The sequence below is a fragment of the Meriones unguiculatus genome, assembly GCF_030254825.1.
Source record: "Meriones unguiculatus strain TT.TT164.6M chromosome 13 unlocalized genomic scaffold, Bangor_MerUng_6.1 Chr13_unordered_Scaffold_34, whole genome shotgun sequence".
Classification (NCBI taxonomy): domain Eukaryota; kingdom Metazoa; phylum Chordata; class Mammalia; order Rodentia; family Muridae; genus Meriones; species Meriones unguiculatus.
The window spans coordinates 10,897,169-11,019,064 of NW_026843646.1; the positions used below are offsets into that span (position 1 = coordinate 10,897,169).

The 121,896-nt window shown below is 41.7% G+C and overlaps 1 pseudogene; it reads left to right on the forward strand.

Moving 5' to 3' along the window:
- Positions 1-61,409: 61,409 nt before the first annotated feature.
- On the forward strand, positions 61,410-120,762 carry LOC132650920 (grainyhead-like protein 2 homolog; annotated as a pseudogene).
- The last annotated feature ends 1,134 nt before the right edge of the window (positions 120,763-121,896 follow it).

Here is a 121,896-nt window from a genome sequence, read left to right on the forward strand (position 1 = left end):
CCCTAACCTAACACTAACCCTAACCCTAACACTAACCCTAACCCTAACCCTATCCTTACCGAGCCCAAACCTAACCCTAACCCTAACCCTAACCCGAACTTGTTCCTAACAGGAACAAGTTTCCAACGAAAGCACGTAAATGAAAAGCACTACTTTGTAAACTGAATCACATGTGTGTCACTCGCTCAATTAAGAATACAGGAAAACCGAAAAGTGTTATCTGGCAATGTACAGCACAGAAACAAGTTACAATTGAAAGAACAGAAAAGCAAAGCACAACTTTGTAAACTGAATCACATACGTGTCGCCCGTTCAATTATTACAACAGGAAAACTGAAAAGTGATATATCACAATGTACAGCACAGAAACAAGTTTCCAACCGAAGAACAGAAATCCAAAGCACTACTTTGTACACTAAATCATATGTGTGTCGCTCGCACAATTAGGAATATAGGAAAACCGAAAAGTGTTATCTCGCACTGTATGGCACAGAAACAAGTTTCCAAAGAAAGAACAAAAAAGCAAAGCACAACTTTGTAAACTAATTCACATACGTGTCCCCTGTTCAATTATTCTAGCAGGAAAACTGAAAAGTGATATAACGCACTGTACAGCACAGGAACAAGTTTCCATCGAAAGAACAGAAACGCAAAGCACAACTTTGCAAACTAATTCACATACGTGTCGCCTGTTCAATTATTACAACAGGAAAACTGAAAAGTGATATATCACACTGTACAGCACAGGAACAAGTTTCAAATGAAAGAACAGAAAAGCAAAGCACTACTTTTAAACGGAATCACCTGTGTGTCGCTCGCTCAATTAGGAATACAGGAAAACTGAAAAGTGTTATCTCGCACTGTACGGCACAGAAACAAGTTTCCATTGAAAGAACAGAAATGCAAAGCAGAACTTTGTAAGCTAATTCACATATGTGTCGCCTGTTCAATTATTATAACAGGAAAACTGAAAAGTGATATAAACCTAACCCTAACACTAACCCTAAGTCCCTAACCCTAACCCTAACACTAACCCTAACACCTAACCCTAACCCTAACCCTAACCCTATCCCTTACCGAGCCCTAACCTAACCCTAACCCTAACCCTAACCCTAACCCTAACCCTAACCCTATTCCTTACCCAGCCCTAACCTAACACTAACCCTAACCCTAACACTAACCCTAACCCTAACCCTATCCTTACCGAGCCCTAACCTAACCCTAACCCTAACCCTAACCCTAACTTGTTCCTAACAGGAACAAGTTTCCAACGAAAGCACGTAAATGAAAAGCACTACTTTGTAAACTGAATCACATGTGTGTCACTCGCTCATTTAAGAATACAGGAAAACCGAAAAGTGTTATCTGGCAATGTACAGCACAGAAACAAGTTACAATCGAAAGAACAGAAAAGCAAAGCACAACTTTGTAAACTGAATCACATACGTGTCGCCCGTTCAATTATTACAACAGGAAAACTGAAAAGTGATATATCACACTGTACAGCACAGAAACAAGTTTCCAACCGAAGAACAGAAATCCAAAGCACTACTTTGTACACTAAATCATATGTGTGTCGCTCGCACAATTAGGAATACAGGAAAACCGAAAAGTGTTATCTCGCACTGTATGGCACAGAAACAAGTTTCCAAAGAAAGAACAGAAAAGCAAAGCACAACTTTGTAAACTAATTCACATACGTGTCCCCTGTTCAATTATTCTAACAGGAAAAGTGAAAAGTGATATAACGCACTGTACAGCACAGGAACAAGTTTCCATCGAAAGAACAGAAACGCAAAGCACAACTTTGCAAACTAATTCACATACGTGTCGCCTGTTCAATTATTACAACAGGAAAACTGAAAAGTGATATATCACACTGTACAGCACAGGAACAAGTTTCAAATGAAAGAACAGAAAAGGAAAGCACTACTTTTAAACGGAATCACCTGTGTGTCGCTCGCTCAATTAGGAATACAGGAAAACTGAAAAGTGTTATCTCGCACTGTACGGCACAGAAACAACTTTCCATTGAAAGAACAGAAATGCAAAGCAGAACTTTGTAAATTAATTCACATATGTGTCGTCTGTTCAATTATTATAACAGGAAAACTGAAAGGTGATAGAACACTAACCCTAACCCTAACCCTAAGTCCCTAACCCTAACCCTAACACTAACCCTAACACCTAACCCTAACCCTAACCTAACCCTAACCTTAACCCTATCCCTTACCGAGCCCTAACCTAACCCTAACCCTAACCCTAACCCTATCACTTACTGAGCCCTGACCTAACCCTAACCCTAACCCTAACCCTAACCCTAACCCTATCCCTTACCCAGCCCTAACCTAACACTAACCCTAACCCTAACACTAACCCTAACCCTAACCCTATCCCTTACCGAGCCGAAACCTAACCCTAACCCTAACCCTAACCCGAACTTGTTCCTAACAGGAACAAGTTTCCAACGAAAGAACGTAAATGAAAAGCACTACTTTGTAAACTGAGTCACATGTGTGTCACTCGCTCATTTAAGAATACAGGAAAACCGAAAAGTGTTATCTGGCAATGTACAGCACAGAAACAAGTTACAATCGAAAGAACAGAAAAGCAAAGCACAACTTTGTAAACTGAATCACATACGTGTCGCCCGTTCAATTATTACAACAGGAAAACTGAAAAGTGATATATCACACTGTACAGCACAGAAACAAGTTTCCAACCGAAGAACAGAAATCCAAAGCACTACTTTGTACACTAAATCATATGTGTGTCGCTCGCACAATTAGGAATACAGGAAAACCGAAAAGTGTTATCTCGCACTGTATGGCACAGAAACAAGTTTCCAAAGAAAGAACAAAAAAGCAAAGCACAACTTTGTAAACTAATTCACATACGTGTCCCCTGTTCAATTATTCTAGCAGGAAAACTGAAAAGTGATATAACGCACTGTACAGCACAGGAACAAGTTTCCATCGAAAGAACAGAAACGCAAAGCACAACTTTGCAAACTAATTCACATACGTGTCGCCTGTTCAATTATTACAACAGGAAAACTGAAAAGTGATATATCACACTGTACAGCACAGGAACAAGTTTCAAATGAAAGAACAGAAAAGCAAAGCACTACTTTTAAACGGAATCACCTGTGTGTCGCTCGCTCAATTAGGAATACAGGAAAACTGAAAAGTGTTATCTCGCACTGTACGGCACAGAAACAACTTTCCATTGAAAGAACAGAAATGCAAAGCAGAACTTTGTAAGCTAATTCACATATGTGTCGCCTGTTCAATTATTATAACAGGAAAACTGAAAAGTGATATAAACCTAACCCTAACCCTAACCCTAAGTCCCTAACCCTAACCCTAACACTAACCCTAACACCTAACCCTAACCCTAACCCTAACCCTATCCCTTTCCCAGCCCTAACCTAACCCTAACCCTAACCCTATCCCTTACCGAGCCCTAACCTAACCCTAACCCTAACCCTAACCCTAACCCTAACCCTAACCCTATCCCTTACCCAGCCCTAACCTAACACTAACCCTAACCCTAACACTAACCCTAACCCTAACCCTATCCTTACCGAGCCCTAACCTAACCCTAACCCTAACCCTAACCCGAACTTGTTCCTAACAGGAACAAGTTTCCAACGAAAGAACGTAAATGAAAAGCACTACTTTGTAAACTGAATCACATGTGTGTCACTCGATCAATTAAGAATACAGGAAAACCGAAAAGTGTTATCTGGCAATGTACAGCACAGAAACAAGTTTCCATCGAAAGAACAGAAAAGCAAAGCACAACTTTGTAAACTAAATCACGTACGTGTCGCCCGTTCAATTATTACAACAGGAAAACTGAAAAGTGATATATCACACTGTACAGCACAGGAACAAGTTTCAAATGAAAGAACAGAAAAGGAAAGCACTACTTTTAAACGGAATCACCTGTGTGTCGCTCGCTCAATTAGGAATACAGGAAAACTGAAAAGTGTTATCTCGCACTGTACGGCACAGAAAAAAACTTTCCATTGAAAGAACAGAAATGCAAAGCAGAACTTTGTAAACTAATTCACATATGTGTCGTCTGTTCAATTATTATAACAGGAAAACTGAAAGGTGATAGAACACTAACCCTAACCCTAACACTAAGTCCCTAACCCTAACCCTAACACTAACCCTAACACCTAACCCTAACCCTAACCTAACCCTAACCTTAACCCTATCCCTTACCGAGCCCTAACCTAACCCTAACCCTAACCCTAACCCTATCACTTACCGAGCCCTAACCTAACCCTAACCCTAACCCTAACCCTAACCCTAACCCTATCCCTTACCCAGCCCTAACCTAACACTAACCCTAACCCTAACACTAAACCTAACCCTAACCCTATCCCTTACCGAGCCGAAACCTAACCCTAACCCTAACCCTAACCCGAACTTGTTCCTAACAGGAACAAGTTTCCAACGAAAGAACGTAAATGAAAAGCACTACTTTGTAAACTGAGTCACATGTGTGTCACTCGCTCATTTAAGAATACAGGAAAACCGAAAAGTGTTATCTGGCAATGTACAGCACAGAAACAAGTTACAATCGAAAGAACAGAAAAGCAAAGCACAACTTTGTAAACTGAATCACATACGTGTCACCCGTTCAATTATTACAACAGGAAAACTGAAAAGTGATATATCACACTGTACAGCACAGAAACAAGTTTCCAACCGAAGAACAGAAATCCAAAGCACTACTTTGTACACTAAATCATATGTGTGTCGCTCGCACAATTAGGAATACAGGAAAACCGAAAAGTGTTATCTCGCACTGTATGGCACAGAAACAAGTTTCCAAAGAAAGAACAAAAAAGCAAAGCACAACTTTGTAAACTAATTCACATACGTGTCCCCTGTTCAATTATTCTAGCAGGAAAACTGAAAAGTGATATAACGCACTGTACAGCACAGGAACAAGTTTCCATCGAAAGAACAGAAACGCAAAGCACAACTTTGCAAACTAATTCACATACGTGTCGCCTGTTCAATTATTACAACAGGAAAACTGAAAAGTGATATATCACACTGTACAGCACAGGAACAAGTTTCAAATGAAAGAACAGAAAAGCAAAGCACTACTTTTAAACGGAATCACCTGTGTGTCGCTCGCTCAATTAGGAATACAGGAAAACTGAAAAGTGTTATCTCGCACTGTACGGCACAGAAACAACTTTCCATTGAAAGAACAGAAATGCAAAGCAGAACTTTGTAAGCTAATTCACATATGTGTCGCCTGTTCAATTATTATAACAGGAAAACTGAAAAGTGATATAAACCTAACCCTAACCCTAACCCTAAGTCCTTAACCCTAACCCTAACACTAACCCTAACACCTAACCCTAACCCTAACCCTAACCCTATCCCTTTCCCAGCCCTAACCTAACCCTAACCCTAACCCTATCCCTTACCGAGCCCTAACCTAACCCTAACCCTAACCCTAACCCTAACCCTAACCCTAACCCTATCCCTTACCCAGCCCTAACCTAACACTAACCCTAACCCTAACACTAACCCTAACCCTAACCCTATCCTTACCGAGCCCTAACCTAACCCTAACCCTAACCCTAACCCTAACTTGTTCCTAACAGGAACAAATTTCCAACGAAAGAACGTAAATGAAAAGCACTACTTTGTAAACTGAATCACATGTGTGTCACTCGCTCAATTAAGAATACAGGAAAACCGAAAAGTGTTATCTGGCACTGTACGGCACAGAAACAAGTTTCCATCGAAAGAACAGAAAAGCAAAGCACAACTTTGTAAACTAAATCACATACGTGTCGCCCGTTCAATTATTACAACAGGAAAATTGAAAAGTGATGTATCACACTGTACAGCACAGAAACAAGTTTCCAACGAAGAACAGAAATCCAAAGCACTACTTTGTACACTAAATCACATGTGTGTCGCTCGCACAATTAGGAATACAGGAAAACCGAAAAGTGTTATCTCGCACTGTATGGCACAGAAACAAGTTTCCAAAGAAAGAACAAAAAAGCAAAGCACAACTTTGTAAACTAATTCACATACGTGTCCCCTGTTCAATTATTCTAGCAGGAAAACTGAAAAGTGATATAACGCACTGTACAGCACAGGAACAAGTTTCCATCGAAAGAACAGAAACGCAAAGCACAACTTTGCAAACTAATTCACATACGTGTCACCTGTTCAATTATTACAACAGGAAAACTGAAAAGTGATATATCACACTGTACAGCACAGGAACAAGTTTCAAATGAAAGAACAGAAAAGCAAAGCACTACTTTTAAACGGAATCACCTGTGTGTCGCTCGCTCAATTAGGAATACAGGAAAACTGAAAAGTGTTATCTCGCACTGTACGGCACAGAAACAACTTTCCATTGAAAGAACAGAAATGCAAAGCAGAACTTTGTAAGCTAATTCACATATGTGTCGCCTGTTCAATTATTATAACAGGAAAACTGAAAAGTGATATAAACCTAACCCTAACCCTAACCCTAAGTCCCTAACCCTAACCCTAACACTAACCCTAACACCTAACCCTAACCCTAACCCTATCCTTTTCCCAGCCCTAACCTAACCCTAACCCTAACCCTAACCCTATCCCTTACCGAGCCCTAACCTAACCCTAACCCTAACCCTAACCCTAACCCTAACCCTAACCCTATCCCTTACCCAGCCCTAACCTAACACTAACCCTAACCCTAACACTAACCCTAACCCTAACCCTATCCTTACCGAGCCCTAACCTAACCCTAACCCTAACCCTAACCCGAACTTGTTCCTAACAGGAACAAGTTTCCAACGAAAGAACGTAAATGAAAAGCACTACTTTGTAAACTGAATCACATGTGTGTCACTCGCTCAATTAAGAATACAGGAAAACCGAAAAGTGTTATCTGGCAATGTACGGCACAGAAACAAGTTTCCATCGAAAGAACAGAAAAGCAAAGCACAACTTTGTAAACTAAATCACGTACGTGTCGTCCGTTCAATTATTACAACAGGAAAATTGAAAAGTGATATATCACACTGTACAGCACAGAAACAAGTTTCCAACGAAGAACAGAAATCCAAAGCACTACTTTGTACACTAAATCACATGTGTGTCGCTCGCACAATTAGGAATACAGGAAAACCGAAAAGTGTTATCTCGCACTGTATGGCACAGAAACAAGTTTCCAAAGAAAGAACAGAAAAGCAAAGCACAACTTTGTAAACTAATTCACATACGTGTCCCCTGTTCAATTATTCTAACAGGAAAAGTGAAAAGTGATATAACGCACTGTACAGCACAGGAACAAGTTTCCATCGAAAGAACAGAAACGCAAAGCACAACTTTGCAAACTAATTCACATACGTGTCGCCTGTTCAATTATTACAACAGGAAAACTGAAAAGTGATATATCACACTGTACAGCACAGGAACAAGTTTCAAATGAAAGAACAGAAAAGGAAAGCACTACTTTTAAACGGAATCACCTGTGTGTCGCTCGCTCAATTAGGAATACAGGAAAACTGAAAAGTGTTATCTCGCACTGTACGGCACAGAAACAACTTTCCATTGAAAGAACAGAAATGCAAAGCAGAACTTTGTAAATTAATTCACATATGTGTCGTCTGTTCAATTATTATAACAGGAAAACTGAAAGGTGATAGAACACTAACCCTAACCCTAACCCTAAGTCCCTAACCCTAACCCTAACACTAACCCTAACACCTAACCCTAACCCTAACCTAACCCTAACCTTAACCCTATCCCTTACCGAGCCCTAACCTAACCCTAACCCTAACCCTAACCCTATCACTTACTGAGCCCTGACCTAACCCTAACCCTAACCCTAACCCTAACCCTAACCCTATCCCTTACCCAGCCCTAACCTAACACTAACCCTAACCCTAACACTAACCCTAACCCTAACCCTATCCCTTACCGAGCCGAAACCTAACCCTAACCCTAACCCTAACCCGAACTTGTTCCTAACAGGAACAAGTTTCCAACGAAAGAACGTAAATGAAAAGCACTACTTTGTAAACTGAATCACATGTGTGTCACTCGCTCATTTAAGAATACAGGAAAACCGAAAAGTGTTATCTGGCAATGTACAGCACAGAAACAAGTTACAATCGAAAGAACAGAAAAGCAAAGCACAACTTTGTAAACTGAATCACATACGTGTCGCCCGTTCAATTATTACAACAGGAAAACTGAAAAGTGATATATCACACTGTACAGCACAGAAACAAGTTTCCAACCGAAGAACAGAAATCCAAAGCACTACTTTGTACACTAAATCATATGTGTGTCGCTCGCACAATTAGGAATACAGGAAAACCGAAAAGTGTTATCTCGCACTGTATGGCACAGAAACAAGTTTCCAAAGAAAGAACAAAAAAGCAAAGCACAACTTTGTAAACTAATTCACATACGTGTCCCCTGTTCAATTATTCTAGCAGGAAAACTGAAAAGTGATATAACGCACTGTACAGCACAGGAACAAGTTTCCATCGAAAGAACAGAAACGCAAAGCACAACTTTGCAAACTAATTCACATACGTGTCGCCTGTTCAATTATTACAACAGGAAAACTGAAAAGTGATATATCACACTGTACAGCACAGGAACAAGTTTCAAATGAAAGAACAGAAAAGCAAAGCACTACTTTTAAACGGAATCACCTGTGTGTCGCTCGCTCAATTAGGAATACAGGAAAACTGAAAAGTGTTATCTCGCACTGTACGGCACAGAAACAACTTTCCATTGAAAGAACAGAAATGCAAAGCAGAACTTTGTAAGCTAATTCACATATGTGTCGCCTGTTCAATTATTATAACAGGAAAACTGAAAAGTGATATAAACCTAACCCTAACCCTAACCCTAAGTCCCTAACCCTAACCCTAACACTAACCCTAACACCTAACCCTAACCCTAACCCTATCCTTTTCCCAGCCCTAACCTAACCCTAACCCTAACCCTAACCCTATCCCTTACCGAGCCCTAACCTAACCCTAACCCTAACCCTAACCCTAACCCTAACCCTAACCCTATCCCTTACCCAGCCCTAACCTAACACTAACCCTAACCCTAACACTAACCCTAACCCTAACCCTATCCTTACCGAGCCCTAACCTAACCCTAACCCTAACCCTAACCCGAACTTGTTCCTAACAGGAACAAGTTTCCAACGAAAGAACGTAAATGAAAAGCACTACTTTGTAAACTGAATCACATGTGTGTCACTCGCTCAATTAAGAATACAGGAAAACCGAAAAGTGTTATCTGGCAATGTACAGCACAGAAACAAGTTTCCATCGAAAGAACAGAAAAGCAAAGCACAACTTTGTAAACTAAATCACGTACGTGTCGCCCGTTCAATTATTACAACAGGAAAATTGAAAAGTGATATATCACACTGTACAGCACAGAAACAAGTTTCCAACGAAGAACAGAAATCCAAAGCACTACTTTGTACACTAAATCACATGTGTGTCGCTCGCACAATTAGGAATACAGGAAAACCGAAAAGTGTTATCTCGCACTGTATGGCACAGAAACAAGTTTCCAAAGAAAGAACAAAAAAGCAAAGCACAACTTTGTAAACTAATTCACATACGTGTCCCCTGTTCAATTATTCTAGCAGGAAAACTGAAAAGTGATATAACGCACTGTACAGCACAGGAACAAGTTTCCATCGAAAGAACAGAAACGCAAAGCACAACTTTGCAAACTAATTCACATACGTGTCGCCTGTTCAATTATTACAACAGGAAAACTGAAAAGTGATATATCACACTGTACAGCACAGGAACAAGTTTCAAATGAAAGAACAGAAAAGCAAAGCACTACTTTTAAACGGAATCACCTGTGTGTCGCTCGCTCAATTAGGAATACAGGAAAACTGAAAAGTGTTATCTCGCACTGTACGGCACAGAAACAACTTTCCATTGAAAGAACAGAAATGCAAAGCAGAACTTTGTAAGCTAATTCACATATGTGTCGCCTGTTCAATTATTATAACAGGAAAACTGAAAAGTGATATAAACCTAACCCTAACCCTAACCCTAAGTCCCTAACCCTAACCCTAACACTAACCCTAACACCTAACCCTAACCCTAACCCTAACCCTATCCCTTTCCCAGCCCTAACCTAACCCTAACCCTAACCCTAACCCTATCCCTTACCGAGCCCTAACCTAACCCTAACCCTAACCCTAACCCTAACCCTAACCCTATCCCTTACCCAGCCCTAACCTAACACTAACCCTAACCCTAACACTAACCCTAACCCTAACCCTATCCTTACCGAGCCCTAACCTAACCCTAACCCTAACCCTAACCCTAACCCTAACCCTAACTTGTTCCTAACAGGAACAAGTTTCCAACGAAAGAACGTAAATGAAAAGCACTACTTTGTAAACTGAATCACATGTGTGTCACTCGCTCAATTAAGAATACAGGAAAACCGAAAAGTGTTATCTGGCAATGTACAGCACAGAAACAAGTTTCCATCGAAAGAACAGAAAAGCAAAGCACAACTTTGTAAACTAAATCACATACGTGTCGCCCGTTCAATTATTACAACAGGAAAATTGAAAAGTGATATATCACACTGTACAGCACAGAAACAAGTTTCCAACGAAGAACAGAAATCCAAAGCACTACTTTGTACACTAAATCACATGTGTGTCGCTCGCACAATTAGGAATACAGGAAAACCGAAAAGTGTTATCTCGCACTGTATGGCACAGAAACAAGTTTCCAAAGAAAGAACAGAAAAGCAAAGCACAACTTTGTAAACTAATTCACATACGTATCCCCTGTTCAATTATTCTAACAGGAAAAGTGAAAAGTGATATAACGCACTGTACAGCACAGGAACAAGTTTCCATCGAAAGAACAGAAACGCAAAGCACAACTTTGCAAACTAATTCACATACGTGTCGCCTGTTCAATTATTACAACAGGAAAACTGAAAAGTGATATATCACACTGTACAGCACAGGAACAAGTTTCAAATGAAAGAACAGAAAAGGGAAGCACTACTTTTAAACGGAATCACCTGTGTGTCGCTCGCTCAATTAGGAATAGAGGAAAACTGAAAAGTGTTATCTCGCACTGTACGGCACAGAAACAACTTTCCATTGAAAGAACAGAAATGCAAAGCAGAACTTTGTAAACTAATTCACATATGTGTCGTCTGTTCAATTATTATAACAGGAAAACTGAAAGGTGATAGAACACTAACCCTAACCCTAACCCTAAGTCCCTAACCCTAACCCTAACACTAACCCTAACACCTAACCCTAACCCTAACCTAACCCTAACCTTAACCCTATCCCTTACCGAGCCCTAACCTAACCCTAACCCTAACCCTAACCCTATCACTTACCGAGCCCTAACCTAACCCTAACCCTAACCCTAACCCTAACCCTATCCCTTACCCAGCCCTAACCTAACACTAACCCTAACCCTAACACTAACCCTAACCCTAACCCTATCCCTTACCGAGCCGAAACCTAACCCTAACCCTAACCCTAACCCGAACTTGTTCCTAACAGGAACAAGTTTCCAACGAAAGAACGTAAATGAAAAGCACTACTTTGTAAACTGAATCACATGTGTGTCACTCGCTCATTTAAGAATACAGGAAAACCGAAAAGTGTTATCTGGCAATGTACAGCACAGAAACAAGTTACAATCGAAAGAACAGAAAAGCAAAGCACAACTTTGTAAACTGAATCACATACGTGTCGCCCATTCAATTATTACAACAGGAAAACTGAAAAGTGATATATCACACTGTACAGCACAGAAACAAGTTTCCAACCGAAGAGCAGAAATCCAAAGCACTACTTTGTACACTAAATCATATGTGTGTCGCTCGCACAATTAGGAATACAGGAAAACCGAAAAGTGTTATCTCGCACTGTATGGCACAGAAACAAGTTTCCAAAGAAAGAACAAAAAAGCAAAGCACAACTTTGTAAACTAATTCACATACGTGTCCCCTGTTCAATTATTCTAGCAGGAAAACTGAAAAGTGATATAACGCACTGTACAGCACAGGAACAAGTTTCCATCGAAAGAACAGAAACGCAAAGCACAACTTTGCAAACTAATTCACATACGTGTCGCCTGTTCAATTATTACAACAGGAAAACTGAAAAGTGATATATCACACTGTACAGCACAGGAACAAGTTTCAAATGAAAGAACAGAAAAGCAAAGCACTACTTTTAAACGGAATCACCTGTGTGTCGCTCGCTCAATTAGGAATACAGGAAAACTGAAAAGTGTTATCTCGCACTGTACGGCACAGAAACAACTTTCCATTGAAAGAACAGAAATGCAAAGCAGAACTTTGTAAGCTAATTCACATATGTGTCGCCTGTTCAATTATTATAACAGGAAAACTGAAAAGTGATATAAACCTAACCCTAACCCTAACCCTAAGTCCCTAACCCTAACCCTAACACTAACCCTAACACCTAACCCTAACCCTAACCCTAACCCTATCCCTTTCCCAGCCCTAACCTAACCCTAACCCTAACCCTAACCCTATCCCTTACCGAGCCCTAACCTAACCCTAACCCTAACCCTAACCCTAACCCTATCCCTTACCCAGCCCTAACCTAACACTAACCCTAACCCTAACACTAACCCTAACCCTAACCCTATCCTTACCGAGCCCTAACCTAACCCTAACCCTAACCCTAACCCGAACTTGTTCCTAACAGGAACAAGTTTCCAACGAAAGAACGTAAATGAAAAGCACTACTTTGTAAACTGAATCACATGTGTGTCACTCGCTCAATTAAGAATACAGGAAAACCGAAAAGTGTTATCTGGCAATGTACAGCACAGAAACAAGTTTCCATCGAAAGAACAGAAAAGCAAAGCACAACTTTGTAAACTAAATCACATACGTGTCGCCCGTTCAATTATTACAACAGGAAAATTGAAAAGTGATATATCACACTGTACAGCACAGAAACAAGTTTCCAACGAAGAACAGAAATCCAAAGCACTACTTTGTACACTAAATCACATGTGTGTCGCTCGCACAATTAGGAATACAGGAAAACCGAAAAGTGTTATCTCGCACTGTATGGCACAGAAACAAGTTTCCAAAGAAAGAACAGAAAAGCAAAGCACAACTTTGTAAACTAATTCACATACGTGTCCCCTGTTCAATTATTCTAACAGGAAAAGTGAAAAGTGATATAACGCACTGTACAGCACAGGAACAAGTTTCCATCGAAAGAACAGAAACGCAAAGCACAACTTTGCAAACTAATTCACATACGTGTCGCCTGTTCAATTATTACAACAGGAAAACTGAAAAGTGATATATCACACTGTACAGCACAGGAACAAGTTTCAAATGAAAGAACAGAAAAGGAAAGCACTACTTTTAAACGGAATCACCTGTGTGTCGCTCGCTCAATTAGGAATACAGGAAAACTGAAAAGTGTTATCTCGCACTGTACGGCACAGAAACAACTTTCCATTGAAAGAACAGAAATGCAAAGCAGAACTTTGTAAACTAATTCACATATGTGTCGTCTGTTCAATTATTATAACAGGAAAACTGAAAGGTGATAGAACACTAACCCTAACCCTAACCCTAAGTCCCTAACCCTAACCCTAACACTAACCCTAACACCTAACCCTAACCCTAACCTAACCCTAACCTTAACCCTATCCCTTACCGAGCCCTAACTTAACCCTAACCCTAACCCTAACCCTATCACTTACCGAGCCCTAACCTAACCCTAACCCTAACCCTAACCCTATCCCTTACCCAGCCCTAACCTAACACTAACCCTAACCCTAACACTAACCCTAACCCTAACCCTATCCCTTACCGAGCCGAAACCTAACCCTAACCCTAACCCTAACCCGAACTTGTTCCTAACAGGAACAAGTTTCCAACGAAAGAACGTAAATGAAAAGCACTACTTTGTAAACTGAATCACATGTGTGTCACTCGCTCATTTAAGAATACAGGAAAACCGAAAAGTGTTATCTGGCAATGTACAGAACAGAAACAAGTTACAATCGAAAGAACAGAAAAGCAAAGCACAACTTTGTAAACTGAATCACATACGTGTCGCCCGTTCAATTATTACAACAGGAAAACTGAAAAGTGATATATCACACTGTACAGCACAGAAACAATTTTCCAACCGAAGAACAGAAATCCAAAGCACTACTTTGTACACTAAATCATATGTGTGTCGCTCGCACAATTAGGAATACAGGAAAACCGAAAAGTGTTATCTCGCACTGTATGGCACAGAAACAAGTTTCCAAAGAAAGAACAAAAAAGCAAAGCACAACTTTGTAAACTAATTCACATACGTGTCCCCTGTTCAATTATTCTAGCAGGAAAACTGAAAAGTGATATAACGCACTGTACAGCACAGGAACAAGTTTCCATCGAAAGAACAGAAACGCAAAGCACAACTTTGCAAAATAATTCACATACGTGTCGCCTGTTCAATTATTACAACAGGAAAACTGAAAAGTGATATATCACACTGTACAGCACAGGAACAAGTTTCAAATGAAAGAACAGAAAAGCAAAGCACTACTTTTAAACGGAATCACCTGTGTGTCGCTCGCTCAATTAGGAATACAGGAAAACTGAAAAGTGTTATCTCGCACTGTACGGCACAGAAACAACTTTCCATTGAAAGAACAGAAATGCAAAGCAGAACTTTGTAAGCTAATTCACATATGTGTCGCCTGTTCAATTATTATAACAGGAAAACTGAAAAGTGATATAAACCTAACCCTAACCCTAACCCTAAGTCCCTAACCCTAACCCTAACACTAACCCTAACACCTAACCCTAACCCTAACCCTAACCCTATCCCTTTCCCAGCCCTAACCTAACCCTAACCCTAACCCTATCCCTTACCGAGCCCTAACCTAACCCTAACCCTAACCCTAACCCTAACCCTATCCCTTACCCAGCCCTAACCTAACACTAACCCTAACCCTAACACTAACCCTAACCCTAACCCTATCCTTACCGAGCCCTAACCTAACCCTAACCCTAACCCTAACCCTAACTTGTTCCTAACAGGAACAAGTTTCCAATGAAAGAACGTAAATGAAAAGCACTACTTTGTAAACTGAATCACATGTGTGTCACTCGCTCAATTAAGAATACAGGAAAACCGAAAAGTGTTATCTAGCAATGTACAGCACAGAAACAAGTTTCCATCGAAAGAACAGAAAAGCAAAGCACAACTTTGTAAACTAAATCACATACGTGTCGCCCGTTCAATTATTACAACAGGAAAACTGAAAAGTGATATATCACACTGTACAGCACAGAAACAAGTTTCCAACGAAGAACAGAAATCCAAAGCACTACTTTGTACACTAAATCACATGTGTGTCGCTCGCACAATTAGGAATACAGGAAAACCGAAAAGTGTTATCTCGCACTGTATGGCACAGAAACAAGTTTCCAAAGAAAGAACAGAAAAGCAAAGCACAACTTTGTAAACTAATTCACATACGTGTCCCCTGTTCAATTATTCTAACAGGAAAAGTGAAAAGTGATATAACGCACTGTACAGCACAGGAACAAGTTTCCATCGAAAGAACAGAAACGCAAAGCACAACTTTGCAAACTAATTCACATACGTGTCGCCTGTTCAATTATTACAACAGGAAAACTGAAAAGTGATATATCACACTGTACAGCACAGGAACAAGTTTCAAATGAAAGAACAGAAAAGGGAAGCACTACTTTTAAACGGAATCACCTGTGTGTCGCTCGCTCAATTAGGAATACAGGAAAACTGAAAAGTGTTATCTCGCACTGTAAGGCACAGAAACAACTTTCCATTGAAAGAACAGAAATGCAAAGCAGAACTTTGTAAACTAATTCACATATGTGTCGTCTGTTCAATTATTATAACAGGAAAACTGAAAGGTGATAGAACACTAACCCTAACCCTAACCCTAAGTCCCTAACCCTAACCCTAACACTAACCCTAACACCTAAACCTAACCCTAACCTAACCCTAACCTTAACCCTATCCCTTACCGAGCCCTAACCTAACCCTAACCCTAACCCTAACCCTATCACTTACCGAGCCCTAACCTAACCCTAACCCTAACCCTAACCCTAACCCTATCCCTTACCCAGCCCTAACCTAACACTAACCCTAACCCTAACACTAACCCTAACCCTAACCCTATCCCTTACCGAGCCGAAACCTAACCCTAACCCTAACCCTAACCCGAACTTGTTCCTAACAGGAACAAGTTTCCAACGAAAGAACGTAAATGAAAAGCACTACTTTGTAAACTGAATCACATGTGTGTCACTCGCTCATTTAAGAATACAGGAAAACCGAAAAGTGTTATCTGGCAATGTACAGCACAGAAACAAGTTTCCATCGAAAGAACAGAAAAGCAAAGCACAACTTTGTAAACTGAATCACATACTTGTCGCCCGTTCAATTATTACAACAGGAAAACTGAAAAGTGATATATCACACTGTACAGCACATAAACAAGTTTCCAACCGAAGAACAGAAATCCAAAGCACTACTTTGTACACTAAATCATATGTGTGTCGCTCGCACAATTAGGAATACAGGAAAACTGAAAAGTGTTATCTCGCACTGTATGGCACAGAAACAAGTTTCCAAAGAAAGAACAAAAAAGCAAAGCACAACTTTGTAAACTAATTCACATACGTGTCCCCTGTTCAATTATTCTAGCAGGAAAACTGAAAAGTGATATAACGCACTGTACAGCACAGGAACAAGTTTCCATCGAAAGAACAGAAACGCAAAGCACAACTTTGCAAACTAATTCACATACGTGTCGCCTGTTCAATTATTACAACAGGAAAACTGAAAAGTGATATATCACACTGTACAGCACAGGAACAAGTTTCAAATGAAAGAACAGAAAAGCAAAGCACTACTTTTAAACGGAATCACCTGTGTGTCGCTCGCTCAATTAGGAATACAGGAAAACTGAAAAGTGTTATCTCGCACTGTACGGCACAGAAACAACTTTCCATTGAAAGAACAGAAATGCAAAGCAGAACTTTGTAAACTAATTCACATATGTGTCGTCTGTTCAATTATTATAACAGGAAAACTGAAAGGTGATAGAACACTAACCCTAACCCTAACCCTAAGTCCCTAACCCTAACGCTAACACTAACCCTAACACCTAACCCTAACCCTAACCTAACCCTAACCTTAACCCTATCCCTTACCGAGCCCTAACCTAACCCTAACCCTAACCCTAACCCTATCACTTACCGAGCCCTAACCTAACCCTAACCCTAACCCTAACCCTATCCCTTACCCAGCCCTAACCTAACACTAACCCTAACCCTAACACTAACCCTAACCCTAACCCTATCCCTTACCGAGCCGAAACCTAACCCTAACCCTAACCCTAACCCGAACTTGTTCCTAACAGGAACAAGTTTCCAACGAAAGAACGTAAATGAAAAGCACTACTTTGTAAACTGAATCACATGTGTGTCACTCGCTCATTTAAGAATACAGGAAAACCGAAAAGTGTTATCTGGCAATGTACAGAACATAAACAAGTTACAATCGAAAAAACAGAAAAGCAAAGCACAACTTTGTAAACTGAATCACATACGTGTCGCCCGTTCAATTATTACAACAGGAAAACTGAAAAGTGATATATCACACTGTACAGCACAGAAACAAGTTTCCAACCGAAGAACAGAAATCCAAAGCACTACTTTGTACACTAAATCATATGTGTGTCGCTCGCACAATTAGGAATACAGGAAAACCGAAAAGTGTTATCTCGCACTGTACGGCACAGAAACAACTTTCCATTGAAAGAACAGAAATGCAAAGCAGAACTTTGTAAGCTAATTCACATATGTGTCGCCTGTTCAATTATTATAACAGGAAAACTGAAAAGTGATATAAACCTAACCCTAACCCTAACCCTAAGTCCCTAACCCTAACCCTAACACTAACCCTAACACCTAACCCTAACCCTAACCCTAACCCTATCCCTTTCCCAGCCCTAACCTAACCCTAACCCTAACCCTAACCCTATCCCTTACCGAGCCCTAACCTAACCCTAACCCTAACCCTAACCCTAACCCTATCCCTTACCCAGCCCTAACCTAACACTAACCCTAACCCTAACACTAACCCTAACCCTAACCCTATCCTTACCGAGCCCTAACCTAACCCTAACCCTAACCCTAACCCGAACTTGTTCCTAACAGGAACAAGTTTCCAACGAAAGAACGTAAATGAAAAGCACTACTTTGTAAACTGAATCACATGTGTGTCACTCGCTCAATTAAGAATACAGGAAAACCGAAAAGTGTTATCTGGCAATGTACAGCACAGAAACAAGTTTCCATCGAAAGAACAGAAAAGGAAAGCACAACTTTGTAAACTAAATCACATACGTGTCGCCCGTTCAATTATTACAACAGGAAAATTGAAAAGTGATATATCACACTGTACAGCACAGAAACAAGTTTCCAACGAAGAACAGAAATCCAAAGCACTACTTTGTACAATAAATCACATGTGTGTCGCTCGCACAATTAGGAATACAGGAAAACCGAAAAGTGTTATCTCGCACTGTATGGCACAGAAACAAGTTTCCAAAGAAAAAACAGAAAAGCAAAGCACAACTTTGTAAACTAATTCACATACGTGTCCCCTGTTCAATTATTCTAACAGGAAAAGTGAAAAGTGATATAACGCACTGTACAGCACAGGAACAAGTTTCCATCGAAAGAACAGAAACGCAAAGCACAACTTTGCAAACTAATTCACATACGTGTCGCCTGTTCAATTATTACAACAGGAAAACTGAAAAGTGATATATCACACTGTACAGCACAGGAACAAGTTTCAAATGAAAGAACAGAAAAGGAAAGCACTACTTTTAAACGGAATCACCTGTGTGTCGCTCGCTCAATTAGGAATACAGGAAAACTGAAAAGTGTTATCTCGCACTGTACGGCACAGAAACAACTTTCCATTGAAAGAACAGAAATGCAAAGCAGAACTTTGTAAACTAATTCACATATGTGTCGTCTGTTCAATTATTATAACAGGAAAACTGAAAGGTGATAGAACACTAACCCTAACCCTAACCCTAAGTCCCTAACCCTAACCCTAACACTAACCCTAACACCTAACCCTAACCCTAACCTAACCCTAACCTTAACCCTATCCCTTACCGAGCCCTAACCTAACCCTAACCCTAACCCTAACCCTATCACTTACCGAGCCCTAACCTAACCCTAACCCTAACCCTAACCCTATCCCTTACCCAGCCCTAACCTAACACTAACCCTAACCCTAACACTAACCCTAACCCTAACCCTATCCCTTACCGAGCCGAAACCTAACCCTAACCCTAACCCTAACCCGAACTTGTTCCTAACAGGAACAAGTTTCCAACGAAAGAACGTAAATGAAAAGCACTACTTTGTAAACTGAATCACATGTGTGTCACTCGCTCATTTAAGAATACAGGAAAACCGAAAAGTGTTATCTGGCAATGTACAGAACAGAAACAAGTTACAATCGAAAGAACAGAAAAGCAAAGCACAACTTTGTAAACTGAATCACATACGTGTCGCCCGTTCAATTATTACAACAGGAAAACTGAAAAGTGATATATCACACTGTACAGCACAGAAACAAGTTTCCAACCGAAGAACAGAAATCCAAAGCACTACTTTGTACACTAAATCATATGTGTGTCGCTCGCACAATTAGGAATACAGGAAAACCGAAAAGTGTTATCTCGCACTGTATGGCACAGAAACAAGTTTCCAAAGAAAGAACAAAAAAGCAAAGCACAACTTTGTAAACTAATTCACATACGTGTCCCCTGTTCAATTATTCTAGCAGGAAAACTGAAAAGTGATATAACGCACTGTACAGCACAGGAACAAGTTTCCATCGAAAGAACAGAAACGCAAAGCACAACTTTGCAAACTAATTCACATACGTGTCGCCTGTTCAATTATTACAACAGGGAAACTGAAAAGTGATATATCACACTGTACAGCACAGGAACAAGTTTCAAATGAAAGAACAGAAAAGCAAAGCACTACTTTTAAACGGAATCACCTGTGTGTCGCTCGCTCAATTAGGAATACAGGAAAACTGAAAAGTGTTATCTCGCACTGTACGGCACAGAAACAACTTTCCATTGAAAGAACAGAAATGCAAAGCAGAACTTTGTAAACTAATTCACATACGTGTCGCCTGTTCAATTATTATAACAGGAAAACTGAAAAGTGATATAAACCTAACCCTAACCCTAACCCTAAGTCCCTAACCCTAACCCTAACACTAACCCTAACACCTAACCCTAACCCTAACCCTAACCCTATCCCTTTCCCAGCCCTAACCTAACCCTAACCCTAACCCTAACCCTATCCCTTACCGAGCCCTAACCTAACCCTAACCCTAACCCTAACCCTAACCCTATCCCTTCCCCAGCCCTAACCTAACACTAACCCTAACCCTAACACTAACCCTAACCCTAACCCTATCCTTACCGAGCCCTAACCTAACCCTAACCCTAACCCTAACCCTATCTTGTTCCTAACAGGAACAAGTTTCCAACGAAAGAATGTAAATGAAAAGCACTACTTTGTAAACTGAATCACATGTGTGTCACTCGCTCAATTAATAATACAGGAAAACCGAAAAGTGTTATCTGGCACTGTACGGCACAGAAACAAGTTTCCATCGAAAGAACAGAAAAGCAAAGCACAACTTTGTAAACTAAATCATGTACGTGTCGTCCGTTCAATTATTACAACAGGAAAATTGAAAAGTGATATATCACACTGTACAGCACAGAAACAAGTTTCCAACGAAGAACAGAAATCCAAAGCACTACTTTGTACACTAAATCACATGTGTGTCGCTCGCACAATTAGGAATACAGGAAAACCGAAAAGTGTTATCTCGCACTGTATGGCACAGAAACAAGTTTCCAAAGAAAGAACAGAAAAGCAAAGCACAACTTTGTAAACTAATTCACATACGTGTCCCCTGTTCAATTATTCTAACAGGAAAAGTGAAAAGTGATATAACGCACTGTACAGCACAGGAACAAGTTTCGATCGAAAGAACAGAAACGCAAAGCACAACTTTGCAAACTAATTCACATACGTGTCGCCTGTTCAATTATTACAACAGGAAAACTGAAAAGTGATATATCACACTGTACAGCACAGGAACAAGTTTCAAATGAAAGAACAGAAAAGCAAAGCACTACTTTTAAACGGAATCACCTGTGTGTCGCTCGCTCAATTAGGAATACAGGAAAACTGAAAAGTGTTATCTCGCACTGTACGGCACAGAAACAACTTTCCATTGAAAGAACAGAAATGCAAAGCAGAACTTTGTAAGCTAATTCACATATGTGTTGCCTGTTCAATTATTATAACAGGAAAACTGAAAAGTGATATAAACCTAACCCTAACCCTAACCGTAAGTCCCTAACCCTAACCCTAACACTAACCCTAACACCTAACCCTAACCCTAACCCTAACCCTATCCCTTTCCCAGCCCTAACCTAACCCTAACCCTAACCCTAACCCTATCCCTTACCGAGCCCTAACCTAACCCTAACCCTAACCCTAACCCTAACCCTAACCCTATCCCTTACCCAGCCCTAACCTAACACTAACCCTAACCCTAACACTAACCCTAACCCTAACCCTATCCTTACCGAGCCCTAACCTAACCCTAACCCTAACCCTAACCCGAACTTGTTCCTAACAGGAACAAGTTTCCAACGAAAGAACCTAAATGAAAAGCAGTACTTTGTAAACTGAATCACATGTGTGTCACTCGCTCAATTAAGAATACAGGAAAACCGAAAAGTGTTATCTGGCACTGTACGGCACAGAAACAAGTTTCCATCGAAAGAACAGAAAAGCGAAGCACAACTTTGTAAACTAAATCACATACGTGTCGCCCGTTCAATTATTACAACAGGAAAATTGAAAAGTGATATATCACACTGTACAGCACAGAAACAAGTTTCCAACGAAGAACAGAAATCCAAAGCACTACTTTGTACAATAAATCACATGTGTGTCGCTCGCACAATTAGGAATACAGGAAAACCGAAAAGTGTTATCTCGCACTGTATGGCACAGAAACAAGTTTCCAAAGAAAGAACAGAAAAGCAAAGCACAACTTTGTAAACTAATTCACATACGTGTCCCCTGTTCAATTATTCTAACAGGAAAAGTGAAAAGTGATATAACGCACTGTACAGCACAGGAACAAGTTTCCATCGAAAGAACAGAAACGCAAAGCACAACTTTGCAAACTAATTCACATACGTGTCGCCTGTTCAATTATTACAACCTGAAAACTGAAAAGTGATATATCACACTGTACAGCACAGGAACAAGTTTCAAATGAAAGAACAGAAAAGGGAAGCACTACTTTTAAACGAAATCACCTGTGTTTCGCTCGCTCAATTAGGAATACAGGAAAACTGAAAAGTGTTATCTCGCACTGTACGGCACAGAAACAACTTTCCATTGAAAGAACAGAAATGCAAAGCAGAACTTTGTAAACTAATTCACATATGTGTTGCCTGTTCAATTATTATAACAGGAAAACTGAAAAGTGATATAAACCTAACCCTAACCCTAACCGTAAGTCCCTAACCCTAACCCTAACACTAACCCTAACACCTAACCCTAACCCTAACCCTAACCCTATCCCTTTCCCAGCCCTAACCTAACCCTAACCCTAACCCTAACCCTATCCCTTACCGAGCCCTAACCTAACCCTAACCCTAACCCTAACCCTAACCCTAACCCTAACCCTATCCCTTACCCAGCCCTAACCTAACACTAACCCTAACCCTAACACTAACCCTAACCCTAACCCTATCCTTACCGAGCCCTAACCTAACCCTAACCCTAACCCTAACCCGAACTTGTTCCTAACAGGAACAAGTTTCCAACGAAAGAACCTAAATGAAAAGCAGTACTTTGTAAACTGAATCACATGTGTGTCACTCGCTCAATTAAGAATACAGGAAAACCGAAAAGTGTTATCTGGCACTGTACGGCACAGAAACAAGTTTCCATCGAAAGAACAGAAAAGCGAAGCACAACTTTGTAAACTAAATCACATACGTGTCGCCCGTTCAATTATTACAACAGGAAAATTGAAAAGTGATATATCACACTGTACAGCACAGAAACAAGTTTCCAACGAAGAACAGAAATCCAAAGCACTACTTTGTACAATAAATCACATGTGTGTCGCTCGCACAATTAGGAATACAGGAAAACCGAAAAGTGTTATCTCGCACTGTATGGCACAGAAACAAGTTTCCAAAGAAAGAACAGAAAAGCAAAGCACAACTTTGTAAACTAATTCACATACGTGTCCCCTGTTCAATTATTCTAACAGGAAAAGTGAAAAGTGATATAACGCACTGTACAGCACAGGAACAAGTTTCCATCGAAAGAACAGAAACGCAAAGCACAACTTTGCAAACTAATTCACATACGTGTCGCCTGTTCAATTATTACAACCTGAAAACTGAAAAGTGATATATCACACTGTACAGCACAGGAACAAGTTTCAAATGAAAGAACAGAAAAGGGAAGCACTACTTTTAAACGAAATCACCTGTGTTTCGCTCGCTCAATTAGGAATACAGGAAAACTGAAAAGTGTTATCTCGCACTGTACGGCACAGAAACAACTTTCCATTGAAAGAACAGAAATGCAAAGCAGAACTTTGTAAACTAATTCACATATGTGTCGTCTGTTCAATTATTATAACAGGAAAACTGAAAGGTGATAGAACACTAACCCTAACCCTAACCCTAAGTCCCTAACCCTAACCCTAACACTAACCCTAACACCTAAACCTAACCCTAACCTAACCCTAACCTTAACCCTATCCCTTACCGAGCCCTAACCTAACCCTAACCCTAACCCTAACCCTATCACTTACCGAGCCCTAACCTAACCCTAACCCTAACCCTAACCCTAACCCTATCCCTTACCCAGCCCTAACCTAACACTAACCCTAACCCTAACACTAACCCTAACCCTAACCCTATCCCTTACCGAGCCGAAACCTAACCCTAACCCTAACCCTAACCCGAACTTGTTCCTAACAGGAACAATTTTCCAACGAAAGAACGTAAATGAAAAGCACTACTTTGTAAACTGAATCACATGTGTGTCACTCGCTCATTTAAGAATACAGGAAAACCGAAAAGTGTTATCTGGCAATGTACAGCACAGAAACAAGTTACAATCGAAAGAACAGAAAAGCAAAGCACAACTTTGTAAACTGAATCACATACGTGTCACCCATTCAATTATTACAACAGGAAAACTGAAAAGTGATATATCACACTGTACAGCACAGAAACAAGTTTCCAACCGAAGAACAGAAATCCAAAGCACTACTTTGTACACTAAATCATATGTGTGTCGCTCGCTCAATTAGGAATACAGGAAAACTGAAAAGTGTTATCTCGCACTGTACGGCACAGAAACAACTTTCCATTGAAAGAACAGAAATGCAAAGCAGAACTTTGTAAGCTAATTCACATATGTGTCGCCTGTTCAATTATTATAACAGGAAAACTGAAAAGTGATATAAACCTAACCCTAACCCTAACCCTAAGTCCCTAACCCTAACCCTAACACTAACCCTAACACCTAACCCTAACCCTAACCCTAACCCTATCCCTTTCCCAGCCCTAACCTAACCCTAACCCTAACCCTAACCCTATCCCTTACCGAGCCCTAACCTAACCCTAACCCTAACCCTAACCCTAACCCTAACCCTATCCCTTACCCAGCCCTAACCTAACACTAACCCTAACCCTAACACTAACCCTAAACCTAACCCTAACCCTATCCTTACCGAGCCCTAACCTAACCCTAACCCTAACCCTAACCCTAACTTGTTCCTAACAGGAACAAGTTTCCAACGAAAGAACGTAAATGAAAAGCACTACTTTGTAAACTGAATCACATGTGTGTCACTCGCTCAATTAAGAATACAGGAAAACCGAAAAGTGTTATCTGGCACTGTATGGCACAGAAACAAGTTTCCATCGAAAGAACAGAAAAGCAAAGCACAACTTTGTAAACTAAATCACATACGTGTCGCCCGTTCAATTATTACAACAGGAAAACTGAAAAGTGATATATCACACTGTACAGCACAGAAACAAGTTTCCAACCGAAGAACAGAAATCCAAAGCACTACTTTGTACACTAAATCACCTCTGTGTCGCTCGCACAATTAGGAATACAGGAAAACCGAAAAGTCTTATCTAGCACTGTATGGCACAGAAACAAGTTTCCAAAGAAAGAACAGAAAAGCAAAGCACAACTTTGTAACCTAATTCTCATACGTGTCCCCTGTTCAATTATTCTAACAGGAAAAGTGAAAAGTGATATAACGCACTGTACAGCACAGGAACAAGTTTCCATCGAAAGAACAGAAACGCAAAGCACAACTTTGCAAACTAATTCACATACGTGTCGCCTGTTCAATTATTATAACAGGAAAACTGAAAAGTGATATAACGCACTGTACAGCACAGGAACAAGTTTCCATCGAAAGAACAGAAACGCAAAGAACAACTTTGTAAACTAATTCACATACGTGTCGCCTGTTCAATTATTACAACAGGAAAACTGAAAAGTGATATATCACACTGTACCGCACAGGAACATGTTTCAAATGAAAGAATAGAAAAGCAAAGCACTACTTTTAAACGGAATCACCTGTGTGTCTCTCGCTCAATTTGGAATACAGGAAAACTGAATAGTGTTATCTCGCACTGTACGTCACAGAAACAAGTTTCCATTGAAAGAACAGAAACGCAAAGCACAACTTTGTAAACTAATTCACATATATGTCGCCTGTTCAATTATTATAACAGGAAAACTGAAAAGTGATATAACCCTAACCCTAACCCTAACCCCTAACCCTAACACTAACACTAACCCCTAACCCTAACCCTAACCCCTAAACCTAACCCTAACCCTAACCCTAACCCAAATGCTAACCCTATCCCTTACCCAGCCCTAACCTTACCCTCACCGTAACCCTAATCCTAACTTGTTCCTAATAAGAACAAGTTTCCAACAAAAGAACGTAAATGAAAAGCACTACTTTGTAAACTGAATCACATGTGTGTCACTCGCTCAATTAGGAATACAGGATAAGTGAAAAGTGTTATCTCACACTGTACGGCACAGAAACAAGTTTCCAAAGAAAGAACATAAATGCAAAGCACAACTTTGTAAACTAATTCACAAACGTCTCGCCTGTTCAATTATTATAACAGGAAAACTGAAAAGTGATATAACCCTAACCCTAACCCTAACCCTAAGCCCCTAACACTAACCCTAACCCTAACCCTAACACCTAACCCTAACCATAACCCTAACCCTAACCCTAACCCCAAACCGTAACCCTAACCCTAACCCTAACTCTTACCCTAACCCCTAACCCTAATCCTAACTCTAACCCTAACCCCTAACCCTAACCCTAACCCTAACCCTAACCCTAATGCTAACCCTATCCCTTACCCAGCCCTAACCTAACCCTAAACCTAACTTTTTCCTAACAGGAACAAGTTTCCAACGAAAGAACGTAAATGAAAAGCACTACTTTGTAAACTGAATCACATGTTTGTCACTCGGACAATTAGGAATACAGGTAAACTGTAAACTGTTATCTCGCACTGTATGGCACAGAAACAAGTTTCCATCGAAAGAACAGAAAAGCAAAGCACAACTTTGTAAACTAAATCACATACGTGTCGCCCGTTCAATTATTACAACAGGAAAACTGTAAAGTGATATATCACACTTTACAGCACAGAAACAAGTTTCCAGGGAGAACAGAAACCCAAAGCACTACCTTGTGAACTAAATCACATGTGTGTCGCTCGCTCAATTAGGAATACAGGGAAACCGAACTGTCTTATCTTGCACTGTATGGCACAGAAACAAGTTTCCAAAGAAAGAACAACAACGCAAAGTACAACTTTGTAAACTAGATGACATACGTGTCGCCTGTTCAATTATTATAACAGGAAAACTGAAAAGTGATATAACGCACTGTATAGCACAGGGACAAGTTTCCAAAGAAAGAACAGAAAAGCGAAGCACAACTTTGTAAACTAATTCACAGATGTGTCTCCTGTTCAATTATGATATCAGGAAAACTGAAAAGTGATATAACCCTAACCCTAACCCTAAGCCCCTAACCCTAACCCTAAACCTAACCCTAACCCCCTAACCCTAACCCTAACCCTAACCCTAAACCCTACCCCTAACCTAACCCTAACCCTAACCCCTAACCCTAACCCTAACCCTAACCCTAATGCTAACTCTATCCCTTACCCAGCCCTAACCTAACCCTAACCCTCACCCTAACCCTAACTTGTTCATATCAGGAACATGTTTCAAATGAAAGAACAAAAAAGAAAAGCACTAATTTGTAAAGTAAATTACATGTGTGTCGCTCGCTCCATTAGAAATACAGGAAAACTGAAAAGTGATATATCTCAGTGTACAGCACAAGAACAAGTTTTCAACGAAAGAAGAGAAAAGCAAAGCACTACTTTTAAACGGAATCACCTGTGTGTTGCTCGCTCAATTAGGAATACAGGAAAACTGAAAAGTGTTATCTCGCACTTTACGGCACAGAAACAAGTTTCCATTGAAAGAACAGAATCGCAAAGCACAACTTTGTAAACTAATTCACAAATGTGTCGCCTGTTCAATTATTATAACAGGAAAACTGAAAAGTGATATAACCCTAACCCTAACCCTAACGCTAAGCCCCTAACCCTAACCCTATCCCTAACCCTAACCCTAACCCATAACCCTAAACCTAACCCTAACCCTACCCTAACCCTAACCCTATCCGTTACCCAGCCCTAACCTAACCCTAACCCTAACCCTAACCCTAATGCTAACCCTAACTTGTTCCTAAAAGGAACAAGTTTCCAACGAAAGAACGTAAATGAAAAGCACTACTTTGTAAACTGAATCACATGTGTGTCACTCGCTCAATAAGGAATACAAGCAAACCGAAAAGTGTTATCTCGCACTGTACGGCACAGAAACAAGTTTCCATCGAAACAACAGAAACTCAAAGCACAACTTTGTAAACTAAATCACATACGTGTCGCCCGTTCAATTATTACAACAGGAAAACTGAGAAGTGATATATCACACTGTACAGCACAGAAACAAGTTTCCAAGAAGAACAGAAACCCAAAGCACTACTTTGGAAACTAAATCACATGTGTGTCGCTCACACAATTAGGAATACAGGGAAACCGAAAAGTGTTATCTCGCACTGTATGGCACAGAAACAAGTTTCCAAAGAAAGAACAACAACGCAAAGCACAACTTTGTAAACTAGATGACATACGTGTCGCCCGTTCAATTATTACAACAGGAAAACTGAAAAGTGATATATCACATTGTACAGCACCGGAACAAGTTTCAAATGAAAGAACAAAAAAGAAAAGCACTAATTTGTATAATAAATCACATGTGTGTCCCTCGCTCCATTATGAATACAGGAAAACCAAAATGTGTTATCTCGCACTGTATGGCACAGAATCAAGTTTCCAAAGAAAAAACAGAAACGCAAAGCACAACTTTGTAAACTAGATGACATACGTGTCGCCTGTTCAATTATTATAACAGGAAAATTGAAAAGTGATATAACGCACTGTACAGCACAGGGACAAGTTTCCAACGAAAGAACAGAAACGCAAAGCACAACTTTGTAAACTAATTCACATACGTGTCGCCTGTTCAATTATTACAACAGGAAAACTGAAAAGTGATATATCACACTGTACAGCACAGGAACAAGTTTCAAATGAAAGAACAGAAGAGCAAAGCACTAATTTTAAACGGAATCACCTGTGTGTCGCTCACTCAATTAGGAATACAGAAAAACTGAAAAGTGTTATCTCGCACTGTATGGCACAGAAACAAGTTTCCATTGAAAGAACAGAAAGGCAAAGCACAACTTTGTAAACTAATTCACATACGTGTCGCCTGTTCAATTATTATAACAGGAAAACTGAAAAGTGATATATCACATTGTACAGCACCGGAACAAGTTTCAAATGAAAGAACAAAAAAGAAAATCACTAATTTGTAAATTAAATCACATGTGTGTCGCTCGCTCCATTAGGAATACAGGAAAACTGAAAAGTGATATATCTCAGTGTACAGCACAAGAACAAGTTTCCAATGAAAGAAGAGAAAAGGAAAGCACTACTTTTAAACGGAATCACCTGTGTGTTGCTCGCTCAATTAGGAATACAGGAAAACTGAAAAGTGTTATCTCGCACTTTACGGCACAGAAACAAGTTTCCATTGAAAGAACAGAATCGCAAAGCACAACTTTGTAAACTAATTCACAAATGTGTCGCCTGTTCAATTATTATAACAGGAAAACTGAAAAGTGATATAACCCTAACCCTAACCCTAACGCTAAGCCCCTAACCCTAACCCTATCCCTAACCCTAACCCTAACCCATAACCCTAAACCTAACCCTAACCCTACCCTAACCCTAACCCTATCCCTTACCCAGCCCTAACCTAACCCTAACCCTAACCCTAACCCTAACGCTAACCCTAACTTGTTCCTAATAGGAACAAGTTTCCAACGAAAGAACGTAAATGAAAAGCACTACTTTGTAAACTGAATCACATGTGTGTCACTCGCTCAATAAGGAATACAAGCAAACCGAAAAGTGTTATCTCGCACTGTACGGCACAGAAACAAGTTTCCATCGAAACAACAGAAACTCAAAGCACAACTTTGTAAACTAAATCACATACGTGTCGCCTGTTCAATTATTACAACAGGAAAACTGAGAAGTGATATATCACACTGTACAGCACAGAAACAAGTTTCCAAGAAGAACAGAAACCCAAAGCACTACTTTGGAAACTAAATCACATGTGTGTCGCTCACACAATTAGGAATACAGGGAAACCGAAAAGTGTTATCTCGCACTGTATGGCACAGAAACAAGTTTCCAAAGAAAGAACAACAACGCAAAGCACAACTTTGTAAACTAGATGACATACGTGTCGCCCGTTCAATTATTACAACAGGAAAACTGAAAAGTGATATATCACATTGTACAGCACCGGAACAAGTTTCAAATGAAAGAACAAAAAAGAAAAGCACTAATTTGTATAATAAATCACATGTGTGTCCCTCGCTCCATTATGAATACAGGAAAACCGAAATGTGTTATCTCGCACTGTATGGCACAGAATCAAGTTTCCAAAGAAAAAACAGAAACGCAAAGCACAACTTTGTAAACTAGATGACATACGTGTCGCCTGTTCAATTATTATAACAGGAAAATTGAAAAGTGATATAACGCACTGTACAGCACAGGGACAAGTTTCCAACGAAAGAACAGAAACGCAAAGCACAACTTTGTAAACTAATTCACATACGTGTCGCCTGTTCAATTATTACAACAGGAAAACTGAAAAGTGATATATCACACTGTACAGCACAGGAACAAGTTTCAAATGAAAGAACAGAAGAGCAAAGCACTAATTTTAAACGGAATCACCTGTGTGTCGCTCACTCAATTAGGAATACAGAAAAACTGAAAAGTGTTATCTCGCACTGTATGGCACAGAAACAAGTTTCCATTGAAAGAACAGAAAGGCAAAGCACAACTTTGTAAACTAATTCACATACGTGTCGCCTGTTCAATTATTATAACAGGAAAACTGAAAAGTGATATATCACATTGTACAGCACCGGAACAAGTTTCAAATGAAAGAACAAAAAAGAAAATCACTAATTTGTAAATTAAATCACATGTGTGTCGCTCGCTCCATTAGGAATACAGGAAAACTGAAAAGTGATATATCTCAGTGTACAGCACAAGAACAAGTTTCCAATGAAAGAAGAGAAAAGGAAAGCACTACTTTTAAACGGAATCACCTGTGTGTTGCTCGCTCAATTAGGAATACAGGAAAACTGAAAAGTGTTATCTCGCACTTTACAGCACAGAAACAAGTTTCCATTGAAAGAACAGAATCGCAAAGCACAACTTTGTAAACTAATTCACATATGTGTCGCCTGTTCAATTATTATAACAGGAAAACTGAAAAGTGATAAAACCCAAACCCTAACCCTAACCCTAAGCCCCAAACCCTAACCCTAACCCTAACCCTACCCCTAACCCATAACCCTAAACCTAACCCTAACCCTAACCCTAAACCTAACCCTATCCCTTACCCAGCCCTAACCTAACCCTAACCCTAACCCTAACCCTAACTTGTTCCTAACAGGAACAAGTTTCCAACGAAAGAACTTAAATGAAAAGCACTACTTTGTAAACTGAATCACATGTGTGTCACTCGCTCAATAAGGAATACAAGCAAACCGAAAAGTGTTATCTTGCACTTTACGGCACAGAAACATGTTTCTATCGAAAGAACAGAAACGCGAAGCACAACTTTGTAAACTAAATCACATACGTGTGGCCCGTTCAATTATTACAACAGGAAAACTGAAAAGTGATATATCACACTGTACAGCACAGTAACAAGTTTCCAAGAAGAACAGAAACCCAAAACACTACTTTGGAAACTAAATCACATGTGTGTCGCTCGCTCAATTAGGAATACAGGGAAACCGAAAAGTGTTATCTCGCAGTGTATGGCACAGAAACAAGTTTCCAAAGAAAGAACAGAAACGCAAAGCACAACATTGTAAACTAAATGACATACGTGTCGCCTGTTCAATTATTATAACAGGAAAACTGAAAAGTGATATATCGCACTGTACAGCACAGGAACAAGTTTCCATCGAAAGAACAGAAACGCAAAGCACAACTTTGTAAACTAATTCACACAGGTGTCGCCTGTTCAATTATTATAACAGGAAAACTGAAAAGTGATATGTCACACTGTACAGCACAGGAACAAGTTTCAAATGAAAGAACAAAAAAGAAAAGCACTAATTTGTATAATAAATCACATGTGTGTCCCTCGCTCCATTAGGAATACAGGAAATCCGAAAAGTGTTATCTTGCACTTTACGGCACAGAAACATGTTTCTATCGAAAGAACAGAAACGCGAAGCACAACTTTGTAAACTAAATCACAAACGTGTGGCCCGTTCAATTATTACAACAGGAAAACTGAAAAGTGATATAATGCAGTGTACAGCACAGGGACAAGTTTCCAACGAAATAACAGAAAAGCAAAGCACAACTTTGTAAACTAATTCACAGATGTGTCTCCTGTTCAATTATTATAATAGGAAAACTGAAATGTGATATAACGTACTATACACCACAGAAACAAGTTTCCAACGAAAGAACAGAAAAGCAAAGCACAACTTTGTAAACTAATTCACATATGTGTCGCCTGTTCAATTATTATAACAGGAAAACTGAAAAGTGATATAACCCTAAACCTAACCCTAACCCTATGCCCCTAACCATAACCATAACCCTAAGCCCCTAACCCTTACCCTAACCCTAACCACTAACCGTAACCCTAACCCTAACCCTAACCCTAACACTCACCCTAACCCTAACCCTATCCCTTACCCAGCCCTAACCTAACCCTAACCCTTAACCCTAACCCTAACCCTAAACCCTAACCCTAACCCTAACCCTAACACTAACACTAACCCTAACCCTAACCCTAATGCTAAACCTATCCCTTACCCAGCCCTAACCTAACCCTAACCCTAACCCTCACCCTAACTTGTTCCTAACAGGAACAAGTTTCCAACGAAAGAACATAAACGCAAAGCCCTACTTTGTAAACTAAATGACATGTGTGTCACTCGCTCAATTAGGAATACAGTAAAACAGAAATGTGATATATCGCCCTGTACTGCACAGGAACAAGTTTCCAATGAAAGAACAGAAAACAAAGCACTACTCTGTAAACGGAATCACATGTGTGTCGCTCGCTCAATTAGGAATTCAGGAAAACTGAAAAGTGATATATATAGAACTGTACAGCAAAGAAAAAGTATTCATGGAAAGAACAGATAAGCAAAGCACTACTTTGTAAACTAATTCACATACGTGTCACCTGTTCAATTATTATAAAAGGAAACCTAAAAAGTGAAATAATCATAACCCTAATCATAACCCTAAACCTATCCCTAACCCTACCCTAACCTTAACCCTAACCCTAACCTTAACCCAAACCCTAACCCTAACCCTAACATGTTCCTAACAGGCACGAGTTTCCAACAAAAGAACATAACCCAAAGCACTACTTTGTGAACTAAATCACATGTGTGTCGCTAACACAATTAGGAATAAAGGAAAACTGAAATGTGATATATCGCACTGTACAGCACAGGAACAAGTTTCCAAAAAGGAACAGAAAAGCAAAGCACTTCTTTTTAAACGGCATCACATGTGTGTCGCTCGCTCAATTAGGAATACAGGAAAACTGAAAAGTGATATAACCCTAACCCTAACCCTAACCCTGACCTAACCCTAACCCTAACCCTAACCCTAACCCTACCCTAACCCTAACCTTAACCCTAACCCTAACCCTAACCCTAACCCTAACCCTAAACCAATAACCCTAACCCTAACCCTAACCCTAACCCTACTCTAACTCTAACCCTGGCACCAACCCTAACCCTAACTTGTTCTTAACAGGAACAAGTTTCCAACGAAAGAACATAAATGCAAAGCACTACTTTGTAAACTAAATCACATGTGTGTCGCTCGCTCAATTAGGAATACAGGAAAACTGAAAAGTGTTATCTCGCACTGTAAGGCACAGAAATAAGTTTCCATTGAAAGAACAGAAACGCAAAGCACAACTTTGTAAACTAATTCACATTTGTGTCGCCTGTTCAATTATTATAACAGGAAAACTGAAAAGTGATATAACCCTAACCCTAAGTCCCTAACCCTAACCCTAACCCTAACCCTAACACCTAACCCTAACCCTAACCCTAACCCTAACCCTATCCCTTACCCAGCCCTAACATAACCCTAACCCTAACCCTAACCCTAACCCTAACTTGTTCCTAACAGGAACTAGTTTCCAACGAAAGAACGTAAATGAAAAGCACTACTTTGTACATGTGTGTCACTCGCTCAATTAAGAATACAGGAAAACTGAAAAGTGATATATCGCACTGTACAGCACAGAAACTAGTTTCCTTCAAAAGAACAGAAACGCAAAGCATAACTTTGTAAACTAATTCACAAGTTTGTTTTCCGTTAATTATTATAACAGGAAAACTGAAAAGTGATATAACCCTAAACCTAACCCTAACCCTAACCCTAACTCTAACCTAACCCTAACCCTAACCCTAACCCTACCCTAACCCTAACCCTAAATGTAACCCTAACCCTAACCCTAACCCTAAACCACTAACCCTAACCCTAACCCTAACCCTAACTCTACCCTAACCCTATACCTAGCGCTAACCCTAACCCTAACTTCGTCCTAACAGGAACAAGTTTCCAACAAAAGAACATAAACACAAAGCACTACTTTGTAAACTGAATCACATGTGTGTCGCTCGCTCAATTAGGAATACAGGAAAACTAAAAAGTGATATATCGCCCTGTACTGCACAAGAACAAGTTTCCAATGAAAGAACAGAAAAGCAAAACACTACTTTCTAAACGGAATCACATGTGTGTAGCTCGCTCCATTAGGAATACAGGAAAACTGAAAACTGATATATATCGAACTGTATGGCAACGAAAGAAGTTTTCATGGAATGAACAGATAAGCAAAGCACTACTTTGTAAACTACTTCACATACGTGTCGCCTGTTCAATTATTATCACAGGAAAACTGAAAAGTGAAATAACCCTAACCCTAATCCTAACCCTAAACCTAACCCTAACCCTAACCCTACCTTAACCCTAACCCTAACCCTAACCCTAACCCTACCCTAACCCTAACCCTAACCCTAACCTTAACCCTAACACTAACCCTAAATTGTTCCTAACAGGAACAAATATCCAACAAAAGAACATAAACGCAAAGCACTACTTTGTAAACTAAATCACATGTGTGTCGCTAGCACGATTAGGAATAAAGGAAAACTGAAAAGTGATATATCACACTGTACAGCACAGGAACAAGTTTCCAACGAAAGAATAGAAAAGGAAAGCATTACTTTGTAAACGTAATCACATGTGTGTCGCTCGCTCAATTAGGAATACAGGAAAACTGAAAAGTGATATATCGCACTTTATTGCACAGGAACTAGTTTCCAATGAAAGAACAGAAAAGCAAAGCACTTCTTTGTAAACGGAATCACAAGTGTGTCGCTCGCTCAATTAGGAATACAGGAAAACTGAAAAGTGTTATCTCCCACTGTACGGCACAGACACAAATTTCCATCGAAAGAACAGAAACGCAAAGGACAACTTTGTAAACTAATTCAAATACGTGTCGCCCGTTCAATTATTATAACAGGAAAACTGAAATGTGATATATCACACTGTACAGCACAGAAACAAGTTTCCAACAGAAGAACAGAAACGGAAATCACTACTTTGTAAACTAAGTCACATGTGTGTCGCTCGCTCAATTAGGAATACAGGAAAACTGAAAAGTGATATATCGCACTGTACGGCACAGAAACAAGTTTCCATCGAAAGAACAGAAACGCAATGCGTAACTTTGTAAACTAATTCACATGTTTGTTGCCCGTTCAATTATTATAACAAGGAAACTGAAAAGTGATATAACCCTAACCCTAGCCCTAACCTTAAGCCTAAGTTCTTCATAACAGGAACAAGTTTCCAACGAAAGAACATAAACGCAAAGCACTACTTTGTGAACTAAATCGCATGTGTGTCGCTCGCTCAATTAGGAATACAGGAAAACTGAAAAATCATATATCGCACCGTATGGCACAGAAAAAAGTTTCCATCGAAAGAACAGAAACGCAAAGCATAACTTTGTAAACTAATTCACATGTTTGTTGCCTGTTCAATTATTATAACAGGAAAACTGAAAAGTGATATAACCCTAACCCTAACCCTGACCCTAACCCTAACCCTGACCCTAACCCTAACCCTAACACTAACCCTACACTAACCCTAACCCTAACCCTAACCCTAACCCTACCCTAACCCTAACCCTAACCCTAAATCTAACACTGACTTGTTCCTAAAAGGCACAAGTTTCCAACAAAAGAACATAAACGCAAAGCACTACTTTGTAAACTAAATCACATGTGTTTCGCTCACACGATTGGGAATGAAGGAAAACTGAAAAGTGATATATCGCACTGTACAGCACAGGAACAAGTTTCCAACGAAAGAACAGAAAAGAAAAGCACTACTTTGTAAACGGAATCACATGTTTGTCGCTCGCTCAATTAGGAATACAGGAAAACTGAAAATTGTTATCTCCTTCTGTACGGCACAGACACAAATTTCCATCAAAAGAACAGAAACGCAAAGAACAACTTTGTAAACTAATTCAAATACGTGTCGCCCATTCAATTATTATAACAGGAAAACTAAAAAGTGATATATCACACTGTACAGGACAGAAACAAGTTTCCAACAGAAGAAGAGAAACGCAAATCAATATTTTGTAAACTAAATCACATGTGTGTCGCTCGCTCTATTAGGAATACAGGAAAACTGAAAAGTGATATATCGCACTGTACGGCACAGAAACAAGTTTCCATTGAAAGAACAGAAACGCAAAGCATAACTTTGTAAACTAATTCACATATTTGTTGCCCGTTCAATTATTATAACAGGAAAACTGAAAAGTGATATAACCCTAACCCTAACCCTAACCCTAAACCTAACACTAACCCGACTCTAACCCTAAGCCTAAGCCTAACCCTAACCCTAACACTTACTTGTTCCTAACAGGAAAAAGTTTCCAAAGAAAGAACAGAAAAGCAAAGCACTACTTTGTAAACAGAATCACATGTGTGTCGCTCGCTCAATTAGGAATACAGGAATACTGAAAAGTGATATATATCGAACTGTACGGCAAAGAAAGAAGTTTTCATGGAAAGAACAGATAAGCAAAGCACTACTTTGTAAATAATTCACATATGTGTCGCCTGTTCAATTATTATAACAGGAAAACTAAAAAGTGAAATAACCCTAACCCTAATCATAACCCTAAACCTAACCCTAACCCTAACCCTACCCTAACCCTAACCCTAATCCTAACTTGTTCCTAAGTTTCCAACAAAAAAAAAATAAACGCAAAGCACTACTTTGTAAACTAAATCACATTTGTGTCGCTCGCACGATTAGGAATAAAGGAAAACTGAAAAGTGGTATATCACACTGTACAGCACAGGAACAAATTTCCAACGAAAGACCAGAGAAGCAAAGCACTACTTTGTAAATGGATTCACATGTGTTTCGCTCGCTCAATTAGGAATACAGGAAAACTGAAAAGTGTTATCTCCCACTGTACAGCACAGACACAAATTTCCATCGAAAGAACAGAAACTCAAAGGACAACTTTGTAAACTAATTCAAATACGTGTCGCCAGTTAAGGATTATAACAGGAAAACTGAAAAGTGATATATCGCACTGTATGGCACAGAAAAAAGTTTCCATCGAAAGAACATAAACGCAAAGCATAACTTTGTAAACTAATTCATATATTTGTTGCCCGTTCAATTATTATAACAGGAAAACTGAAAAGTGATATAATGGTAACCCTAACCCTAACCCTAACCTTAACACTAACACTAACCGTACCCTAACCCTAACCCTAACCTTAACCCTAAACCTAACTCTAACCCTAACCCTAACTTGTTCCTAAGAGGAAAAAGTTTCCAACAAAAGAACATAAACGCAAATCACAACTTTGTAAACTAATTCACATAAGTGTCGCCTGTTCTATTATTATAACAGGTAAACTGCAAAGTGATATAACCATAACCCTAACACTAACCCTATCCCTAACCCTACCCTAACCCTAACCCTAACCCTAACCCCTAACCCTAACCCTAACCCTAACCCTATCCCTTACCCAGCCCTAACCTAAACCTAACCCTAACCCTAACCCTAACTTGTTCCTAACAGGAACAAGTTTCCAACGAAAGAACGTAAATGAAAAGCACTACTTTGTAAACTGAATCACATGTGTGTCACTCCCTCAATTAGGAATACAGAAAAACTGAAAAGTGACACATATCGAACTGTACAGCAAAGAGAGAAGTTTTCATGGAAAGAACAGATAAGCAAAGCACTACTTTGTAAACTAATTAACATACGAGTCGCCTGTTCAATTATTATAACAGGAAACCTGAAAAGTGATGTAACCCTAACCCTAACCCTAACCCTAACCCTAACTCTACCCTAACCCTAACCCTAACCCAAACTCTAACCCTAACCCTAACCCTAACCCTAACTTGTTCCTAACAGGAAAAAGTTTCCAACGAAAGAACATAAACGCTAAGCACTACTTTGTAAACTAAATCACATGTGTGTCGCTCGCTCAATCAGGAATACAGGAAAAGTGAAATATGATATATCGCCCTGTACTGCACAGGAACAAGTTTCCAATGAAAGAACAGAAAAGCAAAGCACTACTTTGTAAACGGAATCACATGTGTGTCGCTCGCTCAATTAGGAATACAGGAAAACTGAAAAGTGATATATATCGAACTGTATGGCAAAGAAAGAAGTTTTCCTGGAAAGAACAGATAAGCAAAGCACTACTTTGTAAACTACTTCACATAGGTGTCGCCTTTTCAATTATTATAACAGGAAAACTGAAAAGTGAAATAACCCTAACCCTAATCCTAACCCTAAACGTAACACTAACCTTAACCCTACCCTAGCCCTTACCCTAACCCTAACCCTAACCCTAACCCTAACCCTAACTTTTTCCTAAATTTCCAACAAAAGAACATAAATGCAAAGCACTACTTTGTAAACTAAATCACATGTGTTTCTCGCACGATTAGGAATAAAGGAAAACTGAAAAGTGATATACCGCACTGTACAGCACAGGAACAGGTCTCCAACGAAAGAACAGAAAAGCAAAGCACTACTTTGTAAACAGAATCACATGTGTGTCGCTTGCTCAATTAGGAATACAGGAAAACTGAAAAGTGATATATCGCACTGTATGGCACAGAAACAAGTTTCCATCGAAAGAACATAAACGCAAAGCATAACTTTGTAAACTAATTCATAAATTTGTTGCCCGTTCAATTATTATAACAGGAAAACTGAAAAGTGATATAACCCTAACCCTAACCCTAACCCTAACCCTAACCCTAACCCTAAACCTAAACCTAACCCTAACTTGTTCCGAAGAGGAAAAAGTTTCCAACAAAAGAACATAAACGCAAAGCAATACTTTGTAAACGGAATCACATGTGTGTCGCTCGCTCAATTAGGAATACAGGAAAACTGAAAAGTGTTATCTCCCACTGTATGGCACAGACACAAATTTCCATCAAAAGAACAGAAGCGCAAAGCACAACTTTGTAAACTAATTCACATACGTGTCGCCCGTTCAATTATTTTAACAGGAAAACTGAAATGTGATATATCACACTGTACAGCACAGAAACAAATTTCCAACAGAAGAGCAGAAATGCAAATCATTACTTTGTAAACTAAATCACATGTGTGTCGCTCGCTCAATTAGGAATACAGGAAAACTGAAAAGTGATATATCGCACTGTATGGCACAGAAACAAGTTTCCATCGAAAGAACACAAACTCAAAACACAACTTTGTAAATTAATTCACATAAGTGTTGCCTGTTCTATTATTATAACAGGTAAACTGCAAAGTGATATAACCATAACCCTAAGCCTAACCCTAACCGTAACCCTAACCCTAACCCTAACCCTATCCCTAAACCTAACCCTAACTTGTTCCTAGCAGGTAAAAGTTTCCAACGAAAGAACATAAACGCAAAGCACTACTTTGTAAACTAAATCACATGTGTGTCGCTCGCCTAATTAGGAATACAGGAAAACCGAAATGTGATATGTCGCCCTGTACTGCACAGGAACAAGTTTCCAACGAAAGAACAGAAAAGCAAATCACTACTTTGTAAACGGAATCACATGTGTGTCGCTAGCTCAATTAAGGATACAGGAAAACTGAAAAGTGATATATATATCGAAATGTACGGCAAAGAAAGAAGTTTTTTGGAAAGAACAGATAAGCAAAGCACTAATTTGTAAACTAATTCACATATGTGTTGCCTGTTCAATTATTATAACAGAAAAACTGAAAAGTAAAATAACTCTAATCCTAATCCTAACCCTAAACCTAACCCTAACCCTAACCCTACCCTAACCCTAACCCTAACCCTAACCATAACCATAACCCTAACCCTAACTTGTTCCTAATAGGCACAAGTTTCCAACAAAAGAACATAAACGCAAAGCACTACTTTGTAAACTAAATCACATGTGTGTCCCTTGCAAAATTAGGAATAAAGGAAAACTGAAAAGTGATATATCGCACTGTACAGCACAGGACCAAGTTTCCAACGAAGGAACAGAAAAGCAAATCACTACTTTGTAAACGGAATCACATGTGTGTCGCTCGCTCAATTAGGAATACAGGAAAACTAAAAAGTGTTATCTCCCACTGTACGGCACAGACACAAATTTCCATCGAAAGAACAGAAACTCAAAATACAACTTTGTAAACTAATTCACATACGTGTCGCCTGTTCTATTATTATAACAGGTAAACTGGAAAGTGATATAACTCTAACCTTAACCCTAAACCTAACCCTAACCCTAACCCTACACTAACCCTAACCCTAACCCTAACTTGTTCCTAACAGGAAAAAGTTTCCAATGAAAGAACATAAACACAAAGCACTACTTTGTGAACTAAATCACATGTGTGTCGCTCACTCAATTAGGAATACAGGAAAACTGAAATGTGATATATCGCACTGTACGGGACAGAAACAAGTTTCCAATGAAAGAACAGAAAAGCAAAGCAATACTTTTAAAAGGAATCACATGTGTGTCACTCGCTCAATTAGGAATACAGGAAAACTGTAATGTGTTATCTCCCACTGTACTGCACAGACACAAATTTCCATCGAAATTTCCATCGGTCAATTAGGAATACAGGAAAACTGAAAAGTAATATATCGCACTGTAATATATCGAAATTTCCATCGGGCAATTAGGAATACAGGAAAACTGAAAAGTAATATATCGCACTGTAAGGCACAGAAACAACTTTCCATCGAGAGAACAGAAACTCAAAACACAACTTTGTAAACTAATTCACATACGTGTCGCCTGTTCTATTATTATAACAGGTAAACTGCAAAGTGATATAAACCTAACCCTAACCCTAACCCTAACCCTAACCCTACCCCTACCCTAACCCTAAAAATAACCCTAACCCTAACTTGTTCCTAACAGGAAAAGTTTCCAACGAAAGAACATAAAGGCAAAGCACTACTTTGTAAACTAAATCACATGTTTGTCGTTCGCGCAATTAGGAATACAGGAAACTGAAAAGTGATATATCGCACTGTACTGCACAGGAAGAAGTTTCCAATGAAAGAACAGAAAAGCAAGCACTACTTTGTAAACTAAATCACATGTGTGTTGCTTACTCAATTAGGAATACAGGAAAACTGAAAAGTGATATATATCGAATTGTACGGCAAAAAAACAAGTTTTCATCGAAATAACAGAAACACAAAGCACAACTTTGTAAACTAATTCAAATACATGTCGCCTGTTCTATTATTATAACAGGAGAACTGCAAAGTGATATAACCCTAACCCTAACCCTAACCCTTACCCACTAACCCTAACCCTAACCATAAGCATAACCATAACCCTACCATAACACTAACCGTAACCCTAGCCCTAACCCTAACCCTAACTTTTTCCTAACAGGAACAAGTTTCCAATGAAAGAACAGAAAAGCAAAGCACTACTTTGTAAACTAAATCACATGTGTGTCGCTCGCTCAATCAGGAATACAGGAAAAGTGAAATATGATATATCGCCCTGTACTGCACAGGAACAAGTTTCCAATGAAAGAACAGAAAAGCAAAGCACTACTTTGTAAACGGAATCACATGTGTGTCGCTCGCTCAATTAGGAATACAGGAAAACTGAAAAGTGATATATATCGAACTGTATGGCAAAGAAAGAAGTTTTCCTGGAAAGAACAGATAAGCAAAGCACTACTTTGTAAACTACTTCACATAGGTGTCGCCTTTTCAATTATTATAACAGGAAAACTGAAAAGTGAAATAACCCTAACCCTAATCCTAACCCTAAACGTAACACTAACCTTAACCCTACCCTAGCCCTTACCCTAACCCTAACCCTAACCCTAACCCTAACCCTAACTTTTTCCTAAATTTCCAACAAAAGAACATAAATGCAAAGCACTACTTTGTAAACTAAATCACATGTGTTTCTCGCACGATTAGGAATAAAGGAAAACTGAAAAGTGATATACCGCACTGTACAGCACAGGAACAGGTCTCCAACGAAAGAACAGAAAAGCAAAGCACTACTTTGTAAACAGAATCACATGTGTGTCGCTTGCTCAATTAGGAATACAGGAAAACTGAAAAGTGATATATCGCACTGTATGGCACAGAAACAAGTTTCCATCGAAAGAACATAAACGCAAAGCATAACTTTGTAAACTAATTCATAAATTTGTTGCCCGTTCAATTATTATAACAGGAAAACTGAAAAGTGATATAACCCTAACCCTAACCCTAACCCTAACCCTAACCCTAACCCTAAACCTAAACCTAACCCTAACTTGTTCCGAAGAGGAAAAAGTTTCCAACAAAAGAACATAAACGCAAAGCAATACTTTGTAAACGGAATCACATGTGTGTCGCTCGCTCAATTAGGAATACAGGAAAACTGAAAAGTGTTATCTCCCACTGTATGGCACAGACACAAATTTCCATCAAAAGAACAGAAGCGCAAAGCACAACTTTGTAAACTAATTCACATACGTGTCGCCCGTTCAATTATTTTAACAGGAAAACTGAAATGTGATATATCACACTGTACAGCACAGAAACAAATTTCCAACAGAAGAGCAGAAATGCAAATCATTACTTTGTAAACTAAATCACATGTGTGTCGCTCGCTCAATTAGGAATACAGGAAAACTGAAAAGTGATATATCGCACTGTATGGCACAGAAACAAGTTTCCATCGAAAGAACACAAACTCAAAACACAACTTTGTAAATTAATTCACATAAGTGTTGCCTGTTCTATTATTATAACAGGTAAACTGCAAAGTGATATAACCATAACCCTAAGCCTAACCCTAACCGTAACCCTAACCCTAACCCTAACCCTATCCCTAAACCTAACCCTAACTTGTTCCTAGCAGGTAAAAGTTTCCAACGAAAGAACATAAACGCAAAGCACTACTTTGTAAACTAAATCACATGTGTGTCGCTCGCCTAATTAGGAATACAGGAAAACCGAAATGTGATATGTCGCCCTGTACTGCACAGGAACAAGTTTCCAACGAAAGAACAGAAAAGCAAATCACTACTTTGTAAACGGAATCACATGTGTGTCGCTAGCTCAATTAAGGATACAGGAAAACTGAAAAGTGATATATATATCGAAATGTACGGCAAAGAAAGAAGTTTTTTGGAAAGAACAGATAAGCAAAGCACTAATTTGTAAACTAATTCACATATGTGTTGCCTGTTCAATTATTATAACAGAAAAACTGAAAAGTAAAATAACTCTAATCCTAATCCTAACCCTAAACCTAACCCTAACCCTAACCCTACCCTAACCCTAACCCTAACCCTAACCATAACCATAACCCTAACCCTAACTTGTTCCTAATAGGCACAAGTTTCCAACAAAAGAACATAAACGCAAAGCACTACTTTGTAAACTAAATCACATGTGTGTCCCTTGCAAAATTAGGAATAAAGGAAAACTGAAAAGTGATATATCGCACTGTACAGCACAGGACCAAGTTTCCAACGAAGGAACAGAAAAGCAAATCACTACTTTGTAAACGGAATCACATGTGTGTCGCTCGCTCAATTAGGAATACAGGAAAACTAAAAAGTGTTATCTCCCACTGTACGGCACAGACACAAATTTCCATCGAAAGAACAGAAACTCAAAATACAACTTTGTAAACTAATTCACATACGTGTCGCCTGTTCTATTATTATAACAGGTAAACTGGAAAGTGATATAACTCTAACCTTAACCCTAAACCTAACCCTAACCCTAACCCTACACTAACCCTAACCCTAACCCTAACTTGTTCCTAACAGGAAAAAGTTTCCAATGAAAGAACATAAACACAAAGCACTACTTTGTGAACTAAATCACATGTGTGTCGCTCACTCAATTAGGAATACAGGAAAACTGAAATGTGATATATCGCACTGTACGGGACAGAAACAAGTTTCCAATGAAAGAACAGAAAAGCAAAGCAATACTTTTAAAAGGAATCACATGTGTGTCACTCGCTCAATTAGGAATACAGGAAAACTGTAATGTGTTATCTCCCACTGTACTGCACAGACACAAATTTCCATCGAAATTTCCATCGGTCAATTAGGAATACAGGAAAACTGAAAAGTAATATATCGCACTGTAATATATCGAAATTTCCATCGGGCAATTAGGAATACAGGAAAACTGAAAAGTAATATATCGCACTGTAAGGCACAGAAACAACTTTCCATCGAGAGAACAGAAACTCAAAACACAACTTTGTAAACTAATTCACATACGTGTCGCCTGTTCTATTATTATAACAGGTAAACTGCAAAGTGATATAAACCTAACCCTAACCCTAACCCTAACCCTAACCCTACCCCTACCCTAACCCTAAAAATAACCCTAACCCTAACTTGTTCCTAACAGGAAAAGTTTCCAACGAAAGAACATAAAGGCAAAGCACTACTTTGTAAACTAAATCACATGTTTGTCGTTCGCGCAATTAGGAATACAGGAAACTGAAAAGTGATATATCGCACTGTACTGCACAGGAAGAAGTTTCCAATGAAAGAACAGAAAAGCAAGCACTACTTTGTAAACTAAATCACATGTGTGTTGCTTACTCAATTAGGAATACAGGAAAACTGAAAAGTGATATATATCGAATTGTACGGCAAAAAAACAAGTTTTCATCGAAATAACAGAAACACAAAGCACAACTTTGTAAACTAATTCAAATACATGTCGCCTGTTCTATTATTATAACAGGAGAACTGCAAAGTGATATAACCCTAACCCTAACCCTAACCCTTACCCACTAACCCTAACCCTAACCATAAGCATAACCATAACCCTACCATAACACTAACCGTAACCCTAGCCCTAACCCTAACCCTAACTTTTTCCTAACAGGAACAAGTTTCCAATGAAAGAACAGAAAAGCAAAGCACTACTTTGTAAACTAAATCACATGTGTGTCGCGCGCTCAAATAGGAATACAGGAAAACTGAAAAGTGATATATAGCACTGTACAGCACAGGAACAAGTTTCCAACGAAAGAACAGAAAAGCAAAGCACTACTTTGTAAACAGAATCATATGTGTGTCGCTCGCTCAATTAGGAATACAAGAAAACTGAAAAGTGTTATCACCCACTGTACGGCACAGACACAAATTTCCATCGAAAGAACAGAATCGCATAGCATAACTTTGTTAACTAATTCACATACGTGTCGCCCATTCAATTATTATAACAGGAAAACTGAAAAGTGATATATCACACTGTACAGCACAGAAATAAGTTTCCAACAGAAGAACAGAAACGCAAATCACTACTGTGTAAACTAAATGACATGTGTGTCACTCGCACAATTAGGAATGCAGGAAAACTGAAAAGTGATATATCGCACTGTACAGCATAGGAACAAGTTTCCAATGAAAGAACAGAAAAGCAAAGCACTACTTTGTAAACAGAATCACATGTGTGTCGCTCAATTAGGAATACAGGAAAACTGAACAGTGATATATCGCACTGTAAGGCACAAAAACAAGTTTCCATCAAAAGAACAGAAACGCATAGCATAACTTTGTTAACTAATTCACATATTTGTGGCCCGTTTAATTATTATAACAGGAAAACTGAAAAGTGATATATCGCACTGTACGGCACAGAAACAAGTTTCCATCCAAAAAACAGAAACTCAAAACACAACTTTGTAAAATAATTCACATACGTGTAGCCTGTTCTATTATTATAACAGGTGAACTGCAAAGTGATATAACCCTAACCCTAACCCTAACCCTAACCCTATCACACTAACCCTGACCCTAACCCTAACCCTAATGCTAACCCTAACCCTAACCCTACACTACCCTAACCCTAACCCTAAATCACATGTGTGTCGCTCGCTCAATTAGGAATATATGAAAACTGAAAAGTGATATATCGCACTTTTCAGCACACGAACAAGTTTCCAACGAAAGAACATAAAAGGAAAGCACTACTTTGTAAACTAAATCACATGTGTGCGCTCACTCAATTAGGAATACAGGAAAACTGAAAAGTGATATATTGCACTCTACAGCACAGGAACAAGTTTCCAATGAAAGAACAGAAAAGCAAAGCACTACTCCGTAAACGGAATCACATGTGTGTCGCTCACTCAATAAGGAATACAGGAAAACTCAAAAATGTTATCTCCCACTGTATGGCACAGAAACAAGTTTCCATCAAAAGAACAGATACGCAAAGGATAACTTTGAAATTAATTCACATACGTGTCGCCTGTTCAATTATTATAGCAGGAAAACGGAAATGTGATATATAGCACTGTACAACATAGGAACAAGTTTCTAATGAAAGAACACAAAAGCAAAGCACTACTTTGTAAACTAAATAACGTGTGTCGCTCGCTCAATCAGGAATACAGGAAAACTGAAAAGTTATATATCATACTCTACAGCACAGGAACAAGTTTCCAATGAAAGAACAGAAAAGCAAAGCACAACTTTGTAAACTAAATCACATGTGTGTCGCTCGCTCAATTAGGAATACAGGAAAACTGAAAAGTAATATATATCGAACTGTATGGCAAAGAAAGAAGTTTTCATCGAAAGAACAGATAAGCAAAGCACTACTTTATAAACAAATTCACATACGTGTCGCCTGTTCAATTATTATAACAGGAAAACTGAAAAGTGAAATAACCCTAACCCTAACCCTAAACCACTAACCCTAACCCTAACCATAACCCTAACCCTAACCCTAACCCTAGCCCTAACCCTACCCTAACCCTAACCCTAGCCGTAACCCTACCCTAACCCTAACCCTAGCCCTAACCCTAACCCTAACCCTAACTTGTTCCTAACAGGAAAATGTTTCCAACGAAAGAACATAAATGCAAAGCACTACTTTGTAAACTAAATCACATGTGTGTCGCTCGCTCAATTAGGAATACAGGGAAACTGAAAAGTGATATATCACACTGTACTGCACAGGAACAAGTTTCCAATGAAAGAACAGAAAAGCATAGGACTACTTTGTAAACGGAATCACATATGTGTCGCTCGCTCAATTAGGAATACAGGAAAACTGAAAAGTGTTATCTCCGACAGTACGACACAGACACAAATTTCCATCGAAAGATCAGAAACGCAAAGCACTACTTTGTAAACTAATTCACATACGTGTCGCCTGTTCAATTATTATAACAGGAAAACTGAAAAGTGATATAACCCTAACCTTAACCCTAAACCTATCTCACTAACCCTAACTCTAACACTAACCCTAACCATAACCCTAACACTAACACTAACTTGTTTCTAGCAAGAAAAAGTTTCCAACAAAAGAACATAAACGCTAAGCACTAATTTGTAAACTAAATCACATGTGTGTCGCTTACTCAATTAGGAATACAGGAAAACTGAAAAGTGATATATCGAATTGTACGGCAAAGAAACAAGTTTTCATCGAAATAACAGAAACACAAAGCATAACTTTGTAAACTAATTCACATACATGTCGCCTGTTCTATTATTATAACAGGAGAACTGCAAAGTGATATAACCCTAACCCTAACCCTAACCCTTACCCACTAACCCTAACCCTAACCCTAAGCATAACCATAACCCTACCATAACACTAACCCTAACCCTAGCCCTAACCCTAACCCTAACTTTTTCCTAACAGGAACAAGTTTCCAATGAAAGAACAGAAAAGCAAAGCACTACTTTGTAAACTAAATCACATGTGTGTCGCGCGCTCAAATAGGAATACAGGAAAACTGAAAAGTGATATATAGCACTGTACAGCACAGGAACAAGTTTCCAACGAAAGAACAGAAATGCAAATCACTACTGTGTAAACTAAATGACGTGTGTCGCTCGCTCAATTAGGAATGCAGGAAAACTGAAAAGTGATGTATCGCACTGTACAGCACAGGAACAAGTTTCCAATGAAAGAACAGATAAGCAAAGCACTACTTTGTAAACAGAATCACATGTGTGTCGCTCAATTAGGAATACAGGAAAACTGAAAAGTGATATATCGCACTGTACGGCACAGAAACAAGTTTCCATCCAAAGAGCAGAAACTCAAAACACAACTTTGTAAAATAATTCACATACGTGTCGCCTGTTCTATTATTATAACAGGTGAACTGCAAAGTACTATAACCCTAACCCTAACCCTAATCCTAACCCTAACCCTAACCCTAACCCTATCCTAACCCTAACCCTAACCCTAACCCTAACCCTAACCCTAACCCTAACCCTAAACCTAACCCTAACTTGTTCCTAACAGGAAAAAGTTTCCAACGAAAGAACATAAACGCAAAGCACAACTTTGTAAACTAATTCACATACGTGTAACTGTTCTATTATTATAACAGGTAAACTGCAAAGTGATATAACCCTAACCCTAACCCTAACCCTATCACACTAACCCTGACCCTAACCCTAACCGTAACCCTAACCCTACCCTAACCCTAACCCTAACCCTAACCCTAACCCTAACCCTAACCCTAACCCTACACTACCCTAACCCTAACCCTAAATCACATGTGTGTCGCTCGCTCAATTAGGAATATAGGAAAACTGAAAAGTGATATATCGCACTCTACAGTACACAAACAAGTTTCCAACGAAAGAACATAAAAGGAAAGCACTACTTTGTAAACTAAATCACATGTGTGCGCTCACTCAATTAGGAATACAGGAAAACTGAAAAGTGATATATTGCACTCTACAGCACAGGAACAAGTTTCCAATGAAAGAACAGAAAAGCAAAGCACTACTCTGTAAACGGAATCACATGTGTGTCGCTCGCTCAATTAGGAATACAGGAAAACTCAAAAATGTTATCTCCCACTTAATGGCACAGAAACAAGTTTCCATCAAAAGAACAGATACGCAAAGGATAACTTTGAAATTAATTCACATACGTGTCGCCTGTTCAATTATTATAGCAGGAAAACGGAAATGTGATATATAGCACTGTACAACATAGGAACAAGTTTCTAATGAAAGAACACAAAAGCAAAGCACTACTTTGTAAACTAAATAACGTGTGTCGCTCGCTCAATCAGGAATACAGGAAAACTGAAAAGTGATATATCATACTCTACAGCACAGGAACAATTTTCCAATGAAAGAACAGAAAAGCAAAGCACAACTTTGTAAACTAAATCACATGTGTGTCGCTCGCTCAATTAGGAATACAGGAAAACTGAAATGTGATATATCGCACTGTACTGCACAGGAACAAGTTTTGAACGAAAGAACAGAAAAGCAAAGCACTACTTTGTAAATTAATTCACATACATGTCGCCTGTTCAATTATTTTAACAGGAAAACTGAAAAGTGATATAACCCTAACCCTAACCCTAACACTAACCCTACCCTAATCTTAACCGTAACCCTAACCCTAACCCTAACCCTAACTTGTTCCTAACAGGAACAAGTGTCCAACGAAAGAACATAAACGCAAAGCACTACTTTGTAAACGGAATCACATGTGTGTTGCTCGCTCAATTAGGAATACAGGAAAACTGAAAAGTGTTATCTCCCACTGTAGGTCACAGAAACAAGTTTTCATCGAAAGAACAGAAACGCGGTAGCCAAGATGGCGACTAGTACACACATTTTCTGAGTGGTGGGATACCTGATCTTCTGATTTGGAGAATGGAAGGACCCCCAACCCAGGAAAACCACAGCAAGACTTTCTGAACACCAGGGAACATCGCAGGAGGTGAAAACTTTGGCCTCTGGTCACCCGGAGACTTGCTTGGGGAAGAAGAGAAACAATCCTTTGTTCTTGCGGCACTCCCTTCCCCCAGACCTCCTTCCTCCTCGGCAGAGTGGCACAGCAGACTCATCTTTCTCAGCGCAGACCTAACTGCCTGGGTATACAGCCGCTGAGACGGAGCCCCAAGCACTTTAGCAGCAGACAAAAGCCAGCAGTACGTGCCCTGGAGTCCCAGATTCGTGCAGCGGCTGCACCATCCTCCCAGGGCGCGAATCTGCTAGACACCATACTAGCTCTGCAGGATTGCCATCACTGACGGTACGGCCCGCCCAATCCCACAGTGACAGAGAATACACTATATACTCACCAAAACCAGGCAGAAACGTCATACAACCTGGACACACCAGGCACTGGGCCTCCCAAGCTTGGAGAGCACAACGAAGAGATCCCAGAACTTCCCAGAAAGCATTGGGACTAGCAACCCAGTCTCGAGTTACAGCGGGACGTGGAGGCTGAGCAGCACTGAACTGGTGGGGCACCACAGCCCTCCAGTTTAAGACTAACCAGGGCCAAACCAGAGAACAGAGAGCCTGGTTACCCCATCCCTGCTGAAATGACCACCCTGAAATCTCCAGCTGCAGCAAGACATCAGAACCTGGCAGTGACAGCAGCACAGAACTGGCGGAACACATCAAAGAAGCAGGGCCAAACCAGAGAGCAGAGAGCCCAGGATACCACGATCTCTGCCAAGAGACCTGCCTGTAAGACCACCCTTGAGAATCTGCAGTTCCCCAGATCCTGGGTCCTTCTAAATCAGAAGCCAGGCATCGAACCCCCCCTCCCACCCACATACCCACTTTGGGAAACAGAGGGGCACTAGGGACATTGAAGTTCCTGCCCTGTGGGCCTGACTGAGGAGTTAAGACAATTAATGCCAGAAATTGCACTGCGATCATCATTAGTGCCTGCGACATATACAGTGCAGAGCCCCTCCCACACACTCAAGGGTTCAACATTAGCCATCACTCAGTCCCTCGAGAAACTCATCCACCCACACTTACACACACAGACACACACACGCGTGCGCACACACGCTTGCATTTGCCCCGTTTGCGCCTGCGTACTTTCCTCCCACAGGTACAGCTAGTCCTCAGCACACGCTGAGAGTGCTCAGCTTCCTGAAGAACTCTCCAGACACCAGAGAGAGACAGCACCAGTCTGATCTTCAGAATCCAAAAACAAACAGGGAAGGTTTCAGATAAGCCAATGGCCAGGGGTAGGCGAAAGAACACTTCCAACATAAATCAGGACATCATGACTTCACCAGCAAACCCCAAAATCGATGGATACTCCAATTCAGCAGAAGCACAGGAAAATGATTTTAAAGCCATGCTTGCCCAATTATTTGAGGCTCATAAGGAGGAAATGAACAAGTCTTTCAAAGAGATGACCAGTCAATTGGAGGCAAAGAAAGAAGAAATAGACAATATCCTTAAAGAAACACAGGCAAACATAGCCAAACAAATAGATACACAAGTAGAGGAAAAATTAGTGGCATATAAAAAGGAAATGAAAAAAGAAATAGAGGCCATCGTAGAGAGTCAGGAATCCAAATTCAAACACATGAAAGAAATGGTGCAAGGCATAAAAACAGAATTAGAATCAATAAAGAAAACACAAAATGAGAAAACCCTTGAGCTGGAGAACTTGGAGAAAAGATCAGGAACCACAAAAGTAAGCATCACCAACAGAATACAAGAGATGGAAGAGAGAATCTCTGGAGCTGAAGACACACTTGCAGAAATGGATACTTCTCTCAAAGAAAAAGTAAAATCAGAAAAGTTCCAATCACAAAATATCCAAGAAATCAAGGATGCTATGAAAAGACAAAATCTAAGAATAATAGGAATTCACGAAAAAGAAGACTCCAGACTCCAAGGACCAGAAAATATTTTCAAGAAAATCATAGAAGAAAATTTTCCCAACTTAAAGAAAGAGATGTCCATAAATATACAAGAGCCCTACAGAACTCCAAATAGACTAGACCAGAAAAGAAACACACCACGTCACATCATAGTCAAAACACTAAATCTACAGAACAAAGAAAAGATATTAAAAGCAGCAAGGGAAAAAGGCCAAGTAACATATGAAAGTAGACCTATCAGAATCACACCGGACTTCTCATCAGAAACTATGAAAGCCAGAAGGGCCTGGGCAAGTATCATGGAGACTCTAAGAGATCACAAATGTCAACCCAGACTATTATACCCTACAAAGCTTTCAATCAACATAGATGGAGAAAACAAAATATTCCATGACAAAACTAAATTTACACAATATCTACACAGCAAACCATCCCTACAGAAGATACTAGAAGGAAAACTCCAATCCAATGAAAACAAATTCACCCAAGAAAACAGGGCATACAGATTATGTCCCAACAAAAATGAAAAGAAAACAAGCAATGAAACAGGGTTAGATCATCGACTCCATTACAAAAGGAACTAACATGCATTGGTCACTATTATCTATCAATATCAATGGACTCAACTCACCAATAAAAAGACACAGGCTAACAGAATGGTTAAGGAAACAGGATCCAACATTCTGTTGCATCCAAGAAACACACCTATGCAACAAAGACAAACACTACCTCAGAGTAAAGGGCTGGAAAACTGTTTTTCAAGCAAATGGTTCCAGAAAACAAGCTGGAGTAGCCATCCTAATATCTAATAAAATAGACTTTCAACCCAAGTTAATCAAAAAAGATAAGGAGGGCCATTATATTCTCATCAAAGGAAAAATCCACCAAGAGGACATCACAATCTTGAATATCTATGCCCCAAATACAAGAGCACCGACATTCATAAATGAAACATTATTAAAGCTTAAATCATACATTGATCCTAATACCTTAATAGTGGGAGACTTCAACACTCCACTCTCACCAAGGGACAGATCAACTAGACAGACACCAAATAGGGAAATAAAAGCACTCACAGAATCCCTAAATCAAATGGACCTAATAGACGTCTACAGATCATTTCACCCAAACTCAAAAGAGTACACCTTCTTTTCAGCACCGCATGGAACCTTTTCCAAAATAGACCATATAGTGGGTCACAAAGCAAGCCTCAACAGATACAAAAGGATCGAAATAATCCCTTGTATACTATCTGACCACCAAGGACTAAAGCTAGACATCAACAACAACAGAAACAACAAAAAGCCGACATGCACATGGAAACTGAACAACTTACTACTCAATGACAGCTGGATTAAGGAAGAAATAAAGAAAGAAATTAAAGACTTCCTAGAATTCAATAAAAAGGAAGGCACAACATACCCAAATTTATGGGACACATTGAAAGCAGTGCTCAGAGGAAAATTTATAGCACTAAGTGCCTGCAAGAAGAAATTCGTAACATCACATACAAAAAACTTAATGGCCCAACTGAAAACCCTGGAAAAAAAAGAAGCAGATACACCCAAGAGGAGCAGACGGCTGGAAATAATCAAACTAAGGGCTGAAATCAATCAACTAGAAACAAATAAAACTATCCAAAGAATCAATGAAACAAAAAGCTGGTTCTTTGAGAAAATCAACAAGATAGACAAACCCTTAGCCAAACTAACTAAAAAGCAGAGAGAAACTATCCAGATCAGCAAAATCAGAAATGAAAAGGGGGACATAACCACAGACATTGAGGAAATCCAAACAATTATTAGGTCATACTACAAAAGCCTATATGCCACAAAATTTGAGAATCTAAATGAAATGGATAATTTTCTTGATAGATTCCATCTACCAAAACTAAGTCAAGATCAGGTAGAAAGACTGAATAGCCCTATATCTCCCAAGGAAATCGAAGCAGTCATTAAGAGTCTCCCCTCCAAAGAAAGCCCTGGACCAGATGTCTTCAGCGCAGAATTCTACAAGACTTTCAAAGAAGTGCTAACTCCAATTCTCCTCAAGCTATTCCACAAAATAGAAACAGAAGGAACACTACCAAACTCATTCTATGAAGCCACAGTCACCTTAATACCTAAACCACACAAAGACCCAACAAAAAAAGAGAACTTCAGGCCTATCTCTCTTATGAACATTGACGCAAAAATACTCAATAAAATACTTGCAAACCGAATCCAAGAACACATCAAAGATATCATCCACCATGATCAAGTAGGCTTCATCCCAGGCATGCAAGGGTGGTTCAACATACGGAAATCCATCAATGTAATCCACTACATAAACAAACTGAAGGAGAAAAACCACATGATCATCTCCTTAGATGCCGAAAAAGCATTTGACAAAGTCCAACACCCATTCATGTTTAAAGTCTTGGAGAGATCAGGGATACAAGCACATACCTAAACATAGTAAAGGCAATATATAGCAAGCCTATAGCTAACATCAAACTCAATGGAGAGAAACTTAAATCAATCCCACTGAAATCAGGGACAAGACAAGGCTGTCCATTGTCCCCATATCTCTTCAACATAGTACTTGAAGTCCTAGCCAGAGCAATAAGACAACTAAAGGAGATCAAGGGGATACAAATCAGAAAGGAAGAGGTCAAAGTGTCACTATTTGCAGATGATATGATAGTATACATGAGCGACCCCAAAAATTCAACCAGAGAACTCCTTCAGCTGATAAACACCTTTAGCAAAGTGGCAGGATACAAAATCAACTCAAAAAATCAAAAGCCCTCCTATATACCAAAGACAAAAAGGCTGAGAAAGAAATTAGGGAAACAACACCCTTCACAATAGCCACTAATAACATAAAGTACCTTGGTGTGACTCTAACCAAGCAAGTGAAAGACCTGTTTGAGAAAAACTTCAAGTCTCTGAAGAAAGAAATCGAAGATTTCAGAAGATGGAAAGATCTCCCGTGCTCATGGATTGGTAGGATTAACATTGTGAAAATGGCCATACTGCCAAAAGCAATCTACAGATTCAATGCAATTCCCATCAAAATACCAATTCAATTCTTTACAGACCTCGAAAAAAAGATTCTCAGCTTCATATGGAGAAACAAAAAACCCAGAATCTCCAAAACGATCCTGTACAACAACAGATCATCTGGAGGTATCTCCATTCCTGATCTCAAGCTGTACTACAGGGCAACAGTAATAAAAACTGCATGGTATTGGCATAGAAACAGAAAGGAGGATCAATGGAACCACATAGAAGACCCAGAAATAAATCCACACACCTATGAATACTCGATATTTGACAAAGAAGCCAAATCCATTCAATGGAAAAAAGACAGCATCTTCAACAAATGGTGCTGGACCAACTAGATGTCTACATGCAGAAAAATGAAAATAGATCCATATTTATCACCCTGCACAAAACTAAAGTCAAAGTGGATCAAGGACCTCAACATAAAACCAGATACCCTCAGTCAATTGGAAAAAAAAGTGGGGAACAGCCTAGAACTCATTGGCACAGGAGACAACTTCCTGAACAGAACACCAACAGCACAGGCTCTAAGAGCAACAATCAATAAATGGGACCTCATGAAACTGAAAAGTTTCTGTAAAGCAAAGGATACCGTCATCAAAACAAAACGACTGCCTACAGATTGGGAAAGAATCTTCACTAACCCTTTATCTGACAGAGGACTAATATCCAGTATATACAAAGAACTAAAGAAGCTGAAAAGCAGCAATCCAAGTAATCCAATTAAAAAATGGGGAACAGAGCTAAACAGAGAATTCTCCACAGAGGAATATCGAATGGCAGAAAAACACTTAAAGAAATGCTCATCCTCATTAGCCATCAGGGAAATGCAAATCAAAATGACCCTGAGATATCACCTTACACCCATCAGAATGGCCAAGATTAAAAACTCAAGCGATAACACATGCTGGAGAGGTTGTGGAGAAAGGGGAACCCTCCTCCACTGCTGGTGGGAATGTAAACTTGTACAACCACTCTGGAAAGCTATCTGGCGCTTTCTAAGACAAATAGGAATAGTGCTTCCTCCAGACCCAGCTATACCACTGCTAGGTATATACCCAAAGTTTGTTCAAGTACACAAAAAGGACACTTGCTCAACCATGTTTATAGCAGCTCTATTTGTAACAGCCAGAACCTGGAAACAACCCAGATGTCCATCAACGGTGGAATGAGTACAGAAATTGTGGTATTTTTATACAATGGAATACTACTCAGCAATCAAAAAGGAGGAAATCATGAAATTTGCAGGCAAATGGTAGGATCTAGAAAAGATCATTCTGAGTGAAATATCCCAGAAGGAGAAAGACAAACATGGGATATACTCACATATATAGACCTATAAGATATGATAAACATAATGAAATCTATACACCTAAAAAAGATAATCAATTGAGCGGACATGGGATAAGATGATCAATCCTCGTTTTGACAGGAGTCTACTGAGCGCATCTGAAAGACTCTAACTAGCAGTGTTTTCAAAGCAAAGACTCATGACCAAACTTTTGGCAGAGTACAGGGAATCATAAGAAAGAAGGGGAGTTAGTCTGATGGGGAAAGGATAGGAGCTCCACAAGGACCAAATATATCTGGGCACAGGGTCTTTTCTGAGACTGACATTCAACCAAGGACCATGTATGGATATAACCTAGAACCTCCGCTCAGATGTAGCCTGTGGTAGCTCAGTAACCAATTGGTTTCCCAAAGTGAGGGGAACAGGGAATATTTCTAACAGGAACTCAATGACTGGCTCTTTGGTCTCCCCACCCCCAAAGGGAGGAGCAGTCCTGTTAGGCCACAGAGGAGGGCTTTGCAGCCAGTCCTGAAGATACCTGATAAAACAGGATCAGGGGAGGAGGTCCCCCCTATCAGTGGACTTGGAAAGGGGCACGGTGGAGATGAGGGAGGGAGGGAGGGACTGGAAGGGAATGAGGGATCGGGACACGGCTGGGATACAGAGTTAATAAAATGTAACTGATAAAAAAAATTAAAAAAAATAAAAAAAATTAAAAAAAGAAATATAACTTGCAAGAAATGAGTAAAGAAAGCGAATATGTGGGCATACTCATCATTTTCCACAGCACCAGTGCCTTTGGTTTTCTTAGATGGGCTAGCTTGACCTTCTCACTCAGCCTTCTCATGCTAGCAAGTTCTAAAAATATTTTCTTGTTGAAGAAAACATTTCAGCATTCCCTGCCAAAGTACCCTATTCCTGCCTTCCTTTGTAAGTAACTTCCCACAGTCCCCAAATGCCCAGTTTCCTTTCCTCCTTCACCATACATTCCCTCAGCACCTCATAAAGCAGTTGCCATTGAAGTATGTGCTTCAATATCTGCTGATGATTTATGTTTGAAATTGCAGTTAAAAATGCGGCTGTTGGTATCAGACAGAACTGAATTCAAATCATATAGTTAATTAGTTATCAGAATTTTTGACTTCCATAAACAGTTTGGCTTCTCCCTATGAGAAAACATGCTGATTGCTACCTCAGGAATTATTCCAAAAACAGACCTCATCATTGGCACAAGGCCTGTCCAGCATGAACATGTATGTTCTTAACTAGACCACAGTTATCATTCCAGGAGTCTTTGGGTCTGACTGCCAAGAGATGAGAGTGGTTTTATCAGAAAGAAACAATATCTTTGAGTCCACTCTAGGTACAAGGATAGACCTCTTGGAGTGAGTCTAAGTGTTCCTGGTTAGATAAGTCCTCCGCCATTGTATAGCCTTGTGTCTGTTCATCAAGAAAAAAAGTTTGTTTTTTTTTTTGTTTTTTGTTTTTTTTTTTTGGTGGGGAAGAATAGACCATTACATGGACCTCATAAATAAAGACTAATGTATATATATTTTTTTCTTTTTACTTTTTCCCAAACAGGGTTTTTCTGTGTATCGTTGGCTGTCCTGGACTCTTTGTAGACCAGGCTGGGCTTGATCGCCTAGAGATCCACCTGCTTCTGTCTCCCTGAGTGCTGGGATTATAGGCGTGCACCACCAACTAATGTGTTTTCTAAGATCATGGTGGTGAAAACCAGAAGTACCCAAAAGATCCATTCCATTTTACAACAGAGTCAAGACTTCTCAAATGTAGGAACCCCACCAGCCCCACATGAGAGTTGGCAGAAATGTAGTATTGGCTTCACTCCATGCTCATGACTGAGAATATCTGGCACTGGCCTATGTCTCACCAAAGCCCTATGCTGGCCTCCAACATTTGAAAATGTGCTTCTCAGATAGTCTTTAAACCCCGAGAATCCATGAATTACCATACTGCTCTGGGGCATCCTGACACACCCTGGATGATGTCTGTGGCTGTGTATTTCCATACTACTTGGCCTGACTTGGAAGTTCAGGACATGATAACCTCAGACTGGAGATGTGGCTTTATGGCTGGCACCATGGCATCAATGGGATCAGTTTCATTAGAATTACTCCTCCCCGTGATTCCACTTATTTCAACATGACTTACTAGCTGAGCATTTAGTGATTGTCCTTTTGAGTGTAAATTATCATAATTAATAAGAACTGCCTTCATCCTATTTTTCTGTTTTTGTTGGGTAAGAAACAGAGAAAAGAACATTCAAGACTTCTTTGAAAAATCAGGCAGATTTAGAATAATTATCTTGTTTGTTTATGTTTATGTATTTAGTTGTGTTCTATTTTCTATATTGCAAGAGCTATAAGACTAGGGGCCTACTGAGGACATTTCCTGGCACAGAATGAGCATTTTGGTTGCCATATTTATTGGTTGAGTGCCATATTAGAAGACTCTGGTGTGTTTCTATATGACAAGTGGTATGAAATTCTTTTTCTTTTTTTCAGCCCTTTTTGGGGGAAATTAAAACTGGAAAAATGAAGCCTTGTGATGTAGGACTCCACAGTGTCCATCTAAGCACCTTTCTTGTCTTAACTTCTAGATGTGACATTTCTTCTTCACAGCTGATCTTACCTGCTCTTCACTCAAACAGCTATAAGATTATCTTGCAAGGGATTAGTGAAGAATCATGGAATTCAAATTTAAATTTGGCTTTCTTCTCTCTCTCATAGAGGAAGCCTGCAGAAAGCACAGGTGTGCATTCATGATCGTCCCAAACATAAAGCCTTTTTAGAAACTGTAAGGGGTAATGTTCTTTTCTTTTGATTTTCCCCCTCATTTACCTTTGAGTATTTATTTTAAAATCATGACTACCCTAAGAGAAAAGTGGATCAAGAATAAAATTAGAAAAGCCAAAATAAATGAATGAACTTACAAAAATAAAAATAATAAGAAGAAATGCAAATAGCCAGAGAACAAGAATGACTATTCAACGCCTTTAGCAATCAAGGAATTTCAGATTAAAATAATGTTTTGAATATTAGTTTGGAAAAAAGACAATCTGAGAAGAAAAGACATAATTGCCCTAAGTGTAAATTGTTCCTCCCTGGACCAGTGTGGCAATATTAATCAGTCTTAAAATTATAGCTGGGTCTAGTGGCTCAGATCCCTAACCTCAGCACTTGAGAGGTAGCAGCAGGCAATCTCTGTGAGTTCCAGGCTAGCCAGGAATACACAGTGAGACCTTGTTTCAACAGAACAAAACAAAGTAAGAAACAAAAAAACTTATTTCTGGAAATATGCTTTTTTAAAATGTCTTTTGTTTTAATGCTAGCTGTTGAACCCAACTTCTCCTAGCCCTTGCTCTACCAGCAAGCTATACTTCTGCCCCTGAGAATTTACTTTAATAAAATATAATTAAATTTAAATGAAATTTAGCTGTACAAAGAAGTGAAACACTGGGGTAGGGCAGCAGACTGTCAGCTGTCAGCTGAGTGACCAATAAGAATAAAGCCATGACACATGGTCTGATACAATCGTATAATTTTACAGAAGGTTTTACATATGGAAGACACCAGAGATGAGCCAAGCAAAACAATATAGCAATGAAAAAGATGTTTATTAATCACGGTATAAAAATATCTACATGTTTGGAGAAAAGGAGCTAGATGAGAGATAAGAGCACATAGATAAAGTTTAAAGGCAGTTAATTGTGGGTTAGTAGACTGTGGTTGTCCTTAAATTTTTTTATTTATTCATGGTCTCTGACTTTCCTATGTTGAATATACATACTTTTATGCTAAAAGTTTATGTGCTTTGTTTAAAATATAAAGGTTTGGAGTTGGATATGACAGCTCAAACCTGTAATCTCAGCATTCAGGACAAGTTTAACCAGCTTGGGTTATACTTGTGGAACTGTGTCTCAAGGCACAGAGAAACAAAACAATGCCAAAAAAGAAAAGAAACATTATCTTGCTTTGAGGTTTCTCTAGGCAAGACCACTGGAGTGAGTGAAAAGGAAATAAGTTAGCACTCTCCACAAGAAGAGTCTAGGCTGGCTAGGTGCATATGGGCAGATATTTGCATGTAGAGTAGATGAAATGAAGACACAGCATTCAGCAAACTGCTTTGAACTCCTCAGGGATCATAGAAAGCAGAGGTGATCCGAGAAAGAGGGGGAAATAGAATTCAGCCTGAGGCTAGACCAGCCAGCCTATCCCAGGGAGTCTGGAGAGCATGAGGTGGGTTTTCCTGCACCATTCTGCTCCCAGCAATAAGGAATCTTCCTGCAGTGCTGAGGTACCAGTTTCATCATTGGAGATAAGCAAATTGGGCTTTTCTGTGTAGCCCAACATGCCCATAACAGTACACAGCACCCATGCTGATCTCTATTGACTCCATGGGGAGTCTAATGGGATGACAGGGAATAGCTACATACCATAAGGAAATAGATACCTACTCTGTAAGGGAATCACTACATACTGTATGAGGGAATAGACGCATACTATAAGGGAATAGATAACATATTGTGTAAGGAGTGACCATAGGACAGAGCCCAAAGTGGTCAGGTGATGACAGCCGAGTGAGATTAATGCAACGCTCTGGAGTACTAAGAAAAGTTTTAGAAATGTCCTTCTTTGGCATGGGGGTGCCTCAGTGTAGTGTGTGCTTAGTGTGTGTTTGATCTCTATCACCATCACTGCTCATGGAAAGCCTTCACTCTACTGCAGTTCCTTTAGTGACATCGCCTGACTGGCAGAATATTTTGCTTCTAAAAATTGTCCCTGTGTGTGTATGGGGGGAGCGGGGGATGGCTGTCAAAAAAGTGGGAAGTAGGAAGGTGAACAGAAAAAAAGACCTAATAATCAAATCAGATAAAGACATGGTTCACATAGATTTACTCTTAATAAAAAGACGTGAGTAAATTTTTTTTTCAGCCGTAGAATTCTGTAAGCAGAAATATGTAGCTTGTCACATTGCAAAATAGGCAAATTCAAAACTTTACCATTGACAAATAATGTGTCATCGAGGGACTCTTACTTTAGTGTACAATCATGTGTGCGTGCATGGGTGCATATGTATGTGTGTGGCGTGTGAGTGTTTTGAGCCAGGGTCTCATGTACTGGCCAAGGCTGGTCTCTGTTACAAGGATGACCCGGAACTCTAGATCCTCTTGTCTTTACCTCCCAAGTGCAGGGATTAGAGGCCTGTGCCTCTCCTCTTGGCTACCACCCTGCTAAGCCCTTTTTCTCTTTCACTGTCATAGCTGACTACAAGGAGAGCTTCAACACCATTGGAAACATTGAAGAGATCGCGTACAATGCTGTTTCCTTCACCTGGGATGTGAATGAAGAGGCAAAGGTTAGTGAAACCTACCATGACTCTTAATGAATGAAGACTCTTGTTCAAAACCCTGTGTAGTGTTTTCCTAGAAACTTGAGTCAAAAAGAAGAAAATGAGCGTGGTCCCTTTCTTATTTTATTTATTTATTTAGTTATTTGTTTATCTATCATCTCTGTATCTATCTATGTATCTGTATGCATGTATGTATCTGTCTGTCTATTTTGGTTTTTAAAGACTGAGTTTCTTTGTGTAACAGCCTTGGTTCTCCTGGAACTCTCTTTGTAGACCAGGCCAGCCTTGAATTCACAAAGATTCAACTGCCTCTTCCTCCCAAGCACTGGGGCGCTGCTATATTCCCTTTTAGAGGATTCATGCCTTTCTCCTTTTGTTGTGGGGTGTGAGCTTCTGCTCTGAAAAAATGTGATGAGCCGCCATGTTGCCCCTCCTCAGTTCTTCAGGCCACATGTTCCAGTCTAGAACTTGCATCTAACACTTGGAGTCTTGTAAGCCCCCCAGCTTCTCTATGCCACCATCAGGAAGCTTGTATCTTCACAGTGAGCGACATACAGCTTCAGTAGGTGAAGGAGCAGAGCTCCAGAAGTAGGGCTTCCAATCACCTTCACCACGATGACTTTGAAACACTTCTTTGTTGACTGACCCTCTTCTGTTTCTTTGGGTGTAAGTGTAGCTGAGACGTGCAGGGGTAAGTAATGTCTCTGACAAACAGGCATCAAGGACAGATGCCTGCCCTACCTTGGTTTGGATAAGGAAGTGTTTCCACAGATATCCTTGTTTGCTCACAGGTCTGTTTTGAAGGCCCCAAAGCTCATTCTGGGTCTCAGTGTCTTATTCTTCAGCCTCATTTTGCACTTAAAGGATGTTTCAGATAAAACCTAAGCTTGTTTTCTGCTTCAGTTGTGTACCTGTGTACCAGCTGGAGAGTGTTAGAAGACTTTGTCTTTCATCTCAGGAGGAGGTCAATGTAAACAAGGCTGTCAATGCTTCATTGTCCTCAGCGGGAAGGCTGGGTGAGAGAGGAAACTGGCTGGGAGTTTGCAAGCAGGCTTTCCAGAAGAAAATGAATTGCTCAGTGTCTCATTCCACTCATGTATAAAACAATGTAGGTGAAACTGGCTTTAGGCCCAAGAAAGCTGACCCAAATGGGCATTCAGTGACAAGTCAGCAGTGCAGCCTGGAGAATGTTCCAGAGAAGGGAACAGGCCCTACTACAAGATGCTTCACACAGAACTTCAGGCAAAATGTGTCTCTAGCATGCCTGCACACAGCATGTGCTCTTGGTTGCCTGAGACCTCTCCAACTCTCTCCTCACTCCTGAGACTGTCACAGCTTACTGAGGTTGTCTGCGCCATTCCACGGCTCCTGCCGCCTATCTTTCTTTAGCCTGTGCTGGCCCCTGCTCTTTCTGTTTCTCTTTGAGGCTAGACTATTGCACAAAGGGGGTTTGTGTTAGGGCACAGTACTGGGATGTGCTGGAATCTCTGGCAGTCAAAACAAATGTCTCTACAGGCATCTTACTAGGCTTTGGGGGATATCGATCCAGCAAGGGATCCAGTAACCAATCAGCAGTGTGACCAGGGGGAGGCCATATCCACTTCATGGTTACTGAGAAGAAAAATGGGATTTTGCCACAGAAGATGTCCTAGAGTGTTAAAGCTAGCTCTAAACATGCACCACAGTCCTCTCCGTATTTTCAGTATTACAGTCTGCTATAATGGATGGTAGAGACAAGTGAGTTAAGGGCTGTTTCAGTAGGGACCTTTGAAAGAGAAGTGGACATCCCAAGAGACAGGTTCCATGGAAGCTGATGGAATAGTTGATTTGGGGCTACACTAGCTGATCTTGCAGCCAGTTCATTCTACACCACTCACTTGCCATATACAAGTGCTCACTTTATGTATGCATGGATGGATACATGTATGTCTGTGTGCATGAGTGTGCACATGTGTGCCTGTCTGTATGTGAGTTTGCACATATGTGCACAGGTATACTTCTAGGCACACATACTGGTTTTCTGTACACATTGGCAAATGGTCTTGGGCAATATTTTATGATACTTCCTGCAGCAGTGTTTGTTTTATTTCCTTAATACCTATTTTTAGTGAATGTCTTTTGTTTTAAGTGATAAGTAAGCTTTTTAATGTTACAAATGGTTATTACTGATTTTATAGTAAGTAGACTGCAAAAGAAACACTAGGATAGCAGTTGTGGGAAAGACTGTCAGCTAAACAGGGAGGATTGGTGTTATCATACAGAAAATGTTTTCTTTTTGGGGGTTGCTGTTACGTTTATACCCAACAGATATCTGCAGGCTTCAGGAGGGGGTCTCAGCAGCTCAGTCTATATCACAGGATGTTTGGGATTTTTTTTTTGGTGGCCAGAAAACACAGACCAATGGTCCACAAAGCACATGTGTTAATATTGTGCATTTATGAATTATTCTAAATTTTAACATTTTCACCCATGTTTAAAAATAAAGAGTTTTTAGTTTGTTTGTAGCATTTTTTTTGGAGATAGGGTCTCCCTGTGCTGCCTTCTGGGGTGTGGGATTATAGGCCTAAACTATAATACCAGGCTTCATCATTATCATCATCATCACTATTGTTGTTGTTATCACTATTGTTGTTGTTATTATTATTATTATTATTATTATTAGATGCAGGTTTTTTAATTATTTTGATAATTAAGAATTCTAGAGGCACTGGGCCTAAGTTTTCAAGGTTGTAAGTGGCTTTCATGATCAGTGACATTATCCTAGTGCTACTCTGTTCTGGAACTTTCTCTGCCCAGCCCTGGGTATACATTTGAATTTTTATGCACTATGGCATCCACCCGAGGTTCAGGTCTTTGCTAGCTTCCACTGTTGGGAGGTAGCAACACAATGAGATTTAAAATATTTCTCATGTGTATGTGCCAAGTACTTTACCCACTGGGCCTTCTCCTTAGCCCCTCTTCTAATGTTGTGTTTATTGTTTGTGTGTGCGCACACTCCTGTGTGGTCCTTAAAATTGACCCCAGGACTTCCCATGTGCTAGGCAAGTGCTCTGCTTCTGAGGACCTTACGCAGCCCTGCCTCTTAGCCCTGCATCTGTCTTTCCTCTGGAGCAAGCAGGAGAAAGGAGAGGACACCAACACTGAGTCATTTAGCTTCCTTTAGTAATGGGAACAACATTTGGCCAGGAATGTGCTCAAGTTCTGTGGTGGTCCCAGGCTCTGGCCATGGTCCCAAGCTGGCTGCCTGCTTCAGGCCTAGTGGCTACAAGGTTCCACCTCTCAGAGCCGGTTTTTCTGGTTGTGCCACAGTGGCTTTCTGGTAGGTGACTCAAGCAGGCTAAACAGTCTTGGACAGGACCTGTTCCCTTCGGGGTCTGTGCAGTCTGGAGGACCATGCACTGTGCATTGTCTCAGGTTCTTGGTGTGTAGATGGTGGAGTTCTGAGTGTCCCCACTGTCCCCACAGGTGGGCATGGGTCCTGGCCAGTGCAGCAGAAGGCACCTGCAGTGAGGTACAGCTGTGGCCTAGACCTGGCACCAGAGTTTCCAGCATTTGTGTTTATTTTTTCTGGGGACAGGGGTGGTTTTTAAGCCAAGCTGTGTGGCCCAGACTGGCTCAGAACTCACAGCAATCCTCTTGTCTCAGCCTTCCAAATGCTGGTATTACAGGCATTGCCGGCTTCCAGCATCTCATGTCCCCTTCCTCAGTTTTATTTGCCGAGCTGTGGAATGGTGGGGAGTCAGGGTAAACACTCCACAGATGCCTGAGGTCCCACCCAGAGGGTTATGATGGGACAGCTTCTGAGCCTTACTTTCTCACATGACTCTCACCTGCAGGGCATTCCGATTTTAAGTTTTAAGTCAAACACTGGTACTAGAAAGCAGGTTTGCCAAGCACAAATCTCCAAGATGGTGATTTTTCACACAAGACTGTTGAGTCATTCAAGAGTAGTGAGCTTGGAGTACTGGTTCAGAGCATCTCTGCGACGGTGACATCACCCACACGGTGCAGCCCTAACTGCAGCTCTTTCTCAGGTTTCCAGGGAGAGTTCAAATGCCCCCTGCCTCTTCAGTGTTGCTCTCTCTTCCATACTGATTCCAAGGTTAACCTAGTCCCTGAGTGCTAGGATGTCTGTCATGGAGACCATACAGGAGACCAGCGTGAGCGTTAGAGTGCTGCAGAATTCCTTGCACTCTTTGCCTTGTTACCATATTAGGAGACCAGCACACTACACCCTTTGTTTTGTGTTTGCGCCTTCCTACTCTAGCAAATGCTAGGATGAGGGAAGTCACCCCTTCCCCAGTCTTTAAAAAAAAATCCCTCTGCAGCCAATATTTTGGAAGAATCTTAATTCAGTAAAAATATTTCTCAATAGGGATCGAGCATAGCAAAAGTCCTCCCTCTTGATTAGTTTCTTTAGGTGTACAGATTTTAGTAGGTTTATCCTATATTATATGTCTATATGAGTGCAATCCCTATCCAGAAAAGCAAAGAGGATGAACATCAGAAGAAGGAGAAAAAGAGACCTCTGAAAGGCTCTGCCCTGTACACTATCAAAGCAGATACTGAGACTTATTGCCAACCTTTGGGCAGAGTGCAGGGAATCTTATGAAGGAAGTGGGAGACAGTAAGATCTGGAGAGGACAGGAGCTCCACAAGGAGAGCAACATAACCAAAAAATCTGAGCACAGAGGTCTTTCCTGAGATATACTCCAACCAAGGACCATGCATGGAGATAACCTAAGACCCCTACACAGATAATACCCCATGGCAGTTCAGTGTCCAAGTGGGGTTCCATAGTAATAGGAACAGGGACTGTCTCTGACATGAACTGATTGGCCTGCTCTTTGATCATCTCCTCCTGAGTGGGGAGCAGCCTTACCAGGCCACAGAAGAAGACAATGCAGTCACTCCTGATGAGACCTAATAGAATAGGATCAGAAGGAAGGAAAAGAAGACCTCCCCTAAGAGTGGACTTGGGGAGGGGCATGCATGCAGAGGGGGGAGGAAGGGAGGGATTGGGACGGGAGGAGGGAGGGAACCACAGGAAGGATACAAAATAAATAAAGTGTAATTAATAAAGAATTAAAAAATATTTCTCCTTCACCACCACTAAAGACGAGTCTATTACATCTTTCTTTAGAAAAATTTTTGTTTACTGTCTATTATTATTATTAATGTGTCTCTCTGTGTGAGCCTGGGTGCACAGGAGTGAGGACATGCATGTAGAGCTTAGAGGACACTTTCCCAGAGTTGTATCTCTCTTTGTACCTTGTTCTGAGTCAGGGTCTCTTGTCTCTGTCACCCTCCACAGTCCAGGCAGGAGGACATAAACTTCCTGTCTCTGCATCCCATCTCTCAGGAGGACTGTGGGATTACAGACACACCAGCATCCCTAACTCCCTATCTAGGTTGTGGGAACAGGTCTCAGATTGCCAAGCTTGTGTGGCAAGTACTTTTGCCCACTAAGACATCTTGTTGGCCTTTCTTTTGACAAGTTTTAAAGAAAAACCTGCCAGGCTGTGGTGGTACATGCCTTTAATCCCAGTACTGGGGAGGTAGAGGCAGACTGATGTATTTATGAGTTTGAGGACATCCTGGTTTACAGAGCTAGTTCCAGGAGAGCCAGGGCTAAATGGTGAAACCCCATCTTGAAACAAACAAACAAAAGCAACCTAAAATAATTCAGTAATATTAAGCTGGCATAGTAGGGTATTCTTTGCTGCCTTTGGATTTAGCGTCTCTGCCTGTCAGGGTAGAACAAGGCTTCCTGTTTGATGCTGTCTGTCCTGTTTGCCTGAATACCTTCCACTAGCTGCACTTAAGGACTTGATGTGTCCCACTCATCCCTTTATTATTAGATTACCAGTGAATGTTCTTCCAGTCTCAGGAAGAGAGTTTCAGAAACACGTCTGTATCAACAGATGTTTAGGATGCAACTGGATGTACAGGGCTAAGAGATGTCATGGAGGACATTTCTTTGCATCTCAACTTCCAATTTGCATCCCAGTCCTGCAAGATTAGGTAGATGGAAGGGTGGATGCTACCCTCAGGCTCCTGTCCTACCCATCTTCATGGAAGCAAATCATCCATTACAATGAGACCAAAAAAAAGTGCTATAATTTTCCTTTTCCAATAATTGCAGAGTGCAACTTACATGGGCCCAGGAGGGAAGATGGGCATCAGCTTCACCTCCTCAGCAAAGCGGATTAAATGACTCTTCCTGCTTGGCCACAGGCCCCATGTTTAACATCCTCAGCCCCACAGCAGCCGGCCCCCAGAAAAGCTGGTGTGCTGTTTTAACACTTCAGAGCCCAGAGCTTTCCTTATCCTTATGCCCTGGAGCATTACTTGTTTGTATCATAAAAACCATTGTTAATCCCATCACTCAGGAGGCAGAGGCCAGGTGGATCTCTGTGGTTTGAGTCCAGCCTGGTCCACATAGTGAGTTTCAGGATAGCCAGGACTACACAGAGAAACCCTGTCTTGAAAAACCAAAAAGAACTACCACCACCAACAATAACAAAAGCCCAAACCATTGACCAGAATGGACGTAGCTACTACTTCAGATATTTTGCTCTCTTCAGCTGAGTGCTTGTATGTGTGTAGACTAACTTGACATCAACAATCTCTGCTGAATGTGTGTGTACGTGCCCACTCACACATGCGTGCTCTGAATAGCCTAACATTAGTGGGTCTTTCTACTCTGTACATACTAAAGAGCAGCATTTCCCAAGACTGCAGTTCTGAGGTATTTAACTGGGTTCTTTCTACCTTTACACATTTATTCTCTATCTACTCACCTCTCTAGTTCTTTCTCTGGTATCCTGAAATTTATTTTCACATTTATGGGCTTGTGTTTTTCTTTTATACTTTTTTCCTGTCATGAATAGTAGAGACTTTTTGTTCTTTTCCTTTTGTTCAAAACCATGCAAGAGGCCCAGCATCTAACACACAAACAAAACTAAGATGGAGATTATTTTCAGAGAAGATGAAGGTATGTGCAACTTAAGCAATCAAATAAGCAAACACACTGCAAGTTGTTCTGACCTTCACACACACCCCACAGGAGAGAGAGGAGGAGGAGGAATGGAGAGAGAGAGAGAGGATTTAGAATAAAAAGTTGTCTGTAAGCTTGTACCTGTAGAAACCCATCAGGTGATTGTGGCCATGGCGTGCTGACATTTCCCCTGAGCCCTGCTTCCTTACTAGTCAACTTCTAATTAATGTTAAGTATCTGAGTTTGCTCTAATATTTAAAAGATGTCATCTAAAGCTGAGGCTGTTTTTTGAGGAGTGGTTGTTGAGATGGCTGGCTGATGACAACTGAAGATAAGAGGTCTCCATCCATCTGTAAATCTGTCTCTGAGGAAGACAAAAGCCAATGGGAAGCAGTGCCTAGCAGCACCTGTACTATAGGGCAAGTAGGCAGAGTCAGTGTGTAGAGATCTGAGGACCTGTGTCCTGTAGAGCAACTTCCCTTGTCTCTCCTCCTGTGTGTTGGTTTCTTCCTTCAGGTGCTCCTCTCTAAAGGTGCAGCTAGTGGTGAGCAAGCCCCACCCAGTCCCTGCATGTGAGCCAGGAGTGGACAGTACAGTCCCTCTGAGTTTAAGAGACAGCTTGTTAACAGAGCAGGTCTGTGATGGCAGTGACATTTCACTACAAGAAAGCAGTGAAATGGGGAGAACAGAATTTTTTAATCTTGTACAACTTTATAGTTACTTTAGGTGAGTGAGATTATGCTAATTAAAAGCTATCCTTAAACTCAGTACCTATCATGTCTCAGGTTTGCTATTTCTTTTCTTCCTCCTCCTCTTTCATTTTTTCATTTTAATTTTTATTTGGGTGTGTGTGTGTTTGTATGCATTTCCCATAGAGGCCAAAAGAGGCTGTCAGATTCCCCTTGAACTGGAGTTATAGGCAGTTGTAAACTTCCAAATGAAAGACTCCCAGGAGCCTATCTAGACGGGGAGACCCCGCTTCCCAAGGAACAGCGAGACCAGCCTTCGGATGCAAGCCGCAAGAGGTTTATTTTGATACACGGGTACCCGGGGTGACCAAGCCTATCGGAGGACTTGTGCGCCTCTCGGTTGGGGTGACGGGTTTTTATAGGGCTCGGGAGCAGGAGGCGCGGTTACAGAAGCGAGAAGCATAGTTACAGGGGTCTGATTGGGTGGTTTGAACAAAGCCGTAGTTAAGTCACGTACCCAGAACAGGGAAGGCGGGAAGGCAGATTGTGAGCCGAGTCACGTACCCACCCGGAACCGGGAAGGTGGGAAAGAATGCAGCGAGGTAGCTCTTCCCTCAGGGAACTTACTGCTATACCGCACCTACTCTACATAGTGTTAACAATCGCTGCTTATCTTTTGGTCTCTCATTTCCCCCTTTCCTACGATCATTTGAAGACCCAATCTTGGGTCTTCCAGATATGACCCCTTGTATCTTATAGATTATTTTTTATAATGGGATCTGGGGTCCCTTCAGGGTGGATATAGGGGTAGTAAGCCAAGGAGAACTATTACAGGATCTCTCTAGGCTTTTAGCCCAGTTGCTGCAATATTAGTGTCCATTTCAGCTAAGCAGATGTCCAAGACAATAGCTAATGCCAGGGAGCCCCTTTTGACTTAGCATTTCAGCCTGCTAGGGGGAATTTGGGCGTAGATCCGTCTTCTGGAGCTTCTTCGAGCTGACCATTGGACCGTAGGCATCAGGGGCTAGGAAGGCTGAAATGCCAGTCAAAGGCTGGGCAATGGGGAAGTCCCAAGCATCTGGTTCATTGATCCACCCGAAGAGGCAGGGAGCAATCATGTCAGTTTCCAGGAAGTCCAGATCTCAGCTTGCAGTCCACAGCTGATCCCGGACAGAGTTAAACAGGTGAAGATCTGCTGAGACAAATTCAGACTGGAGAGAGAAGTTAAAATTTGTCTATTAAATGGGAAAGATCAGGGAAAATCTCATCTGCGATCCTTTTGAGCTATGCCAGATCCAGGTCACATCCTGAAACTCACATGAAATTTTAGTACACAAAAGGAAATATACATAATTTTAAATACTCAGAAAAGTAACATCTCAGCAAATCAAACATTTTGAGAGTAACAGGTAAAACTGCATCCCACTGAATGAGTATCAGTTAGCTGTTTGTTTTATAACCTTTATACACAACCTAAGTGTGTCCACAGTAACATTTTTTTTTTGTGGGCATAGCTGTTTGTAATTAGTCACGAATGAAGCTTGGCCATTCTTATACACTCAGCATATACTTTTAGTTTTCACTTTTACTTTTATGTTTACACTGGAAAGTTAGGCAGAAATACATTACTGGCTTTTAGTGCTAAACCCTGGATGCTTGGACTTTCCTTAACAAAGCAACTAGAAGGAATAGGTTTGGGATATTTCTGTGTCAAAATCTACCCCAGAAATGGCAGATATTAAGAATACCATACTAAAAGCTATGACTTTTGGGTCAGATACACACATTAAACAGATGTTTTTAAAATAACAAGAAGCACCTTTAGTCTATCTTCAGAAGCCAACAAAGGAAATTAAAATCTTAACCTGGTGACTGAATAATAAGCAGTTATTGCTCCATCAACTTATCAGAACTCTATTGATCAATGTCAACACTCTGAACTTTTAAAATTTTATAACATAAGCACAACAGTAGCAAAGGGGGGAGAAATTTAAAATATTTCCCATTTTTAATCTGCTTTAATTATATCTTAAAAAAAACTCCTTAGACTCTCCAATCTTTTGAATTTATCAACCCTGAAACATTTTTTAAACTAAATAATAACACTCTAGATTTTTACAACCTAAACTCCTATATTCTCAGACTCTATATAAGCTCCACTTATTTATCATAAGACATGAGTCCTGTGAGCAAGGCAAACCTGTCTTTTTTTCTAAATAAGGTATCTAGTACTCTGTGGTTCTAGCTAATGAGTTGATCAATGAGCTAACAGTCGATCTAATTGTCTTTTCTCTAGCTGCAAAGCTACCGTAAGCTTAGCATAGCCGTCAAGGTGTTCAGAGACCTGAGAAGGATAAATTATAAGCTAAATAAATACCAATCCACGTGCCAATCAAAATGACAGGGATGACTAGTTAGCCCATTACCTAGGCAGTGTCCCTGGCTCCTGTGTTTCAGCATCCTGAACAGACGCAGTTCTGCCAGGCACATAAGATGAGAGACTGTTTCTGTGGAGAAAGAAACGAGAGAATGGCCTCACCTCGCCCTTAGCAATGTGAAACATTGACTCCAGGTGTCCACAGTTTTGGCTGGGCCCTAACAGTAGGCCAGTTGAGGCAGTATTGCCCAGTGGTTAGCATACCACAATCCAGAGTAGCATTCATCTGTCGTTGTGCCCAAATCTTCTCAGAGACCTTGGGGGACCTACTGCCAGGATTGCGGGACTTCCTGTCACAATAAGCTTACACATGTTAAAATGCCTAATTCAGATTTCTGACAAGCTTGAGGGCCAGCATATCCGAGTTACTCTGTTTTTATCATCTGCTCTAAACTGTGTCCTATAAAACAGAATGCTATGATCTCAAATTCTAGCATATTTTCGAGATGCATGTCCTAGAAGTATATATTTTAAGACAAATAGACAAGAGACTAGGTAAGGCTCAACTGCAGTATTTAGCATGACTTTAAATCTGTTCTTTCTGAACTAAAATCAAAGCAAACCTTTTAATCGGATACAGTTTATAGAGAGGCTAGCTAATCTTGATGCTCCTACCACTTGCATTAAAATTGAACATTAAAAAGCTTTGCATTTAGCACTAATGACTAAACATATCGCCGGACCAGCATGGCGGCTGGCCACGTGTAACCGAACTGAGCTGGAATCCTTAAACAAACATGGCAGCCAAACTACAGCTTTACGAGCTCTCCATTGCTGAACCATCATGGCGGCTGGCCATGTGCTAGCATTAGCACAGGCTGTGACTGACAATACCAAACATGGCCATTAGGTGCTGATGATACAGCAAACACTTCGGAGCTTCCATAATCCCCCACAACCAAAAGTTCCCAGTAATCGAACAAGCTTTAGAACCAACTACATAACAGAACAATTTTAAACTGTAATTATTTTAGCCATACCAAACCTATCAGCTAAAATTTTTTCCTTAAAAGAGCATAAAAAACATTTTGTAATGAGGAATCACCAGCCTTTTAAATGAAGTATAACATTTTAAAATACAGTTTTTCTTTAAATCATATTAACTCTCTGGCTTTTTATAACACATCCACTAACCTTCTGCAACATGCTATATACATTTAAATTTCTAGCTTTTCTTTTCTGGCTTAACCAGACATGCTTACTTTTTTGCTCTCTTTCTTGCTTTTTAGACAACATAAAAACTCTCACTAAAATCCTTTCCATTCTGACATGATCCTGCTGAAGCCCAGAGTCTACGTACGATTTGCTTTTTATAGGCAAAGCAAAAGCAAGTTACATTACTATAAAGAGGAGTTCTGAAACTGCCAAATTTTTTTTTAAAATAACTTTCCTGCATCTGATAACATAAAGGTAACAACCAAACTCTAAGGAACTTAGAACAAGCTTTAAGGAACTTGGTGAAACTTCCCCTTTTCTTTGTCTCAAGATAAAGAACAGGGTGTAAACATGTTTTTTTTATAAACAAAGCAGCTTATCAAACAAACAGCTCTCCATAAGATACATTTCAAAAACTGCAATTTTCTCAGTCATAGTCATACCCAAATGTCTGATAAACTTTAAACAATTTTTTAAAACCGTTTTTGCAATATTAAAACAAAGTGCCCCTTTTGTAGAAGTCACAAGGCATAAACATAATCTTTAAAATTAAAACCAGATTTTAAAACCAGAATTTACCAGTGCAAGCAATTTAATTGTTAAAACCAATACCAATTTAAAATAAGCTATCCTTTTAACCTAGAAGGAAATGAGAATTATTTGACCAAGGTTTTTCTTTTTTTTTTTTATCCATACCAAGATGGTGGTTACATTATAAAATCACATGGTGAAGTCAAGATGGCGGCGAGACACTGAGACACTTTAGACCACGTGGCAGCCTATACAATATGCGCTTATGGATCTAATAAGGCGCATAGGCACACATTTTAAACAAATTTCGTGAGGCCTTTCAGAACAGAAAACAAAAGGTAGACAGACAAACAACACTCACTACACTTATGACAAAAATCAGGCAGACAGAAGACAACACAAACCGCGCGGTACGAGATCGGTGCCAAAGCGAACACAAAAATTCAGATGGAGACCTTGTCGGAGGTCCGGTTCCTCCGTCTCCCAGATGAAGCACGTAGCCTTCTCTCAGGGGCGTCGCCCCAAAGAGTCCCACTCGGCTCGTGTTTCCAGACAGGAGGGAACCCAAGAAGGGTTACCTTTCAGACGGGGAAGCAAATGATTCCCCTACCAGGCACTCCTGAGACGTCTCCCAGGAGGCACGGAAAAGAAGTCCAAGCCCATCGGCTCCTTCTAGTTTCCGTCTGATACAGATGACCTGGCCAAGTCCAGACCACAGGGGGACTCGAACCCCCTGGAAATGAACTCACACAAAGACAGACCGTTCTGTGAGACACAAGACTCACAGAACAAGAAGCCGGCAGGTCTTACCTCCCGACGCTGGGTCGGTGGTCCCTGGGCGGGGGTCTCAGATCTCGGTGGGACCTCCAAATGAAAGACTCCCAGGAGCCTATCTAGACGGGGAGACCCCGCTTCCCAAGGAACAGCGAGACCAGCCTTCGGATGCAAGCCGCAAGAGGTTTATTTTGATACACGGGTACCCGGGGTGACCAAGCCTATCGGAGGACTTGCGCGCCTCTCGGTTGGGGTGACGGGTTTTTATAGGGCTCGGGAGCAGGAGGCGCGGTTACAGAAGCAAGAAGCATAGTTACAGGGGTCTGATTGGGTGGTTTGAACAAAGCCGTAGTTAAGTCACGTACCCAGAACAGGGAAGGCGGGAAGGCAGATTGTGAGTCGAGTCACGTACCCGGAACAGGGAAGGCGGGAAGGCAGATTGTGAGTCGAGTCACGTACCCAGAACCGGGAAGGCGGGAAGGCAGATTGTGAGCCGAGTCACGTACCCACCCGGAACCGGGAAGGCGGGAAAGAATGCAGCGAGGTAGCTCTTCCCTCAGGGAACTTACTGCTATACCGCGCCTACTCTACATAGTGTTAACAATCGCTGCTTATCTTTTGGTCTCTCACAAACATGGGTGCTAGGAACCAAGTTTGGATCCTCTGGAAGAGCACTGAATGCACTTAATTGCTGAATCATTTTTCCAGCCTCATCTAGCTGTCTCTTTTCCAGTATTTCTTTTTTCATCTGAGATGTCTAACAGGTGCTGTTGTTGAGTCAAGCTTTCATGTAGCAGAGGCTGGCTGTGATCTCTTGATAATCCTGCCACCATTGCCCAGTGCTGGAATTACAGGCTTGTGCAATCACACCCTGCTTTATTGGTGCTCTGTGCCAAGTACAGGGCTCTTAGAAAGCTAAACTTCTGAGTCTGGAGATGACTTAGTGGTTAAGAGCACTAGTCTTGTAGAGGACCCAAGTTCTATTTCCAGCACTCACATGGTGGCTCACAACCATCTGTGACTCCAGCTTTGAAGGGTCTGATGCTTCTAAACTCATAGAGCCTGGGCCATGCAAATGGTATACATACATACATACATACACACACACACCACATACACACACCACGCACACACACGCAAAACACTTCTGTTCATAGAATAAAATGCATAAATCTGAAAAGTAATTTACAAAAATCTAAATTTGGTAGTCATGGTGTACCTTCCTAGGGCATGCTTCTAAATGGACTCTCCCTTGAACTCTTCCTTGAACTCCTGGACACCAGAGGAGGGGACAAGATGTGCAAACATTGGTTTTCAGAATGCACAGAGAGAGAGAATGGACTGCCTAAAGGATGCCATAGTTCCGGGTGAGCAAGGTTCATAACTTTGCTGGTTCCCTACCCCACAGCATCAACAGGAAGTTGATGCCTTTTCTTAGGGAGCTTCTATGGCAGTTAAAAGATAAAGCCGTTTGTGCACAAGTTACCATTCACTTAGACTAAGTTAGTATTTTGCTTAACTTAGGCCGATTTTAAGCAGGTTATCTGATAGAGAATATTATAGGGCATCCCATGGTCTCAAAAGTAAAGAGAGCACTGGGAGAGGCTCCTGGGAGAGGTCTCAGAAGGATTGAGTTACACACAGCCGAGCAGGGCAAATGGCGTTTTTATGGGTTTGCTGGGGCGTGGTGTGGGCGGAGGGAGCTTTAAAAGGGAAAGACAAACATTTGCTGGAATCTGTGGTATTGAACTTAAACAAAGCCTTGCCTTTGTTCCTCTTTTATAAGGTAAGGGCTGACAGGAAAACTGGAGCTAATGCTTGTGAACAAGGAGTAATCTTTGGATGGCATCTCACCGAAGATATCAGTTGATCTTTTGTTAGTGTGGAGCAGCCATGGTCTCTGCCCTGCATTCTACTTACAGCTCTGAACTTCACAGCTATAAACTATTGTGTTGTGCAGAGAATTGGATTACACACTTGGATTTCATGACATAATGGTGTGTGCCTGTGTGCACAATGACTAATATTTGTTCAGCAATTACTATATATCAGGCACCCTGCTAGGCCTTTATACGTATTATCCAATTATTCGTGATTCTAACCAGGTGACAGCTTTCATCTGAGGAGTGAGTTGAAGTTAGTAGCTTACCTCAGTAACACAGCAAATTCACAACAGAGCCAAGCAAGTCTAGGCTGAGCACAGTCCTTCCATAGTGCTGGTCTATGTTGGGAGGACTGTGAAGGGACATCTCCACTCTCATGGCCAGGGAGACAAGGGTGTATTTGAGGCAGCAGATGAGATACCAGTTTTGAGAGATGGGATTCCTGGCCAGGCACAGGTCCTGCTCTCAGAGAAGCTAAGACAGGCCTGGAACTAAGGTGAACTTCCAAGACTCTTGCCTCCACCTCCCAGCACTGGTATCACAGGCAGGAACCACTGAGGCATGGCTTTTTCTTCTCCACTTTCAGCTGGAGAAAACAACTTAAGCAGCAAATTTATGTTCCTGTGTACAGTTGTATACAAAAACCACACAGACATTCACACTGGCATTGGTTATAAACTAAAAGCTGGAAACAGCCTAATTGGGGGGGGGGATTTCTCATGCTATATGTAAGCATTTTTAAAGAGACACAGCTATCAGATTTCATCATTATGTGGGAAAAGTGAGAATTGGGAATATGTGTTCTCTTCTGCCCTTTGAGAATAGGACAGAACTCACATTTGCATAGTACACTGAGGTACTTGACTGGGGAGCAAGGGCGGGAGAGTGTTTGCAGTTTTGCTTTTGGTGCCTTTTGAGTTTTGTATTGGATTGGAGCATTACAAAGTTTTTAGATCTGGGGATGTGGCTAAGTTGCTAGGTCCTATCCAGAGAGGGTGTGATAGAGAGAAAGAGAGGACAAGAAAGCAAAACCACCAAAAAGTTGACTGAATTTACACTTAAATTCCCACAACAGGGAGCTTGTCAATGTGTGAAGCAGTCACTGTTAGGCAGTGTCCAAGGCCCTCCTCATCCTAGTATGCTGCTGTGTAAGATCCAATGGGGTGGCAGAGCTGAACAGTGAAAATTGGAGATGAATGGAGTCTCTGGCCTAGACATCCCTCCTGCTAAGTTCTGTGGAGAAGTAGACTTAATGATTTTTTTTTTGAGACAGGGTTTCTCTGTGTTGTTCTGGCTGTCTTGGAATTCACTATTTAGACTGGGATGTCCTTGAACTAAAAATCCCACCTTCCTCTGCGTCCCAGTGCTGGGATTAAAGGCATGCACCACCAGTCAGCCGATTTGATATTTTAAAAATAAATTTACCTTGATTTAATGTTTGTTTAATCATTGAGGCTTATAAACTGGAGTCATCTGAGGTTGGCTTTACAAACTCCCTGAGGAAAAATCTGGCCAGGATAGGGTAGTGTCCCCCTGAAAGAGCAGGGTTGGGGGCCCCTGTGGTGCAGTAGAGCTACCTGAGCAGTGCACAGGGGTGGTCTGCTTGACTGCTCTGGCTCTGAGGAAGAACAGTTACAAAGATGAGCATCATGGAGGTTGGCTGTGGACTGTGTGGTGGGTGGCGAGGTTGGGGAAGCTCCTTACTTTTGCTTGCATGGCTCCTTTCCGGTTGAAAAGTATGGCCTCATTTAAATACCATAGCACCAAAGTGGGGATTATTAGAGCTTCTCAAAAGACAGGGTCTGCAAGAAGGAGGGCTGGCTGAAGGAGCTTCCTTCTGCTCCTTCCTTCCTTCCTTCCTTCCTTCCTTCCTTCCTTCCCTCCCTCTCCCCTTCTCTTTCTTTCTTTTTTCATTCTTTCGTTCTCTCTCTCTCTGTTTTTGTTCAAGACTTTCACCCTGCTCTCAGCTGTAGAGAAAGCTGGCATCTTCTAACCCCCTCACTGCAGGTGACACCACTTACCACTTGCTTTGGAGGCTGTAGCCGAAGCCTCTGGCTCCCTGGGGAGCCCTGTGCCCTTTCACTACCAGCCTGCCTGGCCCAGGTTTGTCTTACATTTTTAATGTTTCACCTACTCTGGAAGGGTGTGAACCCTGCCACTCCGGAGCCCCACTGCTTTTCTCAGGTCTCACTGGGCCTCTTACTGGGTACTGTGGCCCACACCTACTTGTCCCACTTGACCCATGACACACGGGCCCCAGGGCAGCTTCGGCGCTGATTCCAGGGATCTCCGCATCCTGCAGCCTTTGTTCTCACCCCTGATTCCTACAGGGAGCCTTCCCAGTTAAGCTCTTTACTTCTTTGCAAGTTCTCATAGCAAGTATGGTTTGTATTGTTCAACTAATTATGCTTGTTCCACAACACTGACTAGAACTGGGCATGAGCAGTGCTCTTGTCCCGGGAGCAGGGCCTGCTGTTAGAGAGCCTCTGTGCTTCTCATCTGTAGCCCTTCCAAGGGTGTGAGCATGTGTGGATAGGGAGGTGGTTTGCTGGACGGACAGACAGACAATCATGTTGAGTATGTTGTTGGTCTTATCGTAGCTATACTGCTACCTCAGTCACTAGGTAGGTAAATGGGCACGCAGACGCGCTGTCAGGTAGCTTCAGAGGGTATATCCGGTCAGCAGTGACCCACTGTGTGGTCTTGACAACTTCAGCTACTCTGTCAGTCTCAGCTTCTAGGTACTATTATGAAAGCACGATTGTGCATAAAGGAAAAATGCATATTTGGAAAAAAAATTATGTTTCTTAACTCATTGAGTAAATACTTGATGAGGAACCTAAGCCTGGCAGAATGAAGCTGACCTGAGACAGAGAAATGGCCTTTTGGGCTTTTGCCCTCATGGAACAGGTAACTAAACACATTAAATTCAAATACTTCTTCAGTGTATGAAGAAAACAGAAAAGAGAAATGCAGTCAAGTATGCCTCTGGATGGGAAGGAGAGAAAAGTAACTCTGGCTTGTGTGTCTGAAGAGTTAGTATTGAACTGAAGTCTCAAAGGGGGCGGGGTAGTCGTCCAGTCGTCCAGTGTGGATCTGCAGAGACAGCAGACCAAAGTGCCCTGAAATGGACCAGATTTGACGTGCTCTGAAAACAACAACAGAAAACACACTGGTGGTGGAAAAACAGAAAAACCATGGCAGGGTAGAATGTGAGAGCAACTCAAATGTTCATCTGTGTATTCAGACGCACTTGTAGCATGTGTAAAAAATAAAATACATTGTAAGAATGAAAGATAAAACAAACAAAAAAAAAGAAATACAGTAATCATATCTACAAGTGCTGTATAATCGGAGGCTTCAGGAAATCCTGAACAAAACAGCAAAGGGGCCTGAGAGCAGGTGTGGGGGCTGGTCTTGCCTTGCTATCCTCACCTCTGAGCACACTGCCAGCACAGGAGGATGCTTGTCACTGCTGGGTGAGTCACAGCGTGAAGTGAGCGATAGCTCACATTTTATTATGTTCTTGCTTGGCTAGAGTTTACTCTTACTTTTTTGCCTGTTTCATTTGTCATTCCATCTGCACTCATGTGGAAGAAAAATGACAAAATGTAAGGAAACTATCTAAAGGTCTTTAATAAGAACCAAGAACTAATCCCAGCACCTGGGAGGCAGAGGCAGAGGCAGAGGAAGAGGCAGGAGGATCTCTGAGTTCAGGACAGAGAACTATCTATCTAGTGTGTTCCAGGACAGCTAGAGCCACATAGTGAGATCCTGCCTAAGGAAGGAGAAGGGGAGAGAAGAAGGAGGAGGGGTGGGAGAAGGAGAGAGGGAGAAAGGGAAAGAAGGAGGGGGAGGAGAGGGAGGAAGAAGAAAAAAGAGGAGAGAAATTGGCACCAACACACTTACTTATTTATATAATATTCATGAAGGGAGAATGGGTTCTAGTGTTAAACTTATTTCTGGGTGCACACCCTACCTGTGGTTATTGCAATAAACCTGTGTGATTCTTTAGATGAGTTCTTTAGGATCCTGAGTATTAGGAAATACATTAATATATAAATAGCCTTTAGCCAGAAAGATAGTACAAGTACAAAATTCAATTTGTATGAAGTCAAATAAATCCATGACACTGAATCATGGTTGTGAGGATTTAGTTTTAAATCTTAAATTGCTTTCTAAATTAAATCAATTAAAGATAGGGTTGACTGTTTCTATTGGAAAGCCCAAGAAACAGTGGAAATTTATAATGAGATCATGGGATCAATGGAACCGAACAGAGGACCCAGAAATAAACCCACACACTTATGGACACCTGATCTTTGACAAAGACGCCAAAACCATACAATGGAAAAAAGATAGCATCTTCAACAAATGGTGCTGGTCTAACTGGATGTCTACATGTAGAAAAATGAAAATAGATCCATACTTGTCACCCTGCACAAAACTGAAGTCCAAGTGGATCAAAGACCTCAACATAAAACCAGACACATTAAATCAGCTTGAAAAAAAAGTGGGAAATACCCTAGAACTCATTGGTACAGGGGAAAACTTCCTGAACAGAACACCAACAGCACAGGCTCTAAGAGCAACAACCAATAAATGGGACCTCATGAAACTGAAAAGCTTCTGTAAAGCAAAGGACACCGTCATCAAAACAAAGCGACCACCTACAGATTGGGAAAGAATCTTCACCAACCCTTTATCTGACAGAGGACTCATATCCAGTATATATAAAGAACTAAAGAAGCTGAAAAGCAGCAAACCAAGTAATCCACTTAAAAAATGGGGAACAGAGCTAAACAGAGAATTCTCTGTAGAGGAATACCGAATGGCAGAGAAGCACTTAAAGAAATGCTCAACCTCATTAGCCATTAGGGAAATGCAAATCAAAACAACCCTGAGATTTCACCTTACACCCATGAGAATGGCCAAGATCAAAAACTCAAGTGACAACACATGCTGGAGAGGTTGTGGAGAAAGGGGAACCCTTCTCCACTGCTGGTGGGAATGTAAACTTGTACAACCACTCTGGAAATCAATCAGACAACTAGGAATAGCGCTTCCTCAAGATCCAGCCATACCACTACTGGGCATATATCCAAAAGAGGCTCAAGTACACAAAAAGGACATTTGCTCAACCATGTTTGTAGCAGCTTTATTTGTAATAGCCAGAAGCTGGAAACAACCCAGATGCCCCTCAACTGAAGAATGGATGCAGAAATTGTGGTACATCTACACAATGGAATATTACTCAGCAATGAAAAATAAGGAAATTATGAAATTTGCAGGTAAATGGTGGGATCTGGAAAGGATCATCCTGAGTGAGTTGTCTCAGAAGCAAAAAGACACACATGGTATATACTCACTCATATAGACATACAACATAGGACAAACCCACTAAAACCTGTGCATCTAAAGAAACTAAGCAAGAGAGAGGACCCTAACTAAAACGTCCAAACCCCATCCAGAAAGGCAAAGAGGATGGACATCAGAAGAAGAAGAAAACAGGAAACAACCTAGGAACCTACCACAGAGGGCCTCTGAAAACCTCTGCCCTTCGGACTATCAAAGCAGATGCTGAGCCTGATGGGCAACTGTTGAGCAGAGTGAACGGACTTTTAGGTAAGAACTGGGAAATAGTAAGAGCTGGAGAGGACAGGGTCTCCACAAGGAGAGCAACAGAACAAGAAAATTTGAACATAGGGAACTTCCCAGAGACTCATACTCCAACCAAGGACTATTCATGGAGATAACCTAGAACCCCTGCACAGATGTAGCCCAGGGCAGTTCAGAGTCCAATTGGGTTACATAGTAATGGGAAGAGGGACTGCCTCTGACATAATCTGATTGGCCTGCTCTTTGATCACCTCCCTCTGGGGGGGGAGCAGCCTTACCAGGCCACAGTAGAGGACAATACAGCCACTTTTGATGTGAACTGACAGACTAAGATCAGAAAGGAGAGGAGAACCTCCCCTATTAGTGGACTTGGGGAGTGGCATGCAAGCAGAGGGAGGAGGGAGGGTGGGATTGGGATGGGAGGAGGGAGGGGCTTATGGGGGGATGCAGAATGAATAAAGTGTAATTGATGAAAAATTTAAGAAAAAAGGGAAAAAAATAATTTAAGAACCTTAAATGACTTTCAAAATTGGAGGAAAACATGGAGTTAGTCAATTGGCATGGAGCACATCTCGCCCCTGGGGGCAATGGTCTCCTGAACCTACTCAGACCTCAGACACCACCACTGCTAGTTCTAGAACTGACACAGGATGTTCCAACGAGGGGTTAAGGCTTCTCATAATATTTCCTATAAGCCCACACCTGTTTGTCTATATCCCCCATTTTTATTCATTATTAGCCAGATAGAGCCAAGTAATTGTGGTAATCATACTTGCTTTTTTGCCCAATGCTGGAATGCTAGGAAAGTTAGGTATGCCCTGGTTACTCGCATGCCTCACTGGGTGCCTATGCCCATTGATGCCCCTCACGCTATGACTCTCTTCAGACAGAAAAGGGATCTTGGAACTACAGCCACCATTGTTACTACCATCTCATTGACGGCTGTTGGAGCTACCACCAGGGCATTAGCCATGAGTCATACTGGACAGACTGCTCAGACCCTGAATAATCATTTAGCCAATGTAGCTCATGCCTTAGTTGTACATAAAGGAATTAATGCTCAACTAAAAGGAAGCTTGATGGTGTTCAATCAGAGGATTGACCTCTTGCAGGAGCAAATTGATACCCTATGGCAAATCGCTCAACCTGGCTGTCAATGAAAGTATGCTGGACTTTGTGTCACTAGCATACAACATGAGAATTTTTCCTGCGCTGCAAATCTGTCTAAACAATTGTCGAGCTATATTTTAGGTAATTGGACTGGAGAATTCGATACTACGATGGAGCAGCTGAGAGTGGCCATTGTCACAGTAAATTCTACCGGAGTGGACGCAGGACTAGCCACAGGATTATCAACATGGATTGCTGCAGCCATGAATCATCTGAAGGAATGGGCGGGCATGGGAGTGTTAGCAGGCCTTCTGGTGTTGGTCTCCTTGGTTTGCCTGTGGTATATATGCAAGATTAGAGTCTCACAACAGTGTGATGCAGCCATGATCATTCAGGACTTTACAGCCATTGAAGCAGGACATTCTCCCCAAGCATGGTTGGATACCATAAAAAGCTAAAATGATACGCTCAGGATGCGAGGCTAAGCACTGCACTCAGGGTCAGCCGCTTCGGACCCAGAGAAGAGCATGTCTGATTGCATGCGGGTTGATGCCCCAGGTCCCGCCTCTGAGAAAAAGGTATCGGACGGGTCCGATGCTCTTTGGGTGGATGACACCTAAATGAACATCTGTACAAAGTCCCAATTTATTTCTAATATCAGAGATCAGACCTCTACACTTGCCTGATGCGTCTAAAACAAAAAGGGGGAACTGTAGAGAGCTGAGGAATGCTATGCCTTAAAGATGGAGCTGGTTTCCGCCTTCCACCTTCCCGATGGTGAGTGCTCTCTGTCACGAACAACTCCACATTTGGCTAAGGCCGAGGATCTGGCTTGCTTCCATGTATGTGGACCTATCTGCATTGCCCCCATGGCACGCCTGGGTTGGCTACCCAGAGGCTATTTAAGCTGTGGGCTGGCTTTCCCCAGGGTCCGAGGATTGTTCAATGTTCCTGAATAAACTGCATTGAAAAAAAAAAATAATGAGATCATGGGTTGGCTCTGAAGCTCCCTGCTGTGTTTATTTTAATAAACTGTCTTATTTGCCTGGTGTGCAGCTGGGGTTGAGACCTCAGCAAAGTCACTTTTATGTTCGAAGCCACAAAAGGGGAATTGTCACTCACATGTAACAAGTGATTTTATTTTTAAAAAAGTCACATGCTTTAGACTGCTTTTTCTGGGGAAGGTGTCTAAAAAATTATCTGCTTCACTCTGAACATGTGAGGAAATTGAAATGGTGTCTATTATTTGCCTGACTGCACAAGATTTAATTAGTCTTCCTGAAGAAGGAAAAGTGTGCTTCTAGAATTAGAGGAATCCACCTGAGGTTTGGGAAGGATGTAAGCAGAGGCCGCACAATTGTGTGTAACTCAGGGACAGGTCAACTGTGTACCGGGTCCATCTGCTCTTTGCATAGCCTGAGCTCCTGTTGAAGCTAGAAATAACTTTCTGTGCTTGACATTTAGATGAACATTCAGGGGGTGAAATCATGCTTTGTCTTCAGCTCTGCAACACATTTACGTTGGGTTCTTTGTAGGTCAACTTAGGGGAAAGTTGCTCTTGTGTTTGCCTGCTGCTGGTGGAGCTGTGGGACATGGTTGGGTTTGCCAAAAGAAGCAAATGCTTATCAGCTCCTCGGCCAAGGTTTCAGTTAACAGCCTTCTGTGCAGCCCCACCCCCACTTCCGTTAAAGTTCAACCATTTGGATTTTGAGTGTGGCACAGCCAGGCTGTGATTGATGCCATCAGACCCTGAAACTGCTTTCCAGGAGGTGGCCAGGAGAAGGAAGCGCTGCTGAGCCCAGCACAGCACCCTGCATGCTGGGCTGACCTGAGAGATGCCAGCACAGAAGGCAGGCTCCTGAGGTTTACCTTTTATGGGATCAGGCTGCCTTGAGTCTGAGCCACTCTGGGCCTTCTGTGGAGACCTTTCTCTTTTAAGAGCATTAAATCTAAATATCTCCCTGTTGAACTCTATTGGCTCTTAAGGACCTTGTGTAAAGGGTGATTGACTTTTATGCCTTCTCCAAGGATGACTGAGTCTATTTATTGCCAGTGAGCATCCGTTATCTCATTGGCTCTAGATGACTAGGCTACTTAAGTGGTCCTTGTAAATAGTCATGATCTGTTGCTCTAGCTCTCTTAGGTCAGACTTGGAGATGACAGACCATAATTAGCTTTTCTTCCTAGCTATCATTGACCCTCAGTGAATGACATGCAAATTAGCAAGCCAGTCATGTAGGAAATATCCACCGGAACATTGTCTTCTCTTCTACTAGGCAGACCTATAGATGGAGTCTGGAGTGATGGTGGATTACATCAGGGAGATCTTTGTGAAATGCAGGGCCAGAATTAGGGACAACCACTAATTCAGCAGAGTGAGCATTTTGTTTGCTGATACAAAACTGCATTCTGGCCTAGATCATCCCATTGGCAGCAATAGAACAAGTCAAGTGTGCCTAGAAAAGGATGCCTCCTTCCTGACCATCACATCAGTGGCCACGTTGCTACTGTAATCTTTAAGACACCAGCACGTATCTCTCACCCCATCTCACCCCTGCCTTCTGTGGTTGCAGGGCACAGAGCTTGCATATTTGTGTTGCTGCAGCCTCAGGAAACTTAAGATATTTGAAAACATTTGCTGCTTAAGTGAATGTTAAATAAAATTTCTCTGTCATTTAGGGACTCTCCAAGGTAGCATTTTCTGTTACTGTGACTGTTATGGACAGAATATTTCTACCCTGGAAGTTTGGAAGATGCATCCTGCCTGCCATAGTCTTCATTACTCAGGCATTTGCATCTTCAGTGGATCTCACCCCCCTGCCCCCAGGCTTCTTTAGATTCTGTGAGGCCCCTGCTCAAATCTAGAGTATCTGTGGCTTATGTTTCACTAGTTTCCTCCAGGCTGAGGACTTTGTTCTGCGGGACCTCTGCTCACACCTCTCTTGTACTCGACCACTGTATGATGGTCATTGCTGAGCACTGGTTGCATTCTCCTCGAATTGTTAGCTTCTGTCTCTTTCTAAGATCCTACACCATTTAATGCATTGTGTGCTTCACTGTGTGCTTCCATGGATACTTATAGACTGAATAAATGAATGAAAAGAATGAATGAGTGAAATGAATGTATATATTTAAAAGTATCTTTTCTTTATTTTTATAATATATAACATGATATTACAGGGTATATAAAGAGCAAAGTAGGGAAATTAAACTATGTATTATACAGTTATTCTTTCCCTTCCTGTGTGCACGCACCTATGCCTGTGTCTGTGTACAAAGCCGCTAAAATTTATTGTACACCATGCCTGTAATTCCAGCTCTAGAGAGCCTTCATCAGGAGGATCACCACAAGTTTAATACTAGCCTGGGCTAAAGAGGGAGCTTCAAGTTTCAGGTGACCTTGAGCTGCCAAGGGGACCCTGTCTCAAAGACAAACAGATGGGAAAACATTTCTTTAACACAAATCCAATGTCTCTCAGAGTACCCACACATTAGATCTCTAGACGTACAGTGAGACAGAGTACCTTTAGTATTTGTTTTCGGGTTTTGGCTAGAAAGGTGGGAGCTAGTGGCACAGCTGGCAAAGTTGTTGTAATTAGCACATCATTGAAACTTGTCAAATGTCCTTAGACACCCCTGATGGGCATAAGGAGGAGCTCACAGGTAAAAGGATGTGTGAAGAGGTGAAGCACTGACAATTAGATGCCTGGTGGTGTAAATTACTAAAAGTCTACAGGGTATCAAACAGATCAGCCCTGTACCTAGGAAGAACTCTGTGGCCTTCATTTTCCTTCAGGGCAACTCTAGGCACTTTCACAGAGGCACAAAGGTTTTGACATCCATCAAAAGCCCACTTTTGATGGGATAACACTTTTGAAACTGTGTTACACATAATAATATATGTCCCGGTCCACCCCTGTCCCTGCTACCCTTCCTCCTAGTTCTTGTCAGTGTTCTTTGCTCATTCCAATAAAAATCGCTATTACATAGTGTCTATATTAGTTTGTGTCACAATGACCAGAGCACCTGTTAGAAACAGCTTAGTGGAAGAAAGGTGTTTTGTTTTTCTTTCTTTTCCCAGAGTTTCAGAAGGTCCCAGTGCATTGTGGGTGGGAGGCATCATGGTAGGAGTGTGTGGCAGAGGCTGTTCAGATCAAGGTGGACCAGAAGGCAGAGAGCATGCCAAGAGCCAGGGGCTGGCTATATAACATAGGACCCAGAGACAGAGTTCCCAGCCAGGCCACTTCCTAAAGCTTTCATAGCCTCTAACAGCACTCATCTCTGGGGGAATTGTAGATGCAAACTATGAAAATGCCATCTTTTGGCTGTGACCCACCATTATGTAGAACAGGGTCATTTTTAGCTCATTTACACTCATCCTCTGTCTTTACCAATCCTTTACAGTGAAACTTGTTTTTTATTCTGTTAATCAAATAGAACTCTCAAAAACTGATTAGAGTTTCTGTCCTGTTGGCATCATGTCATTTCTATTGTATATTTTTTGTTTGTTTGTTTGTTTTTTAGCTTGAAGGTTTTAAAAGTTTTTCTATTGCATTTCCTGATGCCACATGTTATAAGATGAGGATTTAGTTTGTTCAGAATCTTGCTATAATTCCGAGGATGCACTGGTCCTCATGATCCTCCTGACTCAGCTCCCTGACTGCTGGATTACAGGTGTGTGCCACCACTTCCTGTTAACAGGAGGAGGTTTATGCTGTTATTTAATCCCTCCTGTTTCGTTTCTTGCCTTTGCCAGCTCCTCTTCTTCACTAACGTGGAGTAGGTTAGCATTTAGATTTTCTTTTTCAGGGAGAGGGCTTGCAGGCACTTTAACGGGACCATTGAACATGGCAAGTATTGAGTGACATATATGAGGCCCCTTAGCTGGTTAATGCTACCAGAGGCTGAAGTCGGGGCTTTTGCCTTGCAATCTAGTGGGATTCCTGTAAGTTCAGTTATCTAATGCTTAGTGAGTTCTTTTCTAGGCATTGTATTAGGTGCCAGGTCATATTAAATAATAAGAAATTATTCCAGACAGACCTCACGCTCCACAGTCAAGGAAGGAAGTTTTACAAAACATAACTGGGTTTCAATGCTATTCTATTAAAAAAGAATAGTTATCTCATTATTATTATTTTTTATCCTGCAGGTCAGAGGTTAGGGAAAGTTATAACTAGAAGTGTCAACTTCTTAGATTAATTGACTAATTTAGTATGTGGGTGTGCCTGAGTGTATGTATGTGTGCCACGTGCATCCAGGAGCATAGAGAAGCCAGAAGACGGTGTCAGATCCCCTGGAACTGGAGTTACAACAGTTGTGCACCACCGTGTGGGTCCTGGAAATCAAACCCTAGTCCTCTGCAAGAGTAGCAAGTGCTCTTAACTGCTGACACATTTCTGTAGCCCCAGAAGTGGCGATTTTAATATACCAAGAAAATAACATAGTTAACTCATTTATAGTGATGTTCTTTCTAGACAGTCATTTAAATTGTCTATTTCAAGTTCAAATATCAAAGCAAATTGTTTAGAAGTTTACAGCCATATAATGTTTTGTGCATCTGGCAGGATTCTATGGGAGAGTATTGAACAGTTATCAGTTGTCCTTATAGGTTTGTGTAGGATTTTCACTTCACATGCCTGCCTGCCTCCCTCTTTGAAGGTCCTCTGCATGGCAGTTTGTGAATTTTCTTCTTTTGCTGCCTCCTTCAGCTTTTCATCACAGTGAATTGCTTGAGTACAGATTTCTCCTCCCAGAAGGGCGTGAAAGGACTTCCTTTGATGATTCAGATTGACACATACAGTTACAATAACCGCAGCAATAAACCCGTCCACAGAGCGTACCACCAGATCAAGGTCTTCTGTGACAAGATGAGTAAAGAAAAATTTGTCAGAAAGGTTCTGTTATGGCTAGATGTTCTTTTTAATGACATTTCTCCCTTGTCGCTGTTCTCGGCCAACCACAGAGACATGGCAGTCTTTTATTCTCAAGTCCTGTTAGATATTTAGGGAGTCACCAATCCATCCACTGTCCTTTGTCTTGGCTCTTGCTGTTTTCAGTATTTTTACCATTAATTTAATGACTGGCATTGCCCTGGGGCTTAGTTCTCTCAGGCTGATAAAACAAAATACCTGAGGCTAGGTGGTGTGAGCAATAGAAATGTACTCTCTACGGAAACCTCAGCGCTATGAGTTCTGTCCCTGTGAGCGACTTCCTGGCTGCCGGTAGGCATGTTATTTCCTTGTGCTCACATGGAAGAAAAAGAGAAGAGCTCTCCTGTGTCTTTTCACGGGACACTGTCACATCAGGGATCAGCCTCATCACCTCACCAGCGTTAAGGGCTTCGCTTCAGCACATGGCGGGTGAAGTGTGGGAACCTTCAGTTTGTAGCATACTGTGCTTTGGTCCGAGCGTGCAGCTGAGATGACAGATCTGGAATATCCGCTGGGTGTAGACACTACTGTAGAACACACATTGCAATCTTGGCCATTTGTTGAGTTGCATGGGGCATCACCTAGAACTTTCAGGACTAGAAACCTTGCCTACAAAATAAGTTCATCATTTTTACACAGCACACAGTGCTTTCGTCTCCATAATTGCTACTATAAACTTTAACAGAATAGTTAGAATAAGAAAGCTTCAACCCTGAAGGTCAGGTACAAGAGATGGTCACAGGTGTGAGCACGTGTACTGATCATTTGACAGCCTGTGTGAGGTCAGCCTCTGTGAGGGCAAGTAACGGAGCCTAAGGCACTCGTTGGAAAGCACCAAGGGGCCTTCTGAGGACAGGGTGTGAGGTGGGCTGGGGGAAAAAATTCTAAAGACCCTAGCTGGCTGGTGTGTGCAAAGGGACTGACATTGCTATGTTGTTTTTCATGAGAAGTTACAATGTAAAGCCCTGATCTAGGGGGAAAACCCTGTTCTGGGCAAAACTGGTAAGAGTAAAATCAGCTGCTGGAATTGGCAAACAGGTGGCCAGGAAAGAAAAGCACAAAAGAAAATTAAGATAGGAAGGGACACTCTCCTGGTTAGTTTTTGCCACACAGCTGGAGAGTTTTCTCGTAAGAGAAGGGCCACCGAGAAAATTCCTCTAGCAGATTGGCATGTGTGTAAGTCTATGGAGCATTTTCTTGATTGATGGGTGATGTGGAAGGGCTTAGCTTACTAAGGGCTTAGCTTGCTAGCCCTGGGCAGGAGATCCTGGGTATATAAGAAAGCAAACTGAGCAAATCTTGAAGAACAAGCCAGTACGAGACATTTCTTCACGGTCTCTGATTCTGTTCCTGCCTCCAGGTTCCTGCCTTGAGTTTTTCTCCCTCAGTGATGGCCTGCACCTGTAAGAAGAAGTAAGCCCTTTGCTCTCCAGGTTGCTTTTGCCGTGGTCTTTATTGTAACAATAGAAAGCACACAGAAATATCTTTATTTTCTCCTGATATAGTATTACTGTTGAAATTTTTGATGATAAAAATATCCCTATTCACTTCTAATTATTTATTTTCCTTTAATTAAATGCCCAAAGAATAGTTTTCATCTTTTCAAAGTCTATACTCTGTATTTATATACAGAGTAGGCCATCTTATAAAACAAAAGACTAGGGGCTGGCTCAGTCCTAAAGAACACTCGCTGCTCTTGAAAAGGACTCAGATTCAGTTTCCAGTAACTGACAGCTTTACAGCCATTGGCAACTCCAGTTCCAAGGGATCTGGTACCCTCTTCTGGCCTCTGTGGGCACCAGGCACTCATGTGGTGCATGTACACACATGCAAACAAAACACTCCCCAAAATAAAATGAATACACCTTAAAGCAACAATAACAGTGCGCTTCTTTGTATTACTGTGTGAACATTTAAGAAGAGGGATTGTAGGTTACAAGCCTCAGGGGAGAACTGTCCTAGCTTCTCATGTTGCCCAACGTGACTCAGAAAATAGCCCCCCCCCAAAAAAAAACCGCATTTCATTAAAAACAAGATTAAGGTCAGACCAACTTCCTTATGAACAGTGAATGAACATCATGAAGCTACTACCACCCAGCAGATGAAAAATAGCCCAATATCTCAAAGTGAGCCAATGAATCTCGCTAACAGGAAGCTTGAAAACCATGTATATGAAGAATAGACCTATGCTTGAGGTCAGGCAAGAACTTGCAATAGAAGCAGAAGTATTCCATAATGTACGAGAAGCAGCTAGCGGCTAGGCCAGTGACAGGTCATAAGGAGGTGCAGGTGGGAAAACAGCGCAGAATAGAAGGAAATTATGAAAGAGAGGAGTGAACATACCACAGACAAGAGCTAGAGATGGCCGAATATTTGTAGAACGGTGGTCATTGAGAAGAACAAACCAAGAAAAAAAACAACAAACTCCCAAGCAACAGAATACAACCAATGCAAAAATGGTACATCAGAACCATGGGAGAGTGTTTATACCGTGCTGGGGGAACTGGCTCAGGAAAACAATATGAAGCAACAGCTATCAGATGGGCAGAGTGGCACACACCTTTTAACCCAGCACTAGGGAGGCAGAGGCAGGTGTGTGTCTGTAAGTTTGACCAGCCGTGTCTATGTAGTGTGTTCCAAGACAGCCAGTGAGACTCTGTCTCAGGGGGTTAAAAAAAGAAAGCATAGCTATCAGACTTTGAAAAGATGAAAACTATTCTTTGGGCATTTAATTAAAGGAAAATACATAATTAGAAGTGAATAGGGATATTTTTATCATCAAAAATTTCAACAGTAATACTATATCAGGAGAAAATAGTTATCTGAATAGAATAAAGTAAACCAAGGACTTTTTTTCGACCCAATTAACTCCAATGTAAAGAATATAGAAAAACAGAAACTTCAAATAAAACCTAAACGACAATATAACATCCCAATTCTGGTGAATATTGCTTCTCCGTAAATCTAGTAGAGAATAAACTCTAGACATGGAATGTGAAAGCACAGGTGATATGCTGATGGAGGGCACACAGTTATCTGTAAATTGGTGAGTGATGGGGGAGAGTGCAGACATGTAGCCATCAGTGTGGCCATAGGATGACTACTGAAAAGCTCAATAAACTGCAGGGAAATGGCTCAGTGGATAAGAGTACTTTTCATGTAAGCACAAGGCCCTAAATTTGAATCCTTACCACTAGTATAAAAATCTGGGTGTATTGCATGTTCCTGTAACATTGGGATTGTTTCTGAGGCATGTGGGTGTCCAGCCACTCACTGTAGCTTAAATGGCAAACTTTAGGTTCAATAAGAGACCTGTCTCAAGGCAATAAGTCAGGGCATAATAGAGGAGGACATTCCAAATGCTTCTCTGGCCTCAGAACACACTGAAGGACACTTGCACACAACACACATACAAGTGTGGTAACAAGTGAGGTAACAAAGACAGTGTAATCTCACTGGCTGCTTATAGGTATGCACTGGTGACTACTTCAGATTAGATGATGGAGAAGAGAAATGAAAAGAGGCCCATAGCTAATTCCATGCTACCCTTCATTCTTAATGCTACATCAGTCTGTTTTAAATTGCCTGTTATAGCAATGAAATAGCACAGGGATGAATGCATCCCTGTGAGCCGAGAGAAGTGACAGCAGAGAGGAAATGGTTAAGAGAAGATAATAAAAGCCACTGGAATTGCACTGTAGGCACAGCTGTATAGCCCTTATAGAACCGAGGGACAGTTAGGTAGCCTCCAGAGCCCAGAGACCATTTGACGCAACACTCAGTGAGTACATACACATGGGTCAAAGGCACTTGGCTGGACTCACGCAGCAGAGGAGCTGGGTCCAGACATAGATCTGTCTCAGTTCAGACTCCTTGAATCAATAACTAACTTTATACACTGAATGTGAGAGTGACTACTGATCATTCAAAAAACCCAAAACTAAACAAACACACACACAAACCCCCAAACTTGTAGGGAGGAGAGTATTGCACTGTGGCTGTGAGCCTATGTCCTAGAGGAAAAGAGGCTTTAAGGGATAAAATGGGCTCATTATACCAGTTGTTTGCCAATTGAAAAAAAAAAACAAACCTATTTTCATTCAGTTATTTTTCCTTTCAGTGAGAAAGGATGAGAAGGGGAATGTGTACGTTCCCTACCTGCCCCAAAGCTTTGTTGTTGAAGTCACATGGCGGGGCCTTAGGCTAGGAAAAGGTGGTTGGAAAAACCATTTACTTGTATGGCTATGATTTTAAACATTGAAAACCCAGAATGGATCACTCTCGTGTACGCTTTGCCAATAAGAAAGGTCACATTCCTAATAGTTCCTGTTTTAAATGCCCTAATGAAGCATGATGGATTGGCATTTTTTTCAAGCAGTGAGTGATGACATAGGTTTCTGTATATTGCAGTGTTAAGGAGTGGGGAATGTCAAGAAACTCACATGAAGAAGAGTCTTAGGACCTTGCGGATGGGTTAACTGTAATTGCATCAGCTGCATCAAATTTGCCCTCTTAAATGAAATGGACTTCTTCCCTAAGTGTAGAAGTAATGTTTTCTGGAAGTTTTGGCGACAAGTACTCCTAGGAAATAAAGTGATGCAAGATCTTGGTGGAGGCAGATCTGTCTGTACTGAATGTGTAGTGCTTTTTTGGGTCTTACTGAAATCACAGCTTTATTTAGAAATGAGAATGACAGTTCCCCAAGAGTGTATAATGTGTTTCTAGTTCCTGAAAACTATACTGCACATATATAATTTTTTTCCAAAAATACGCTTAATTCATTTTATGATCTTGTATAAAACCCCATATGTGGTAGCCACAGCTGGAGCCTAGGTCCTCTGAACTCTGGTGAGGGTTTTCTCAAGGTGGTCCATGAATTCCTGATGAGGTTATTTGATGAACACAGTCTTTCCCAGAGGTTCCAGGATCAAGAAGCTGTAGGACTTGGAGATGGCATGAAAGGTGGCCTTGATGGAGTTGCCCAGGGTGGCAGTGCAGCCCTGTCTGATGTTGGCGGTCATTAATACTGGCCATACTTAGCAGCTTTCTGGACACAGGAGCAGAGATGATGCTAGTGCCTCTCGGTTGGGGGGGACTCAGCAGTGTGGAACCACAGCTTCCTGTCACTCTGCATGGAACAATGTGGGGCTTGCCAATCTTGTTCCCCAACTAGCCTTTCCATACAGAAAGAGTGGAAAGCTTGGCCAAGATGATAGCCCCTCGGGTTTTGATTGGCTATATCCTTGGACCACTTAATACCAGGGCCAACATAACTATTCTAGTCCCCAATAGCAACTAAAGCCTTGAACTGGGTCCTCATTGCAGCATCTACCCTGGCACGATCTTCAGAATCTCATCTTTTGGGGATGCTCTCAGGAAAAAGCTGATGGTCTAGGATTCCTTAATGGGTGGGGAGAAGAGGTAAATTGTCTCCAGGAACTCGATTTTCAAGTCCTTGACCAGGTGGCCCAGCTTGGTGACAGGGATCCACTCCTTGTCTTTGGCTTTACCTCCAGAAGCCTCACAGCATCTATTATAACCTCAGTCCCCAAGGCTACTGCCAAGTCCTCTGCAGAAGCTGTTGTGGCCTTCCAAGCCTGGACCAGAGGTATTCTGCACCATCCGCTGTTTGCTGTTTTCCTGAAGAGGAGGATGATATAGATAATTCTTAAACAATTCTTTCTTGGCTATTCTCAGAAATAGCACAAATAAAACCATTCTTTAAAAGTAAAATTTCTTGGGCTGTACCCATTTTTATTGGTTACTTTTCTCGTGCTAAGATAAAATGCCATATGGGTCCAGAGGGTTGAGTTTATCATGGCAGGTGAGGCATAGCAGTGTGAAAGTGAGCATGAAAGTAGGAGCAGGAAGATGAGATGCAGGCATAGTGCAGAGAGAGAAAGTGGAGTGAAGTTTTAAACTCTCTTAAGCCCACCCCCAGTGATGCACTTTCTCCAATGAGCCTGCCACCTTCCCAGGCATCACCACCAACTGGGGACCAAGTGTTTGCATACCAGGCTCTGGAGAATGTTCTCATTCAGGTCATTGCACTATCTGTCTGAGTTAGCCGTCTAGCACTGGGATAAAGCCCATGACCAAAAGCAGCAGGTGGGAGAGTGGGCTTGTTTCGTCTTATTCTTCCAGGGCACATCACAGAGTGAAGGCAGGGAAGGAGCTCACAGCAGGAACCTGGAGGCAGGAACTGAGGCAGTGGTTATGGAGGAGAGCTGCTTACTGACTTGCCCTGCTCCTGCACACCCCCTCTCCCCGGCTTGCTCAGCTTGCTTTCTTAGATCCAGGAGCCTGTGCCACGGCCAACACCACTGCCAGCAGGCTGGGCCTTTTCTCATCCATCAAGAAAATGCTCCACAGGCATTTTCTCAGTTGAGATTCTCTCCTATGACCTTAGCTTGTGTCAAGTTGATCAACAAACAAATAAAACAAAACAAAAACACAACAAACTAACCAGGGCAATATTCAGCATGATGAGTGTTTTTCACATGACACTAATACTTAAAAAGAACACAAAATTTGACAATGAAAAAATAATTTGTATAATTTGGGATGTGTCTTGAGTGAACTATAATTTATAGGGGTAGATAATACATATTTGTATGGAATACTGAATTACACATAGCTTCCAACACATGGCAAAGTGCTCTGTATGCATCTAAGAAAAAATGTTGCCATTTCCCACTCCAAACTTGAAGTTGGTTTGAGCAAGGTGTTATTGGGGGCATTTAGAATTGATTTCTCTTTGTTTAAACACAAAGGCTCTACAAAAATCTGGGTTATTTTGATGAGTTTTTTTGTAGCCGGTGTATCTATATTTCTCTATGTTGTCCCTCTTGCTGTGGATTTTCATGACCTGTAAGTATCAATGACACCTCAAAATTTAATGTAAAATAGCATAAGAACTGCTAGTTCTTTGGTAGTTTTTGGTATGAAAGGTGCATTGTGATTGTCTGAGTCTCATCTATGGAAAACAGCAGTGGCCCATCCTTCAAGAACTCCCTCCAAAGCCATGGTGCTCTTGCTGAACCCAAGTCCCCACTGTATCCTAGTCTTGTCTGGCTTTCTGCTCTGAGTCAGTAAGACCAGTAAGAGTCAGTGTGACCAAAAGTGTATTTGGTTTGTCTGAAGGGTGCAGGTTACTGGGTGCTTTATGTGGTGTGTGTCACTGTTTCCTAAACAGACTGTTAACATGGACCTAGGAAGCAGGTTTGGCTTGGTGTCCTGTGAATGTCACCTGTGTAGGGCATTGTGAATTCATGGTCTACTTGAATTCTGCTGAAGCCAGAATGGAGGAAGCTGTGCTGGATGCCTTTCTGGGATCAGGAGAGGAAAATAGGTTAAGAAATGGCCCAAAAGAAATATGAACAGCAAATGATGCTGACACCAGGGGCAGCTGATCAGGTAGTGGAGCAGGAGAAGGCCTTGAATTTGGCTAATAAGAAGTCAAATTACAAAGAACAGGAGCACAGAAGTGAGTGAATGCATGTTTCTCCTACGTGGTAGAGTGAGCACCATCTCCAAGCATACAGGGAAATACGATAATTTCATGTGCAGAGTGATCCCACATCTTTGTGTGGCTACAAAAACGCCCCCTTTATTTCTTCCTGTGATGATTTTTTGAAAAAATTCATAACCATAGGCAGAGGAAAACTTGCCCTGGGAAGTGGCACTTGCCTGAAAGCTGTCTGTGCCTAGGAGCGGACGCCATGGGCCAGTGCTTAGGCTGTTCTATTAATAGCACTGAGCTACCCAGCAGGTGACACTGGGCCAGAGAACTCAGCCTGTTCTTTCCCCATGGATTCAAAAGCCAAGTTCATGGAGTAGGCATGAGACAGGAAGAGGCAGCAATCCGATGAGCTGGCCTTACAGGTCAGAATGTAGCATGAAGATCTGTGAGTGTTCTCATTTCGCTGAGGCAGGAGGCTTCCTGGCTTCCTCTTCCCATCTTCACGCTGTGTGTGAGAGAGAGAAAGAAAATGAGAATATTCTTTTATGCTCTGAAAACATACCTTGCTTGGTCTCTGTTTTCCCCATCAGGGAGCAGAAAGAAAAATCCGAGATGAAGAGAGAAAGCAGAATAGGAAGAAAGGGAAGGGCCAGGCCTCCCAAACCCAGTGCAACAACTGTAAGTCAACCCCTCCCCAATGCTGATGGTAGCCAGCAGGGTCCTTTGAAGAGACAGAAGAAGCTGGCTACAGGGGAAGGTACGAAGGCTCCAGGTGTGGCCTGCTTTGCCCCTACAGTGCAGACAGGGGCAGCGTTGATATGGAAAGCAAACAGAAGTCCTCCGCGGTACACACAGGACAGCTGGAAGTGGAGGAGCCTTCCACCCTCATTGTACTTCCCAGAATCCCATGCTCTTTTTGTTTATTTGGGCCTGGGGAAGGGCATTTGAAGCATAATCTAGGCTGCTGGGAAAGCTTTGGGGGAGGATCATGGACTTGGCTGACAGTGTTCATGTGTGCATAGCCCTGTTCTGTGGTTGTTGTGGTTTCGTGCAGCCTCTGACGGGAAGCTGGCTCCCATACCTTTACAGAAGAAAAGTGACATCACGTACTTCAAAACCATGCCTGACCTGCACTCGCAGCCCGTGCTCTTCATACCAGATGTTCACTTTGCCAACCTGCAGAGGACTGGACAGGTACTACTTTTGCTCACAGCCTCCTACTGCCCTCCTCAGGGTGTGCTGGTGTGTACGCAGAACAGGCCACAAAAATAAACTCAAGCAGCAGGGGAATGGCAACACAAAAAGTAGGTTTTTACAGAAAACATTGTCTTGGGAGGAAAGACTGGCATGCTAAGGCAAAGAAAGGTGTGAGCTGTTATTAGAACATTGTTGACAACAGGACAGGAGAAAGCTCCTCATCTGCCTGTTCAAGTTGTGGTGTCTGTGAAGCAGACTCGGTCAGTGCACATATCGCCACCTAGTGGTGAGAGGTAAAACTGTTTCATACATTTCATACATACATTTGCCCAGAGGAGAGAAATTAAGATCTTGTCAACAATTTTTTCCTTAGCAAATTAGTAGTTCTCATTGAGTGGATAAATCATTAGTCATCTGAAGGAAAAAGAGTGTTAGATCTTCCTTCAAAAACACAATAGCCAAGTCCTATGGTTATATCTACAAATGAAATGAAGGATTGGAAATCAAATAAATATTCAATAATTAAATCATTATGACAGCTTAGTTTTGTGGAAGATTATGCAGACACTGAAATTTCATGATGAAAACTATGCATCCACAGGAGAATTAATTATGATTTTGTTCAATAAAAACTAAAAGTAGGGTACTGGTGTGCTGGGTCTAGCACTCCAGTGCTGACGGAGCTGAACTGGACCTTGCTCACGGTTTTTCCTGTGCTAACTGAAGACCGGTCCTCTATAAGGGAAGGTTTCCAGAGTTCTCAGGTGATGCTGATGTTATTTCCTTTACTCTTTAAGGTTACTTCTCCCAAGGGAGAAATGAAAACTGGAGAAGAAAGAGAAGATGTTTCTTAGCATCAGCCCGAGTTTGTTTTGGCCATACTAATTGGGACTTTAATTTTGCCTCGTTTTGTTTTCTTTTGAATCCAGAATCCTTAGCTGAAAGGATTGTTTTGAGAAATAGGAGCATTATGACAAACTCAAGTCCCCTCGCATTCTAAGTGCTGGGACTTGACATCAGCCTGATTTCTCAATCTTGCAGCTTCTCCTTTTTCTGGAGAATGTTTTATATAGTGACAAGGCAGCTGTACAACCAGAGGATCATGGTGTGGGGGGGGGTTGCATGTGTGCATATGCATGAGTGTGTGTGTTTATTTGTTTCTCGGTTCATGATATAATATGATAATAAATATATTCATACTTTTTGCATGGAGTACATTTCTACTAAAATTCATTTTAACATTTCTATCTTGTCTTATTACATAGGAACCAATATATAAGAGGAAAGAATATGAATATTGTATCTTGTCCAGAAAAGACAGCCAGCAAGGCTGTGTGTGTGAGAGAGAGATGGTTGCCTGCATGTGCCACCACTGTCTGGCACTGTCTGCAGGATGCTTCAGTTTCTCTAATTCTGATTGTGCTTGCCACTGCTCGTTCCTAATGACACTTGTCCTTGGAGAGCTTCCTTTTGCCACATGACCTTTAGAGCATGAAGAGAGTTAATGAATGAAAAACTGAAATAAAAAGAGGAGGATGTGGCTACCCTTAAAGTGTGGAGATTTTTATTGTATATGTAAAGGACAAAGCAGGCAGAGGGAGGAGTCCAGGCTGAACACGGCCAGCTGACTAAACGGGTGAGGAGAGAGAAGTAAGAGAGAAGCCAAGAGCTGCCACCAGGTTCAAGAGGCAAAGAAAGCCAAAATGGCTGAGTTACATGCTGTTGGAACAGGAAGTCCAGCCAAGAGAGGAGTGTAGAGGAGGGGTCGGGGTGAGGTATGCTGAGAGGAGCCACAAGTCCTGAGGGATGCTGGCCCTATTTGATATGTGAAATAGGCATCCCAGTTAAATATTTGTCCACCAGTTTCTTTGCTGACAGTTTACCCTTACATTTCTGTGGTGATGGGAAACCAGGGTAAGCCCGCTTTGATGAACAAACACGCGGGAGCCAGCACAGCCTTTCTAAAGAATGTGTTTAGATCTTACCAACAGATTTTCTTATTGTCAGGAGCAGCATTTGGCAGAGAGCCAGAGTAACCTGATCAGATCAGACCAGCTTAAGCTAGAAATAGTCACATTTCTGAATTTACTTTATAAAATCTAACACACACACCATTGCTAATCAAATGTATCTTTTTTCCTCTTCACAGATAGTTTGTACAGTCAGACAACTCATTCAGATTTCTGTTTTATGCTGTCTGACATGAGCCTCTTGTTTTCCCCACAGGTGTATTACAACACAGATGACGAACGAGAAGGGTAAGAGCAGTCCTTCATTCTAAGCACATAATGTTTGTTTGTGGGGTGGCAATGCACCTTCCCAGCCTGGGCCGCCCTGGGCAGGAGATGGGACCTTCCCGTGTGCTGTGACCTAGAATGGAGAGAGGGGCAACAGGTGGTCACCTTTTCCTGCAAGCCCATCTTCTGTACCTTCCCTTTCTCCCTGTGATCTGCCTTTGACTAAATGGTAATTTTGCAAATGTGGCCCATCCCTTCTAGTGCACTGTTTGTTGAAATCTTTCTGATAGCTCTTGCTTCCCATCGTTTCATCTCAGCACAAGATCTGGTTGAGAGTGTAAAAGCCTTTCCTGCTTTCAAAACTGCCCGAGACACAAACAGCTCCTGAAGCCTTACTCAAGGTGTTGAATGGGGCCTGAGTAGGTTGAGAACCTGTTCACTGCCCTGTGGGTTTGGGGTAGGAAGTTGTCTTCTGTATCTTCCAGATGTGTCTCTCTGGCCCCATCTTTGCAGAGAATATATGCCCACCTATAAATGTTTAGGGGCAGCTAACTCTTCAGTGTAGTTTCTTTCCTTAACTCATTTTATATACTCAGAAGCTTGCAGGTATGAAAGGGCTGTTTTAAGGTCACGAGATGACTCTTCTAGGACACAGTGACGTTGGTAGCACATTCTCACAGGGTAGGTGTTGAGCTAGCTGCCTTCTATTTGAATATTGCCAGTGACGAATGCTCTCTGCATATGAGGAAGCTCATTATATTATTTCTAAGAGCTGGGTGGTTTCAGCTTTTAGAGTTTAAAGGAGGAAAACTGTACTTTGGCTTATTCTTTTGGAACAACATAGGGCAGAGGCAGGGGCAGACGCCAGAGCTGTTCCTCTGTGGCCTCTGCCAGTTAGAGAATGTCATTTAGGCTTCCAGTCTCTTGAATGACACTGCCTATGTTTAGTATGATCTTCTCTGGTTAATTAATTCTTTTTGGAAACATCCTGACAAACATACCCAAGAGTGTGTTTTACAAATCTTCTTAGGGTCTCTCATTTCATATTGGTTAACAGTTGAGATTATCATAGCACGTTCTCTCTGATAACAGTGTTCAACTTCTGTCCATTCACTCCTGCTCTGCTCTCTGGATAAGCCTTTTCCACCCTCAACATTCAAACTTCTGTTCTTTCCTGAAACTGTTCTTAGTTACAATATAATTTTATCTTTTAATATCTTAATTTCTCTCATGGGAGACTACTAAATTTATACAACAACAGCAAAAAAAAGAGCATTTTGCCTCTGTGTGGGTTTGTGTACCAGTTACATGCCTATTGCCCATGAAGGCCAGAAAATGGCATTGAATCCCTGGAACTGGAGTTACAGGTGATTATGAACTGTGCTATGGATGCTGGGAATTAAACCCAGGTCCTCTGGAAGAGCAGCCAGTGCTTTTAACCTCATAGTTCTCCAGCCTGACCACTAAGTTGGTTTTGTTTTGTTTTTATTTGCTTTTGTTTTCTGAATACATGTGTTTAGAACCTCCTGAATTGCAGATTATGTTGGGAACTCTCTTATAAGCTCAATGCTATATTTTTCTCTTAAAGCAGGCTAAAACCACATTCATTCCTTAATACGTATTTTATGCTTATTGTTTGCATTAGTTGTGTATACCTAACATCCCAAGATAAATTTCCTACAAACCATAGTCAAACTTTTCCATTCCTATGTAAGACACTTCATAATTGGTGAAGGAAGTATAGCTGATATTGCTGGCTTTATTCCTGAAGCAGAAGTTTTCAAGTGACAGACCAAGGGCCAGATCTTCTTTTGGTGGTGGTGGGGGTGGGCAGGGTCTCAGTCTGTAGCCCTAGCTGCCTGGAACACAGCATGTAGGCCAGGCTGGCCTTGAGCTCACAGAGATCTTCCTCCTGAGTGCTGGGATTAAAGGTGTGTACGCCACACAGCCTCAATCACCCATTTTGAATGGTCTACAGACTAAGATAGTTTCAATAGTTTAAAAACCTCCAGTGAAGACTGGCATTACATGATCGGTGATATGAAGTACACCTGAGCCTCTGCAAGGAATGTTTTTCTGGAACACAGCTGTATTAGTTCCTTCATGTGTTCTCTATGGTTTCTTTGGTGATACAGCAGCAGAATTGAGTGTTACAGTAAGAATCTGAAAAACCTTTGCTGCTGGGCCCTTTTCAGACAAACTTTGCCACCTTCTGTCTCAGAGGAAGACACTCTCAAAGGAATTAAATTAAATAACCCTCAGGCTGCTTAGGACTGGAACTTGTCCAGGACCAAATCTCTAAAATCAGTTGTAAATCCTTTAAGTATTGATTAGAAAGACAAGCATAGTGGCTCATGCCTTTAGTCCCAGAAATCAGGGATCTGAGGCAGGAGGATCAAACGTTTTGGCTAGCCCAGTCTGTCTAGAAAATAAAAACTCCCATTTCAAAAACAGAAATGGGTAGTTTGTTCTTTTTATCCTGGGACAGAAATAATCAGATTTCAGTTGGTTGGAACAAACAAGTGATTAGATCTATGAATTCTAATCTTTAAATCACATATTTTATAAAGAGACAGCATGGCGTCATGAAAAGAATGTTGGCTTGAGCTCAGGAAGCCAAGTCCACCCTCTGGACTGTTGTTTATCCACATGAAGCCTCATCCAGCCTTCCTGTCCCTAACCTCCATGTCCTCAGGTCTATACTGAGGGTGCTGTAGAAGGCTCTCTCTCTTACATCCCCAGCATTTGGCATTTTGCTTAGTGGTATTCCTGAGATAAAGTTCACAGGGAGTGTTATAAAGGGGAACTTTAGGAGAGTGTGAAGTGATTGTGCAGACCCATCAGCCTGTCTTTTGCAAGCTAAGTGGCCAGTGACCTACCTGTAACTCCACTGGTCTCTCCATAAGAATTGCCTGTGTTGTTGCGTAGTCATCCATTCCAAGGACAGCCATGTCCTGTACTTCCATACATCTCTGATTGAGCAATGTGGACAGGTTAGTGCCTCTGTGTTAATGCATGCTGGGTCCTTGGCTATTGCTATATGTTAAAGTAATAGCACTCCCTGGATACCTTGGCTAGGTTCTGAATGCTTTTATGTGTATTCTTTTCATAATAGGAAATCTGGGAGATTTCCTGTTATCTCCCAGATTTCCTATTATCTGCCATTAACAGTGAGGAAAAAGGCCTTGAGAAATTTGGAAACTTCTTCAAAGTTGTCTAGCTGGTACATGATAGAAGCACAGGTTGAGCCAGTGCTTACCCATAATTCCCAGCACTCACCAATGTGCCTCCATTGCCCTGTTTCCTCAATTCTAGACCCATGGCTGAGGGGAAGGCACAGGGGTGGGGGCTGGGCATATCCTATTGTGTAAGCTTTCTGGTCTTTACCAAGGCCTAACCTTGTTTCATCTCATGAGCTCTCCTGGCAGGGCAGACAGATCTCTGAGCTCTGAGGACACCGTGTGTGCTCATCTAGCCCTGAGGAGGTACTGACTTCAGTGGCATTGTCACAGCAGCCATCAGGACGATGGATCAGGCCAAGCTTGTGATTTTGAGTTAGCTTCACTGTTTGCGGTAGTTAAAGAGGCTGGAGAATACCCCGCAGAGCGTGTCTGTGCCTTGTGCTCTCCAGAAGTTTCACCACAAGTCCTGGTAGCTTTGTAGCTCTTGCATCAGACCTAACATTTCTCAGGATTTTTTGGATGAATCTTAATATTGTTTGTTGCTTCCAAGGGTCTTGTTTTCCTTGTGATTAACCCCACAAGCCTATGGCTGAGTGTGCTGCTGGCCCTGGGTTTTTCTAACTGATGGCCTCGTGATGGAGATGATGTCAGGGAAAGCTCTGCTCTGTTGCTCTCTGATCCTTTGCAAATGATTATATAGTGTCACTGAGCTGGGCACAAGAAGGCCTTCGGCCTGCATTCTTCTCATTAGAATGCGGGCAAGTCATAGCTGCCTTGTTTGGTTTTGCTTTGAAAAATAAATGAAACTACTGGATTCATAACATAGAAAACTTACTGACTCCTACTTGGTTTATAGATTTGAAAGTGTTTGGCCTCCCAAGAGAAATGTGGTTTATCTGAGATACTATTTTAATGACAAAGCCTGCTGTGGCTTGGATTAAGTTGTTCTCAAAAGTCAACTGAACTGGAAAAATATAAATGAATTTTGCTTTGTGAAGCAGCTTGACTCACACAGCACGAGAAGGTATCTGATAACATTTCAGGCAATTTACCAGTTATTAACCTAATGGTGCCTGGCTGCTATGTGTATGGATTTTTTTTTTAATCTTCTAGTTCTAAGTTCATGGTCACTAGTTCATGGTCACTACTATTACAGTTCTAAGTTCTTGGTCAGTTCCAAGAGGAGACAGTATCATGCCTGCTTTTATGACAAAGCAGCAAGGGCAAGGCAGAGGCAGCAGTGTCCTAAAAGTTCTTTACTGCCTTCAGGTGAGACCTGAGTCATAGTTTTTTCCTTAGCTGTTTCTACTGTTTGACATAGAGGAAATAAAATAAGATGGCTCTTGATAGGCTATCCTCAAAAGCATCTCAGATGCTTCTTGGGTAGCTCTTTCATGAGATGGTTCCCTTGAAGGTGGCACATGCGAATAGCCTTTTTTCCTATTAGCTGGATCACAGTGTGGAAGGCTGATAACACATTTGAGCATTCTGTCATTGTGGACACAAGGGCTAAGATTGTTCTTATCCAGCTGCCTCAGAGTGCTCGGGACGTAAGTGAGCAAGGTGGAGATGTGTGTTAAGAAACTCAGTTGGCTGATGCTCCCTTTGGAGGTAAATTAAGTACCGTTGGTTTTAGTGATATACGCTTCCAACATGGATAGGAATGTTTTCAGACTGTCCCAGGTAGTGTGCATGTGCTTTTATAAGCTGGGTCCCTACCAACCTGACTTGAGAAGTGTTGAATGGCTCTCTGGTGGCAGGAAGCTCACTCAGGCAGGAGTCACAGTTTTGTGTTACCCGCAGGACTGGGGTTAATTACTGTGTCCATCTCCTATGTGAGACCAGGAGGTAGTGAGCTGTTTGCTCTGGGTGGAAAATCTAGTCTCCTCTGTTCTTGCCCTCAGCCTGTGATCATCGGCATCTTCATTGTCTTCATCTAGCACTTTGGTGGTGCTTCCCCTCAGTCCCCGACACTCATGGAATTCTCCCGGGAGCCTCCTGTAGAGAGCCTCCTGTAAATTTAGCATTTTTATTATTTTTTAAACCATGTGTGCATTGCATGTGGGTATGTACACGCATGTGCAGGTGTTAGTGGAGGTCAGATGCATTGGATCCCTCGGAGCTGGAGGACAGAAAGCTTAGGCCCCTGCCATGGTGCTAGGAACCTAACTCTGGTCCTCTGCAAGAGCAGTGTACAGCCTTTATTGCTGAACCGCCTCCCCAGCCTCCTTTTAAATTGTATTAAAGTAATTAATTTTTATTTGCACATAATATTTGTACTTATTTATCTGGTGTGGTACGATCACTTGACAGTGTAAATAGTGTATACTGATCAATTTGGTGTAATTAATACTTCTAGTTCCTCAAATATTATCATTTCTAAGTCAACAGCCTCCTTTTAGGAGACTGAGGAGCAGGGAAGTTGAGCAACATGCCAAATTTGTACAGTAATAAACTACAAAGCAGGGATTTAAAATCCATCGAGGTGGTCTGACTGCTGAAGTCCTGTCCTAACCATTCTGCTAAGTGATTGCTAGACACTGCCTCATGGGCTAGTCTCCAGAGAAATGATCATTTTCTACAAGTCTGCATCTACGCCTGAGACTAAAGAATTGAAAATCTCCACTTTTCTGATTTCTCTTCTAATTCCCTTAGTCTGTCTGAAAAGCATAAGAACTTTGAAAGCAAACGCAGAACTGACTCCAGAGAGAATGTTCTGGTCTCAGTGGAGTGGGTTGAACCTTCACTGTGGCAACCAGGAAAGGGAGAACTGTAGGAAGCCAGGACAGTCTTCAAGAGAGGTCTGTTGAAGTGGCCTGTGTTGTCTCCTGTCGGGAGCTCACCATGGATGTGAGAGGCTGCTGCAACTTGGGTGCCATCAGCTTTTCCGTGGCCCTGACCTTCTGAACAGAAAAGGAGAGGCAGGCTCAGCAACCTCCCTTTTGTGGCTCCATCTTTCTCCCTCAGTGTGGATGGTGGTGTAGAGCCTGCAGGGGAGGACAGGTCAGTACCCTCTGATGTATTTAACCATTTCTGCCTGTCTTCTCCAGCAGCAGCGTCCTTGTTAAACGGATGTTCAGGCCCATGGAAGAGGAGTTTGGTCCGACACCGTCTAAGCAGATTAAAGAAGAAAACGTAAAGCGAGGTATCTCTCCTTCCTGTGTGCCACTGGTGTGAAGGTTAGGGAGTGTCTTGTCAAGAACTCACTCCCTGAGACTGAACCATTCCCAATCCTGGTGGGGTTTCCCTCATATGGGAGGTTACAGGCTTTTCCATTACAGGCCTTGGAGGAACGGTTATGTGGCTCCCAACTCCTCCAGCAGGGAAATACATAGTTCAGAGGACATTGGCTCTGTGAGTGCGTCTCATGAACCAGTGATTCAGAGATATTCAATAGATGAAACAATTAACAACAACAGGTTGGGCACGCCCATATGAGATGGTGGCTCCCAGTTCACCATCACTTGTTTTCACCTCCATTCCTTGGTGTCTTTTCCTCCCTGACTTTACTTAGGAATAGGGCAGAGTCATAGGGAAACCAGGAGTCACACTGGTGTGTGGAATTATATTTACAGCCTGGTAGCTGGTCCAATAAACTATTTTTCAAAGCTTGTGAAACTGCCACCAAAATTGCCACTACAAATTGTATTGGCCTATAAGTAAAAGTTAAGGTATGGCTTCTGAAACTTTGAATTCAGACACAGAGGGCGCTGTAACCTACCAGCGGTAAGAACCACCTCCCCGCTACCTCCAAGAGCTTCTCTTTGGAGAAGGATGGAGACATCACTGGGCCCCTTGCTCTGAGCAGGTGCTTGGCTCAGGTATTGAGGGTTAGTGGCAGCTCCTACTTGTCAGAAGTCGCTCAAGAAGAATGGTGACAGTTAACAGCAAAGCCATCATTACAGGTTGTTTTTCCTTTGCAGCCACTTGTCAGGGTAACTGGGTCAGAGTCATTTTGGGGCTCCACAAGAGGCTGCCTGCCTTTGGCTGTGTGATGTCTGGGATGTTCAGTGCTGGTTCCTGTTGTGGTTGGCAGGATTGTTGCCATTGGTACACCCCAGAATAAATCTAATGAAAACTGGCTCTGTGGGCAAGCCCTCTAACGGTCTGGAGCCCAGTATGGCCTCTAGGCTAGCTGTCAGCAAGCCTGACAGGGGAAGGCTGAGACTGCCCCACCTGCTCAACAAAACAGAACAAAATGAAGCACCTGAGCTCTTACCAGCCACCCCTGAGCAACAGGAAAAGCAATGGTTTAAGCTGAGGCTATTTATTAGTAGTGCTAATTTTAATAGAATGTAAGCTCTCTAGGGTCATCCTGATGGAAGTTGCTCTTTCCCTCTCTTTCTGTTGTTGAGAGCTTCAAGAAGTTACAGAATTTCCATCAAGTAATAGCTGCCAGTATGTCTTCCTCTTGGGTTTACTCTTCCTTATCTGGATGTAGCCAGGGTCCGCATTCTAAGTATTTTTCTCACACTGTTCACATTGCCTCCTTTTCTGATAGCCTTTGGGTTCTAGGCAGCTTAACTGACATGGAAGTGATGCAGGATTGCTTCAAGGGACTAAAGTTGTAAACTTGTAGGAAATGCAGTCAGTCTGCATATTTACTCGGCACTTCTGTTTTGATGTTTGATAAAGAAGGCACCAGTGCCCAAGTCTGCCTCTCTCCTTCCTCTGCCTCTCCTCCCGTTACCACAGTCACCACAATCTACCTGAACATTCACAGGCCACAGAAGGGAGTTTGGGCAGAACCCCTGTCAATGTGGCCTTTATATGCACAGCTTTAAGAAAGCCTTTGGGATGGAGGGGGAGGGGAGACATGGAGTTTGGATTTGGCTGATTTCATTTCCCAGTCCTGCCTTTGTTTTTCTGCTGATGGTGATGGTAGCTAGGTGGATTTAAGATGATAGTTGAGATGTAGGCTCACCAGTGTTTTGCTGTTATTGTTTTTGCCTGGGGCAGTTTTCCCTAGTGTGGACAGATGAGGGGTTTCAGCTTTTTCTTCCCTTGGGTGAGAAGTTACGCTGCTGCCAGAGGATAAAAAGAGTAGCCCTCTGGGATGCTGGACTGCACCTGAATGACAGTGGCCAGTTTTTTGTTTGTTTGTTTGGTTGGTTGGTTTGTTTTTGTTTTCTGGGAGCTGACCTTTCAGCATGATTGCTGGAGTGGTGGGCACAGGAGGAGGACTCAGTGGTCAGGGGAAGCAGAAGCAAGGGTGACCATGTTTGTGGGACCCCACAGGTGCATCTTAGCCTCCCGAGGTCCATTTACATTGCTGAGATCGGCAGTGCCTGCCCATCTTAGCCTGCACACTCCCCAGTTCAGAGCTCTTACAGAGAAGTGAAAGGAAAAGCTATGCCCTCGCGGGAGGGCACAGGGACCACACCTACTTCCTGGTTGCTTCTGTAGGTTGAAGACTGAGCCTCTCTGTGCGCTGGGCCTAGATGAAGCCTACCACAAGGACCTTATTTCCCAGAACTGGCAGCAGGCACCTATGTGCTGGATGCTAGTGTCCTACTTCACAGATTATCCAGACAGGGAAAGATTAAGTCATTAGGGTCACAGCAGGGGCTGAGCTGGACTTGCACCCAAATCTGTGATTCTCTGCATCCTAAGTTCTTCCTGGACTGTCCTAGGTGCTACCCTGGTACCCTTCCAAGCCTGTGCAGGAGAATGTCTGCCTGACCTGCTCTTCTCCTGGTGTCATTCCTTTCTAGATTTGGTGCTTCTATGCTCTTCACAACTCAGAGATACTTGAGTATCTTAGCCTTCTCCCTCACCTCACCATGGTAGGAGCTGTCTGGAAAGCATCCTCTTTTTGGCTCTTTCTTTATGACTCTCACAATGGTGTCTAGGTCATCTGGTACCTGCCTGTCTCTCCTAATGGACCATAAACTCCCTAAAGGCAGAGAATGGGGTCTATTAGCTCTCTGCCTCAACCTCAGCTCTTGGTATATACAGCCTATGGCACCCAGGAGCCTTCAGTGGTATTCACTGAATGAGCACAGGGAACAGTAGTCATGAGGAGACTGTGTGCCTTTCTTGAGAAACTAAAGTGTGGATCTAGGTGTCAGAGCTGGTACATCCCAGTAGTCATTGGCCTGTTGGCAGAGCAGGTGGTGTCAGCTTGAGACTCCCATGTGACAGGAGTCACGCTGGCTGTCCCCTTCTCTTGCAGTGCTTTTGTACGTGCGGAAGGAGAGTGATGACGTGTTCAACGCCCTGATGCTGAGATCGCCCACAGTGAAGGGCCTGATGGAAGCGGTAAGCCACAGCCCCCTCAGCCTCCAGAGTCCCTGCCCTGCCACCTGGGCAGAACTTAGGTGGCTCCATGGTGCCTTGTTGGCTTGGCTAGCATATTCCAAAGTGGAGAGAGGACATGTTGGTTATGGGGAAAGATCTGCTGCAGAACTGCAGTGGTTTGAGATGATTCTCCCCTTCTCTCCACTGCCCTAGGCCAGGGTTAGCAGCACGACCTAGGGAAAGCTGTGTTTTTTTCACACGCTGTTCACCCAGCTTTGACTGTGCCTCAGTATGAGCAGTTTCAGAGACAGCTGTGCAGTAGGGAATAGGCTGTGACAGTGATGGGGACCAGCGCTGCCTCTCACCTCTCCTGGGGGCTGCTGGTCTGAGAAATGCATCGGATGGGATATTTGGGCTTATGGCTGAACACTGCAGTACGTGAGGAAGTTCCTATGTGTAGACCACACAACGCAGTGGCCTGAGATCACTTTCATTTGTACTTTTCCCTGGTGTGTGTCCATGCTAGAACATGCTACAAACCAGCGCTTCCTTCTCTTTACTGGCAGAGTAATCATTCACTGTATGAACACAACATACTTCATTTTTTTTTCATTCATTCAGCTAACAGGTCCATGTGCTTTTCCTTCTTGGGGTGCTCCTGAGAATGCCCTGCTGTGAATGTTCACGGGCTACTTTCTGTTTGGACATCTGTTTCCAATTCTTTAGGAGTATATACAGAGTAAAACTGGCAGGAAGACACAAAATGTCCTCTATTACACGATTCAATTTATCAGTAATGTCCAGAATCAATGACTTCTGGGAGAGAGAAAGCAGGCAAGTTTGCCATGGGTTGGGGAGCAGAAGGAAGATCTACACTAGTGCATTTCCTGTGGAAGTGATGAGAAAGTTTTGGAACTTGAGAGAACAGCTGTGTGATATTGTGAATGTATTGTGAGTGTCTATCTACAGTTCTGAGTAGTAATCAGAAAAAAATTAGAAGAATGTGGCCACGGTGGGTTTCATACTGCTCCCACTCTGGCATTTCATGACCCTGGTCATTCTGAGCAGAGCAGCACTGTCACTCTCCAGAAAGCGCAGGAGGAGGCTTGGCAGCTTTTTGTTTGTCGTGACTTGTGGGGACTATTGATTTCTATTCTACTCAGAGCAGAAACAAATCCAGAAGCAAATGCAAGAAAGACTATGGAACTTCTAATGAACTATGATTTTTGTTGTTGTTTGTTTTGTTTTGAGACAGGGTCTTACTGTGTAGCCCCAGCTGACCTGCAATTCACTGACTGTATAAGCAAGGCTGGCCTATATAATTCAGAGATCCACCTGCTTCTGCCCCGGTAGTGCCAGGACTAAAGGCTGTGTCACCACCATCATGGGCTCTGAATTTTAAACTGATTAGAAAGAACAGATACTGCAAAAGGCCTAGAAGGGATGAACCAAGATTTTTTTTTAATGACCTTGAAATTGCTGAAGGATGGATAAATGGTCTACAAAATAATGTAAAATAGTCAGATTTCTCTGAACATCATTGTCCACTTCCATACCTTAGTCTGGTTTTTAAGAGCAGATAAAATAAGTGTTTATAGGAGTATCTAGAGGTTATTTCAATGCACATTCTTAGTCCTTCCTGCTGAAGAGGCAATGTTGCTGAAGATTCAGGCTGACCTGGATTCTTGCCTCACCTTTCTGAGCACAGGGATTATGGGACTGTAAGCATATACCACGAGGCCTTGTAGGAATCCATATTTAACCAACTCCTAGAACAGCCTGAGGGATGGATGCCACAGATCTAGAACAGGTTTGAACTGCTGTGCTATTCTGGGATCCTGCTTTGGTCCTTGATGTCTTTTTTTCCTTCTGTAACCTCTGTCTACTTTCATAAGTACCCTGAAGATGTGTTCATACTGGACCACTGTGGAACAAAAGGTCACTTCACCTACTCAACAGCAACTTTTCTAACTTTTCAGCCTCCCTTCAACTCCTGTGTTGTTTTGGTAGATGGTAAATGGGGGTGAGGCAGGGGAATGGGTAGAGAGAGCTGCAAGCCTTGGAAACTTCAGGTTCCCTCCATGGCTTTAGTCATAGTCTTCAGGCAATTCTGGCTTCATCTTCCTTTCAACTCTGGAACAAAAAGTTTCCTTAACGTTTAACACAAACTACCTGCTTGCTTCTGGAGTGTTACAAGTGGGAAAGGTGGTCAAGAAGAGCCTTTTCAGGGTCCACAAGTGGGCTGGTAGTGATCTACAAACCAAGTTCATTGACCTTAGGGGTGTCAAGACCACAGGCTCTGTCGAAGGGGACCATCAGCGTGTGATGGAGATGGTGTCTTTTGAAGAACACTAGAGCTTACTGATGTAGTTCTCTTTTTAAAAATGATTTATTTGTTTTATGTGAATTGGTGTTTTGCCTGCATATATGTCTGTGTAAGTGTGTCAAGTCACTTGGAGCTGGATTACAGTCAGTTGTAAACTGCCATGTGGGTGTTGGGAATTGAACTCAGGTCCTCTGGAAGAACAGGCAGTGCTCTTAACCACTGAGCCATTTCTCCAGCTAATGTAATTCTATCCTGAGTTGATTTGTGTCTCTGTGTGAGGTAGGAAAACACTGACCGGAATGTGGATCCGCCGAGAACCAGGATATTTTATTATACTCACATTTACCAGTACATGTTTGTATGTTATAATAAATATGTACATGGGTATATAATATGCATGTGTAATGTATGTGTATTCCTATATATTGTAATATGTATGCATAAAATTAATACATAAATTTATACATCATCTCTCCATATCTAGAATTTGTTTCACAACTTTCCATAATACTAAACTTCATGAGTACTCAAGTCCATGTGTTTTATATAAAATAGCATATTCCTATGCAACTTCGGCAATCCTCCATCTGCTTTAAACCATCCCTAGTTACACTACCTGATGAATGTAAAAGCTATGTAAATAGCATTGTTTAAGAAGTAATGGCAAAAAATGTCTATACATATTCAGCACAAGCACAACTTTTATAAAATACTTTTGATCTTTAGTCACTTAACCCTGTGGGTGCTGCCTGCAGTTATCGAGGGCAGACTGTATAGATGTCCGTATTGTTAGTGGCATAAATATGGGTGATATGTGCTTGTGTGAAATGAATCCACATATGTAAACGTGTCAAGAGTACAGTGGAGTGGTCAGTATTCCTGTCTTCAGCCATGACTCTGTTACTTGGATATATGTTCCCTCTTACTTATTTTATTGCAGTTTTGTCATTAGCATACAAGACATTAGATTAAAACATTTTTGAACGAAGTGAGTTTTAGTACACTCTCCTCCCTCAGTCTTCCCACCTCTTGTCCCCAACCTCTGGCAACCTCCTTCAGTCTCTTTTCTTCTTTCATGTCATACGTGCCCTCGTTTTTTCTGGTTTTGTTTTTAAAGTAGTCTTTTACTTTTTAAAAAAAGAAAATAATTATTGACAGTGATGAAATGTGACTCTGTCACCTAAAAAAAATACAACTGTGTTCCCACCCTTCCTTCAGGTGTGAACTGGTATTTGAATCAGAAGGTACCATATCAGACAGATTCATGAACAGTTCCGAGGTGGTGACTTTCTGTAGCCCACATGGATGTCCTACAGCCTGTGAGCCAGGCCACATGATGGGTGCAGTAGCTCGGTTAGCTAGAAGGTGGTATGCTCACTTTAAAAAAACTGGTGTTTGTGTGTATGTGTGTGCACATGTATTTTCATCAGTGAGCATGGGCTGTGTCATGTGTGGAGGTCAGAGGACAACACTGAGGTCACTTCAGCTTCCCCCTGATTGAGACAGGCTCAGTCTCTGCTGTAGCACCTGCTGCAAGTCCATGGGAGCTCGGCCATCACAGGTGTGCACTGCAGCATCTGGCTAAACGTGCAGTTTGGACATCCAGACTCAGGTCCCCATGCTGTGTGGCAGGCACTTTAACCACTTAACCACTGATGTGTGTGGGCTTGCTATTTCTTGAGACTGTTTCAGAGCTTGCCTGGCTCTTACCACAAGCATACACAGCAGCAAGCAAAAGATCATACCTCCTAACTGTGCTACTTCCTGTGGGCCAAGCATTCACACACACTAGTCTAGGGGGGCCGTTCCTGAAACCACCACACAGTAACCTTACGAAGAGTGAACTTTGACCATGGAACCTGGGAGCTTGTTCTGGAGGTCAGTGAAGCCACTCAGACCTCAGGGCTCTTGCACATGCTGTCCCCTCTGACAGGATGCTCTTCTTTCATATCACGATGTTGGGGCTGCTCACCCCCAGCTCGTGGGGCCTGTCAGACCACTCACATAAATAACACCTCTTCTCTGTGTGCCTCCACCTGCTTTATTTTATTTCAACCTGGTGTCTTGATCAGTTTTTATTGTCAACTTGACATGACCTAGAGTCACCTAGGACAAGGGACCCTCAGTTGAAGAATTGCCTGAGACAGACTGGCTTTTGGCCATTTCTGTGAAAAATTGTCTTGACTGATGAATGATATGGGAAGACCCAGCCTGCTGAGTCAGCACTGTCTCTAGACGGCTGAGCAAGAGCCAGTCAGAAAACCAGTAAGCAGCTTTCCTTTCTGCCTTTCTGCTTTACTTCCTGCTTGAGTTTTTTAGCTTCTCAGTAACAGACTGGTATTTGAGGTATAAGAGGAAATAAACTTTGTCCTCAAGTTGCTGATGGTCAGAATGTTTTGCTACTGCAAGAGGAAAGAAGCCAGACCCCCTGGCATACCTAATATTGGTTGGGTGTTCCTTCCTTCTTTTCTCCAGTAGAATATGCAGTCCCGAGGGGTTTGTCTCTTGCTGTCAGTTGCATATCCTCAGGCCTTGGGCACAATGTTTGTTGCAAATGTTTGCTATTCGCAGAGTATGTCCCACCATGCTGAGTGCTACAGGCTCCTTTTAATTATTGTCATACTCCTATGAACATGGCATGGAAATAGCATCATCACCATTTTACAGATAGGGAAAATGAGGCTGGAAGACATAGGTGCCTCTTTTACCTAGCTCTACCCCAAATGGTGGCACCACCCTAAGCTCTCCATCAACTCAAGTCTAGGTAGGCAGATGTCCATATGTTTACATAAAAGAAGAATAAACAATGCCAGTCACACAAAGAGTAAAGGGAAAGCAAGAATCGATAATAAGCATCCGGGAAAGAGGCAGGATAGACAGTTGATTGATCAGCCCTTTGCCGAGTACATGCTTTGGAGAGTGGAGAGCCTAATTACTGAAAAGAGGAGCCAGGAATGGATTCCTTTTTCTTTTAGAAAAGGGCAAATGAACAGACATGAGACTACTGCTGTTGAGTAAGCAAACTTTTTCACTTGAAAATTAAAAAGAAATTGCAAGTGACACTAACCAAAGCCAAATCTTAGAAGGCAACTGAGTGAGAATAATTAGGTGAAAATACTGGGGACTCCATCCTCCCCCTCCCCCTCTCCCTCCCCCCAGCACATGTACACATGCAGCAAGCACTATGCACAGAAAGGAATGCTATCCAAGGCTTCCTACTTTTTTGTGCCATGAGTGCCTTTTGCAATTTCAAATCCATTGACTCTTTGAGAGTGCTTTTAAGTATCTAAAATAAAACAGAATTACAAAGAAAAGCAATGGCATTATGAAAGGCAGTCACCAAGATGGTAGAAAGTGTCTGTGATGTAGGATAGTGCATCAGATATGATGTAGGGATAAGATGAGTAGCACCCAGTGGGGTGGGTGAGTGCAGCCCATACTGTGAAATGCATATGGAAATTTTTAAAGATTCATTATTTTGTGTGTATGTCTGTGCACATCTGTCCCTACTGATGAGGAAGTAGTGAACATCCTTGTGGAAATAGAACCCGAGTCCTTTGCAAGAAGAACAAGTGCTCTTGGCCGCTGAGCCAGCTTTCCACCCTGCAGGCCGAATGCTAATGCACCACAAAATATCCGTGATCCCCACCACCAAAAAACAAGCTAGTTGCTGTGTGGGAAAGGCATAGAAAGGTTCTGGTTTGAGGCTAATTTAAGTATGGGTGTATGTATGTTGTCCTATCCGAGTTCTGTGCATCGTCTTGCTGTGGCTCTGGCCAGCTATGCTGAGGAAGTAATCAGGAAATAATGTGGAAGCAGGCTGCTCTCAAGGAGTTTCTGAGAACTAGTTCTGTTCACTGAGTGGTTCTAGATCCCCAGGGAATGAGTAAGGAAGTGAGGTCACTCTTGAGAGCCTTGCCATTTCAGCAAGAACTGAATTCAGTTCAGAGCTCAAAAGACAGAGCTAGTTCACCATACTGGGTTCCTCTCTCTCTCCCTCCTCCCTCTCCCTTCTTCCATCTCTTTCTGGGTCTCATGTGTCCCAGGCTGCCTTCAAAACTTGCTATGCAGGGGAGGTTGACCTTGAACATATGCTCCACCTGCAGTGCTGAGATTGTACAGATACCCTTCACACCCAGTTTATGTGGTCTTGGGGCTCAAACCTAGCCTTGTGTATACTAGGAAAGCACTCTTATCAACCTGTCTAAAATGGAAGTGGCTTCCTTTTATTTGCATATGCAAATAGGACACCAAGGGGCTTGCCAAATAGTGTAGGGGCCTCAATGGGAGGAAGAGAGAAGAGAGTAGAGGCAATGTAAAGTATTCCTGAGAGGCTTAACATTTTTTATTAACTTCTCAACTTTTTATTTCTCATTTTATTGAATTATGGTTCAATTGTCTTTGTTACACATTATAAGACAGAGTATCTTTGGGAAATTCAGTATGTGTATGTGTATATGCATTTACTATTTTATAAACTAGATCAACCGTGTCATTGTAATTTATCTGCTAAATTTCTCCAATTCTGAATTAAGTCTTCCACCATGCGTGTGTGTTTTTGAGACTTCCTGTGTCCATTCATTTCCCTTAGCTTTTGCCTCTCCAGCTGCTACTCATCTGCTTTTCATTTTATCTGCCTATTTGTTTGTTTACATTTTCTGCAAACAGGCCCTTCTAACACAAGGCCTGTTTTCTTTGCTGCCTCCAGGCTCTTGTGAGAAATGTTGCCTTTTCTATTTATTTGAATGTTCATGTGGAAGTCAGTAAACAACTTGCAAGTGTCAAGGTTCTTGCCTTCCACCTTGTGTTTCTGGAGTTGAACTCACCTGGCCAGCCTTGGTGGTGAGGGCCTTTACCCACTGAGCCATCCCACTGGCCAACAAGTGTGTTGTTTTGTTTTGTTTTGTTAACTTTTGTTCATTGGGCCTTATTGTGGCTGTGGGGAAACCTCATCAGGACCACCAGTGATGTGCCCCACGCAGGCAAGAGGATACTTGTCTAGTCTGTCTTTATCACCCTGCCTCTCTGTCTTGCTTCTGAGTGTACATATGGTGAAGAGGTCTTTCTGCCCTGTGGTAGGGATGGAAAGGCAGGAACCTAGGGTTCTCTGGAACAAACTTTTCTCAGGATCTCAGCTCTCCCCTAGGGTTCTGCAGCCCTTTTCTAGCCTGTGCTGCACTTCCTAAGTCTGGGTCCCAACCTTACCTGTGAGCCACTAGCGAGGGCATGGCACATATTTGGAGTAGATCTTTCTCGAATACATCTTGCCACTTTGTACTTACAAAAATGACACAATCATAAAAATAAGCACTGTGGAATTATACAAAGTAAAAGGGAGCTTGAATCTGACCATTTATCAATGTAGCTATCATTAATAGATTGCTATGTCATTTAAATATTTTATATACATTTAAATATATGTAAACGTGAAAAATTCAGACAAGATTATATTATATTGACAAATTTTCACTTATTTTCCCCTCTAATATGCTAGCAATTTTTAAAGTGTAAGTGAAGAAAATGTCAAGATATTTAATGCATATTTGTTATGACTTTCCTCTGTTATGAACAGGTATGTTCCAAACATGTTTGAGCATGAGAGTATTTCTGTATGTCCGATTACTAGACATGATGTCAATGGCTCATATTCACTTTTAAAAACTATGCTTCTGTCAAACTTCTTTTCCAGGAGGCTGAGGGGTCACTATTCCTTATATAGAATCTGAACACTGCTGTTTCCTCATGCTCTGACCAACATTAGATTATGACTTCAGTTTTGTTTCGTTTTAGATTTTTTAGATTTATTTTTAATGTGTCATTTGTCTGCCGTGTATGCAGGTACATATGGAGGCCAAAAGAGGGCATCAGATCCATCAGAGCTGTAAACCAAAAGCAGAAAATGTTTAAACCTGCTGGATCTCTCATTCCCCTCCTTCCCCCCCCCCCCCCGCTTGGTTTTCCAAGACAGGATTTCTGTCCTGGACTCACTTTGTAGACCAGGCTGGCCTCCAACTCACAGATCCACCTGCCTCTGCCTTCCAGAGTGCTGGGATTATAGGGGTGTGCCATGGCACCTGGCTCATTTGCATTTTTGATAGTTAAATTAAAAGTACTATCCTATCATTATTTTCATTTGAAATTTTTAAATAAAAGTTCAGTGCAGTTTTCATATGCTTATTGCCTGATTATATTCTTCTTGTATATAATTTTTCTGTTTTTTTTTTTTTCTTTCTTCTCTGCCCTGTTCCCCATCGAGTTCTTTTTAACAAAGCAGTTTGCTCTGTATATATTGTTTGTATTTTAAAATGCTTCCCAGCATATTATTTTTCTTTGTGGTATGTTTGAGCTACTGATATTTCAGAATTCCACAGTTATTACTATTCAGGCCTGTTTTGCAGGTGTCATGTCTCCCAGAAAAACTGTACTTAGGATGATGGCTATCTGAAGAATGAACTCATGTTTATCTTTTCCTGTGCTTTCATGGTCTCAGTGGTCTCATCTTTCATATATAAATCTTTTATCCACCTGAACTTTTTCTCTCACTACCTCTTGAGGTTGGTCTAGAGAGCATTCCATCGCTCATGCTGACCTCAGGGCTGGGCTCACAGGGGTGAGCCACTGCAAGTGGCTCAGTTGAAATGTGTTTTGATGCATGGCTACCTATTTAATCCAACATTGTGAGTAGATGTTTTTTTTTTCCAAGGGATCGGAAATGCCACTTTTATCAAGATTGTTTTGCTGACTGATTTAAGATCTATCCAAAGGGAGAATCAAAATTGGGATGGCACTAGACATGGGCTCTGACACACTGCGAAGCATGAGCTGCATTTCTCTTCCTTCTAAGGGCAGAGGAAATAATGACTTGGTGAAACTAGTCAGGGCCATAGTTAGTGAGCTGTGACTCTGGCTGCTAACGTGGATTGGGGCTCCATTCACTTCTCTACGCCTCATTTTGCTAATCTATAAAGCCAGTGGCTTGGGCTGAATGGTCTCAGCAGTTAGTGCAGGGAAAGTGTTCATCATGAGATTTCCTGACGTGTCTCATTAGGGGACTGTGCTGTGCTCAGATGTGAGGTCTGAGCTGGAATGTTGTGCTTCCCAGTGTGTCCCTGCTCTCTGCTGACCACTTTCCTGTTATTCATGTTTCAGCTGTCTGAGAAGTAAGGGCTGCCAGTGGAGAAAATCACAAAGCTTTATAAGAAGAGCAAAAAGGGGTAAGAAAAAAGCTAACTCAGCTAGCTGCCTTGTCTGCAAGGTACATTTTTAATATAGCTTTACCTGTTGTCACATCCGTGGCCCACGATGCTAGCAGTTCAGGCAGGGAGACCCACAGTGCATTTCTAACATGTCACCCGAGGTGCTTTCATCTACTGACAGCCTCACATGGGCGGGAGTGGTCTAGAGGTGGTGGGACATCAGGGAAAATGACGTTGCAGAACTACATGTAGCTCTTCACATTGGCTTCTGAGTGACACAGTACGGACAAAAATTAGCTGAGGCTAAAGGAAATTATTTCAAGGTAATCATTAATGAAATCTCAAATGGGCGTCAGGCTGCTCGCCCACATGGTAAGGAACAGTGAACAGTTAGTCCTTCCTGGTTGGGTGGTGAGGAGCCTCTGGGTTCCCTGATCCATTTCCTCCTCACAGGCTCACTGAGGAGGAATGAAGCCCAGGGCCTGCTTAAGTATTTGCCCCAGGTCTCACTTTCAGTAAACAGAAAGCATAGTCAATGCCTGCAGGGAGGTGGGCCGCTTCAATGGCCTCAAGGAGCAAGTGCTTCCCTCTCCTCTGCCCCTCTTAAGACCTTTCTAAGGCTTCCTCTTTGGGAGTAGGTACCATAAAACTCTTCTGGACCCTTTTCATAAAGAAAATGTGACCTGGGTTCTCAGGCTTTCTGATTTTGGAGTCTTTGGCTGACTGAGCATCAAACTTGAACTCCTGTTAGACACTCAGTGAATGTGTGCTGCAGTTCTTTCCAAGATCAGTGCAGTAGGCTGGGGATACCACTTTGAGTGAAGCCTCAAGTCTTGCTGGCTAGAGAGCTTCAGTGTGGACAAACACACTGCTGATAGCACTGCCTTTCAGCACTGGGCCTGTGAAGGCCTATGCATAAGGCTTTTATCCCAACATCAGCCCACTAAGCGTGGGTGCCTTTTAATTCTGTAAAAGAACAAACTGAAGGTATGGCAGCATCCATGATGACACCACTATAAAGTGATTCAGGGAGTCATTCTTTCTCAAATGGAAATCTCTTTGGCTAACAAGAGTGAGACAGGCTCAGGCACTTCTCAGTCACAGATAGAGGTGCTGGAGGGACACTTTACTGGTTAAGAGCGTGTGTGGCTCTTCCACAGGACCCTGGTTTCATTCTCAGCACCTACATGGCATCTCACAACTACCTGCAATTCTAGTCCAGGGGATTAAATTGGTCTTCAGAACTCTGAGGGTACCATGCACACATACCATACACAGAGATGCATTCAGGCAAAACACTCAAATATAAGACAAAAACAAAATTTATATTAAAAAAAATCACAGATATAGACTCTGGAAGTTGGTTTTCTTGAAACCAAACCGCCATGGAGTAGGCAGCCAGGAAGAGGTGAAGTAGCTTGGGGTGAGGCAAAGCCAGCTTTAGACCCAGCTCAGGCGTTCATTGGCTGGAGAGCCATTGACCTTACTGAGTTGTTTCTTACTTGCAAAACGCTGCTGATAAAACTTGCCTTTATAGTTGCTGTAGAGTCATATGTAACTTTTACTGTACATGTGTGTTCAGCCAAGGGCAGTTGAGGTTTGTAATGAAAATACAGAGGGGCCTAAGAATGTGATTAGTCAGTAGCTTGAAGGCTGCTCTTGCATAAAGCCCTCTGTTCACTGGCTTTGTTTCTTACTCCACCCCATCTCACCCAATTTCGGCAGCATCCTGGTGAACATGGATGACAACATCATTGAACACTATTCAGATGAGGACACCTTCATCCTCAACATGGAGAGCATGGTGGAAGGCTTCAAGATCACACTTATGGAGATCTGAGCGCTGGGCCCAAGTCCCCTTGACAGGAGCTTCCGGTGCACTCCTTCCTGGGAGAGGTGGGCTCGCTTCCCTACAACCTGGAGACCCATCTCACCCATCTCAAGTGACTGTTACAAGACTGCTTGGAAGGGGGCAGGGCCCAAGGCCCACCAATAGACCAACAGTCAACTCTTCTACTTGCTTGGAGCTGAAGCCTGTATCCCTCGGCTAAGTTCTTTAAGCCTGTCAGGCCCTTATTTATTGTCCATTTTTTCCCCAAGAGCCTGGAGTCCAGGCCCTCCAGGACTCTACAAGTTACTGATAGCTCCATCTGAGACCTCCAGAGTTCCCCCTTCAAGGGAAACACAGCTAGTCCATTCATCTCGAAGTGCCTGGGGAACTGCGATGCCTTTTTTCTTACCTCTCCACATTTCTTGAGTGGATGGACAAGATGAGCTGCTTCTTGGCACAGTCGTCATGGGTGGGGTAAAGAGGACACCCATTTTCTGGCCTGGAACCTTCAGGTTGCTCTGAGGAAGGTCATTTTGCTTAAATACCTCCAGGGGATCTCAGCAAATAGCCACTGGGCCTTGTTCAGGAAGACATTCCGCTACCATGTCAGTAATAAGGAGCACAAAGTATGATTGACAGCCATGTACATAATTTGTACATAATATTGCAATAATATATTTTACCTGTGGTGTGTGGGCATGTTTACTGCCGTTGCCCTGGAGGGGACATACCTGGAGACTCAGAGCATTCTGCTCTATCTGAGAGGAGGCTAGGAAAGAGGCCTTTAAGGTATCATGTGACTGGTGAATGCCAAGATGGACTCTCCACTGAGCCATGCTGAGGACTTGTTTCCCCAAATGGAGCCCTCTCCCCTCAGACATGACTCTCCCTTGAGGCCATCACATTTTGTCTCATGGTGATCTGTTGTCTAAGAGTGTCCTTTGAGCTGTTCAGGAAAGATCATGCTGTCAGCGCCTTCTTTAGCACTGGAGTGAGACACCTTGAAGCTTATGCAAAGTTTCCGCAAGGGTTTGCACTGGGGTCCTATCCCTGGGGCCTGCTGCAGAACTGCTTGGCTTACATGGGGATGGACACAGTAGTGCCTCATAGTTTACAAGCATGTCCTTCATCTCAAGTGGCCCC